We start from the raw sequence: 135183 nt of genomic DNA on the forward strand, positions 1-135183 counted from the left end.
CAAGTGGATAAATGTACTTACCTCAAGATGAGTGGGAGCAACTAAAAACAAACTTGTCCTTATATAGATGAGTATATGTTACATAAGTCAAAGCATTGTTCACACACTTTGATATTATAGATCTCAAAGATATACCTTACACATGTAACAAATAATATTGCTCTACTTTAGAGGATAATAGGAACACATAGCTTATTTCCTTATACTTCATTAAGTAGAAGTCTTATATAAGTTCAAGTCTATACTCATTTAGATATTACTCAAAATTGCAACACACTAGATATGTCTAGATTAAGGTGAAGCATCTAAAAGAGTACTAAGATATCTTTAAAAGAAAAGAAAGACATAATTTAAAAGAAAAAGTGAGAATTCAAACAGGTAGATTACTCTAAATTTTGTCATATTCAGAGATAAGAAAATGTAATTTTCGGGATATATTCTTATGTCAGTAGACAAATCTATCTCATGAAGGAGTCATAATGAACTGATAACAACGACCTAAGTCATAACGACATAATATGTTGATTAATTACAACGCTGTTGTCAATAAATGTTGTTGAACATTTATTAGTGGACTCATAAGTTTTATTAAACTCCATAAATTATATATTGAAGACTTATTGTGATAAAGTCAGCAACCATGTTTTCTCAAACAGTAACAGTTTGAGAGGTGCCCGCATTAAATTTTGATATGAAATAAATTATTCGTTTATGAATGAATTGGGAATCCAAATTTTCATATCGAATACATTCATGATATGCTTAAGGATCCTATAACTAAAGGTCTATTACCCATAAGTATTATGAAAGCGATTATAATCATAAGGGGTTTATTGATGACCGCGTACAACTGCATATCATAGTATGAATAATTAACTATTACATTTCCTCATCAGATTTGATTTTGTATGTCTCTTAATATGTTTAGCATGCATAATGACATATACACGAATTAATATACAAATCAAACGTTCTGAATGGCTTACTTGAAAATTTTGATCATAACTACTTAGTTTTTAAATAAGGACTGCAGTATGATTAATGGGGTCTTGAGCTGATTTTCAATTCAATGACTATTTTTCTCTGCTCCAATTTAAGCTTAAAGCTAAAATGAGTGTTAACTCCTGATCAGACTTATCTAATACTCATAATAATGATTACTCGGCCAAGTGGGAGAATGTAAGATTAAATATATAATTATATATATTTATATATGGCCATTATAATCATTTATATTATAATAGATCAAAATATTAATTATACTTTATTATATATTAGTTTGGTAATTGTTGATGGACCATATTACTCTTACTAGCTAATAAAGGGTTCCCCTTGGGTGTATATAAAGAGCGATAAATATAACATCAAAACATAATCACACACACATAATAATTTTGTGTGCCTCCTCTTTCCTAAACCGGGTTCCTCTCAAAAACCCTAACACCATCCTTAACTATACATCCTAAAGGGGAACTCGATCAAGATGACAAACATGTCGACTACATCATACCCTGCTACGGTTACTACTCTTTCTGCTGTAACAGGTTCATAGATTTAATATTTATCATGTTTTTATTACTTACATGAAGAATTGATCAACACTTTTGACTTTAAATGATAAAGTTGACTACTTATTGTCAAAATACTTAATTGACACTAAACGGTTGAAACGTAACGATACATATAGTATCTATCATTCTATGTGGAGTTTTCCATCATAAAGTCATATTAGTCAAGATAAATTTGGACTATATGATTTCAACACCAACTTTCAAGCCAAAAAATAGTCAAAGCATACAAAACTCTCTTTATGGCTTTAACCGAAGAATCAAGGTATCCTTGATGGAATTCAATTCGTTTAACGTTATTCAAAATCTCTTCAACTTGTATATCCTGGACATTCAGTGATGAATAACCTAAAACAAAAACTTAAAAATTATTCATCGTAATATAATTATATAAACAATAAAATCACCAATAACGCGTTAAACACAATAAAACTTTACCATTTTCGGTAACAAACATGGGTGTATCAAGTCAGGCAAGGCAACTAAATTATATTATATTATACATGGGTGTAACAAACATTTTCGATAACAAACATGGGTGTATCAACCATTCTAGGGGCTTAAAGCGCACTAAATCCATGGCCGGCCTTTACAAAATATATATTTTGTGTTTAGATTCCTAACGCGCATGATAGGCCCGCCGGTGGAGTCGTGGAGTTAAAGGTTCAACTTGTACCTCCAAAGCACGAATGAAAATTTGCGTTGCGGAACCAAAACCATAATGCAAAAAGGTTAATGTGATAAAGTTACTATATAAGTTAAAGGTACACTGGTTATATATGAAATCTCTAAACCATCCCTTTGCCTACTCTAAACAAACATAAAAACAACTAAACTACATAGATAGCCTATACAGTACAAAAACATCAGCATAAAAACAATAAAAATATATATTAGCAAAGAACTTACAAATCCAAATATACAAATGTATAAGTTGAGAAAAACAATGATTAACTTAACTTTAACTTCATACAAACTACTTTCGTAAACTTTTTCCTTCATTATTATATTATTTCTACAACCACTACAATTATATGAAATTGTTGTCAATAAAAAGAACAAAAAAAATCGTCATAAGTAAGATCGATATTAATTCCCACCAACGGGTTTTAATACACGATTTCAGCGGGCCGAGCAACATTCTTCTCATTGTCGATCTCAATCAAGCTTTCTTAAACCAACTAGGTTGTATATGTTACCACATCCGCCTAGTTCCTGTAAATTCGGTCAAAAAACGTTAAAACATTCAAAAAGAAAATATAACAAATAAACAAAGTGAATATATAAACAAATATTTACCCTTTGGCAGTGTCGAATGCGAGTCTTACAGCTTGTTTAGCCTCTTCAATCGTGTTACTAAATCTTCCAATGTCTTATTGAGAACATAGTTTATTATCTGTGACGCGAAGCTCCAATTAAGGGATTCACGTCACAAAAAATAGGAATAACGTTTTTCCTCGACTCCATCATTAAGTTCATGAAGACAAAAATATGATTCACAATAACAGGTTGAAAAGAAAGCAACACCAATCTTACACCCAGTATGCCTCATCGTGGCCTTGAGTTTGGGTTCTCCTCCATGATTGCATGCAAGGTCCACACTTTTGTTCCTTGACCGTTGGACCACGATAACGCAACCATGCTCCCATCCTCTGTTCTTAGCCCAATCCTCATCACGATAATTAAAATACTAAAAACAAGTAACGTAAACTCATTTTTAAAGCGTGTTAAAAAAGAATAATAATAATAAGTTAAACAAAACATATTGTGTCATACATTATCCGTTACATACGAAACTGGCGTCTCGCGTATGTAATGATCACCACCACCACCACCATCATCATATTCATCGCCTCCTTCTCTGTTAGAGACGTCAACCTTTCAAATGGTATCCTGGACGTAATTCGGTACTGGCGTGACCGGTACGGTGACTCTTATAATGGTAACTGGTACGAAGTCTGGGTTCCGTAATACGGACCATCTACACGTAACTGGTACGAATACTGGTTTCCGTAATACGACCATTCTACATGTAACTTGTATGACGGCTGACCAAAGGTTGTACTTCAGGTGGGACTTCGTATGCATTCGACGTGTTGTTATCCTCCGACCATGAAGGGTGACTACCACCGTATCTAATATACCTTTGACAGTATATAATGGCAACATATATTATTTAAAAAATAACTAGCGACTACTATTATATTATATACATATACAACAAAACCTTGTCAGGATTTGGTAAGTTCGACTGCTCGATATATGCCTAGCCCGGCTCCTGGTTCAGGTATGGAAGTACATTCAAATTTGGTAAGCCCGACTATGTAACATCCTGCTTTCTTTAAGAATTAATAAAATAAATTTCGTTTATTTTATAGTGTGTCGTTACTGGTTTAAATAAATAAATTAATAGAAGGTGGGCTTGGACTTTAGAAGATGGAATAAGAGATGGAATGGGCCTTAGGTCCATGGGCTTAAGGAAGTATAAATACCCTTTAAACCCTAATCCTTATTCATTTTATCCATTTCTACACCATAGCCTACACCTTGAAAAATACACACAAACACTATCCTATAACCCGAGCCAAGATCCGAAGGTGGAAACCCGAACCCGTTGGTACTAGATCGTCGTGACGAACCAAAACAACACCAAGGCTTGACCGTGTACGTTTATAATTGGAAATCGTTCGTTTAGGTTTGGATTTGTTTGGGTAAGATTTGTATGAAAATGATAAAAACGGACCCAATGAAGAAAACCTTACTGAAATCCATTACAGTTAGATAGGTTAATTGATCAAATGAATAATCAGGTCTAGAGTGGAGCAAATCGCACCCTTTAAACGTGAAAGTTTGGCCGATTTGATGATTAGGGTTTGTAGGCGATGTGATTGCGAGTTCAGTGATACCAAATTCATGTTATTTCATCAAGATTTAGGTTTAATCGTGAATCTGGTTTGTGTTGACTGTTTATTGTTCTTGACGATTTTGATTTTGACCCTTGAGTCAAAGTCTGGATAAGAACTGGGATGATTTGTTATGACTGATCAATTCGTTAGGCGGTCATAACGAATAGGACTCATTCGTGTGATTTGATAACGAATGAACCTTTAATTCGTTACCTACCCATTCGTTATATTAAGATAATGAATCAGGCTACGTTAATAAAACGAATTAGACTAAAAACTAGGGTAACAAACCAGATAACGAATCAGGTGATTCGTTACTTGCCAATTCGTTATGATGAGATATCGAACCAGATGACGAATCAAGTCATGATAAGATAACAAATCAGATATCTAATCAGGCTTAATTTGTTATAGAGAATGAGTTAGTGAATTAAATAATAAAGTAAAATCCTAATGGAAAATGTGTTAAGACAGCTTAACCCCAGCCAGGGGCTCTGCCCCTTGGACCCTGCTAGGGGCTGCCGCCCCTAGAACCCCCGCTGCCAGGGGCGCTGCCCCCCGGACCCCCGTTCGGTGAGGGTTATAACTAGACTAGAAAACACGATATGATTAGTGATAGTTAATTTATACGTGTAATTGTTATACAGTTAGCCGCGCACATCTAATGAAAGGGATAACCATTAACGGTGAACGTAACTGAGTTCAGGTGAGTTTGTAGCCCCATTTCCTTGTTATGTTTTCGGGGTTGTGTGCATACTCGATGTGATAGTTAATACACTTACCTTTAATGGTAAGTGTATGCATGTATGATTTATGTGATTGATATAATGTTATGATTGTGAATGAAAGCTTGTCGGTACGTGAACGATCTTCAGATATTGCACGTATTGACAAGGGAGGTATGTATATGAAAGATGAATGTGTATGATAGTTATATGTACAACATATGAGTATGTATAAATGATTAAAGAAAGTATATGTATGCTACGAGTATGTAAAGACAGTATGTACGAAGATGATGAAGTAAGGGATCAGACCCTAATAATACCTGAGATAGAGAAGAAAGAGATCAGACTTTAATAATATCTGAGATAGACAAGAAAGGGATTAGACCCTAATAATATCTGGCATCCGAAGACTTGTTATGTTTTATAATTAATGTTTTGATTTTGAAAGACAAGATGAATGTTTTAAGACATGTTATGAATCATTATTGTAATGTTATGAAAGTTTTATATTCCGCGTAAAGTTTTAAATTAACTATGATATTTAGAATTGTGTTTATGAGTAAATCCATCGTCCAAAGACCTAAACTGGTAACGGGGCCTTACAGACTACTCCGACTGATCGTTATATGCATAGCCCGACTGCACCTCTTTCGAGTCTGGAAACAAATTATCATAGCACGACATTTTTTTCGTACTACGTGGAAAAGCCCACAAAATATTTTTCCCTACTCGAGTATACGTATGTTTTTGTGTTGTGTGAAATGTGTGTTGAGTTTGTAAATTGTGATATATAAAGAGAAAGAAGGGGAACTAGACGGCTTAACAATTCAATTTTGACACAATCCGCCGCGAGTAGCCCTATCTGCGGCGTATAGGGTAGGGGTTACAACTGATTTGATTGTCGCAGGTTTTCGGGTACCTTATCCGTCACGTATAGAGCTATATGTGGCAGATATCGTACCTCGTCGAGGAAAACAAAAGACAAAAACCCGCAATTCGTCGCAGATTGAGTGGGTGTGTCCAAAACACATTGGGTGTCCTAGCAGGACCATATTATTATTATTATTATTATTATTATTATTATTAGGGGTTCCTTTTCTCGTCTATAGTATCTATAATATAAGAGCAAACCCTATTTTGGCAAGTCTTTGAGAAGGTCAAAACCGATAGGAAATCAATGTTCCCCTGGATCCAATTCTCAGGCAAACTCTACTTAATCAGTGTTTTCAAACATCACTTTCTTATTCATTTTCTCTGAAATAAGATAAGAGAGACGTGCTGGAGATTGATCAAAGGCTGTAAGGGCGGGTTGCTCTACATTCAGCCACATCATAATGACCCCCGAAGCGATCTTATTCTAGTTGCGGGACCTGAATAACCAGCCCAGCAAGAAGCTCAATTCTTCTATATTGGTATATACTATCATTTCATTTTAACACATATATATAGTTTACTAAATTAACCGAAAAAATAAATGGACAAATTTAAAGCATATATTTATAATTTGTAAATTTATATGACAATTTTCAATAAGAATATATAATGAATTGATTTTATAAAAATGGATCGACTTTTAAGCATATATTTATATATTAATGATTAAAAAAATTACTTTGTAAAATGAAAGCATATTCGAGTTTGTTTTTCTTTAAAATCTTCTACAATATACATAGTACAATATGTTAATGATAACATTTGAAATTATATTATATTATTTTCAATCTTTGACAAACATGGTTGTTGTTGAATTTGGTTAATTTGTATATAATTTAAGTTTGTTTATTTACTATTTTTAACCGTTTATTGTGGGAACTTCGATACTTCATACGTGTTTATTGCATTTTAGGTCATAGACATTAAGGCAGTTAATTTGGATTTGTTGAGGCACGTGATAAAGACCCAGGACGTCCAGCACGCAAAATGATGAAAAGGTTATTTTATTGATGGTGAAGGGACCCATCGTAATACGCGATGGTAGTGCCTGAAGACCCATCGCGTATCACGATGGGATTAAATAAATTAAACGTTGACTTTGGTCCATCGCGATATGCGATGAACACCAGAAGGCCCCATCGCGTACCGCGATGTGTGGGGAAAACAGGGAAGTTAGGGTTTTGGTTATAATATGTTTTTGACGAACCAAATCGCATCTAACTTTTTCCAAATCATTTTTGAAGGCAAAAGAGACCAAATCCATCCTACCGATTCGTCTAGAGATCATATACATGTTCTATTCCATCATAATTGAAGATCCTACGATATCGAGGCTTGACTAATCTTCTCGAATCATACCTGGGATGTAGAGTATTGTAACTTTTCAGTATTTCTCATGTATTTAGAATGAATGATTTGTAACTGTCTTTGATTAATCTATGAGTATTGATGTTTAGTATTGATGTGCATTCAACCGGTTTAGGTTTACGTTGATCAGAATAATTAGTTTGCTAGTTGCTATAATAATTGCTTATAGGACTGTTTTGATTAGTTGAATGCATTGAAGCATACAATTTCCCTTAGTTGAGTCACACCGACAGAGACTGTCTGATAACCAGTGCCGTGTGTTAGCGATTGTTGATGCCTAAGGTTTAGCTCATTAGTTAGTATGTATTGATCTAAGATAGTTCATCTTTTAAGTTGCATGAGATTAGTGTTCAGTTGTTTACTTGAATCCCGGGTGTGGTTTGTCTTTGTTAATTGTTGAAAGTTATTATTTATTTGTTTAATCATTGAAACCAAACTTATTTGCTTGTGTGATCAGCACTACAATCTGCTACTTCATAATTGTATAAAATCTGTTACACATTACATTGACCACATACTCCTCGTAGTTCGACACCCTACTTACCCTAGCTTGCTTAGGTGATTAAGAACTGATATTAATAGTTTTTGACTAGATAGAGACAATCTAGCATCACATACCTCTTTTAATCATATTCAAATTTCAAAATCATGTATCCAAGATTCATCCTTCTCTCTCTTCACACCTCTTTTAATCTTGGATTCCTTTTCTCTTTCTCTCTCTCTCTCTCTCTCTCTCTCTCTTAAGCGGTGTTCCCGAGCTTACTTAACGAAAGAAAGGAAAAGAAAGGAAAACATTTCTATTCCTTTCCTTTCTTTTCATTTTTCTTTCCTTTATTTTATTTTCCTTTCTCACCAACCAATTCCTTCCAAATTTGAAGAAAGATTTTGCACTACAAAAGTCTCCACTTTCTTTTACTTTCCTTTCTTTTCTCCCCTTAAATGAAACTCGGGAACACACAATTTATTCTTTCCTTCCTTAAATGAAACTCGGGAACACACCACTTCCTTTCTTTCCATCCCTTTCCTTTCCTTTCTTTCCTTAAGTTGAACTCAGGAACAGAGCCAAGCTTCGATATTCGGTTTGTCACTCTCAAGCCACCACACCAATAAGAAGCTAATGAATTCACCACCACATCCAGCAACCGATTTCCGGTTGAGATAACGCCACGACGATGGTAATGGTTGTTGATTTCCGGTCAAAATGTCGAGATAAGGTTAGTTGTTTCCTTTTCGGTTGTTTCTTTTGTTAAATCCAAGTTAGATTTAGATATTTAAGCACCTATTTCTCCATTTTAGGGCTTCTTCCTGTCGGAGCTAGGGTTTCGATGACTCGTGAGGCAGAATAGTACACCAACATATTGAAAATGGCAAGTAATTTTGATTTTTGTTTATTTCAAGCTGTGGTGTGATTTATTATCTTTAAAGTTATTATTATTGTGATTATTATGATATTATTAAGTGACATGTACTAGAGGAGAAATTATAATCATGGGAAGTTTGTGTCTCTCTCTACTTAAGCATCTCTTTCTATTTCAAATTTCAAATCTGAAATATTATCCAAATTCATAATCAATGGTCTTCTCTTGTTCGTCGTTCTGAGCATTATCGTTTTAGTTGGCCGCCTCTTGTTCGTAATCAGCAGGTTTGAACATTATTAGATTAAGTTAAGTTTTAGTTAATACATATGTGATCGTGTTCTATCATGTAATTTGTATTTACAAATTTATGTGCAGACGAGTGGCCACCAAGACAAGTGGGCAAATAATTGGACTTGAAGTTAATGATTGTTGACTTTGCATTTTGTAGTTCAAGCGATTTCATGTCCGTTTATTAAGAAATGGGCATGTTCATGTCTATTCGTCTAATCATAATATTTGATTATTGCTTAATCAAAGGATATTAGTTGCCGGTGTTTATGCTTTATTATTTTGTTTTAGTTTGTTAGATTCATGTAAATAATACTAAAGTTTCTTCCCTTAAGTTATTTTCAATTTTGTTGACAATTTTATAAATTAACCTAAATAAGCGTGCATTGTAAATTAATTTGTTTAATGAGTTTTGATTCTTTTGAAATATGTTTTACTAGTTTGAGCCCGTGTATTACACGGAAAATTGATAAAAATTATAAACTTTGAACATTAATCAAAATACAATCGACAACACAATTATTATATATTGTTAATAAAATTACAATTTATATTTAGTTTGTTAGATTCATGTAAATAATACTAAAGTTTCTTCCCTTTAAGTTATTTTCAATTTTGTTGATAATTTTATAAATTAACATAAATAAGCGTGCATTGTAATTTAATTTGTTTAATTACACGGGAAATTGATAAAAAATTAATTTGTTCGGGTGGACAGGGGGAAACTCATTAATTTGTTTAATGAGTTTTGATTCTTTTGAAATATGTTTTACTAGTTTGAGCCCGTGTATTACACGGGAAATTGATAAAAATTATAAACTTTGAACATTAATCAAAATACAATCGACAACACATTGAAGGATTAGGCCAACGTATGTCGGGTTTGGAGTATCGGGCTATCCTTAAGTACCTAATGATCCCTATGTTCCCGATTGATGAACCTTTCCCAATTTGTCGCAAGGTCTGTTTGGATTCTTTTGGTGACCATGCGTTGCATTGCAAAGAATTGTCTGGCTTTAAATACAGACATGATTTGGTTAGGGATGTTCTGTGTGATGTTCTTAAACGGGCAGGGATTTCTGCTAAAAAGGAGGCCCCTGTTAACTTTCTCACGGATCCTCTTGAAGGGAGGTTCACTTTACGACCAGCTGATATTCTTGTGTTCGGGTGGACAGGGGGGAAACACGCCTGTGTGGATCTTACAGGAGTATCTCCTCTTGTTGGGCTCAGGGACCGTGGGTTTGTTGTGGGTCAGGCTGCGTTGAAGGTTGAATCGGGCAAAGTTGTTAAACACGAGAAAGCTTTTTTAGATAATCAACATGTCTTTCTACCATTTGCTTTTGATACATTTGGTTTCCTGGCCCCAGAGGCTGTGAAATTTTTGAGTAGGGTTCAGCTCGTCGTACACGGAACCTCTTCAGCTTCTAGGTCCCAGAACTTCGTTTTTAGCAGGATTAGCTTTGCTATTCAAAAGGGGGTTGCGGCGCAACTTGTTTCCCGTTTGCCTGCCACTCTATTGTAATCGTTTTATAGTAAATTATAATTTCCTAGTCTTATTAATTTACCATTTCCATTCAAAAAAATTATATTAAAATTATAGGAATTACTAAAGAAATATTATGCAAATATATACTTATAAGAAAAAATTTCCTTGTACACTACGTTTGCGGTTGTGTTTGCCAAAATACCTAATAATCAAATTTTTAGTCAATGCTTGCTTGTAAATCTTGACAAAGCGACATATAGATGTCCGTGTGAAAACACGAGGTCTTTCAAGTACAAGACAACCATAAATAATAAAACAAGATTATGTATTAAATCTTAATCTTAAATACATATAAACAAAACCTCCTTAAATTCTATCAAACCATTAGACTGCTTTATTTGTAAAAGAAGGTTTCTCATGCATTTAAACCATATTCACGAGTATGAGTCTCACCAAACTCAGATAGCCTTTTAAACGGGTTATAACATCTCATTATATTAAAAATTGATCTCATCAAATATTTTATATGAAAATCCTATAAAATAGGGATATACTAAAAATTAGTATCTCGTTTTTTATAAATATTATTTATAATTAAAAAACAGTTTTATAGTAAAAAAAGCGAATCATGGGTCTTACCAAACTCATATAGTCTCTAAATCGGGTTATAACATCTAATTTATTTGTGAAACCCTTTAATCATCAAATCCTAAGTATATTAATAACTTCCTTACAATAAATAAAATTAAAATCCAAAAAAATATATTAAAATTAGAAATGAATAATATAAAAAAAACCCCGTATTATAGAAAATAAAAGCTAGCTTTACATATATATATATATATATAGGGTGGGGTTAGAATAAGAAGTGAGTTATTTGTAAGAAGTGTGAGAAGTAATATCGGGAGTTGGATGTGATCATCTGATGGTGGATATTGTTAGTGTGTTTTTTGTTCGGTGTGTTTTATTTTTTTAAGGGTAAAAAACACTTCTTACACTTCTTAGGATAGTTTTACTTCTTATTTTAACCTTGCTATATATATATATATATATATATATATGATAGCTAAGAAAAGACCTTCATGATTCTAGCTTTCCAAAATAAACCAAAAGAATAAATTTGAATGGTTAGAATGTCAATAAACAAATTTATGAGAATATGTCAATGTATATAATGAATATTTTTAAGGAATAAAGTATTTTAATTGACTTTTATTTTATATACTTGAAAATACTAATAAAGCAATGTTCCGACCACTTCAATCACATTTGGCATGTTGTTTTTCTATGGCTAAATTATTTCATTTTATTACCTAAGAATAAACATAACGTTAAAATATAAAAAGAAAAAAAAAGAATAAATAAATAAACATTAACACACTTGCTTTATATATACATAAGAATAAGGTTATTCAGGATTGGGTTGACCCACATGGGATTCAAATAACAAAATGGGTTTAAAAATGTAAGGATTGATGAGAGAATGACAAGTGACACAAAATAGTATTCTTTTATTAGAGTAGTAGATTTTTGAAAACTAACTCACTTAAAAGGTGTGTCTTCGGTTAATTCTTGGTCATTTCACCACAGCTCAAAGTCCACATATATCCAATTCTTTAGATAGACCATTTAGTGGGTTTAATGTTTTGGTCAACTTTCCATAAGAGTGTATGAACTAAAAAAAACTTTTGCAAAAGTTTTTCCCCCTCCTTCTGAGCTAACAAGTGCTCTTTTGAGTTCACGCTAGACAAGAAAATTAAATCACCAATTTGGGATACTACACTCACGTGACTTTCATTTTCATCAATAGGAAGACTAAGGTTGTGTTTGTTTTTGCTTCAAATGTCTGCAAGCGGGTTATGTCTGCGGGCGCGCATGCATAAGTTCATGAAGATAGTTTGTATAAAAATAATATATATATCTGAAAACTGCTTATATGGTCTTAAATAATAAGCTAATATCCACAATCTTTCTTATCATCCTACCAACATCCAATATCCACCACCACCACCATCACCACCACCCACAACCACCACCACCACCACCACCCACTGTCCGCCGCCAACACCACCACCCACTGTCCGCCACCACCATCACCCACCGTTTGCCACCACCACTTTCCGCCACCACCACTGTCAACCACCCACCACAACAACCTTTCATCACCACCACCACCACCACCACCCACCCATCGTCGACCACAACCCACTACCACCACCCACTGTCTGCAACCACCACTACCGATCATCACCACCACCACCCACCGCCACCACCACCGTCCACCACCCACCACCACCGTCCATCACCATCATTACCCCCCGTCGGCCACCATCATCGTCCACTACCACCGTCCACCACCCACCACAACCGTCCATCACCACCACCCACCGTCAGCCACAACCACCGTCCCCACCACCCACCACCCGTCGTCGCCACCACAGTCCACCACCCACCACCACCGTCCATCACCACCACTACCCACCGTCGGCCACCATCACCATCCACTACCACCGTCCACCACCCACCACAACCATCCATCACCACCACCCACCGTCCACCACCACCGTTCACTGCCTACCTCAATCGTTTACCATCACCGACTTCCATAGTTCGTACACCACCACCAATTATTTTAGCATTCTACAGACGTTAAATGACTTCTATCTATTGTGATATATAATAGGTAATTAATTTTCAGCTTATGCAGACGATATCCAATTTATAAAACAAACAGTATTATATTTTCAGATTGAAGATATTCAGACCGCATCTTCAGTTACAGACATTAAATCAGATGAATTAAAATTGCAAACAATTTTTGTCTTAAAAAAACAAACAACACCTAAGTCAAACAAGGTTTTAAAAGTGATATGTCATGACCATTGGTAAAATCAAATATCAAATTTGAATTAATCTAATTTAGCTACGTATATACAAACTTTACATTTAGTTTATTAATTGATTAAAAAAATCATGTTATAAATATTAGATACAGTCTTATATAATTAGTTTATGTAAAAATTATATAAAATTTGTCACGAGCATCACATTACTTTCATTGAATCGTCAATATAATTAAGCATTTATAAATCTTTTATATATGTATATATTTTATGTAGCTTCATATAAAATAATAATTATGTAATGATTCATTTATTTTATATTATCATTTTATTAAATTTTCATTGTTGATTTTCTATACCCTCTTTCTTATTCTGACTACTTTTGTTATTATTTGTTATTTATGTTTATCTGATTGATTTTGTGGTTGCTTATTATTTTTGCTCGTCATGTTTGAACGAAATTTAACAAATAAGACTTTTGATGTTGCATATTAGTAGTTGTGTATATTGTGTAGTTATCATTAACATTGTGGTGTGTGATACTAAACTTTATATTTTATATATTAATATGCTAACTTTATTTTATTTTTTACTCAAATTTAACTGATCAATTCTTCAGTTAATTATTGCATTAAAATAGAGGATTCATCTTTTCTTGATTCATAGAATTGTATGTACTTGATATAAGTTTTAATAAGAAATAAATACTTTTCAATTTTCAAAAATGTTATGAAGCCAAAAATATGTGAAGTCATGCACGTTTTGAATGTATTGGCCTTAGTTATCTTTTTCCTTTTCATCTAATCTAATCTAACTATACTAATAAAAGAAAATAATGAGGATGATGTGACAATCATACATTCATTATTGGTCTAATCTTTATTCTCATTGATTCTACATATCCATGGGTTATGAGACAAAACCATTTTAACAAATGTGTTATAATTTCCTTTTCTGATTCTCTAATATCTCATTATATTCATTATTGTTATCCATGGGTCATTGGCTACAATAATTTTGACAAATGAGTTATATTCCTTTCTAATTCTCTAATTTCTCATCTTATTTATCCTACATATTCATTGTTCGTGGGTCAAAACACTTTTGATAAATAAATTATTATTTCCCTTCTAATTATCTAATCTCTCATCTCATTCATCATAGCAATCCACGGGTAATGGGTCAAAACAATTTTGACAAATGTTGTATATAAAGAGATTTTTATGAATATATAAATTTTAGATTCTAAACTTCTATTTGTACTATATAGTTTATTTTCTTTTTACCTTTAATTTTGTTTACTTCTTTCAAATAACGAACCTTATATGTTTTTATTTTTTAACAAATCTCGTGTAATACATGGGTTCAAAAGCTAGTTAGACAAATAAAACAATTAAGGTCTCTTCTCATGTGATATATATTTTCAAGATAAAAGGTTTACACATTCAAATATGAAAACCATCTTTCCTTAATTTATAAAACGAATTTTTACACATGCTCAATTGAATGTCCCATTATCAAGAATTGTAAGATGAAATGGCCTCATAGTCGTTATCCTAGATAGTGATGTACTGATGTCAGTGTTTCAAATGCAACATCAAGCGTAAAGTTAAAAACAAAGGGAGACAAAAATGAGAAGTGTGAGAATGATTTATGACCACACAAAATTCTCCTTTAAAAATAAACTAAAAAAATAATAAAAAATCATAACTCAAGATATAAATAAAAAAAACGAAAAAAATTAAGAAACTAAAATATTTCCGCAATCATTCACTTTCAAAAAAAATATAAAAAATATAAAAAAAAAATTGACGAAAAGACACAATGTAACATCGTGAAAATATCAGGTTCAAATCATCAAGTTTCCAAAGTCATGGGACCAAAAATGTCAAAATCCAAACCTTAGGGTTCAAAATGAAAATTCTGGTTTTCCTGACCCATCGCAATACGCGATGGGTCAGACGGGAAACCATCGCGTATCGCGATGGGTTGTCTGACAAACGAGGCACGTGGCGTGCCACGTGTCAACACGTGGCACAACGTCCGCGACGTGTCAACACGTGGCACAATACCTGCCACGTGGCAGGTCTAGGGGTGACTGGCCATAGCTACATCGCGATACGCGATGGGCTAGCTTAAGGCCATAGCGTATCGCGATGCCCCTCCTGGAAATGTCTATAAATAGCAACTACGGGTTCTTCATTCCTCACACCAAATTTCCACCTACATCTCTCTCTAACTTCTCTTTAGAACCTATAAATCATACCCTCGATCCACCTCGAAAAGCATGTCCATATTCTTCGATTACCGTGCCCGTTTCCTCGTAGTTCGTGCCACTTTCCACCAACGTCCCAATCAAGAAAGAGATTATCATTCTGACATTTCAATGACTCATCTCGTGAAGCGTGTCAACGTGTGAAGAGATGAAACACCCTATTTTTGTTTTATTTTTTTATTTTATAAATAATATTTTCACAAAATATATCAGAGTAGGTCCCAGTTTACATTCAAAACCTGTCACTCGTGGTGACATTTTATTTTATAAAAATATATATTATACAAGAAAACATATATGTTTAAAAAAAACTTTATTATACAAACTATTAAAAACGAGAGCATGGTTCTCTTGTCAGTCCAGTTCTGTCCATGAAGCTTCAACCATCTAAGGGTGCTTTTCCTAAAAGCATTTTAAAACATATTTTTATTAGCTTTCGCTAAGTAACTACACCATTTTATAAAAATATGTTTTATTTTCATCTGGAATTTAACACTCAAATTTCTTGGGATTTCAACACCCGAAATCCTTATATTCACTCCACCTTATTATTTAGGAATTCAACACCCGAATTCCTTAGGATTTCAACACCCGAAATCCTTGGGATTTCAACACCCGAAATCCTTAATTTTTACTCCTCATTATTCTTTGGGAATTCAACACCCGAATTTCTTATGAGCTCATTCTTAACCCATGAGGGTTATTAACCCCCCCTTTTATATTTAAGGTTCAACACCCGAGCCCCATTTCAACTCCCGAAATCTTTTATATATAGTATTAAAATTTTGAAGTTTCAACTACTGAAACCCTCGGGACTCGTAACCCGTGTTTTTATTAGAGGCATACCACCATATTTATTATAAAATATAGCCTCTTTTTAAACCACACATTAATTCACATACTTGGACCCACAATCATTTCTCAAATAATCATATAGATATGCATATCAACATAAATATATATGAGACGTTTGTAAATATAACATGATTATGGTCCGTGTACTTACCTCTTGGTATTAGTAATTCGACCGCCTGGGATTGAAACATGTGTACCCAAAATTTTGTATTCTCTCTTTTCCTAATTGCTTCACCCAATTTGTTATTATATGCTAAGGGTATTTTTATTTCTTTGTAGCTCAATGTGGAGAGCTATATATATATATATATATATATATATATATATATATATATATATGCATGGCATGACACAAGTCTTAAGATGAAAGATATCTCAACTTTATCCCATTATTTTTCTATTTATTTTAATGAAGTATGTATATCCTATCTCAAGTGCAATGTGTCATCATTATTTCAACTAATTTGGTTTGTAAGAATACCACATCATCATTCATTATCCCATCATATTATTAATATTATTATAAACTTCACTACACTTATCATCATGCACTTTCTTGTCTTCATATTATTTTATAATAATAATTCTTTTTATAATATTATACATATTATATCTTTTAGACGCTATTAAGTAGTACCGAACACTCGTCTGGAACATCTCACATTTTAATGAGTCGTTTTACCTGTTACTCGTTTACAAATATTTGAAATATAATATTTTAAATATTATTTTTTATATAAAACGGTATGTTACAAGAGGTGTTGGTGTGCATCGTTTTACGTGCCAAAGAAGGAGTGTCGAAGATATGGGTTTTTGATCAAGAAGGAAAAGAAGGTGAAGCGTTGTTGGAGTGTTGCTCGAGTGTTTAGGGTATTCTTAAGTCAATGAAGGTAGGCATAATGCCCGAATAAGGATAATGATAAAATATTATAAAAGGCTTAAAACCCTAAGTCGAGGTTATACTCGATACCTCGATAAAATAAAAGAAAATATAACAAAGAAAAGTAAAGAAAGAAATTACGAATATTATTATATATGTGTGATTATATATATGTAATTATTTTTTATAAATATTATTTAAGTAATAAATAACTATTCTTAAATAATAAAGAAAAGAAAAGAATACATTTCATAGAGAAGAAGAAACGTAGGGTTTTGTGAAAATAAACTAAAGATTTATAATATAAATTAAAAGAAAGACTTTTAATTTAATAATACTTTTTAACTAAAGGTTTTAAAGTAAAGAAAAGAGATTTAAACTATAGGTTCACATAATCGAGGTAAAGATTATAAAAGACTAAAGGTCTTAAGCCGTATTATATATCCGACTAACAAAAGGTTATACTCGTACTATAAGTGCGAGATAGCAACGGGAAAGACCCTCGGACGGTGTTGGAAGCCGATCCAAATCAAAAAGGTGAATACGCCCCAACTTTACAAACTTGTTTTAAAACGAGTCAAACATATTAAATGAAAAGGTTTACATGAGATTAAGTGTCTCTAAAACATTTATAAACAAGGGTATAAACACTGGCCTCAGGCTATCGTGTACGTTTGTCTGGATCCTTACATATGTGATGGGCACATCACACCTGGTCACAATTACGCTGCCTGCGGGGAGTATGACCTTGTGTATACGCATAGGTACTCAACTAGTCGAACGTTGCGGTATTTGCTGGGTGTCTAGTGTAGACTCAAGTTTATGAGTTGTGTTGTTTTAACTTGGTTATTCCTAAGCCACTATGGGTCGATACCTACGTAGTCTCGAGGGGTGATCAAGTAAAAGAAAATATTTTTGCGTCAGCATATTTACCAGCATACGTTGCTGACGTATTTTCTTAACATTTTGCTGGTGATCAAGGTTAGAGCTTGGAATGACGAAGTGCTCAAGATATATGATGGCTCGGATCTTTTTGTTAAACTTATTATAATATTAATGGTGGTTTTGTAAACTATAACAAGTAATCTTTAAACATTAAACGGGAACTTTTAAACCCCGTCTTTTGTGAATACAAATATTATATTTTAAATCCACATGTTTAAGACTTCCGCTATTAAACCTAACTCTGATTTATTTATAAATATGGTACCAACATATGAGTCATACACCTAGTCCGTGGTTTGAGGTGTGACACACAATGCCGAGATCAAAGATATAATGATGAAAATGAACTAATAACACAATTATAACTAAAAAAAGACACAATAGATCGCAAAATATAACACAATGCCGAACAAAATATAACACAATTTTGAGTAATATAACACAATATAAAGAACAAAAGACACAATGTCAAATAAAAAAAACACAATCAATGACGAAATAAACACAAACACAATGATAAATAAAAAGAACAACGACTTTTTTCACTTACCATTGTGTTTTTTTATGAGAACGAAAAAGACGGTGGAAACATTTTTTTGTTTTTACCTTTTTCACATTTTTATTAAATTTTGAGTTATGATTTTTTTTCTAAAATTTCTTTTGAGGGGTTTTCTTGTGTGTTTACAAATCCTTCTCATTTTTGTTCACATTTATAGAATAACTGCACCCCATTGTCAAATTCTATATACAAATAAGTATTTAGAAGTTTTTAATAGAATTTAAATATTTTTTATCATGTATGTCAAATTTAAGTTACATGCTTACATATATATATATATATATACACACACTAGTTTTTATTCCCCCGTATTACGGGGGTCGTTTTATATTATTTATTTTTAATATTTATCAATTTTTTGAATATTTATTTTTTTATTGTATGATAGTTAATAATATACTTATGGTTCGATATTAAATTGTTTCATAAATAAATGAAATGTTATAACCCCGTTTAAAAGCTATATGAGTTTAATGGGACCCAAGACTCATTTATTTTTTTACAATAAAATTGGTTTTTTAACTATAAATAACATATATCTTTTTTTTAAATAAATCAGATATTAATTTTTAATATATTCCTACTTTATAGGATTTTTGTATCAAAAATTTGGTAAGATTAATTCTTAATTTAATGAGGTGTTATAACTCGTTTAAGGAATATCTGAGTTTGATAAGACTCATACCCGTGAATTCGGGTCAAATGCATGATAAGTCCATATTTAAAAATCAACCTTCATTGGTGCATTATATATATAGTGTGTATATATATATATATACTAGTTTTTTTCCCCCGTATTACGGGGGCTGTTTTACATTATTCGTTTTTAATATTTATATACTTTTTTGGGTTTAATTTTATTTATTGTAATGAAATTTATAATATACTTAGAGTTTGATGATAAAAAAATTTCATAAATAACTAAGATGTTATAACCCGGTTTAAAAGTTATCTGAGTTTGGTAAGACCAAAGAGCCGCTTTTACTATAAAATTGTTTATTAATTATAAATAATATTTAAAAAAATCATATACAACTTTTTAGTATATCCTATTTTTATAGGATTTTCACATCAATAATTTGGTGAGAATAATTTTTAATTTAATGAGATGTTATAACCCATCTAATAAATATCTGGGTTTGGTAAGACCCATACCCGTGAATTCGGGTCAAATGCATGAGAAACCTCCATTTAAAAATCAAGCAAATCTGATGACTCCGAAAAAATGGGGAGCGACCGACACGTAGGATTTTTATGTTTTCGTTTATATATATATATAAAACGAAAACATAAAAATCTTACGTGTCGCGATGTGGTCGCTCCCCCATTTTTGGAGTCACCAGATTTGTTCGATTTTTAAATTGAGTCTTCTCATGCATTTGACCCGAATTCACGGGTATGAGTCTTATCAAACCCAGATTTTTCTTAAACGGGTTATAACATCTCATTAAATTAAAAACTAATATCACCAAATATTTGATATAATAATCCTATAAAGTAGGGATATTATAAAAATTAATATATGATTTATTTAAAAAAAAAGATATATATTATTTATAATTATAAAACCAATTTGTAGTAAAAAAATAAACAGGTCTTTGGTCTCATCAAACTCATATAGCTTTTAAACCGGGTTATAACATCTCATTTATTTGTATTTATCATCAAACAATAAGTATATTACTAACTTTAAAACCTTCTAAAAGTATATTAACAAAACAAGTAACCTGCAGGGCATGCAGAGCTCCATAGACAGTAACTGCCTGCATAAATATTCATCCAATTAAATTAAAAAACTTTATATACAAACATTAAATATTAATATCAGTCACACCCACCTCAATATATGCATAATTTGGATTCCCTTTAGGATTAATATTCAACTTGTAAGGCTCATCTACACCATATTGCAACTGCACATAACATAACCAAATAAAAATAATTAATAACCGAAACCGAACAACCGAATTCACAAACAAGAATAAGCGAATACCCGATCGTCTTCGGACGAGATAACGACATGGATCCCCTGTAAAATGAGAGACTGATCAACTTTTCCAAAGTTGTATTCAATAACATTATTTGATGTAAGAACATCAAGCAACCTAGTGAACCCATCTTTCAATATGCCAGATTTGTCCTTGTACTTGCTAGTTCCATCAATCTTGAGATTAAAGTCCTTGCTTATTACAACAGTTTTGTTACCAAACTCTACTGATTCAGGCATAGGCCATATGTTAATATTCTTAGGATAACTGTAACTATTTGTATTGCCACCAGTTACCAACAAAAGCATGTGTAACATACAATAACAACAACACAGAAAGATGGCATGCCACGTCATCTTTCCGTCTCACCAATTTCTGCACAAAGTACATTTAAACAATATTAACAAACAGGTTCTGGGTTGGATGCCAAATAAATAAATAAATACTAGAAACAAATTGTTCACTAAAGGGATTAAAATCATAACAACTTTATAAGATAGAAATCATAATAATAATAATAATAATAATAATAATAATAATAATAATAATAATAATAATGGTGAAATGATGATATAGAAAAGAAGGACCTGTGACGAAAAGGTGAAGAATAATGGTGTGGATGAGTCATGAGAGAGAATTGGGCCCGGCTCGGAATCCGGCACAGCTCGATGTGTTGAACTCGAGCGAGCTCGTTTACTTGTGAACTTTTTTATACATTGATATAAAAAAAACAAAAAATAAGATTTTTAACATACATATGATGCAGAATTTATAAACTACATATTTATAAATTTAACTTGTGAAATGAGTCTGCTTTTATGCTTAGGGCTGTTTAATGTAAATGAGTTGAGCCGAGTCAAGCCAGCGTGGGTTCGAGCTCAAGCTCGAAGTTTAACAAGCCTAAGATAGAGCTATTGAGCCAGCCCACGAGCCGAGCTTTGGCTCGGTTACAAAAAAGACCCAGCTCAACCAGGTCTTTTGAAATCAAGTTTTTTCTAGCTAGCTTTGTTCGAGCTTTTATTAATCGAGCTACGAGTTTTAAACAGCCCAGCATCAAAATCGGCTCAACTGCTCAAACTGAAGAACGCTGGTCGGTTTGGTTCATGGTGCGATCTTAGTGGTTTGACGGTTTACAGTTTGGAACATGGAACGGGCTGTGTAAACCAAACAGAACACATAACATTTATAAGTTCTTTTAGTTTTAGGAATATAAAATTGTGTATATGTATTATTTCCATTAACAATTGGTATTATTTTTTAAAACTTAATACAAAATTATGCTTTTGGCAAAATATATATTTTGTGAAGGCCCTGGATTTAGTGCGCTTTACGCCCCTAGAATGGTTGATACACCTATGTTTGTTACCGAAAATGTTTGTTACACCCATGGATTTAGTTGCCTTGCCTGACTTGATACTCCCATGTGTGTTACCGAAAATGGTAAAGTTTTATTGTGTTCAACGCGTATTTAATATTTATTGGTGATTATATTGTTTATATAATTATATTCGGTGACTAATTTTTAAGTTTTTGTTTTAGGTTATTCATCACTGAATGTCCAGGATATACAAGTTGAAAAGATTTTGAATAATGTTAAACAAATTGAATTCCATCAAGCATGCCTTGATTCTTCAGTTAAAGCCACAAAGAGAGTTTTGTATGCTTTGACTATTTTTTGGCTTGAAAGTTGGTGTTGACTAATATGACTTTATGATGGAAAACTACACATAGAATGATAGATGCTATATATGTATCGTTATGTTTCAACCGTTTAGTGTCAATTATGTATTTTGACAAGTAGTCAACTTTATCATTTAAAGTCCAAAGAAGATTAATTTTTTGTTAGTTGAAATGAAAGTAATGGAGCTGATGTTCATAGCTAGATGGTATCAAAATTTCTTGAAAAACAACAGCCTAGTTGATGTGTTTATGATCTTTGATTTGCACATATCGTAACTTAAATTTTGTTATGTATTGTTACACATGTAAAGTTATTTCTTTATGTGCATTAGAGTCAAATGTATGTTCAATCTTTTGTATGAAGATTTACAAACAGCATGTAAAATTTTGCGATGACCTTTTTATTCTAACAATTTTATAGACATTAAGTACAGAATTACAAGAATTTGTGAATATGCGCAATTAATTTACAATTAGCAACCTTAAAAAAGGGCATTATTGTCAATAAAAAATGCCGTAAGTAGTATCGATATTAATTCTCACAAACGGTTTTTAGTACACGGTTTCAACAGGTTGAGCAACATTCTTCTCATTATCGATCTCAATCAAGCTTTTTGTACCAACTTTGTTGCATATGTTACCATATGCGCTCAATTTCTGTAAACTATAGTTATAAAAATGATGAAGCTTTTTTATTATTTTTTGATTTTTTTTATTCACTATTACCTCCTACTTCTAGTTAAGTAGAAAAAAAAATATTTATTAGTTATTACTAACCAGGATGAATATATATTTCTTTTGTCTCACTTTGATTAAAAAAAAAAGTTAACATTTAAAGAGAAAAAACTAGAAGCCACACACACTCAAAAGTACATGCAACCTAAAAACAAATGACAACAGTTACTCGACTTGAAACTACACCTAATCAATAGCCTGCATTTTTTATCAATCTCTCACCCATAAGAAGTCCAATGTCTTTGTGCTTTCAATCACTTTTTGAATGCTAGCTTAAATGTTATTAAAGATCATATTGTTGCATGCTCCATATACATAGGGCCGTCCCAACCTTTTTAGAGACCTAAAGCGAAATGAAAATTTGAGGCCTTTATCAAATTTCATAACCCCTCTTTCTATATCGGTACTTAGGACCGGTAACAAAATCTAATACTACAATAGCAAGGAGTGGTTCGCTTGCTAGCATAAAACAAACCTTAAAACGATAGGAAACCACCACAGTCTTTCATGGACAGTCACTTAGTTTTAACTTTAAAGTTGGAAGTAAATTAGCATAACGAAGTGTACAATTAGCAATTGTTCAATCAACTGGGAAACTTAATGATAATAAATAGCTTATAATTTTTACAGCCATATCCAGATTTGTCACAGTAGAAATACAGATTAAAAGCATGCTTTTAGTTTTTATTAAAGAATGATTGTAGCATGTATACCAAGACTAAAAAATTACTATGTTTCAAGCCATATGAACAAGATTTATTTATCTAGTTTATTCTTTGGAATAGTGACATGCTTTGGACTGGAATAGTGACATGCTTTGGACAAATATACAGTTAATCATAGAGTATTCAGTATTCACCCATATTTTTACAAGTTTATAAAATATTTCCTACATATATACACACTAAATTCCAGGTTAAACCACCAAAATCAACTATGCATCTTAAGAACAATAATAATTTAAAATGAAAAAATCAAAAAATATAATACCTAAAAGTTACAATATATCTGTGCGTGTTCATATAAGTTATAAACTTAACACCATGTAACGCTTTTGGCGCCTTTTGCGTTTTGATAAGAGTTTCAAAATTAAAAAAACCAAGACGGTAGAATAATAAAATAAATACTAAACGATTCAGAAAACCTAAATTCTAAATAATTCAAAGAAAGTAGAGTTAATTTCACAATGCTCTAAAGACTATTGAAATCAAAACTAGAAACCAAAACAAATTTCAATAAAAACAATGCTGGACATATCACTAATAATATCAAATGAGATTAAATTTATCGGATTTGTATATATTAATGGGTGTGTCATATAGAAAATAGTATCCAATGTAATTATGTCAGGGAACTACATACAATTCATCACTATCCTCCAATCAGGTAACACTAAAATATTTGGGTCAAAAATGGGGGCTCTTGAGATGTGGTGGCCCTAAGCCCATGCTTTACCCTTTTAAGCTGTTGGGCCGGCACTGAGTGATATACATATACACCAACACGTGACAAATAGGTTGAAAAAACCTTCTTTTTAACTAGTCTTCTTGAAACAAACATGTGCAGATTCAAGATGTCCTATAACCAAGAAAACGAAAATAGGTGGCACTTTGCAGCAATAATTTGCCATAGTGCATATGCCAAACCGCATGAGATGAACAAGTGCTTGATTGTGTCCTCATGATCCCCACAAGTCGAACATGTCGAAATAATCTGCAAGTTTCTTTTCTGACGCGCCACTGGAGTAGGGTTTTTTTCTTTTTCTACCCACCAATTGTTCAGTATGTTAATATTATTTACCCAAATTTTATCAAAAGTCATATGTACAAATATAGTCATCCTAGATTTACCTTTGACAAATATGACGTTATGCTAGAAACTTAGAAAAGTACAACATCGTTACATTTCAACCGTTATACACTTATAATGTTACTTCTGTTTTTGTACTTGACAGACAAGTAGTCAATATGACCATGAAAGTCAAAAGAAGATTGACCTTTTTTGTGTTTAAAAGACAGTATCGGAGCTGATGTTCATGGGTAATTTGTATGATTCGTTGATCGAAAATTATAAATGTATACATGGGTAATGTAGCATTTGGGTTATACTATGTTGACAGTCAAACGTTTGACCGAATACATAAGTTGTCAGCAAGATGGTCCCAAGATTTCTTCGAAAATAACATCCTGGTTGATATTTATGATACTTGATTTGCACATAATTTGTTATAATATGTTACGCGTCTAAAAGTATTTGTATACGCACATTACTGTCAAGTGTATTTTTATATAAACATTTACAAAAACATGTAAAATCTGCAATGAGCTTTTATTCAAACAATTCAAGACATGAAAGAATAGAGTTACAAGAAATGAAAATATATGCAACTAATTTACACTTCCAACCTTAAAAAGGGCCTTATTGTCAATAAAAAAACAAAAAATATCGTCATAAGTAAGGTCGATATTAGTTCCCACAAGCAGGTTTTAATACACGATTTCAGCGGGCTGAGCAGCATTCTTCTCGTTGTTGATCTCAATCAAGCTTTCTTGAACCAACTCGGTTGTATATGTTACCACATCTGCCCAATTCCTGTAAATTTTGGTTAGTAAAAACATTAAAACTTCCAAAAATGTACATAAATAAATAAATTGATTATATCAACAAATATTTACCCTTTGGATGTGTCGAATGCGAGTCCTACAGTATTCTTAGCCTCTTCAATCGCGTAACCGAATCTTCTAATCTCTGACTGGGAACATAGTTTATTATATGTGACTCGAAGCTCAGAAGGCTTCACGTCACAAAAGATAGGAATAACTTTTTTCCTCGACTCCATCATTAAAGCAAGTTCGTGAAGACAAAAATATGATTCACAATAACGGGGTGAAAAGACCGCGACACCAATCTTGCACCCAATTATTGCATTATCAATATGCTCAAAAAGTTTATCACCCGGTTTCATGTTCTTGTTGTCAAGAAACGACGGGATTCTTGACAACACGAGTTGGTGGTAGAGCAAAGAGGCAATTGATCTTTTGGTATCGATCCCACGATGGTTTATGAAAACATCACACGCGGGTTGAACCTCTCGTTGTGCCCGTTGTAATATGTTTAGCATGGCTGCACGTTGCATGGTCTCTTTTTTAGGCAAGTGAAAGCAAAATCTTAGATGTTTTTGTTTTTGCTTAGGTTGGAGTTTAAGGTTGTGTTGAAGGTTTTTATTTATAGATGACATGGAATTGAATGAGAATGTTTTTTTGGACTTACTAGAATAGAAGTAAACATGACCAAATTAGTAAAAAAGTTGCAACTTACAATTATTATATTATAATATGTTGTGAATGGACCTATTCAAAGATGCAACACCTCATACCCTCTAAACTTAATTGGTGGGAGAAGTTGAATATATGTGTTACCTTTCGTATATTCTATAAAAAAACCGAGTATCATATACCAGATAACGTAAAAAGAAGTTCTCCAGTGCTTAGTTAGTTTCGTCATTGGATGAACTGATCAAGACAAGTTCAAAGAATTACGCACCAACAATGTAATAATATATGGTCGAAAATTTGTTTCTATTTATAAGTACGGTTTTTATATATATATATTTTAAAATGTTTAATTTTGTTTATTAAAAAAAGAAAATAGTTTGAATATTCAATCAATGTTGAGGCTTAAGAATTGACAAGCAGACAAAGTGACAAACAACATTTTGAATGTTTTTTTAGTCATGGGAATTTCCAAAGACCCTTCAAACACGTTTTTCAACCATTTTGTGTTCATATACGATGGTAAAACAAGTTCATCAACATTTTGTTAAGCATGTTATTGTTAATGTCTTTCTTGCAGGCCGGGACGAATTCCTACATTTTGCAGAAACTTGTTTCAAGAGTTTGGTGACTGCGTAAAATACTAAATCACGATAAACGAACCCAATAACCATTGTTCTTAACCGTTCGGCAACTGTCCAGCTGGCACAACATGTTATTGGCTCATGGGAAGGCTACAAAGGTTTATCATGAACAATATCAGGCAAGTTGTTGACTACTAATTCAAATTTGTGCATTTTTGTATTTGTTTGTGCAGTCGGAACAAGGCGGATTGATCGGAGTTGTTACTCGCTGTTCCATGTATGAACCGATTACAAATAGTCAGTTGGGTCGCAAAGCTGCCGAGAGGGACATGATTTTTAATTGCATACAAAATCATGATTTGGGTCCAGTTTCGGGATTTGGTTTAGTATAAACGGGTTCAGGTTGGCTTCAAGTTTTTGTTTGGTATAAAAGGGTTTGAGTCAGTTTTGGGTTGAACCCAGTGACATGTTTCACTAAACAGGTTGTGATCGTGTCAGTCCGTCGGGTTCACGGGTTTATCCTTTCAATCCATTTATTGTTTATTTTATTCTTTTAAATGTGTGTCATAAGTTAAATTTGTTGGGTATTTTGCCAAGGTTCAAAACTTAAACGAGAAATCGACTTTAGATCACATAATTAAAATGTATTTGTTTTATGTACATTCGCAATTTTGGTTGTAAAATTGTAAATTTAAAGTATTAATACGTAAAGTTACAAGAGAGCTACAAGATTGTCAAGAAGAAAAATATTTTATGAAGAACAGTTTTGATTTCATTGCAATCAACCATAATTCATCTTTATATGCCAAAGATTGCACTAATTCTAGTTGTTTAGAAACCGCAAATCGTGCAATTAAAGGTTTTGTTGAAACTACTGGACAGTGTGCGGTTAAATGATCCAATACGATATTATGTTTTATATATATGTTTTTAAGTGATTTTTATGTTTAATGTTTATTTTAGTTTTAATTTTATTATTTTGATTATTGTTTTTTATTTTGTTGTTTTATTAAAGAAGGATTTTTTTCATTGATTTTCGTTATCAACAATCAGCTCGATTTAAATTTTTTTTTAATGGTTTGTATATATTTAATAAAAAACATAGATTGTACAAAATAAACGAAAATCAATGATTGTTGATAACAAGCTGATTGATTAAATCTTAGGATTATGTGATGATAAAAAGCACAAAAAACCACCAGAGCTGATTGATTAAATCTTAGGATTATGTGATGATAAAAATTATAACGAAACATTGTAAATAAACGATATATACACACACACACAACCATTACAACAAGTTTGTACATATAATGACAAAATGTTGAAATCTATCTAAATGGCAACGTCAACAGCGTGCTAGTAGGCGATGATTAATTAAATATTTTGATTATGTGATGATAAAAAGCACAAAAAACCACCACCACGCTCTGACCATGAAGCGAGCACATCGGGCATTAGGCGCAGCCGCGAGGACGACGACAATGTTGTACAATAAAAAAACACAAAACCACCATCATTACAACGAGTTTGTACAAATAATAACAAAATGTAGAAATATATCTAAATAACAGCGTCATCAGCTTGTTAACAGTCGATGATAAATCTTAGGATTTACGTGACATAAAAAACACAAAACACCACCACCACGTTCTGACCATGAAGCGAGCACACCGGGCGTCAGGCGCGGCCGTGAGGACGACAATAGACTGTGATTCAGATGTAGGCTTGATAGTGACGACGGCGGCGATGGCATAGGTGGCGCTACTATTTAGATAGATTTTCGTTATTACTTGTACAAAATCGTTGTAATTGTTGTATGTGTATATATATATATCGTTTATTTACATTGTTTCGGTATAATTTTTATAATTGTTGATAAATAAAATCAACAAAAAAAATTTTTATAATAAAACAAAAAAATAAAAAACAATAACTAAAATAAATAAAATAAAATAAAAAATAACATAAAATTAAACATAAAAAGACAAAAAAACGGCTTTTTAGAAAACGCCCTTATATGCCATGGATAGATACATCCTTGGCATATAAGAGGGTGTGGGCCGTGAGGTGTGCTTAGTACGACCCTTTTTTAATTTGAATTATATCAAAAACTAATGATTTTGTACTTTCAGAGACTAGGTACAACAATACACCGATGTTTATTTATGGTTCCTAGAAGCATGGAAGAGATTGTTAGTTATGTCAAGACTAGGTACAACAATACACCCATGTTTATTTACGAAAATGGTAAAGTCATACCGTCCAAACTTACATTGACTAATATGACTTTATGATGAAAACTACACATAGAATGATAGATACTATGTATCATTGTGTTTCAACCATTACAGTGTCAACTATGTATTTGACAAGTAGTCATGAAAGCCAAAAGAAGATTAACTTTTTGCGTGTTGAAATGACGGTAATGGAGCTGATGTTTGTGGTTATTTTATATGGTCGTTGATGGACAACTATGAAAGGATACACGGGTAAACGTAAGATTCAGGTTTCATTATGTTGACAGTCACATTTGACCGAACACCCAAATTGTCAGCAAGACAGTGTCTAGATTTCTTGAAAAACAACAGCATGGTTGATGTTTACGATCTTCAATTTGCACATATCGTTGCTTAAATTTTGTTATGAATCGTTGTGCATCTAGAATTATTTATTTAAGCGTGTCAAAGTCAAATGTATTATTATCTTTTTGTACGAACATTTACAAATAGCAAGTACAATTTTTCAATGAGCTCTTTTATTCTAACAATTTTATAGGCATGAAGCATAGAGTTACAAGACTTTGTGAATATATGCAACTAATTTACACTTACCAACCTTTAAAAAGGGCATCATTGTCAATAAAAAAAACGTCGTAAGTAGCACCGATATTAGTTCCCATAAACGGTTTTTAGTACACGGTTTCCATGGGTTGAGCAGCACTCTTCTCATTGTTGATCTCGATCAAGCTTTCTTTTGATTATACCACATCTACCCAATTCCTGTATATTTTAGTTATAAAAATTATGAAGTTTGGTTATGTATTAGGAGTTTTTTATCCACTATTACCTTCTACTTCAATTTGATTGAAAAAAAAAACTTAATTAGTAACCAGGATTCATAAATATTTCATTTCTCTCTTGATTTTAATCAAAAAATATCAATCCAAAAACAAATAACAATTACTAGAACTTGTCACTACACCCTTGACTCCACTCGATAGCCCGCATTTTTGATCTCTCTCTCACTCATAACAAGCCTAGCGTCTTTATGTTTTCAATCACTTTTTAAATACTAGCTTGAATATTATTAAAAATCTTATCATTATGTGCTCTCCATATACACCAACACGTGATATGGCAGCTTCAAAAACCTTATTTTTAACTCGACTTCCTGAACATGTATAGTAGATTCAAGACATCTTTAACTAAGAAATCAGAAATAGGTTGTACTTTACACCAATGGCCTATGATTGTCAATTTGCCAAACCGCGAGAAATGAACAATTGCTTGGCAGTTTCCTCACGATCCCCACAAATCAAACAACATATCGAAATAATCCGCAATTCTTTTTCTGCCCGCCAAGTGTGCTTGGTATGTTAATATATTCACCTAAGATTTTACAAATTCATAAAGAACCAAAAGTTACCTAAATAATCAGTGCCGGCCCAACAGCTTAAAAGGGTAAAGCATGGGCTTAGGGCCACCACATCTCAAGAGCCCCCATTTTTGACCCAAATATTTTAGTGTTACCTGATTGGAGGATAGTGATGAATTGTATGTAGTTCCCTGACATAATTACATTGGATACTAGTTCTATATGACACACCCATTAATATATACAAATCCGATAAATTTTATCTCATTTGATATTATTAGTGATATGTCCAGCATTGTTTTTATTGAAATTTGTTTTGGTTTCTAGTTTTGATTTCAATAGTCTTTAGAGCATTGTGAAATTAACTCTACTTTCTTTGAATTATTTAGAATTTAGGTTTTCTGAATCGTTTAGTATTTATTTTATTATTCTACCGTCTTGGTTTTTTTAATTTTGAAACTCTTATCAAAACTCAAAAGGCGCCAAAAGCGTTACATGGTGTTAAGTTTATAACTTATATGAACACGCACAGATATATTGTAACTTTTAGGTATTATATTTTTTGATTTTTTCATTTTAAATTATTATTGTTCTTAAGATGCATAGTTGATTTTGGTGGTTTAACCTGGAATTTAGTGTGTATATATGTAGGAAATAATTTATAAACTTGTAAAAATATGGGTGAATACTGAATACTCTATGATTAACTGTATATTTGTCCAAAGCATGTCACTATTCCAGTCCAAAGCATGTCACTATTCCAAAGAATAAACTAGATAAATAAATCTTGTTCATATGGCTTGAAACATAGTAATTTTTTAGTCTTGGTATACATGCTACAATCATTCTTTAATAAAAACTAAAAGCATGCTTTTAATCTGTATTTCTACTGTGACAAATCTGGATATGGCTGTAAAAATTATAAGCTATTTATTATCACTAAGTTTCCCAGTTGATTGAACAATTGCTAATTGTACACTTCGTTATGCTAATTTACTTCCAACTTTAAAGTTAAAACTAAGTGACTGTCCATGAAAGACTGTGGTGGTTTCCTATCGTTTTAAGGTTTGTTTTATGCTAGCAAGCAAACCACTCCTTGCTATTGTAGTATTAGATTTTGTTACCGGTCCTAAGTACCGATATAGAAAGAGGGGTTATGAAATTTGATAAAGGCCTCAAATTTTCATTTCGCTTTAGGTCTCTAAAAAGGTTGGGACGGCCCTATGTATATGGAGCATGCAACAATATGATCTTTAATAACATTTAAGCTAGCATTCAAAAAGTGATTGAAAGCACAAAGACATTGGACTTCTTATGGGTGAGAGATTGATAAAAAATGCAGGCTATTGATTAGGTGTAGTTTCAAGTCGAGTAACTGTTGTCATTTGTTTTTAGGTTGCATGTACTTTTGAGTGTGTGTGGCTTCTAGTTTTTTCTCTTTAAATGTTAACTTTTTTTTTTAATCAAAGTGAGACAAAAGAAATATATATTCATCCTGGTTAGTAATAACTAATAAATATTTTTTTTTCTACTTAACTAGAAGTAGGAGGTAATAGTGAATAAAAAAAATCAAAAAATAATAAAAAAGCTTCATCATTTTTATAACTATAGTTTACAGAAATTGAGCGCATATGGTAACATATGCAACAAAGTTGGTACAAAAAGCTTGATTGAGATCGATAATGAGAAGAATGTTGCTCAACCTGTTGAAACCGTGTACTAAAAACCGTTTGTGAGAATTAATATCGATACTACTTACGGCATTTTTTATTGACAATAATGCCCTTTTTTAAGGTTGCTAATTGTAAATTAATTGCGCATATTCACAAATTCTTGTAATTCTGTACTTAATGTCTATAAAATTGTTAGAATAAAAAGGTCATCGCAAAATTTTACATGCTGTTTGTAAATCTTCATACAAAAAATTGAACATACATTTGACTCTAATGCACATAAAGAAATAACTTTACATGTGTAACAATACATAACAAAATTTAAGTTACGATATGTGCAAATCAAAGATCATAAACACATCAACTAGGCTGTTGTTTTTCAAGAAATTTTGATACCATCTAGCTATGAACATCAGCTCCATTACTTTCATTTCAACTAACAAAAAATTAATCTTCTTTGGACTTTAAATGATAAAGTTGACTACTTGTCAAAATACATAATTGACACTAAACGGTTGAAACATAACGATACATATATAGCATCTATCATTCTATGTGTAGTTTTCCATCATCAAGTCATATTAGTCAAGATAAATTTGGACTGTATGATTTCAACACCAACTTTCAAGCCAAAAAATAGTCAAAGCATACAAAACTCTCTTTGTGGCTTTAACTGAAGAATCAAGGCATGCTTGATGGAATTCAATTTGTTTAACATTATTCAAAATCTTTTCAACTTGTATATCCTGGACATTCAGTGATGAATAACCTAAAACAAAAACTTAAAAATTAGTCACCGAATATAATTATATAAACAATATAATCACCAATAAATATTAAATACGCGTTGAACACAATAAAACTTTACCATTTTCGGTAACACACATGGGAGTATCAAGTCAGGCAAGGCAACTAAATCCATGGGTGTAACAAACATTTTCGGTAACAAACATGGGTGTATCAACCATTCTAGGGGCGTAAAGCGCACTAAATCCAGGGCCTTCACAAAATATATATTTTGTGTTTAGATCCCTAATGCGCATGACAGGCCATCGGTGGAGTCGTGGAGTTAAAGGTTCAACTTGTACCTCCAAACCACCAATGAAAATTTGCGTTACGGAACCAAGACCATAATGCAAAAAGGTTAATGTGTTAAACATAATACATAAGTTAAAGGAACACTAGTTATATATGAAATCTCTAAACTATCCCTTTGCGTACTCTAAACAAACATAAAACAATTAAACTACGTACACAGATAGCCTAGACAGTACAAAAAATCAACACAAAAACAATAAATATATATATATACTAGCAAAAAACTTTCAAATCCAAATATACAAATGTATAAGTTGAGAAAAACAATGATTAACTTAACTTTATACAAACTAGATTTCTAAACTTATTCCTTCATCGTTCTATTATTTCTACAGCAACCACAACAATTATATGAATTTTAACAAAATATATAGTACGCCAAGCAGTCAAGCATACAGTCTTCTATCAAATTAACTCACCGTCTTCAAATTTCTACATAAATGACTTACAATTCCATCAAGCAATTTGAAAAGAAAAAAAGTTAACTGTCTAGAAGAATAGAGCCTAGGACCTTGAGTTTATTAATCTCATGTCTCTTACACTACACTTTTTGTTTAGTTTTGTAAGGGGTTTATGTAACATCTCCAAAATTCTCCGTTTAAATTTAGGTAAAAAATGTCGATTCTCAAAGTTAGAGAGACTAAAATGAAAACTATGAGTTTCTAGACCCATCACGCTATGCAACGGGATAATTGTAATGCCATCGCGATAAGCGATGGAAGTTCAACAACTGAGAAGAGGGCGGTGTCGCGCTACGCGATGGCCTAACCAATTGGATCATCAATACGCGAAGTCCACGTTAAGTAACCGAGTACATGTGTCCAACCATGTGTCAACACGTGACACGATTTTACAAATTGCGGCGTCGCGATACGTGACAGCCACAAACCAAGCTACGCCGCCCCTGGAATCAATAAGAAAACAAGTGCTAAGTTTCAGATCAGTGAATAAACCGAAACGAAAGAAGAGACCTTTCTCGCTCGGCGCCTAAAGCGCACTATGCTCCGCTTCAACAAATGAGAGTTTTCGGTGGAACCGGTGAACCACGCGAGCCGCGTGGGACAGAGGGCTCGTAGTACCTGCTACCGCAGCTATGCGGTGGAAGGGAAGGAGCCTAAACTGACCTTTTTTCTTTGAAAAAGAAAAAAAGCAGTACAAGGAGATTAGACTCTCGGATGAGACTAAGTAGCTACCGACCGTTCCGACGCGCCCTTGACCTATCTTGATTAAGACCGAAACCTATTTAATCGAAAGTGGGGTCTAGTTTAAGCTGTCAAAGAAATGGCCTGGAAAGAATAACCACTAGTAGGGATATAGACGGAGTCTCGCTCAGTAAAGAGAGTTATTCGTAGAACAGGAGAATCACGTTCTCATCATCTTTAGTAAAATCAAGGCCACCACGAAGACATTCATAACAAGCTCTACCGTAGTTTTTAGCGGATAACCCCAATTTAGGTTTAATAGTACATCCCAACAGGGGACGACCATATTTGTTCAATTTATCTCTCTCAACTTGGATACCGTGAGGCGGACCGTCGAAAGTTTTAACATACGCAGTAGGAATTCGCAAATCTTCCAGACGTAGAGCACGCAGGGCTTTGAACCCAAATACATTACCTACAATGGAAGTAAACATGTTAGTAACAGAACCTTCTTCAAAAAGGTCTAATGGGTAAGCTACATAAGCAATAAATTGACTTTCTTCTCCAGGAACAGGCTCGATGCCATAGCATCGGCCTTTGTAACGATCAAGGCTCGTAAGTCCATCGGTCCATACAGTTGTTACGCGATGGGAGCCCGAACATGCCTATAAAAGGGGGGCTACGCACTTGAACCTATTTCATCCCAAAACACCTTCACTTTCACACACATAACCTAGGAATCCATGCCCCAACCATTCCGGCAAACCGACGACCCGTATTCTTGACGTTCGTGCAAGATACGAAGTCCGAAAGCCCTGCGAACGCCCAATCGTCTCTATAATTGAAGCCCTACCGATGAGTTGCTGCTCTTTTCTTATTATTCTTATTCTTAGGTGATCGTATTTAGGTAGGGGTTACGTTTAAGTTGTTTCAATATATAATTACGATAGCTAAGACCTAGTCGAGGTTATAATCTTCAGCTTTGAAAAATTACTGTGTTCATAATAAGATTTAACAAACTAAATGACGTTACTTCTATACGAAGTAATGTTAGTAAAAACATAAATTTTGACGGGCATGTAGTAACTGGAAATGGATATCACTAGTAGTGAGTTTCTTTCATAAGAAAAGTAATTCGTAAAAATCTCAATCAACCAGTGGACCAGTTTACTTACCTTACTTACCTGGAAAAACTCACAAACGTGTTAGGACCTATTAGACCAAAGCATGCTATTTCAAACGTCATATAAATACAAGTATATTTTTACAAACAACCGTAATTTTATCAAGGTTAAACTAGACTTGAGGTCTGCAGCTTAATCAAGAAATACAATCCGGGTATTTATACAAAACTATTTTACTATAGGTTAATATCATACAGACAGCTTAATCAAGAAATACAATCCAAGTATTTATACAAAACTATTTTACTATAGGTTAATATCATACAGACAGGAAAGGTTTTCAAACATCACCGAACCGACAACCACAGACGAATACGTTAAAAACCTTTTACAGACAGACATTTTTACTCTTGTAGTAAACATGTTGTTTATTACAAAGAGTCAGATAGATATTTATATGAGATTACACGATCTCTAAAATAGTTATAATACAAAGTAGAAAATAAAAGCAACTCAGACCGATTACATATGTGTCTAGATCCAAACATAAATGATTAAGCATCATGCACATAAAGTCAGTCCTAACCGATTCTCCAATGGTTAACAGGCTTGAAGAACTCTTAAATTGTGTGTGTAGGGCAGTGGTACAAATCCCAGAAGTGACTAGCATTTCCGTTGAGTTTGTAGCAGAAAACTATATTAGTATTTAACGACTGTTATAAATCTTCTAAGAGTCTATCAACGTTTCACCAGCTCATCGCTTACGTATCCCCCCCCCCCACACACATTGTAGGTAATTAAGTTCAGTAAGCAATAAGGATTAGTGATGCAGTTTCAGAAGCATTCAATGGCTCAAGACACTCATGATTAACAAAGACGAATAAACGAACCAAAGGTTCAAAGAACAATGTTCTTATAATATCAAACTTAATAAAAAACTAATAAAACTAAACAATCATAACCCTATTTATACTAAAAGAAAAAGAGATAAACATGGAAACTAGATAAACATAAAATAATAAAAGATAATATAAATCATACTTTAAATTACGAGATGCTCCTGCATCATACTCCCCATCTTCGAAAAAACTCGTCCTCGAGTTTTGCCTTAAAACCAAAGCCACCTGGATCGAAAGGAACATCAACTCGATTTTTATTTGGTATCATCACGACCCACCTAAACATTTTAAATGCATGGGTCATCTTTCCTGGCTCGCGACCTGCACCACCAGGGTCGAATGTAAATGTTGATTCACTTATTTTCTCATGCATGTCACTAGACTTATCCATAATATTAGTTAGCCCATGTGTAAAATATACATCCCTATCACAAACTTGATCGTTATCATTTGACCTCGATATTTGTTTTTCAATTTTAAATTCCGTTCCTTTTTGAACTTCCACCAAACTAGGAGATTTTATTGAATCACCATCTTTATCAAATATGGTAATGATTGGGTCAACATCTAATCCCATCTTTATTCCCGGCATAAAAGATAAGGTTACCATGGAAGCCACGAAACCCTCGATCATCATCGCATGGCCAACAACTTCAACACTAGAGATCCTGGAAGGCAATTTATCACCATACCTCTCATTCAGTTCCATCATTTTAGTTGACACACATGTAGAACTCCGCCAATACCCATCGAGTGTCATTTTCTTTGGGCCATCCAAGGAAAGGGTTGGACCACCTATAGCCACCATATCACCACCCATAGCTACCGTATGTTCTTCCTCATCCCGGTAGATATCAAACACGGGTGGCGAATCATAACTAAAATCGCCATCGAAAGAATTCACAAATAAACACTCGTCTTCATTAAAATCAATCCCATCTTCATCGAATCTTGGTTCGTCTTCCAACAAACGCTCGTGATCAGATTCATCTTCATAGATCGGTTCATAGAACCGGGGTGGGTGACGGCTGAACGGCTGCTGCTCTCCGTCGCCACCTTCGTCCCAGACGACGGTGCTCGAATCGGTTTCCGTCTTGCGCATCTCCCATTGTAATTCGAGATCGCGGACTCGTTTGATCTCTTCAAGATCGCGGACTCATTATCGGAGTCGTTGGATCTCCTTAAGATCTGGCGGGTCGGAACAGACTCCACCGCTGCCTCAGTCGGCGACTCTGTGAGTAGGAAATCGATATTCTCCACGAGCACGTGAATAGAAAATACTTCGATCGTTGCCTCGGTCGGCGACTCTACGATCAAGCAAGTATTAACACCACGTCGAGCCATTTGAGAACCAAAAGCTTTGATATCAACTAATGCAGTTTCGGAAGCATTCAATGGCTCAAGACACTCATGATTAACAAAGACGAATAAACGAACCAAAGGTTCAAAGAACAATGTTCTTATAATATCAAACTTAATCAAAAAAATAATAAAACTAAACAATCATAACCCTATTTATACTAAAAGAAAAAGAGATAAACATGGAAACTAGATAAACATAAAATAATAAAAGATAATATAATCGTCATGAAGGTAGAAGCTCGCTTACAAGATGGCCCATGTTTGATAACTAAATCCTTGTAATCTGAAGAAACAATATTTTGCAAACTGTATACTCGGGTATTTAATTCCTGAGTAAATTTTCAACGTAAATTAGTATTTTAATAAACTTAAAAGTTTTCCGCTAAAATAAACTCGAAACTCTGATGTATTTACAAAACATGTACTAACTGATGGTCACACTCCTAGGCCCTAAGTTGGGGTGTGATAGTTTACTCCTATTTTATGAGGGGGCTCACTTTAGTTTTCCTTTTTCATATAATGTTACACTAGTATTATTTCGAAACTCAGTGGTTAATAATGTGATTAGTGGTTTCTAAGCAGCTAGAATTAGTACAATCTTTGGCATATATAGGTGAAGAATGGTTGATTCCAATGAAATTGTTCTTCATAAATTCATATACGACTATGGAAAATCTTGTTAACTCATTTCCAAGATAATCACACATTTCTTGAGGGTAATCTCCCAAATATAGGCGGATCAAATGACATGTTTGAATAAAACATTTAATTTTTTTGTTTTTTTAATAAATAAGCTACGTGTTAATTGCATACAATAACCTGCTTGAAAAAAAGTTTTAACGTTTTATAATCAATCTTCTCTTATTATGAACTTGGTGTATACGTACAACCACTCGTAGGGATGTTAAACGGGTCATGTTTGTGAGTTAGCGGATCCAACCTTCACACGACTAACGCAAGAATCGTGTTAGACACAGACTAGAGCACGACAAGAATATTCATAGGTTGACATAAACACGACCCGTTTAACCTGATTTCTTTTTTTATGTATTCATTTCACGTGTTAATACTTTAAACTTACAACTTTATAAAAAAAATGCAAATGAAATTACATTCTAATTACAAAAGGTTATCTCTCTCTCTCTCTCTCTCAAGTTTTAAATTTTGGCATAAAATACACAACAAAATTAACTTTTGACATAAAAGCAGATTTACAAAAATAAATTAAAATAAGTGGATCAAAGGGTAACCCCGCAAACCCGATGCCCGACGGGTTGACATGAACACACCCCGTTTAGCTAATTGTGTTCACTGCCTGAACCTGTTTATAGTAAACTCAAACCCGTGGATTTCGTGTTACGTTCGTGTCATGTCATAAACTTGACACCAATAGAATACTATCCTCTTGAATATTACCAGCCAATATTGAAGATCATGGCCCTCTAGGCAGCTTTGTGATTCAACTCACGCGTGAAACAGTGTGCCACGAGTTTTATCATTCCACCTTGTTGTGACTGCACAAACAAATCTCTTTTTCTTATAAATAAAACAAATACAATTTGAATTAATTATTAGCAATTACTTACCTGAAACTGTTCATGATAAACCTTTGCAGCCTTCCCATTAGCCAATAACATGTTACCAATATGGTTCGTTTATTGTGTTATACGTGGTGACCAAAAATCTTGAAACAAGTTTCTGCAAAATGCAAGAAAGACGTTAATAATAACAAAATGTTCATGAGCTTGACAAGCGTTTTAATTACCATCGTATATGAACACAAAATGGTTGAAAAACGTATTTGAAGGGTCTTTGGAAATTCCCATGACCGAAAAAACATTCAAAGTGTCCTTTATCACTTTGTCTTCTGTCAATGCATGTATTCTTATGCCTTAACATTGATTGATTCAAACTACTTTAATCTTTTTTATTGAACATAACTAAACATTTTTTAAAAATGTATATGTACTAAAAATTTCTTAAAAATATACATGTATGAAAACCGTACTTATAATAAATAGATACAAGTTTTCGATCGTATATTATTACATTGTTGGTGCGTAATTCTTTGAATGTATCTTGATTAGCGTTCAACCAAGGACGGAGGCAAGCATGGTCCAAGTGACAGGACAACTTCTTTTTACGTTATTTGATATCTGATACTCGTTTTTTATGTTTTTTTAATATATATTTATGTAATATACAAAAAGTAACACATATATTCAACTTCTCCCACCAATTAAGTTTAGAGGGTATTAAGTGTTGCATCTTTGAATCGGTCCATTCACAACATGTTATAATACAATTGTAAGGTGCAACTTTTTTTACTAATTTGGTCATGCATGTTGACTTCTATTCTAATAATTCCAAAACAAGACATTCTCATTCAATCCCATGTCATCTATAAATACAAACCTTCAACATGTACAACCTTAAAACTCCAACCTAAGCTAAAACAAAAACATTTAAGATTTTGCTTTCACTTTCCTAAAACAGAAACCATGCAACGTGCAGCCATGTTAAACACCATCAAGCGCCAAATGGCATTGCAAAAGGCACAACGAGCTGTTCAACCCACGTGTGATGTTTTCATAAACCATCGTGGGATCGATACCAAAAGATCAATTGCCTCTTTGCTCTACCACCAACTCGTGTTGTCAAGAATCCCGTCGTTTCTTGACAACAAGAACATGAAACCGGGTGATAAACTTTTTGAGCATATTGATAATGCAATAATTGGGTGCAAGATTGGTGTGGCGGTCTTTTCACCCCGTTATTGTGAATCCTATTTTTGTCTTCACGAACTTGCTTTAATGATGGAGTCGGAAAAAAAGTTATTCCTATTTTTTGTGACGTGAAGCCTTCTGAGCTTCGTGTCACGGATAATAAACTATATTCTCATTCAGAGATTAGAGGATTTAGTAACGCGATTGAAGAGGCTGAACAAACCGTAGGACTTGCATTCGACACTACCAAAGGGTAAATATTTGTTTATATATTCACTTTATTTATTTGTTTTTTATTTTTTTGAAAGTTTTAAGTTTTGACATTCTCTTAACCAAAATTTACAGGAACTGGGCGGATGTGGTAACATATGCAACCGAGTTGGTTCAAGAAAGCTTGATTGAGATCAACAACGAGAAGAATGTTGCTCAGCCGGCTGAAATCGTGTATTAAAACCTGCTTGTGGGAACTAATATCGACCTTACTTATGACAAATTTTTTGTTTTTTTTATTGACAATAATGCCCTTTTTAAGGTTGGAAGTGTAAATTAGTTGCACATATTTTCATTTCTTGTAATCTATTCATTCATGTCTTGAATTGTTTGAATAAAAGCTCATTGCATATTTTAGATGTTTTTGTAAATGTTTATATGAAAATACACTTGACAATAATGTGCATATACAAATACTTTTAGACGCGTAACATATTATAACTAATTTTAAGTAATAATATCTGCAAATCAAATATCATAAATATCATCCAGGTTGTTATTTTCCAAGAAATTTTGATACCATCCTGCTGACAACTTGGGTATTCGATCAAACGATTGATGGTTAACATAGTATAATCCAAATGCTAGCTACCTTGCACCCATGTATCCATTCGTAGTTGTTGATCAACAAACCATTCAAAATTGCCATGAACATCATCTGCATTACAGTCTTTTCAACACAAAAATATGTCAAAGCTTCATTTGACATTCTTGGTCAAATTGACTACTTGTCAAGTACAAATATAGAAGTGGCATTATAGGTTTATAACGGTTGAAACATAACGATATAACATTCTGTGTGTACTTTTCTAAGTTTCTAACATGACATCATATTTGTCAAAGGTAAATCTAGGATGGTTGTATGACTTTTGATAAAATTTGGGTATATAATATTAACATACCAAACACTTTTCCGGAAGACAAAGAATAAAACCCTACTCGATTCAGATTATTTCGTCATGTTCGATTTGTGGGGATCATGAGGAAACTGCCAAGCACTTGTTCATCTCTTGTGGTTTGGCAAATGCAGTCTGGCCAATTATTGCCAATGATGCAAAATACTACCTATTTTCGTTTTCTTGGTTAAGGACATCTTGAATCTACACATGTTTGTTTCAAGACGTCAAGTTAAAAAGAAGGTTTTTCAACCTATTTGTTGGGTCATGTAACGAGATGATCTTTAATAACATTTAAGCTAGCATTCAAAAAATGATTGAAAGCATAAAGACGTTGGGCTTATTGTGGGTGACAAATTGATCAAAAATGCAGGCTATTGATTAGGTGTAGTTTCAAGTTTGAGTAACTATTGTCATTTGTTCTTAGGTTGTATGTTGTTTTCAGTGTGTAGTCTCTTGCTAGTGTTTTTCTCTTTGAATGTTAACTCTCTTTTAAACAAAAAAAATTAAGTGAGATAATCCTAGTTAGTAATAATTATATTTTTTTCCTAATTAATATGAAGTAGGAGGTAACAGAGAATAAAAAATCACAAAATAAAACAAGCTTCATAATTTATATTTATAACTAAAGTTTACAAAAATTGGGCGGATATGGTAACATATGCAACCAAGTTGGTAAAGAAAGCTTGATTGAGATCGACAATGAGAAGAATGTTGGCTCGACCTATGGAAACTGTGTACTAAAAATCACTTACGACATTTTTTATTGACAATGTTCCCCTTTTTTAAGGTTGCTAATTGTAAATAAGTTCAACATATTCACAAATTCTGATAACTCTGTGCTTAGTGTCTATAAATTGTTAGAATAAAAAGCTCAATGCAAAATTTTGCATGCTATTTGTAAATCTTCATACAAAACATCGAAAATACATTTTTATACGCGTAAAGAAATATTTGACTCTAATGCGCGTAAAAAAATATTTTTATACGTATAACAATACATGAAAAAATTTAAGTAACGATATATGCAAATCAAAGATCATAAAAAACATCAATCAAGCTATTGTTTTCAAGAAATCTTGATACCATCTAGCTGACAGTTTGGGTATTCGGTCAAATGATTGGCAGTCAACATAATGCAACCCGAATCTCACGTTGTACCCTGTTATCCATTCATGGTTGTCAATCACTATCAATGACCATATAAAATAGCCACGAACATCAGCTCCATTATTGTCATTTCAACTCTCAAAAGTTAATCTTCTTTTGACTTTAAATGATATAGTTGACTACTTGTCAAAATACATAATTGACACTAAACGGTTGAAAATATATAGTATCTTTTCATTCTTTGTGTAGTTTTCCATCATAAAGTCATATTAGTCAAGATAAATTTGGACTATATGATTTCAACACCAACTTTCAAGCCAAAAAATAGTCAAAGCATACAAAACTCAATTTATGTCTTTAACCGAAGAATCAAGGTATGCTAGATGGAATTCAATTCATTTAACGTTATTCAAAATCTCTTCAACTTGTATATCCTGGACATTCAATGATGAATAACCTAAAACAAAAACTTAAACATTAGTCATCGTAATATAATAATATAAACAATATAATCACCAATAAATACGCGTTAAACACAATAAAACTTTACCATTTTCGGTAACAAACATGGGTATATCAAGTCAGGCAAGGCGACTCAACCATTCTAGGGGCCTAAAGCGCACTAAAATCCAGGGCCTTTACAAAATATATATTTTGTGTTTAGATTTCTAACGCGCATGACAGGCCGTCGATGGAGTCGTGGAGTTAAAGGTCTAACTTGTACCTCCAAACCACCAATGAAAATTTGCGTTACCGGAACCAAAACCATAATGCGAAAAGGTTAATGTGTTAAACATAATACATAAGTTAAAGGAACACTAGTTATATATGAAATCTCTAAACTATCCCTATGCCTACTGTAAACAAACATAAAAAACTAAACTGCGTGCATAGATAGCCTATACACTACAAAACATCAACACAAAAACAATAAAAATATATATTAGCAAAAAACTTTCAAATCCAAATATACAAATGTATAAGTTGAGAAAAACAATGATTAACTTAACTTTATACAAACTAGATTTCTAAACTTATTCCTTCATCGTTATATTATTTCTACAGCAACAACAACCACTATATGAAATTTAACAAAATATATAGTACGCCAAGCAGTCAAACATACAGTCATCTATCAAACTAACTCACCGTCTTCAAATTTCTACATAAATGACTTACAATTGCATCAAGCAATTTGAAAGGAAAAAAAAGTTAAAAGTGTCTAATAATCGAAGCCCTACCGATGAGTTGCTGCTCTTTTCTTATTATTCTTATTCTCGGGTGATCGTATTAAGGTAGGGGTTACGTTTAAGTTGTTTCAATATATAATTACGATAGCTAAGACCTAGTCGAGGTTATAATCTTCAACTTTGAAAAATTACTGTGTTCATAATAAGATTTTACATAATAAATGACGTTACTTCTATACAAAGTAATGTTAGTAAAAACATAAATTTTGACAGGCATGTAGTAAGTGGAAATGGGATATTACTAGTAGTGAGTTTCTTGCCTAAGAAAAGTAATTCGTACAAATCTCAATCAACCATTGGACCAGTTTACTTACCTGGAGAAACTCACAAACGTGCTAGGACATATTAGGCCAAGCATGCTATTTCAAACGTCATATAAATACAAATATATTTTTACAAACAACCGTAGTTTTATCAAGGTTAAACTAGACTTGAGGTCTGCAGCTTAATCAAGAAATACAATCCGGGTATTTATACAAAACTATTGTACTATAGGTTAATATCATACAGACAGGAAAGATTTTCAAACAATACCGACACCCACAAGCGAATACGTTAAAACCTTTTACAGACATACATTTTTACTCTTGTAGTAAACATGTTTATTACAAAGAGTCAAATAAACATTTGTATGAGATTACACGATCTCTAAAATCATTATAATACAAACTAGAAAATAAAAACAACTCAAACCGATTATATATGTATCTGGATCCAAACATAACTGACGAAGCATGCATGCACATAAAGTCAGTCATAACCGGTTCTCCAATGGGTTAACAGGCTCGAAGAACTCTTGAATTGTTTGTGTATGGCAGTGGTACAAATCCCGGAAGTGATTGGCATTTCCGCTGAGTTTGTAACAGAAAACTAGATTTGTACTTAACGACTGTTAAAAATCTTCTATGAGTCTGTCAACGTTTCACCAGCTCATCGCTAACGTATCCAACAAAAATAACTTTTGACATAAAGCATATTTACAAAAATAAATTAGAATAAGTGGATTAAAGGGTAACTCCGCATACCCGACTGGTTGACACGAACACACCCCGCTTAGCTAATTGTGTTCACTGCCTGAACCTATTATAGTGAACTCAAACCCGTGGATTTCGTGTTACGTTCGTGTCATGTCCTTTATCACTTTGTCTGCTGTCAATGCATGTATTCTTATGCCTTAACATTGATTGATTCAAACTACTTTAATCTTTTTTATTGAACATAACTAAACATTTTTTAAAAATGTATATGTACTAAAAATTTCTTAAAAATATACATGTATGAAAACCACACTTATAATAAATAGATACAAGTTTTCGATCGTATATTATTACATTGTTGGTGCGTGATTCCTTGAATGTATCTTGATTAGCGTTCAACCAAGGACGGAGGCAAGCATGGTCCAAGTGACAGGACAGCTTCCTTTTACGTTATTTGATATCTGATACTCGTTTTTTATGTTTTTTTAATATATATTTATGTAATATACAAAAAGTAACACATATATTCAACTTCTCCCACCAATTAAGTTTAGAGGGTATTAAGTGTTGCATCTTTGAATCGGTCCATTCACAACATGTTATAATACAATTGTAAGGTGCAACTTTTTTTACTAATTTGGTCATGCATGTTGACTTCTATTCTAATAATTCCAAAACAAGACATTCTCATTCAATCCCATGTCATCTATAAATACAAACCTTCAACATGTACAACCTTAAAACTCCAACCTAAGCTAAAACAAAAACATTTAAGATTTTGCTTTCACTTTCCTAAAACAGAAACCATGCAACGTGCAGCCATGTTAAACACCATCAAACGCCAAATAGCATTACAAAAGGCCCAACGAGCGGTTCAACCCGCATGTGATGTTTTCATAAACCATCGTGGGATCGATACCAAAAGATCAATTGCCTCTTTGCTCTACCACCAACTCGTGTTGTCAAGAATCCCGTCATTTCTTGACAACAAGAACATGAAACCGGGTGATAAACTTTTTGAGCATATTGATAATGCAATAATTGGGTGGTGTGGCTGTCTTTTCACCTCGTTATCGTGAATCATATTTTTGTCTTCACGAACTTGCTTTAATGATGGAGACGAGGAAAAAAGTTATTCCTATTTTTTGTGACGTGAAGCCCTCTGAGCTTCTTGTCACAGATAATAAATTATATTCTCATTCAGAGATTAGAAGATTTAGTAAAGCGATTGAAGATGCTAAACAAACCGTAGGACTTGCATTCGACACTACCAAAGGGTAAATATTTGTTTATATATTCACTTTATTTATTTGTTTTTCGTTTTTTCGAAAGTTTTAAGTTTTGACACTCTCTTAACCAAAATTTACAGGAATTGGGCGGATGTGGTAAGATATGCAACCGAGTTGGTTCAAGAAAGCTTGATTGAGATCAACAACGAAAAGAATGTTGCCCGTGCATTAAAACCTGCTTGTGGGAACTAATATCGACCTTACTTGTGACGATTTTTTTGTTATTTATTGACAATAATGCCCTTGGAAGTGTAAATTAGTTGCACATATTTTCATTTTCTTTAACTCTATTCCTTCATGTCTTGGATTGTTTTAATAAAAGCTCCTTGCAGATCATTTTTGTATATGTTTATATGAATACTTTTAGACGCGTAACATATTATAACAAATTTAAGTAATGATATCTACAAATTAAAGATCATAAAATATCAATCAGTCTGTTATTTTCCAATAAATCTTGATACCATCTTGCTAACAATTTGGGTATTCGGTCAAAAGTTTGACGGTCAACACAGTATAACCCAAATGCTACATTGTACCCATGTATCTATTTGTAGTTGTTGATCAACGAATCATACAAATTAAGCATGAACATCAGCTCCATGTATAAGGAATGCCACCAAATGATAACCAAATCACAAGAATATTGCATCATCAGTTCCTAATTCTCAGCTACATGTATATTAAGAATGTGTATGATTGCAATTGCAATGATTGTGATCCGTTAATTTGGCTCCATAGAATTAGCCTCTTTCCTTTCATTATATTGTCTATATTAATCTTGTATTTGTCACTTTGTAATTATTCAATATATCAAATATACAATTCTTATACCATGACTGTATTTCAACCCAAAAATATGTCAAAGCTTCTTTTGACTTTCTTGGTCAAATTGACTACTTGTCAAAATGTCAAGTACAAAAACAGAAGTAGTGTTATAAGTTTATAACGGTTGAAACGTAACAATATAACGTCTGTGTGTACTTTTCTAAGTTTCTAACTTAACGTCATATTTGTCAAAGGTAAATCTAGGATGACTGTATGACTTTTGATGAAATTTGGGTAAATAATATTAAAATACTGAACACTTGGCGGGTAGAAAAAGAATAAAACCCTACTTGAATTGGTTACATATGGTAACGTATGCAACCAAGTTGGTAAGAGAAAGCTTAATTGAGTCAGACAATGAGAAGAATGTTGGTCGACCTGTGGAAACCGTGAACTAAAACCGTTTGTGGAAACTAATATTGATACTACTTACGGCGTTTTTTGTTGCCAATAACGTCGCTTTTTTAAGGCTGGTACACGTAAATTAGTTGCAAATATTCACAAGTTGTAACTATATGCTTTCATGCCTTTGAATTGTTAGAAAAAAGGTCATTGCAAAATTTTACATGCTATTTGTAAATGTTTATACAAAAAATTCATAACAAAATTTAAGTAACGATATATGCAAATTGATTATCATAAACTTCAACAAGGGTATTGTTTTCACTACTAGAAAACAAGTCATTTTTCAACAAAAATTTCCTACAACAATGAATTCCAACGGATTTCAAACGAACCATCAACAAAATACTAACATCATGTGTTTTTGTTGGAAAACTGTTACAACTTCCTATGGAAATTTCCTACAACAAGTAATTCCAACAGATTTCAAACGAATCATCAATAAAATACTAACAATATGTTTTTTTGTTAGAAAATTGTTGCAACTTTCCAACAAAATTGTAACAAAAAAATATATTTATTAATTATATTTATTACTTTTGTTGAAAATTGTTGGAAAACATTATCAATATAATAGTATATATTCTTTATAACACCCTAGTTATAAAAAAAATGAAAAAAATTATTACTTATTATTTTTTTTGAAATAGTAATCCCGTTCCAAATCGATCATTCCAAGCCCCTTTCTACGAAATCAGAACACTCTCCATTTACCAAGTCGTCATTCGCCGGAGTAATCTGTGTTTTCCGACCACTTCTGCTTTACCAAAGGTATTTTAGGTTAATTTTGATGTTTGTTCATTTTAACTGTTAATTGATTGGATTAATTTAGAAAGGTCCCAAAAGATGTATTGGATAGTATGTTTGGTTGCTTTAGGGTACTAAAACAAATAATTTATTTATATATCTTATGATATTTTATTTTAATTTTGTATTTTTAACTTTTACTTTTTATTTTTACAGACCATGTGGAGATGGGATCCGCAAGATGATGGAAGCATATATGAAGGATTTATTAATGTGCTAAAGGGTCGTTATAGAAACATCATGGGTGAGTGGAGAATACAATCAAAAGAAAAAAGCCAAGATGGATGGTCATGTTATTAAGGATGATGAAGAAAATTTCAAAATCACTTGCAAATATCCACCCAGTGTTGTGCCTCTTGAAACATGGAAAGAAATGTGTAAGGTATACAAGTTAATACATTATTGTTTTATTTTAAAAATTATTTCAATATTCTATTAAGTATACATATATTCCTGTTGAAAATAGTATTGGAACACCCCTGAATGGCTAAAAAAGTCTAAAGTCGGGAAAAACAACCGCAAGGACAAGGAAGAGGGTTATCTACCCCGTCATACAGGCGGGTCCATGGGATGGGATTTGATGAGCGTCGTATCAATCTGGTATATTTTTAAATTGTGGTTCTTATCTTAATTTTAGTTACTTGTGAAAAATCGAGTTCAATCTCTTTTTGAGGTTTTCATTCAATGTGATTATTTGTTTCTTATAATCTGAATTTTTTTATTTACAAATTTTAGTAGGGGTTTCTTTGCGTAAAACTCATGATGTAACATATATCAGTTATACTTATACTGAGTTCATGGTAACTTTGACTGCGTTTATTTGAAAGACACTGTTAATATGCAGTCAGGGCCCAAATCATAACTAACATTTTATCTTTATTTCAGTTGGTTACTTACAAAACTTGTCACATTTTAAATAAAACAACTATTAGAAGTAGATGAAATGGCAGCCATTATCATATCATAATGTCATCATGTATGTGTTTTGTATTTCATAATTACTCTATTTTGTAATGTAGGAAAAAAGCGGAAAAAATGGCTTCAGTTTTGTCTTTGTTGATACCCACGCCACCAAGGAGTGCAAAGAAAGACTATCAGCTCGGGATATTGATGTTAATGACCTGAAGGATTTAGAGTTTTGTACGGAACGATCAAGAAAATCATATGTAAGTTATCTTTATTGTTTATATATAATTATCCTATTAACTTTTAGTGTAATAATAATAATGTTTTCATAAAATTGCAGGTAGCGTACAAGAAAAAACTTGCAAGGTTGTATGACTCGGACCCCAGTCAGCATCTAACGGATGATCTTGAGGTATGGGAAAGTGTGCAGCCCAAGAATCGTGTTGGTCGGATGTTTGGGATAGGATCTTCTGATCCACATTTCGTAGTGGGCGGAAAACCATCTACTACTTGCGGGTCTAAATCATATCTTGATGCCCAACAGTCACAAGAGGTATCGTTGTTATTATTATTAGTGTCACTATTATGATCACCATCATCATTATCAAAAAGTTATGTAGCAATTTAGAAGTTTGGTTCGTTTATGTCGGTTTTGGTTTGGTTTAACTTGCTCACAATGCCAAATGTTCGTGTTTTTTAGGTATGTATTATGTTTTAATTATATATGTTTTAACAAATGTTTAGGTCCAAGACATTAAAACTCGATTTGAAAAGGAACGACAAGAGTTGGAAAATCGATTGCAACAATTGGAACGGGAGAAGGTTGATCGTGAAGAAAGGGAGCAACTTGAGCGGGTCGTGCGTGAAGAAAGGGAGCAACGAATGCAAAAACAAATAGAAGACATTATGAGGAAATTAAATAGTCCCGGTACTTAATTGTAGTTTAGTTATCCTTTATCTTTATCAAAGTGTGTTTGGTTTGTAAAGCATACTATATTGGAACCTTTTCTACGTGTTTTAGATTCTTTTTGAAAATTTCTGCATATACCAGGTGTGTTATGATCTTTTTCTACATGCTTCAGGTCATTTCTTGAATTTTTATGCATTTTGGAATTTAATATTTTATTTTATTTTGTTTAAATTTAGTTTTTGTTGGAAATAAAAAGAAATAAATGCAACTATTCGTTGGGAATTTGTTGGAAACTGTGTTGCAAATCAAAAAATAGCTTTTGTATGAAAGTTGTAGGAAGTTTGCAACAACATACTTTTGTAGTAACTTTGTAAGAAAAGTTGTTGGAAAATGATTTTCAAGCATGTGTTTTTTCCACAAACTTTTTTTGTTGGAAAATTGTGAGAAAGTGGGTTTTCCAACAAATTTCCAACGAAATTCGTCGTAGAAAAATGACTTATTTTCTAGTAGTGTTTTGAAGAAATTTTGATACCATTTTGCTGACAGTTAGGGAATTCGGTAAAATGTTTGAGGGTCACATAATGCAACTCGAATCTTATGTTGTGCCCGTGTATCCATTTGTAGTTGTCCATCAACGACCATATAAAATAGCCATGAACATCAGCTCCGTTATTGTCATTTCAACAAACAAAAGGTTAAATCTTCTTTTGGAAATTGACTACTTGTCAAATACATAATTGACACTATAATACAGTTGAAACGTAACCATACCTAGTATCTATCATTGTATGTGTACTTTTCCATCATAAGTCATATTAGTCAAGGTAAATTTGGACTTTATGACTTCAACACCAATTTTCAAGCCAAAAAAATAGACTGTTTGAATTCAAAGCATACAAAACTCACCTTATGGCTTTAACTAAAGGAACAAGGTATATAAACAATATAATCATCAATAAAACATGAAACATAATTTCATACTCGATCACCTAATGGCACAATGTCATGTTCTCGTACAGTTTCTACAAAACATTTATACCATGTGTAGTCATAACTTTTCACCTCTAGACGTTATGCGTCATGTGATGTCATGTCAGAGTTATAGTTTTTTTGCAAAGAGAAGGTGTAGTCATAACTTTTCACCTCTGGGCGTTATGCGCCACGTACGTGGCGCCCAGTCGCTATTAATTTTTTTTGCTTTTTAATATAATAATTCATTAAATAATTAAATATAATATTAAAAAACTACATTAAAATTAAAAAAAATACAGTAAACTCACAAATAAAAACTACATTGAAATAAAAAATACATTAAATTAAAAAAATACAACAATAATAATAAGACTAAATGTTTTATTTTTCAAAAAATTTCGCTTGTCGAATTGCTTTTAGAGATTGGACTCTCGGGTCGTCTTCGGATAACTCTTTTGTTAAAACCTCGATGTCGTGGTTCAATTCATTCCTTTTGAGTACCTCGACGGCGTCCATATTTACTTGAAGACGTTGAACTCCAAGTTCTTGTATACCTTTGAGTCAAATGTTCATTTCTTTGAAATGACTTTCCATTTCGGCATTCGAACCCGTTGTCGACGATGACGCGATCCCTTTCCCCCTTCCCTTGCTTATTCTACCCAGTCGATGGATCTCGGCAACATCCGCATAGGGATTCCAGTCTTCGTTATCGCTTAAGTTGAAGTTTCAAGCGTCGGAACTTGGCGTTTCTGGATCAACCGAAGATGACGTTTTAGACATTTTGTTAGGCCTAACACTTTCGGTGTCGGCCTCCATAACCAGGCCCCATTTATGGTGAAACCTCTGGTGATTTTTCCAACAGCCAAAGTAATAGAAGTTCCCCGAGTTCCGTTGATACTCTGTCAATGCCCTTTCTATGATTTCCGCATCAGAGACACCGCTACGCCACGTTCAAGTCATCCGAGAGTGAGCCGTATGGTAAGCTGTGCATTTGGTGTTTATATCGGTCCATTTCATGACCGAATCTTTTTCCCGACACGAGCCCTCACCAAGTTCGTGGAACAAATCTTTAATTCAGTTCCAAATGTGCTCGATGATTGATAGTTCGCTAAAATAATAAAAATATTACAAGTTCAATGTTTGTTCGAAATTAAAAAAAATATATATATTTTTTAAAAACTTACCGCACTTGGGATCTTCCGATATCGCGCACCAAGCATGAGCAACTAGGTCACACTCGTCGGTAGTCCACGATATAGTGTTCTTTTTAGCCATAGCTTCGCCGGTGGGTTTCTTTACGTGTTTTCTCCCACGTCCACTTTAGCTCGAACCGCCACGAGTCTCCGGGACGGGTTGTGGCTCCGGGTTGATTTGTGTCTCCGGCACCGTCTCGTCATCGGGTTGGGAACCCGAACCGGCCATCATGTTTGTGGTTGGGTTTTGGAAACCGGGCACCGTATTTGGGTTAGGGCCTCCGGAACCTAGATAGTGTATGTACGCGGCCATTTGCGGGTCAAACGGATACGGGGTTTGAGGGATAGGGATTGTTGGCATCGGGATGGTAGATGGGTTTGGTCGTGGATTATTCGGGTCGGGATTGTTTGTGTTGCCTTGTCGGGCATATTGATCGAAACCGAGAATTTGGTTGTTAAACGGAAACATTTTGGTTAGTGTTCTTTAATATATATATGAGTGTTTTATAGAGAATTAGTAGAAGTGTGTAAAAAAATTGAGGTTTGGTTATTTTTATAGTATATTTGTGTTAATATTTAAAAAAGTTTTTTTTTAATTCCAACGACTAGTTCAACGGTAATGTTTATTTTGAAAATGGTGCCAAACGTGTGTTATACTTAAAACGCTTGAAAAAAAAACACAAAACGCCGCCTGGGGGGGGGGGGGGGGCGCCCCCGGCGTTATAGCCCAAAATGCGCACCATAACGTGCCACTACGGGTGGTCTTAATAGCGTGATTAGCGGTTTCAAAGCAGCTAGAATTAGTGCAATCTTTGCCATTTATAGCTGAATAATGGTTGATTCCAATGAAATGAATACTGTTCTTCACATGATGACATTTCTTGTAGCTCTATGCCTTCATCTCTTTGAATTGCATAAATAAAAGCTCATTGCAAAAAAATTACATACTGTTTGCAGATGTTTATATAAAAAAGATAATACACTAGACTACAATGGTATGTGCAAATCAAAGATCGTAAATATCAATCAGGCTGTTGTTTCTCAGGAAATCTTGATACCATCTTGCCGACAATTTGGGTATTCGGTCAAATGTTTGACGGTCAACATAGTATAACCCGAATCTTACATTGTACCCATGCAGCCATTCGTAATTGTCCATCAACGACCACACAAAATAGCCACGAACATCCGCTCCATTCCTGTCATTTCAAAAAAAAAAGTCAGCATTCTTTAGACTTTCATGGTCAAATTGACTAACTTTCAAGTACATAATTGACACATATAGCGTTTCAAACGTAACAATACAACGTTTCTAGGCATAGTTTTCCATCTTAAACTCATAGTCAAGGTAAATTTGGGCTGACTTTATGACTTTATCATCAATTTTCAAGATAAAAATTAGTCTGTATGACTTTAAAGTTTAAAGTCAAAGCACACAAAACTCACCTTATCGCTTTAACTAAAGAAGCGAGGTATGCTTGATGGAATTCAATTCTCTTGACATCATTCAAAATCTCTTCAACTTGAGCATTATCCACATTCGGTGACGAATAGCCTACCAAAAACTCATATATTAGTCACAATATTAATAATATAATTATATAGATATAAACAATATAATAACCAATAAACGTGCGTTTAAACGATAAAAATTACCATTTTCGGTAACAAACATGGGTGTGTTATTGTACCTAGTCTTGACATAATTAACAATCTCTTCCATGCCTCTCGGAACCACAAAAAACCTCGGCATTGATGTCTGTAAGTACAAAATCATTGGTTTGCTATTCTTAACTTTTTAATATTAATTATAGTAAAAAAGCATATAACATAAGATCATACCGGATCACCGATTGGCACACCGTTACGCTCTCCAGTAGTTTCAACAAAGCCTTTAATCGCGCGATTATAGGTTTCTAAGCAGCTAGAATTAGTGCAATCTTTGGCATATAAAGATGAATAATGGTTAATTGCAATGAAATCAGTACTGTTCTTCATAAAATCTTTTTCTTCTTGGGAGAATCTTGGTAGCTCGTTTCCATGACATTCACGCATTTCTTGAGGGTAATCACCAAATATAGGCGGATCGAATGTCCTGTTTGGATCAAAAAATAAAGAACCAAAATTTCATTTTGGTAAATGAGCTGCGGGTTAGTTGCATTAATGACCTGTTTGAATAAAAAGTTTGAACCTTTTATAATCAATCTTGCCTTATTATGAATTTGGTGTATACGGCCACTCATAGGGGGTGATATACGGGTCATGCTTGCGGGTTGGCTGGTCCAACCCAAACATGACTAACTCAAGAATCGAGTCAGACATATGACATGACATGAATATTCATCAGCTGACACAAGCACAGCCCGTTTAACCCGATTTTTTTATATATTCTTTTCACGTATTAATACTTTAAAATAACAATTTTACAACAAAAAATGCAAATGCATATACAACAATTACATTCAACTTACAAAATCTTAGGTCATTTTCTCTTTTAAGTTTCAAAATTTGGCAATAAATACCCCAAAAATGTAACTTATGACATAAAACACATTTACAAAAATAAAATAAAAAACAAATGGATTAAAGGGTCACCCCGCAAACCTGACGTATTGACACGAACATACCCCGTTTAGCTAAACACGTTCACTTGGTTCATCCCCAACCCGTTTATACTAAACCCGAACCCGTGAAATCCGTGCTACGTTCGTGTCATGTTAGTAATTTACGCACCATTCTGCAAAGTTTGCATACTAATTACCTAAGAGGCTAAGCCAATAAATGTCAACGCAGTCAAATGTTACTATTTGTATGCAATTAGTCCACTAGAGAAAATTACCATCCAATATTAAAGATTAAGGCCCTCTCGGCAGCTTTGCGATCCAACTCACTATCTGTAATCGGTTCATACATGAAACAGTGTGCAACGAGTCCAATCAATCCACCTTGTTCTGACTGCACAAACATATCCAAATTCAAATGTTTTTCTTTATACAAAAATGCATAAAATTTCAACTAAAAGTCAACAACTTGCCTGATATTGTTCATGATAAAGCTTTGCAGCCTTCCCATGAGCCAATAACATATTATGCATAGCAAAAAGAGGCTCAATATCAGAATTGCCAGCTGAACAGTTGCCAAACGGTTGAGAACAACGGTTAGGTGGATACTCCCCTTTTTCATAAGCAAATTCTGATACCAAATTCGGTTCGTTTATTGTGATCCAGTATTTTACGCGGTCTCCAAAACTTTTGAAACAAGTTTCTGCAAAATGTACGAATTCGTCCCTGCAAGAAAGACGTTAATAATTACATGATTAACAAATGATTAGTTGGATTAAGGGTAAAAATGTAAAATGGTCGGTTAAACATACTGCATTTGTGGATCGAGCCAAGATTCGTATCGATCTTCGAATTCTTGAGGGAAATCTTCATGGTGAATTGTCACGAACGGCTCGATTCCTGTAAGCTTCGCGTTATTAATCAAGATGTCTTAATTTTTAAATATAATGACAAATATGCATAAAGATTCACCTTTTAGTACAAGATTATCAATGATCTTGTTGTAGAATATTATCCCTAAAGGATTAACTTCACCGAATCTTCCTCCTAAAAGAATTATGACGAATAAAACATTATTTAAATAATCAGTGAACATTAAAACTAGTTGAAGAAATAAACGATGAATAAAAAAGTTTACTTGGAAGAACTCTAGCCCAAGAAATCGAAAACCGATACGCTTGTATGCCAAGTGAATGCACAATCTCAATATCTTTCTGTATAAAATCTACATTATATTAAATAAAAAACAAAAAAACAAACAAACAAACTTTTTATGAGTTATAATAATGGAGGATCAAGTATAATATACCATGAGCAGGTGGTAATGATTATCTGCAATATCTCCATTGTCACCATTTTCTCCACACCCTGACAATAGCAAGAATTCTTACAAAACATTTTACTTACAAATTAATGAACAGAAACAACAAAATAGTGAGCACAGTTCGGTTTGGGTCGGTTTTGGGCTAAAACCGAACAAAAACCAAAACTTCAATTTTTGAATGTTTAAAAACTGTTCAGTTTCGGTTTTCGGTTTGGGTTCAGTTTAGCCATTTGAGCTTGAAATTTTTGGACAAATATAAAATTTTGGCCCAAAATAGTGAATTTTGGCCTAAATCATTTTGTTAATTAATATATAATTGATTATTATAGATATGGGCTAAAATATTTAAGTTACATACCGTGACAGACTCAGGAATCTTTAATGATGGGCACCAAGAAAATAATTTATGATCAGGATTTTCACATATGAATAACACTAAAAAAGTAATTTTTATGATGGTCGGCCGGGCCTGGTTAATATTTATTAAATTCTTATAAATTACGTAAAATAGAAAATAAAATATTATAATTACTGTTCGGTTCATTTCAGCTTTTATTACATACAGAACGAAAACCGAGACGCAAGTACAATTTTTACAAAAAAACAAACAAACAAACTGTCTTTGTTTCATTTGTTTTTTCGATTTCGGATATGTTTTTTCGGTTTTATGCACACCCCTCCCCTGAAATAAAACAAATGACTAACCTTTGGAATGACAAAACTCATCCCAATTAGTAAGTGACTTTCCATCTTCAAGATATGCACCTTCAACCTGCAACACAGGACATGTGTTGTGAGTCAAAATTAGATCAAAATAAGAAAAAATAATAATGGAAAAATGTTAAAGATTACTTGATAAGCAGAAGTGGAGGCTCCGAATAAAAACCCAGGTGGGAAATCGGATCTTTTGAGTGGGTGTTGTTCACTGAATCTTGATCCATCACCATTAATGGAAGCTTCAAGATTTGAAAAGCAAGTTGATATGATAAATAAGAGAGAAAGTGGTAGTGACTTTAACTCCATTTTAAAATAGCTTTGTTGATAAAATATTGTATTAATGTTTGTAATGGTTTGTTGTTAAAATAATAGAATTGTTGAGAATATTAAGCGGGTTATTTTTAATATTTTTAATAGTTATATTTGTTTTTATTATATTTTGATCGCTGTCGATCTCAATTAACGAATTGATTGCTGACGATCTCATCTTTTAACATATTTCTTCCCAATGCTCTGCGGCTAACGAAATGCTAACACCGTTACTTGTATTTAGCCGGAAAAACGTTTTTGCTAGAAAAGTCACATTGTTTGCCGGAAAACTCAAACTGAACACCGTCACCACCACCATTTGAGCAGCGAAGGCTCGGAGGGTGTGCGAGCCGCACCATTGGCCGGGGCACATAAGGTTCGGGGGCACAAACTTTTTTATACATATAACATATATTTATTTTTGGTGTTAAAAATAAGGTTATTCGCAATGATTTATGAGATAAGTACATGTTTAGAATGGTTTCTGCTTATAATAAATCGGTCAATAAAAGTTTTATCCATGTTAGGGAATAAAAAATTTTCGTTAAGGCGTACGAGCGTTAGGATTCCGTTAGTCGCGGGCTGTTGGGAACAAATACGTTAAAAGATGGGATCATCAGCCGCCAATTTATTAGTTGGGGCCGGCAAACAACCAAAGGATGATAGTTAGGATTAATAAAACCCAATACACATTTTTTATATTATTATTAATATATATTGTTCTCGTATGATGTGGTTATTAATATATATTGTTCTCGTATGATGTGGTTAGGTATAAATTGTAGTTAAACTTTAGTTTTTTTTTAATTTACGTTTGTATGGACTTGTTATGATTGTTTGGTGATGCGGAACGTATCCTATTAACTCCCAAATCCGTTACAATCGATATATCCACTCGCGGGATACATGTGTTTTGGGACCTGTTCTTTGAGGTCTTTTGACATCTGAACTCTCTTTAGTAACTCGTGCAACAATAAGTTCAACAATAGTGACCTTTAAACAAACTTAAGTGTACCAACATCTAACTCTGGGCTTACGTGAACAAACATAAGTGTCTTTGCTTGCCCACCTAGCTAACATAGTATAACATCAACCAACATTAAATATTTAATTCACAGAAAGTAAATTGAATATACGAACATGATTTTCTAGTTTGTGTCTGTTCATCAAGAAAATGAATGTGTGCGCGTTGGTATATACTGGTTCGTTAATAGTTTAAATGAACGGTTTACGAATACAATTTTCCAAACACCAATTAATAAAAGTATATATAAACCATGAGCCAAAAGTGGTAGCGTGTCAAGTATGAGTTTCAAGACAACCAAGTGGTTAAAGTTCAACAGGTATACCAAGCATTTTTAGACTATAGAAAACTAGAAGGGTGATGGGGGTTGTGAATACTTTTTTCTTAATTTCAATCCAATTTTAGTGAGTTAATGACTTTGTTAAACTCTTTTCACAACTTATAAATGTAAATACGATTAAAGTAAAAAAGTTAACCATATCTATAGAGATGACACAACCATATTTATAAATTTCAGGATTAACGTTTAATTTTTTTTAACATATTTAACACTATGTAAACGAAACAAAAATAGAAACACGATAAATGTGCAAATTTCTCCTATTCGATTTTTGAAAGCTTGAAATCGAGAAATTATACTCTTTTCTTTTACTTTATCGAACATTTCATTTTCGAATGCACAAATTAAAGGCTTTATTCAAATACTCATTATCCATTTGCCTACGCAAACCCGTATTGATAGGTTTCGTTTTAGAAAACATATTTTAACCGTTGCGGTTGCAATCGGTAAAACCAACGCTAACTACAATATTTGATAAACAAAATAAAAGGTGGTATGCTTTATAGTTTCTACCATTACACGAGCAAGGTCATACATTCACCAAATTTTGAAATTTATCATCTTTCTTTAAAGTGTGATAAAAGACCGTACGATCACCTAAAATACCCCATCTTTCTTCATTACTAAAATCATTCCCTAATGTCTTGGTCCAACTAAAAGGGGATGAACGATCTAAGCAACTTCAACCTCACAAACCCTTTGGCTATATCTACCACAACAACCGAAAACACCAAGTAATTAGTAAATATGCACAACCCCAGACTAAACATGAAACTAATTCATGTAAGATAAGATCACACGGGGTTCACTAAGATCAAAACTAATCAAACACAGAAGCAACCATAGAATAAAATCACAAAATATGAACTTGACAATAGAAAATCAATCAAAGGCTCAAAGGCTCGTTAAACACCCAAAACAATCCTCAACACATCGTTAATTCACAAAACCTAGGTAGTTCAACGGGTTTAGCTACGCATAATAATAAACAAAAACAAATCAATTCCAGAAGCAAAACTCATGTTCACAATGTTAGAGAAAATAAAATAAAATAAAGATGAAAACCGAATGTTTTAGGAACCAAAGAATGTTTCATCTCAAAGCTTGCTTCAAAATTACTCTCTTCGAACGACCAGTAATCCGCCTCTAATCAATAATAATTTCTTCCTTTCTCTAACTCCTTCTGTAGCCATCCCATCTCTTACGTCATAAGTAATCTGCCCTTTTATTTAATTCCTAGCCGACCTAGGTGCCTCATCTCCTTTGCTTTCCTTGCTAACTCGATCCATCACAGCCCAACCATCAGCCCATAAAGTTATTTATACTTAGCAGACTTTCCAATTTGTAGCCCAAGAGATAACCTAAGTGTAACCCTTATAATACTGAGACAACTATACTCCAAATCTTAAGGGCATAATTTGGTGCATATGACTTTTATCTGTTTCTGTCGTTATTCCACCAACGAATTATATCAGTTAATTAACTTCAAAGTTTATAATAGTTAAAGTTAATAAAAGTAAACATGTATAAAGTGGATTCTTTTGAATCAAAGTATAATCTCAACAATGTTCTTTTAAATTTACTGATATAAAACTATTAGAGTTATTATATTTTATAATATTGTTGCATTTATATATAATTCAATAGCTAAACCTGCTGTATTAGTTAATACAGGCCAAGAAGAATCGATTCAACATTACCCAATCGTATAACATTGGTAGTTCGTAATATAAAATGAATGAGGGGGAGTGACCGAGTGTTATAAACACATACATTTATGGCCCATCTCATTAATTACGCGCTTTTACGTTTCTCATTATACATGTACATATAAGAAGTAAGTAAAGTTATTGTGGTACGAATGAAACTTTACTCTCTCCGGTTTTTCTTTGTTTTTGATAGTGTTTATTTCTTGTAACTTTCAAAATTTTCTATTTATGGCAATTTTATATTTCTAGCCTTCAGGATTGAATATATATTCAATTTAATTAAGGATAGTCCGAACATAACCACTGGTTTAGTTTCATTCTATTACTTCTGCTTTATATCAATCATAAAAGAGATTATGGTTTATTTTTCAAATATTTTGGATTTACGTTTTACACTTTGGTGAAGATTGGGCTCTTGTTATATGGTTTTGATGTGTTTTTCTACAATTACTAAACCAAATAAAAATAAAAAAGCATTTTTGATTACTTCTTCATTTCTTATTCCGGTTTTTTGGTACAAGATGTAAAGTATGATTTTGGGTTATGACTTCATTTTGGATCTTCAAGTCTTACTCCCATCAAATAATCACACCGTACATAACTAGTCGTACAAGGCTCATAGGAATGACATCAAGCTGCTGGGAGGATAAATGAATAAACCAAATACAAGTGTCGTGTTGTAAATTGCCGCCGTATCGTGTGAGTGTGTGTATCTTGTATAAAAATTATCGGACCCTATTAAAAGTATAAGGCCATATGGTTGTTGGTCTCAACGATAACTTATTAGGTTATTGAGAACTCTTAGCCACGGGTGTTCATGGTTTAGTTTAAACTGTGAAACTGTCCAACCCGGTTAGTGGTTTGATTTCTGGATTGATTTTTTAGTTAACTTTCGGTCAATAAGTTTTAAAGTTTTTTAACCGTAACGAATAGTTTGTTTTATGGCTTCAAAGTTTTCAAACATGTTTAAAGTTGGACCGGACCAGACCATAAGATTTTAATATATCTATTATGAAAATATTTTCTTACAATTATTTGATTACACACACACATATAGTTAATGTAATAAAATATATAGTTTTTAGTAATATCGAACTACTAATTCTTTGAATCTTTGTGATTAAACATCAAAAATTAGAATAGAAAGATGAAATAATTTTGGATATATCTACCTATCTATCTACATATACTATTAAATCAAAATCATTCTCTCACATGTTTGTACCAAAAGACGGGTATAAGATATGAAGAAGTAATCAACAATGCAATTTAATTCTATTTGGTTTAGTAATTGTTTAAAAACACATCAAAACCATATAACAAAAGCCCAGTCTTCATCAAAGTGTAAAACGTAAACCAAAAATATTTGACAAATAAATCATATTCTCTTTTATGATTGATATAAAGCAAAAGTAATATAAGAAAGCTAAACCAGTGGTTATGTGAGGACTATCCTTAATTAAATGGAATATATATTCAATCCAGAAGGCCAGAAATAGAAAATTTTGAAAGTTACAAGAAATAAATACTATAAAAAACAAAGAAAAACCGAAGAGAATGAAGTTTCATTCATACCACAATAACGTTACATACATCATATATGTACATGTATAATGAGAAACCTAAAAAGCCCGTAACTAATGGGTTGGGCCATAAATGTATGTGTTTAAAACACCCGATCACTCCCCCTCGTACAGTTCACTCCCCCTCGTACAGTTTAAATTGTGCATTACCAACGTTATACGATTAGATAGTGTTGACTCTATTCTTCTTGACTGATATTAACTAATACTGCAGGATTAGCTATTAAATTATATATAAATGCAACAATATTATAAAATATAGTAATTCTAATTCTTTTATATCTATGCATTTAAAAGAACATATGTTGAGACTATACTTTAATTCAAAAGAATACACTTTATACATGTTTAATTTTATTAACTTTAGCTATTATAAACTTTGAAGTGGATTGATATAATTCGTTGGTGGAATAATGACAGAAATAGATAAAAGTCATATGCAGCAAATTTTGCAAGATTTGGAGTATAGTTGGCTCAATATTATAAGGGTTACTCTTAGACTATTTCTTGGGCTACAAATTGGAAAGTCGGTTAAGTATAAATAACTTATGGGCTGATGGTTGGGCTGTGATGGATCTAGCAAGGAAAGCAAAGGAGATGAGGCACTTAGGTCGACTAGAAATTAAATAAAAGGGCAGATTACTTACGACGTAAGAGAAGGGACGGCTACGGAAAGAGTTAGAGAAAGAAAGAAATTATTATTGATTAGAGGCGGATTACTGGTCGTTCGAAGAGAGAAATTTTGAAGCAAGTTTTGAGGAGAATCATCCTTTGGTTCATAAAACATTCGGTTTTTATCTTTATTTAATTTTCTTTCTTGAATATTAGGAACATGTGTTTTGCTACTGGAACTGATTTGTTTTTGTTTATTATTATGATTAGCTAAACCCATTGAACTAGTCATTGTTCCACCAACGAATTATATCAATTAACTTCAAAGTTTATAATAGTTAAAGTTAATAAAATTAAACAAGTATAAAGTGGATTCTTTTGGATTAAAGTCTAATCTCAACATATGTTCTTTTAAATGCACCGACATAAAACAATAGGATTATTATATTTTATAATATTGTTGCATTTATATATAATTCAATAGCTAATCCTGTTGTATTAGTTAATATCGGTCAAGAAGAATCGAGTCACATTACCATAGTATAACGTGGGTAGTGTGTAATATTAAATGTATGAGGGGGAGTGACCGAGTGCTATAAGCACATACATTTATGGCCCAACCCATTAGTTACGGGCTTTTAGGTTTCTCACATGTACATATATGATGTATGTAACGTTATTGTGGTATGAATGAAACTTTATTATCTTAGGTTTTTCTTTGTTTTTGATAGTGTTTATTTCTTGTAACTTTTAAAATTTTCTATTTCTGGCCTTTTGGAATGAATATATATTCCATTTAATTAAGGATAGTTCGAACATAACCACTGATTTAATTTTCTTCTATTACTTTTGCTTTATATCAATCATAAAAGAGAATATGGTTTATTTCTCAAATATTTTTGGTTTATGTTTTACACTTTGATGATGATTGGGCTTATGTTATATGGTTTTGATGTGTTTTTGTTCAATTACTAAACCAAATAAAATTAAATTGCATTGTTGATTACTTCTTCATATTTTATTCCCGTCTGTTGGCACAAGATGTAAAGTATGATTGGGTTATGGCTTCATTTTGGATCTTCAAGTCTTACTCCCATAAAATTATCACACTGTGCATAACTAGTCATAGGAGGCACATAGGAATGACATCAAGCTGCCGAGAGAATAAATGAATTAACAAAATACAAGTGTCGCGTTATAAATTGTCGCCGCATCGTGTGAGTGTGTATCTTATATAAAAATTATCGGACCCTGTTAAAAGTATAAGGCCTTATAATTGTTGGTCTCAATTTTTTTACCAATACTCCAAGTATTCAACGATAACTTATTAGGTTATTGGGAACTCTTAGCTAGGTGTGTTCATGGTTCTGTTTAAATCGTGAAACCATCCAACCCGATTACTGGTTTGATTTCTAGTTTAATTTTTTTAGTTAACTTTTCGGTCAATTAGTTTTAAAGTTTTTGAAAAGTAACAAATGGTTTGGTTTATGGCTTCAATGTTTTCAAACATGTTTATAGCTGGACCGGACCAGACCATATGATTTTAATATATCTATTTTGAAAATATTTTCTTACAGTTATTTGATTACACACACACATATATAGGGAAAATATAAAATAAAAACCCAGTCAAGTTGTGAAACCCCGGAAATCTTATCTCATCCATTGATTAAATTTGATCACATGCTAAGATTTAACATGCAAGTCGAACGGAGAGCTGGCCAGAAGGAAAAGAGGCTTCTGGCTCGGCTGGTCTCGAACTGGTCAACTACTTTTTAATTTTTTTATTGTTATAAAAGTACTAAAAGGGCAACTTAGGCATGCTTTTATTTCTCTATGTGAACTTTTTGTTAAATCAAAAGTAGTGCCCCTTTATCCTTTTCATTTCATTTCAAAATCAAAATTTCATTTTTGATTTTCTCTCTCAAATGAAGAACGATGATGGTGATGAAGAATGGAGATGATAATGTAGAACGACGATGGTGCTAAATCGTCGCCGTCATAGCAACCACCTAATGGGGTTTGTCGAAGACTTATAACTCGCATCGATGGGAAACTTTTCAAGACCTAGAGTTCCAGATCTGAAACAACTCATCTAGAGATGAAGCAACTCCTTAATATTTGAGGTTTGATTTCATTATTTGAGTTTCGATGGGAAAACTTTACAAGAGCTAGAGCTCCAGATCTGAAACAACTACTTTTCAAGACCCGATACAACCCCTTCTCAAGATTTGAGGTTCTATTCATACCCAGTTATCCATCTTGAATTTGAGATTCAATTTTATTTTGTTTGCCGGTTTATAAATTTGTTTTTAAACAAAATAAAGGGATATGTTTTTTTTTTTAAATTTATTCTTTGTGTTTTATACATTTGGGTTTAACTTTTCTATTTGCTTTTCTTTATTGTTACTATAATATGGTCATATAATCTCTATTTTAATTAGAATATCTCTGATTTTGGAGGGTTTAACTTTCTAAATTAATTAAATAATTAGCTATAATCTAAATATAAATACTTATTTTGAAAGTAGTAAATGTATTTTTAATAAGATATCTATTTAGGAACTTTTACTAAAAAAATAATAAACCTAGTCCATAACATTTTAAACAATCTATGGTTAGTTTTTGTTTATTAACATCTAGTTAACACGTAACTCATTTTTACCAATATTCGGATATGATGTATGCAAAGATCTTGAGAGCTAGGTGCCTAGTTCGAAGTGATTTGGGCGGAGGATCTTGTTGAAGGCGACGATGAGGTCGGGATAGGTTTCTTATTATTCTTCAATATATTTGCTACAAAACTCTTTACATCTTTAAAAATAGACATATGTAACAAGACACGTGACCACTAAGTAACATATGTTATAGCATTGTACATATGTATTTTTAGTTGTTTTTATTACATTGTTTGTTTTTACACAATTAACATATGTTTTAAACAATTAACATGTGTTTTCTTTATACTATTAACATATGTTTTATATTATTTTCAGACCGGAAACTACTCAGATATCGGCTGGCGGTGTGACGGAAAAACACAAATATGTGTTAAAAGTCGATATATATATATATATATATATATATATATATATATAGAGAGAGAGAGAGAGAGAGAGAAAGTATGAGAGAAAAAAGTTGAAATGATATGAGGAAAGAAAAGTTGGATTAAAATACAAAAATCTTACATGATGTGACATGAGTAGTACAAGAATCTATCTTTGATGAAAAAGCAAATGATCAAAATGTCTACTTTACTTTTTGGATTGAATAAAAAATGTAGATGTGGCAAGTTTTGAACCACATAAATGAGTTTTCAGAATTTTCACAACTCAATAAGGTTTTAATTATAACTCAGCCATATATATATATATATGTATATAGTTTTTAGTATTATCGAACTACTAATTCTTTGAATCTTTGTGATTAAACATCAATTAATAGAATAGAAAGATTAACTAATTGTGGATATATCTACTTATCTATCTACGTATACTATTAAATCAAAATCATTCTTTCACATGTTTGTACCAAAAGACGGGAATAAGATATGAAGAAGTAATCAACAACGCAATTAATTTAATTTGGTTTAGTGATTGCAGAAAAACACATCAAAACCATGTATAATAAAAGCCCAGTATTCATCAAAGTGTAAAATGTAAACAAAAAATATTTGACAAATAAATCATATTCTCTTTTATGATTGATATAAAGCAAAAGTAATATAAGGAAGCTAAACCAGTGGTTATGTTCGGATTATCCTTAATTAAATGGAATATATATCAATCCAGAAGGCCAGAAATAGAAAATTTTGAATGTTACAAGAAATAAACACTATCAAAAAAACAAAGAAAAAGCGGAGAGAATAAAGTTTCATTCATACCACAATAACGTTACATACATCATATACGTACATGTATAATGAGAAACCTAAAAGCCCATAACTAATGGGTTGGGCCATAAATGTATGGGTTTATTACACTCGCTCACCCCTCTCATACATTTTATATTACGCACTACCAACGTTATACGATTGGATAATGTTGACTCGATTCTTCTTTACCGATATTAACTAATACAACAGGATTAGTTATTGAATTATATATAAATGCAACAATATTATAAAATATAGTAGTTCTAATTCTTTTATATTGGTGCATTTAAATTAACATATGTTGAGATTATACTTTAATTCAAAAGAATCCACTTTATATATCATTAATTTATTAACTTTAACTATTATAAACTTTGAAGTTAATTGATATAATTCGCTTTGAAGTTAACTGATATAATTCGTTGGTAGAATAATGACAGAAACAGATAAAAGTCATATGCAGCAAATTATGCCATTAAGATTTGGAGTATAGTTGTCTCGGTATTATAAGGGTTACACTTAGGTTATTTCTTGAGCTACAAATTGGAAATTCGGCTAGTATAAATAACTTATGGGTTGATGATTGGGCTGTGTTGGATCGAGTTAGCAAGGAAAGCAAAGGAGATGAGGCACCTAGGTCGACTAGGAATTAAATAAAAGGTCAAATTACTTACGACGTAAGAGAAGGGACAACTACGGAAGGAGTTACATAAAGGAAGAAATTATTATAGAGGCGGATTACTGATCGTTCGGAGAGAGTAATTTTGAAGCAAGTTTTGAGAAGAAGCATTCTTTGTTTCATAAAACATTCGGTTTTCTTCTTTATTTTATTTTCTTTTCTTGAACATTGTGAACATGAGTTTTGCTACTGGAATTGATTTGTTTTTGTTTATTATTATGAGTAGCTAAACTCGTTGAACTACCTAGGTTTGGTGAATTAACTATGTGATGAGGATTGTTTTGGGTGTTTAACGAGCCTTTGATTGATTTTCTATTGTTTTGTGATTTTATTCTATGGTTGCTGTTGTGTTTGATTAGTTTTGATCTTAGTGAACCCTGTGTGATCTTATCTTGCATGAATTAGTTTCATGTTTAGTCTAGGGTTGTGCATATTTACTAATTACTTGGTGTTTTTGGTGTTTTGTGGTAGATATCGCCATAGGATTTGTGAGGTTGAAGTTGTTTAGATTAGTAGTTCATCCCCTTTTAGTTAGACCAAGATATTAGGGAATGATTTTAGTAATGAAGAAAGATGAGGTATTTCGGGTGATCGTAAGGTCTTTTATCACAATTTAAAGGAAGATGATAAATTTTCAAAATTGGGTGAATGTATGATCGAGCTCGTGTAATGGTAGAAACTAGAAAGCACAGCACCTTTTATTTTGTTTTAAATATTGAAGCTAGTGTTGGTTTTACAGATTGCAACTGCAACGGTTAAAATATGTTTTCTAAAATGAAACATAACAATACGGGTTTGCGTTGGCGAATGGATAATGAGTATTTTAATAAAGCCTTTAATTTGTGTAGTCGAGAAAGAAAGGTTCGATAAAGTAAAATAAAAGAGTATAATTGATCGATTTCAAGTTTTCAAAAATCGAATATGAGAAATTTGCACTGTATGTATCGTGTTTCTATTTTTGTTTCGTTTACATAGTATTAAATACGGACATAATTACAGAAATTGTCCTTTATGTTTACCCCATATTTCACTCATGGTCATTTATCTTCTAAATTGATGTTTATTGTCCTTTACGTTTCAAAATCTTATAGTCTTTATCCTTTAAGCCTAACCCAGTTAAAAATCTTCGTTAAGTTGTGTCACGTACTGTTCACGTGGGGGTATAACCGTAATTTTTTTGTTATAGTTTATTGAACGATCAGGGTTGGATTGGGTTTAAAATGGGGGTAAATGTGAAGGGGGTCTGAAATTATGGTTATACCCCACGTTAGCAGCACATGACACAACTTAACGAAGAATTTTAACGGGGTTAGGCCTAAAGGACAAACACTGTATGATTCTAAAACGTAAAGGACAATAAACATCAATTTAGAAGATAAAGGACCAAGAGTGAAATTTGGGGTAAACATAAAGGACAATTTCTGTAATTCGAACGTTACTCCTGAAATTTATGTCTAGATCCGCCACTGACATTTTCCCTCTCTTTAATTAAATCTCGTCCTCGAGGTTAGTTGAACACGCGTGGATATTTCTTCATCATCTTCAATTCCAGTTTCTGTGTGCATTCAGGATCATGTCTAGAGTTACATCCGACTTATACCAACTTCAATATTTTGTTTTTCAAATGCTTTTTCTTTCTATATTCAATCTATATAGGTTGTTCAACAAATTTCAGCTTTTCATTAACTTCTACGTTTTCAAGGGCATTGCCAGAAGTTCGCCCGCTAAACTTTTGTGTAAGTTTGACACATGGAATACATCGTGCACACAACTTATCTCTTCAGGAAATGGTAGCAGATAAGCTACTAGTCTAATTCACTTAAAGATTTCTAATAGACCAACAAGTGCGGATTGAATTTGTTTCTTACCGAAACAGACTTCCTTTTTTTTGGAAGGTGATAACTATTATATATGAAAACTACTGTTTTATCTGGTGCGTTGCACCGGGGCAATAGTGAAAACTACTATTTTATCTGATGTGTTGCACCGGGGAAATAGTAAAACCCAAACGTTGTCGATCACAAGTGTTGAGATAGTAAGTCTACGCGAATTCGGTCGGTTCCGGTTACGTGTATTATTATACCGGAACTAAAACAAAAAATAATAAAATTTGAGTGGACCAATGGGTAATTCATAGTCCTTTTGGTAAGCGTAAGCATTTTGCAAGAAAAAAAAACTAGATATTAAACTTCCGGTATTAGTTACAATGCTTATCTATTACGGATACCATCCTTAAGCACAAGAAGAAACATGTGATGACAATACAAGGCAACTAATGTATAAAAAAACTAAAGGTCCAAAAGTTCGTTGAATACAAATGGTTATATCAAGAAATACAAATATCAATATGTAAAAAGAAAATCAATTATGTAAAATTAAGTCGTGCTAAACATACACTCTTTCCATCAATTTATATTTTACGGAATGTATCACCTACTTCTACTAACTGAATAACATTGTCTTACTTTATAATTGAGGGAACGATTGGCATATATAAGAGGCACAATTAGCCAACCTTTGAATAAATATGTTTAAAAAATGTCTAATTCTTTATCTGACGTTGATAAATTAAAATTTTATAAAATTTCATATTCTGTAAATGTATACTATTCATCGACCACAAGTGTTTCTCTTCTCAAAGTGATATTTTTACTAGATCTTTATATTTATCCATTTGTCTTATAACTTTGATAAAAACTCAATTTGATTACATTTTCTCCAACCTTACATAAAAATAACAAAATTAAAATAATGGCACGTGCAAATTAAAAATTATAAGGGCTTGTTTGGTTCACAAAATAAAATATAATGAAATTGATGTTGAAATTGTAAATATTCCATAAGTTATCATGTTTGGTTCACCATTAAATAAAATTGAAATTGGAATGTAACTTTCATTCCCCACTTTCATAAATGTATATAATCCTTTAGAATTCATCACATTTTACTTTAATTTCCTCAAAATAATTTATAAGTTTATATATTCCATCCTTAAAAATTCAAAAAATTTCATCATTCATCAACCTTTATCTACTTTTTTTGTTTTTCATTTTCTCCTAAGAAAAGATTTATATGTATATCTTAATATATATATATATATATATGAAATTTTTAAAAGTTCTCCGGTTGTTCTCTACATTCTCTCAAGCCATCAGATTGTTTTATTTGTAAATTGAGGTTTCTCATGCATTTGACCCAAATTCACGTGTATGGGTCGCACCAAATGTCACACCCCCATATTAGGCCTAGGAGTGTGATCACTAGTTGGTACCATATTTGTAAATAAATCAGAGTTACGGTTATTAGCGGAAGTCTTATTAAAACATAAGGATCGAACTTGTAAAAATTTATATTACAAAAAGACGAGACGAAAGTCCCGTTTAGTATTTACTTGTTTATATGTTTTACAAAACCATCATATTTTAATATGTTAAACAAAAATATCCGAGCTATCGGATTCTTGAGCTTCTTCACCTTCACAAGCTCTAATCTTGATTACATGCAAAATGTTATAAAATACGTTAGAAACGAATGCTGGTGAATATGCTGACGCTAAAAATATTTTCTTTACTTAATCACCCCTCGAGACCACGTAAGCCTCGGCCCATCTTGGCTTAGGAATAATTAAGTTAAACAATCATCATAAACTCGAGTCTCTACACTAGGTCACCTCAGCAAAACACCGCAGCGTTTCGACATAACTTAGGTACCATAAATATACACATGGTCAGTCTCACTTGGACGTAACTTAGGTCCGGCCCATCGTGGCTGGAGGTCGTGACCAAGCGTGGTGCGATGTGCCCACTGCATTCCACATATGTAAGGATCCAGACAAACGTATACTACAGCCTGAGGGTTAGGCTTATACTCTTATTTACAATGTTTTTAGAGACACGTAGCCTCATGTAAAGTTTTACACATAACACGTTTGTTTGTTTGAAAACAAGTTTGTAAAAGTGGGGCGTATTCACCTTTTCAATGGGATCGGCTTCCAACACCGTCCGTGAGTCTTTCCTTCGCTATCTCGCACCTATAGTACAAGTATAACTTTTGTTAGTCGGATACACGATCCGGCTTAAGACCTTTAGTCTTATTTATCTCGATGAACCTTTAGTTCAATATCTCTTTTTTTCTTTAAAACCTTTAGTTAAAAAGTAATCTTTATAAACCTTTAGTTTATTTATAAAAACCCTACGTTTCTTCTTCTTTAAGAAGCGTATTTCTCTCCTTATTATTTATGTATACTCATTATAATTAAATAATATATTTTATAACAAAGAATAATCATATACATATATATATACTCACATATATATTTCATTTTTCTTTTTCTTTATTTTCTTTGTTATATATTTCTTTGTTTATCGAGAATAACTTTGACTTGGGGTATTAAGCCTTTATTTTATCATTATTTTATTCGGGCATTATGCCTATCTTTTGTAACATCCTAAAATTTTCGCATATTAATAAAAGAAAGTCGCGTTTAGTTATTGGGCGAAAAAATTAATTAGTATTAAATAAAGAAAGTTACGTTTAGTTATTTCACGTTAATAATTAATAAAGAAAAGATCATGGACTTAGATTAATCAAGATGGGATTATGGATAAGATGGGCTTAGGGTCCATGGGCCTTAGGAGTATAAATACTCCCTTAACCCACCTTAAAACCCTAATCCTCATTCCATCTATCCATATTGCCTACACACTCAAAAACACACACATACACCTACACATATACACGGCCGAGAGAGAGAGAGAGTGAGATCCAAGGCCAAGCAACGTAATTCTTGATAGATCGTTACTACACGAGATATATACAAGATTGATAGCTCGTAAGCAAGCTAACCTAGATCAAACGAGCACGTAAAGGTATGTCTTTTACCTTAAAGTTTACGTTTTTATTAACGTTTAATCTTGAAACTTAAAACGAGAATAGATCGGGTATAAACAAAACGTAAAGTTGTAAACTTGATGCTAAAACGAAGCTAATGAACCCATAAACCTATGCGGCTCGATTAAATGAAACCCTAAGATCTAGTTTTGAACGTTTTAGCTTAAAGGTCCAAACTTTATGCTTTCCCGGGGTGAGTTTTATCCAAAATTAGCCGTGGGAACGATTTCCGAGAAACATTAACGTCATATCTAGAGATTTCATGTTAAAACAGAGGTGTTTATAGCTTAAAACCAACCCGTGTCCGGCACTGAACAACTTCGCCTGCAAGCAAGTTCGCCAACTGTGAACTTCTCCTGATAGTTAAGTTCGCCACTGGTTAAGTTCGCTACTAGCTAAGTTCGCTTAAGTTAAGTTCGGTAACAAATCAGATAGCGAATCAGACTTAATACGTTATGAAGAATGAGTTAACAAATTAGAAAGTAAGTTAAAATCCTAATAGAAAATGTGTTAACCCCAGCCAGGGGCTCTGCCCCTTGGACCCCGCTAGGGGCTACCGCCCCTAGAACCCCGCTGCCAGGGGCGCTGCCCCCTGACCCCCGTTCGTTGTGGGTTATATAAAGATAGAAATACGATGCGAGTAGTAATAGCTAATTGATACGTGTAATTAATATACAGTTAGTCGTGCACAACTCAAGAAGGGAGTAACTATTAACGGTGAACGTAACCGCATTCAGGTGAGTTTCTAGCCCCATTTCCTTGTTATGTTTTCGGGGCTGTGTGCATACTCGATGTGATAGTTAATACACTTACCTTAACTGGTAAGTGTATGCCTTATATGGTTTATATGTTATGTATGTATATCTTAAATGTGAATGAAAGCTTGTCGGTATGTGAACGATCTTCGGATATTGCACGTGCTAACAAGGGAGGTATGTTTATGATGGATAAATATGTATGATAGATATATGTACAATATATGAATATGTATGAATGATTAAAGAAAGTATGTATGTTATGGGTATGTAAAGACAGTATGTACGAAGATGAAGAAAGAGGGATCTGACCCTAATAATATCTGAGATAGAGAAGAAAGGGACCAAACCCTAATAATATCTGATAGAGAAGTAAAAAGGGACTAGACCCTAATAATATCTGAGATAGATAAGAAAGGGACCAGACCCTAATAATATTTGAGATAGACAAAGGAAAGAGGGAACAGACCCTAATAATATCTGAGATAGAAAAGGAAGGGATCGGACCCTATTAATATCTGAGATAGAAAAGGATAGTAATTTATAGTATGCAAGTAATAAGGTATAGATGTATGCATGAAATTATGAAATGAAAGTAAGACAGTAAGTAATTATTATGTATCTTTGGATGCATGATTGAAGGTAAGTGTATGTAAAATATGAACTCACTCAGCGTAGCTGACTTTTAGTATGCACGCAGGTGAGTAGGATGAGGCAGTTCGCTTGATGAGGACACATGGCATCGAATTGAAGACACTGGCGTCTCAAGGAAGTGTTATGATGTTTTAAAGACTATGTTTTGTTTTTAAATGTCTATGATTTTTTGATAAAACAGGATTTGAAAGTTATGTAATGTTTTATGGTTGAAGTTTTATATTCCGCGTAAAGTTTTAATTAACTCTGATATTTAGAACTGTGTTTATGAGTAAATCCAACACCAAAGTAGGGATACCGGTAACGGGGCCTTACACCTTTCTTGGCTCAATATACCCTACACACTCGGGCAGCACTTCGACTCTATTTTCCTTATCAACACCTTATCTTTGGCACGCCTATCGAGACACCAACTCTTCACGACACGCACTTCGAGATAATCCTTGGGACTTTGGGACAACACCTCCTTCTTATTTGGAATATTGTTTGGGGAGTGGTACGGATATTTAAAGTATGGCACGGAAAACGAGGAATCGGGCACGCAAAACGAGGTAGATCGAGGGCACGCTTTTCGAGGTCTAGAGAGATGTTAGAGAGAGAGTAATGTGTGTGATTTTGGTGTGATGGGAATGAATCATGTGGCTGCTATTTATAGCGCTAATTTTGGTCCCCATCGCGCTACGCGATGGGTCGCTTGGCAAGCCCATCGCGTAGCGCGATGTAGGCTTGCTGAGTCACAGGGTAGACCTGCCACGTGGTAACACATGGCAGGCGACGCGCCACGTGGCGGCAGACGATGCCACCGTGTGCCACGTAGCACATGTGTCACAATGTGTCAGACACCCCATCGCGATACGCGATGGAGGTCTCTTCTGATCCATCGCGTATCGCGATGGGTCCGGAAAACAGAATTTTTACTTTTGACCCTGGAGTTTAGAAATTGACAATATTGGTCCATTGACTTTGGAAACTTGATATTTTTGGCTCGAAATTTACGTGATGTTACATCCTCCCCACCTTGAAATAAATCTCGTCCTCGAGATTTGCTTTACGAAAATAAGTGGGGGTATTTTTTTCTTATTTCGGACTCGAGTTCCCATGTGTACTCTTCGTGAATCCCATTTGACCTTCACTATTTTCAACGTTCGCCTTTTAAGTTTCTTGGTTTTCGAATCTTCTATTTGTATTGGTCTTTCAATGAATTTTAAGTTTTCGCTAATTTCTACATCTTTTAGTGGCATCGAAAGAGATTCGTCGGCTAGACATTTACGCAGATTCGAAACATGGAATACGTCGTGTATCCCTTGCATTTCCTCGGGCAGTCGCAAACGATATGCAACAGTGCCGATTCGTTCAAGTACCTCGAAGGGTCCGACGAATCGAGGACTTAACTTTCTTTTCTTGTCGAACCGGACTATGCCTTTCCATGGCGAGACCTTTAATAAGACTTTGTCACCAACATTGAACTCTAACGGCTTACGGTGGACATCGGCGTAAATATTTTGACGGTCACGTTCCGTCTTATGTCGTTCTCGGATTTGAAGAACTTTGTCAGTGGTTTCTTGGACTATTTCGGGTCCAGACAATTTATTATCTCCAGTTTCAGACCAGCACACGGGCGTTCTACATTTTTGACCATATAACGCCTCGAATGGTGCGGCTTGAATGCTCATGTGATAACTATTATTATACGAGAATTCCATTAGGGGTAAGTGGTCATCCCAACTTCCACCTAAGTCTATCACACAAGTGCGGAGCATATCTTCCAACGTTTAAATTGTCCTTTCGCTTTGCCCATCAGTTTGTGGATGATAGGCGATGCTAAGGTTTAGCTTGGTGCCTAAGGCTTGTTGGAAGCTTTTCCAAAAGTGAGACGTGAAACGGCTGTCTCGATCAGAAATTATAGATAACGGTACTCAATGCAAAGCAACGATGTTGTTTACATAAATACGCGCTAATCTATCCATTGAGTATGACTCATTGATTGGAATGAAGTGAGCGGATTTGGTTAATCTATCGACGATCACCCAAATAGCATTGTGTTGCCGATTCGTCTTCGGGAGTTTGGTTATGAAATCCATGATTATTAACTCCCACTGCCATACGGGAAGTTCGGGTTGCTGAAGCAATCCCGAAGGCTTTTGGTGTTCAGCCTTGACTTTTAAACAAGTTAAGCATTTCGCAACATGCGAAGCGATGTCCTTTTTCATTCCATTCCACCAGTAGTTTGGCTTGAGGTTTTGATACATTTTGTCACTACCGGGGTGCATCATGTACTTGGACGTGTGTGCTTCATTCATAATCTTTTCTCGCAAGTCCCCAACGATTGGTACCAAAATCCGGTTTCCCATTCTAAGGATACCATCGTCACCTTTGACTAACGAGTCAATGGTGCCGTTATGTTTTTCATCGGATATTTGATTTTCATTGATCGCTTGAATTTGGACAGATTTGATTTGGTCAATAAGATCGATTTGAAGTTCTAGCCTTAACGCTCGAACTCTTTTTTGCTTTTCGTGCTCTTTACGACTTAAGGCGTCAGCCACAACTTTGGCTTTACCTTCATGATAAACGATCTCACAGTCGTAGTCATTAAGAGTTTCCATCCAGCGTCGTTGGCGCATATTAAGTTCTTTTTGCTCAAATATATGTTTTAAGCTTTTATGATCAGTGTACACGATAAATCTTACTCCATAAAGATAGTGCATCCATATCTTAAGTGCAAAGATTATGGCGCCTAACTCTAAATCGTGAGTTGTGTAATTCTTTTCGTGCACTTTGAGTTGACGAGAGGCGTAGGCGATTACTTTCTTTCGTTGCATTATTACACATCCTAAACCAGAATGAGATGCATCACTAAAGACAACGAAATCTTCGGTACCTTTTGGCAAAGCCAGTATAGGTGCTTGGGTAGGCTTTTGTTTGAGTATATCGAACGCCTCTTGTTGCTTTGTTCCCCATTCATACTTGATATTCTTACGAGTCAAAGAAGTTAAGGGAACAACAATTCGGGAAAAGTTTTCAATGAACCTTCGATAGTAGCCGGCCAATCCTAAGAAACTTCGGATCTCGGCTGGCGACTTTGGAATCTCCCACTTAGAGATAGCTTCAATCTTAGCGGGGTCCACTTGAATACCATTGACATTGATGATGTGACCAAGAAATTTCACTTCGTGTAACCAGAACTCGCATTTTGAAAACTTGGCATACAACTTCTCGGTTCTAAGAATCTCAAGTAATGTCCGAAGGTGGACTTCATGATCATCCTTAGACTTAGAGTAAATAAGTATGTCGTCGATGAAGACGATAACAAATTTATCCAAGTAAGGCTTACAGATTCGATTCATCATGTCCATGAACGCGGCTGGCGCATTAGTAAGTCCGAATGGCATAACGGTGAACTCATAATGGCCATACCTTGTTCGGTAGGTGGTTTTCGGAATATCTTCAGATTGAACTTTAAGTTGGTGATAGCCGGAACGAAGATCGATTTTTGAAAAGAAGCTAGCACCTTGAAGTTGGTCAAATAGATCATCGATTTGAGGGAGTGGATAATGATTCTTGATTGTGACTTTGTTGAGAGCTCGATGATACATATGCGCATTGATCCATCTTTCTTCTTGACGAATAAAATTGGCGCTCCCCATGGCGATGAACTTGGTCTTATGAAACCTTTCTCGAGAAGCTCGTCAAGTTGTTTCTTCAGTTCTTTCATCTCGGTTGGCACGAGGCGATACGGAGATTTGGCGATCGGAGCAGTACCAGGAATAAGATCCATCCTAAACTCTAATTCACGATCGGGAGGAATACCAGGAAGTTCATCCGGAAAGACATCGGCATAATCGGAAATAACAGGAACGTTTTTGATTTCTTTGGGTTTAGATTCTTCAGTGACGTAGGCCATGAATGCTAAGCATCCTTGATTTAAACATTTGTTAGCCCTTATCATTGAGATTAGGCTAACTCGACCAGCGTCTTTATCTCCTTCAATTCGAATAGTTCGTTTATCAAGGGCTCGAAGTTCAACGGTCTTGCTATTGCAGAGGATACGAGCATGGTTGTCGGATAACCAATCCATACCCAATACAACATCAAAACCAACAAGAGTCATGGGTAGCAATTTAATAGGCAAAACGTAACCGCCTAATAAGATTTTTCTGTTTTCTAAAGCTTCGGAGATTTTAAAGATTTCGCCATTAGCGGTCTTGACGCTTAGAGTTTTATTTAGTTTGATTAAAGGTTCGTTTAATAGACTACAAAAGTTATAATCTATAAAAGTTAAGTTGGCTCCTGAATCAAACAAGACTCTAGCATAAGTGTTGTTAACTAGGAACGTGCCGGTAATGGTTTCCGGCATGTCGGCCGCTTTCTTTGTATCAAGAACAAAGACTCTTGCATTGCCCTTCTTGGGCTCATTCTTTTGACCGCTACCACCCGCACCACCAGTCGCGGGCTTGTTCTTGGGGTATTCAAAGCTAAGATGTCCCATCTCTTTGCAGTTGTAGCAGGTCATCTTTTTCTTCCAACAATCGGCCGTTGCGTGACCGGGTCAATTACATGATTCACAGACTTGAGGAGCAAAGTTGCATCTACCTCTATGATATTTCTTACAAATTTTACATTGAGGGATGCATAGGTTGGAGTCAGACCTTCGTTGGTCAACTCCATTACCCTTGAAACGGGTGTCTCCTCCTTTCCTTGAGTCGTGTGTTGTTACGACCTTTTTATCCTCCTCCTTATTGCGGATCATTCCGCCCATCAAGTACCCAGCCAACTCCATCGCAAAGTCAGCGGTTTGTGGCAAGTGTGACCTCACCATGTCACGAATCTCTTGTGTAGTCCCCATATGGAACGTGTAACTTTGCTGGATTCAGGAGTAACCAGCTGGGGAACCAAACGACAGTATTAGTGGAATTTTGTGTTATACTCACGAAGGTTCGTTCCAAAAACCTTGTGAGCCAAGAATTTCGTTTATATTTGGTCCGTTTCATGCATCAGACAGAGTTTCGACATTAACAACTCCTTGAACTCGTTCCAAGTCAAACTATACATCACCTCCCTTCCTCTACTCATCATTAACGTGTTCCACCACTCTAGTGCTTCGCCTTTGAACATCAGGGCAGAGTATTGAATCTTCTCTTCGTCAGATTACTTGCTTGTAATCACAATCGTTTCCATCTTTTCAAGCCACCTCACGGTTGTGATGGCTCCCTTGTCACCATGAAACTCTTTTGGTCCATAGTATTTGAAATCTTTAAACGAACACCCACCGATCTTAAGTTTCTTAAATTCTTGTCTAACGCCTCCATCGGCATTCGACTCATGAACACTTTCTTCTAAATGAGATGGTTTTGGACGAGACTTAACAGATTTTTGGGAAGGGTGAACAGATTGGCAATGTTTTGTTTGTCTAGATTGGGATCTAAATTCATATTCTTCCCTAACAGCCTTTTTGATCATTTGTTTAACATCCGGCCCCTCGCACCACCAATATTGTCCGCTCTGCCCACAAAGAGCTCACGAATTTGTTTTTGGTTGCCCAAAATGCGTTGGTGATTGTTGGATTTGATTCATATATTTGTCGGGAATCAGTTCTTCTCGTTCATTTTTGGGACCTTTCCCTTTTTCTTCTTGTTTTTTGGCTTCTTTCCGGGAAACCTCTCGGTTATCACTTTGTCTAGACATTTTTATCTTTTATTCCTTATCTGAAATTTAACATATTTCTTTTCTTAATACACAAGTTTATTTACTTCACATACATATACATATCATAAAAAGATATGTATATTATTTTATAACATACTTATATATCGTTTTAAGCGATATATAAAACCTTATCCTTATTACATCATATGTTACATATATCACACAGACTATCTTAACATGTAATCTTCATCTCTTGAAAAAATAACATCATCATCATCCTCTCAATCCTTCATGAATTTCTTCACCACCTTCGTTAGCTTGTTGCATTTGCCAAGAAGCGTCTCTCCTATCTTCTTCTTTTTCTTCCCATCAATAGAAATCTTCTTTCTTAGTTCATCTGTCTCATGTAAGGCTCGATCTGGATGTTCTTCCTGTGACTGTGGAATGCCATTAGGATACTCGTACCTTGGAGGTGGGTCGCGGTAACCCATCATCACTATGTCATAATGGTTCTTCGGGTTTAGATACGAAGACGTTGTCACATCGGAGGGATAGTTGAAGAATGCATCGGCTGCTTCATTTTGTTCACGGATTTCATTGGCCTGTTATTCAATGGAAGGAATCTCACCTTGGTATTGTGGAAAACTTGATGACGCCTTACCCTTGAGTTCATGGAGGAATTGCATATACGGGTCGACAGAACCATAGCTTGGAGTTGAGTGTTGTTCTTCCATTGGTGTGGTTACTTCATTTGGATTGTCTGGATATTCCTCTTCAGGGTCTGTTTCCTCTTACGGTTCCTCTTCTGGTTCCTCTTCGGTCATTGCCGGCATGTGAATCTTCTCGTTTGGCATTGTTACTCTTATCTTGGGCTTGTGAGATGGCCCTTCTTTGTTGATGCGGGAATCAGCAGAATCCATAGTTGAAGTGCCGGTATGCCACCTTTGTTGATCGGAGTGGCATTGCATCCAGTCGGATGAAGATGATTTTGGTTCCTCCTTGATTGGCAAATTGGAGAGGAAAGTGTATGAAGGGTGAGGATTTGGTAGATGTGTTGAACCTCCAGAGGGGTAATACGGCGGGAATTCAGTTGGTTGATAGGTAGGGATCTCAGTAGGATGATACATGGGTATTTCGGATGGTTGATACATGGGTAGGCTTGTTGGATGGTAGCTAGAATGCCTTGGTGCTTGGTATACTTGATGTGGAGTGTTATCCAGACGGTAAATGGGACTTGGTTCATTATTGGGATGTTGGTAATGTCCCACATTGGAATTGAAGAATGATTCAAAGTAATCCTTACTCATGATGTCCTTTGGAAATTTGTAATACTTCCTTGCTCTTATTGCTTCATTATCATAATACTCCATTAATTTCTCGAAAGACATCTTTGTGTTGGGTGGTTTAGATTGAGGAGAGGGAAAGAAAGGGTTACCAGCCAATCTTATCCCTATTCAAACAAACAAGTAAATATTTCCTATGCTTGGATCGAAGCTTGGGTATTGTTTTATGATACCCAATTCGCTAAGATCGATGGCTCTGATACCAACCTGCCACACCCCCATCTTAGGCCTAGGAGTGTGATCACTAGTTGGTACCATATTTATAAATAAATCAGAGTTACGGTTATTAGCGGAAGTCTTATAAAAACATAAGGATCGAACTTGTAAAAATTTATATTACAAAAAGACGAGACGAAAGTCCCGTTTAGTATTTACTTGTTTATATGTTTTACAAAAGCATCATATTTTAATATGTTAAACAAAAATATCTGAGCCATCGGATTCTTGAGCTTCTTCACCCTCACAAGCTCTAATCTTGATTACCTGCAAAATGTTATAAAATACGTCAGCAACGAATGCTGGTGAATATGCAGACACTAAAAATATTTTCTTTACTTAATCATCCCTCGAGACCACGTAAGCGTCGGCCCATCTTGGCTTAGGAATAATTAAGTTAAACAATCATCATAAACTCGAGTCTCTACACTAGGTCACCTTAGCAAAAACCACAGCGTTTCGACATAACTTAGGTACCATAAATATACACATGGTCAGTCTCACTCGGACGTAACTTAGGTCCGGCCCATCGTGGCTGGAGGTCGTGACCAAGCGTGGTGCGATGTGCCCACTGCATTCCACATATGTAAGGATCCAGACAAACGTATACTACAGCCTGAGGGCTAGGCTTATACTCTTATTTACAATGTTTTTAGAGACACGTAGCCTCATGTAAAGTTTTACACATAACACGTTTGTTTGTTTGAAAATAAGTTTGTAAAAGTGGGGCGTATTCACCTTTTCAATGGGATCAGCTTCCAACACCGTCCGTGAGTCTTTCCTTCACTATCTCGCACCTATAGTACGAGTATAACTTTTGTTAGTCGGATACACAATCCGGATTAAGACCTTTAGTCTTATTTATCTCTATGAACCTTTAGTTCAATATCTCTTATTTACTTTAAAACCTTTAGTTAAAAAGTAATCTTTATAAACCTTTAGTTTATTTATAAAAACCCTACGTTTCTTCTTCTTTAAGAAAAGTATTTCTCTCCTTATTATTTAAGTATACTCATTATACTTAAATAATATATTTTATAAGAAAGAATAATCATATACATATATATACTCACATATATATTTCATTTTTCTTTTTCTTTATTTTCTTTGTTATATATTTCTTTGTTTATCGAGAATAACTTTGACTTGGGGTATTATGCCTTTATTTTATTATTATTTTATTCGGGCATTATGCCTACCTTTCTTGGCTCAATATACCCAACACACCCGGGCAGCACTTCGACTTTATTTTCCTTATCAACCTTTCTTGATCAACACCTTCTCTTTGGCACACCTATCGAGACACCAACTCTTCACGACACGCACTTCGAGATAATCCTTGGAACTTCGGGACAACACCTCCTTCTTATTTGGAATATTGTTTGGGGAGTGGTACGGATATTTAAAGTATGGCACGGAAAACAAGGAATCAGGCACGCAAAACGATGTAGACCTAGGGCACGCTTTTCGAGGTCTAGAGAGATGTTAGAGAGAGAGTAATGTGTGTGATTTTGGTGTGATGGGAATGAATCCAGTGGCTGCTATTTATAGAGCTGATTTTGGTCCCCATCGCGCTATGCGATGGGTCCCTTGGCAAGCCCATCGCGTAGCGCGATGTAGGCTTGCTGAGTCACAGGGTAGACCTGCCACGTGGCAGGCGCCGCGCCACGTGGCGGCAGACGATGCCTCCGTATACCACGTGGCACACGTGTCACAACGTGTCAGACACCCCATCGCGATACGCGATGGAGATCTCTTCTGATCCATCGCGTAGCGCGTTGGGTCAGGAAAACAGAATTTTCACTTTTGACCCTGGAGTTTGGAAATTGATAAAATTGGTCCCTTGACTTTGGAAACTTGATATTTTTGGCTCGAAATTTACGTGATGTTACACCAAACCTAGATAGCCCTTAAACATGTTATAACATCTCATTAAATTAAAAATCAATCTCACCATATATTTGATATGAAAATCCTATAAAATAGATATATACTAAAAATTATGGGTCTCACCAAACCCATATAGCTTTTAAACCGGATTATAACATCTCATCTATTTTTGGTTTCATCAGTTTTGGTTGTTTCATAATCAAATCTTAATTATATTATTAACTTTCTTACAATAAATAAGATTTAAATCTAAAAATATATATAAATATTATAAACGGATAATTCACTATTGCTATAATTCTACCTCTAACTATAACGAGACTAGTGTTGTTATTCTTTTGCTTTGAAGAACTAATAAGGAAAGAGGATAGAAAATAGATATTTAAAATCTGGGTGACGATTACTTGTTACAATATATGGTATTTATAATACCAAAACAACTATTTATAGACACTATTGGGGGAGCAAGGTTGTATAATTGGTTTGACAAATAAAAAGGTGTCATACAAAAATCGTCGGTGATTCATAACACTCCCCCTTGGATAACATGTTTTTGAAACTTCGGGGTCTTGAAGTACTGCCTCGTTAAAAACCTTGCTAAAGAAAAACTCAATGGAAAAAATTTAGCTAAAGGAAAAAGAGTGCAGTATATAGCTCCCCCTAAAGTTGCAGGTTGTTACATCGTCCGTACATGGCGCATGCCAATATCATGGACATGTTTTCTGAATGTTGTTGTGGGAAGTACTTTTGTGAAAAGATCAGCTTAGTTGTTGCTGGATTGGACATATCTCATCTCAACTTGATTGTCTTTAATAAGGTCCCGAGTATACTCAAAGTATCTTGGTGGTATATGCTTTGTTCTATCACTTTTGATATACCTTTCCTTCATTTGCGAGACACAAGCTGCATTATCTTCATAGATAGGAATTGGAATTCGATCTTTCTCTAGTCTACAAGAAATCAATATGTGTCGTGACATAGATCTTCACCATATCCATTCTCTTGAAGCTGAATGACCTCAGCATGATTTGAATATGTTGCAATGGGTGTTTGTTTCTGAGAACGCCATGAAATTGCAGTTCCTCCATTCTTAAATATGTATCCAGTTTGAGATTTTGCTTTATGGGGATCAGATTAATAACCTGCATCTACATAACCAACTAACCCTTCTTTTGAATTGTTAGGATAAAATAAACCTAAATCAGCAGTTCCTTTTAGATACCGATAAATATGTTTAATGCCATTCCAATGTCTTTTAGTAGGGGATGAACTGAATCTTGCCAATAAATTAACTGCAAAAGAAATGTCAGATCTTGTACAGTTAGTAAGATACATAAGTGCTCCAATTGCACTGAGGTATGGTACTTCGGGACCAAGAATCTCTTCATTATCTTCACAAGAACGAAATGGATCATTGTCAACATTGAGTGATCTAACAACCATCAGTGTGCTTAAAGGATTTGCTTTGTCCATATTGAAGAACTTTAACAGTTTCTCAGTATAAGTTGACTGATGCACAAGTATCCCATTATGCATATGCTAAATTTGTAAAACAAGACATTATTTGGTTTTTCCAAGGTCTTTCATTTCAAATTCTTTCTTTAAAAGAGCAATTGCTTCATTAATTTCTTTTTGTGTCCCAATTAAATTGAGATCATCAACATACACATCTATGATCACATATCCTGATGTTGTCTTCTTGATGAAGATGCATGGACAAATAAGATTATTTGTGTAGCCTTTGCTTATCAAATAATCACTCAAACGATTGTACCACATCCTTCCAGATTGTTTCAGTCCATACAAGGATTTTTGTAACTTGATGGAATACATTTCCTTAGGCTTTGAGCTTAATGCTTCGGGGAGTTTAAATCCTTCAGGAATTTTCATACAGACATCATTGTCTAATGATCCATACAAGTAAGCTGTGACAACATCCATAAGACGCATCTCTAAATTTTTAGAGACTGCTAAGCTAATTAAATATCTAAACGTAATAGCATCCATAACAGGAGAATACGTTTCTTCACAGTCAATTCCTGGCCTCTGAGAAAAACCTTGAGCTACAAGTCTTGCTTTATATCTTGTAACTTCATTTTTCTCATTTCGCTTTCTCACAAAAACCCATTTATATCCTACAGGCTTTATTGAATTTGGTGTAATGACAATAGGTCCAAAAACCTTTCGATTGTTTGGTGAATTTAATTCAGCTTGCATGGCATCTTTCCGTTTGTTCCAATCTTGTCGATTTTTACAATCATCTACAGATTTTGGTTCAGGGTCATCATTTTCTTCCATGATATCACTTGCCACGGAATAAGAAAATATATCATCAATATTTTCCATTTCATCTCGATCCCACATTATATGTGATTGACCATAGTTGATTGACAATTCCTTATTAGAATCATTTATTTCTTCCTGGGGGAATGTTATATCATTTATTATTTCCTGATGGGAGGTTTTGTCAATCATTCCTTCCATAGGGTAAATATCCTTTTCAGAGCCCTTTCTTTTTCGAGGATTTTTATCCTTTGAACCGATTGGCCTTCCACGTTTTAAACGTTTCTGGGATTCATGAGGTGCATTATTATGGTTTTGCTTGCTTGGAATCTCAACTCGAGCTGGAGCATTAGCAGCTGGTATATGAGATTTAGTGACCCTGTTTATACCAGTAAATGCATCAGGTAACTGATTGGCAATTTCTTATAGATATATTATTTTTTGAACCTCTGTCTCACTTTGTTTTGATCTTAGGTCTAGGTGTAATAATGATGGCACACACCATGATATATCTCTTTCTTGCTTTTTTCATTTCTCCCCCTAATGTCGGGAACATTGTCTCGTTAAAATGGCAACCAGCAAAACATGTTGTAAATACATCACCCGTCAAAGGTTCAAGGTATCTTATGATGGAAGACGTTTCATATCCAACATATATTCCCAACTGTCACACCCTCAATATCCACTAACGGAGTTTTACCGTCAGAGGGTGTGAACTAACAGGATCGGAATCATTAGCTATAATCAAACCATAAAACAAAGTTTCAAAACCATGAAAAACGTTTACGAGTAATTTAATGCGGAAGCGTAAAAACCTTTAACCAAAAGTTGCGTCACGCAGGACGACTTAAAACCAATGATAACCGTTAAAAATAAGTTTGCATAACAAAAGCGTTTTCAAGCAATGCATGTTCCTAAACCGCGCGCCCGCCTCGGCTACCTGAGAATAACATACTAAAAGTGTCAACACAAGGTTGGTGAGTTCACAAGTTTATATAAAAATAAATGTTTAGCGTTTGCGTTCAGCGTTTTGCGTTAAGCGTTTTGCGTTACCAGATAGTGTTATGTCAATTATATATCTATAGGTAGCTAGCCTATAAAACAAGTATCACTAAGTGTTCGACACCGAAGCTGACTGTTTATCATTTGCCTTGCCACCAGGTCATCCAGACCATGGTATGTGTTTAGCCAAGATTACACCCGCTCGACCTCCAGTTGAGTTTAGCGTTGGGTGGGGTTTGTCAAACCCAGTAGTACTACTCAACAGTGACTCGCTATTATCCAAATATTAACCGGTTCGATGTTATGAAGGACTTTAGTTTACGCGTTTGCCACTTAGTCTTTACAAGTGATATATAATCTATATTAACAAAATCTTAAATGCGTTCGGAGTATGTTATCTCCCCCAAGAGAAAAGCGTTTAAAAAGTTTAAAAGGGGAAAGTGAAACTCACTGTTTGCGAAGAAATTCCCAAATTAAATCACCAAGATGCGCGTCACAGAAAAACTCTCTCTAGCGTTCTAAAACAACAAAGAGATTTTTCTAAGTGTCGGAATATTATCGAGTCTCTAGACCCGGCACATAATACCTATGCACATAACATGTGTCGTGTTTCGTTTGTGAATCGTGTGTGACTTTAACAAGTGTATTTGTGACACATTACATGTGTAAGCAATCATATACGTGTCATGTATTCATAAAGTACATCACTAGCTATTACTCCCCGTAAGGGCATTTTGGTCAAATCATGACAATTAACTAGCCATTATTCCCCATAAGGGCAATTTGGTCAAATTATGACAATCAATTAGCAATTATTCCCCGTAAGGGTAATTTGGTCAAAACATAACAATTATATAGCAAGTATCATGTTTCATGCGTTTTCACAAAACTCAGCAGCTAGTTTCACCGAGACAGAAATTCTACTTGAAAGATTGTACTATTCCACCGATCATAGCATCTCAATTAATTTACCAAAAATCATCACAGAAGCGTATATGTCTTAGGTTTCCATAACATATTTTATTATATTTTCATTCCACATAGTTTTCTCACAATCATCAAATCATTACAGCAAACTCATAACAGTCAAATTCATGCGCAACAGAATGTTATTTGCAATTCCCGTTAAAAGAAAAATCCAATAAATGCAATACCACTTGGGTTAGGTTCCTAACTCAATGAGTCAACTTCCAGAAGTGGAACCAACCCAATTGGTCTCGTAGTTCATGAGATATAACATTTACAAAACAACCTAACAGCAGGTCTAACAGCTCAGCTTTGCACAACGTTTTTGTAAAATCATAAAAGTTAACTTCTACACGTCCAAAAATTGCAAATTTATATTCTTTAGAAACTAGACTCAACCTAGTTTACTGTAGTATCAATAATCTCAACCAATTTTCACATTTACACTTCGTTACAGTCACTTAAACATCAAATACACATTCTGTCCAGAAACTGTTTGCATCCAAACTCAACATATTAACTATCTATGAACTATCATGCATTCATATAACACTCTAGACTCCATAAACACCATCCATGCACATCAATTACACCTTTACATACATGAGTAGGGTTTTTGTTTGAACTCAAATCAAAGACACAACAATTAACGTGTAACAATATCAATACTAGTTATCATATCATTATCAAATCAACAACAATCATAGTAACATAACACCATATCAAAATCGGCAGCTAGGGTTTGTGATTAACCCAACAAACATCAAAATCAAGTATAAAGGATGCATAGGATAATCGATTATACCTTCCTAGCACCTAATTCTTCAATCAAAAACTTGAAATCCTAGTTGTATGTGTGTGTATAGGTGACGGCAGCCAAGGGTGATGGAGGGTGGGTTTCCGATCGGGGTAGGAGGAAAAGAAAAGAAAAGAAAAAGTGTGTTAGGGTTTGTTTATTGTTATTATTTATAGAATACTATGTTACACTTTGGCCCCTCCACTTCTAAGTATTACTTTTCCTAGCTTAAACTAACTTGTTTACATCTTGAGTTTACGTTTATAACCATGTTATCACATAACACATAAGTCTAACACATAGTTATCACATAATTACTGTTTTGACGTTTTTCGTTTATTCATCAATCGTTTGCGTCAACTCGTTTGCGTTTCGGTGCAAATCCCGAAAGACTACACATGTAGTGAGTGTTAAGCGACATTTAAACCCTAGTTTAAATGTAATGAAGTGTGCGTTATAGATTCAGTGATCTTAAGTTTGAATTGACGGAGTTGAGTTAACGGAGTTAACCTGAAATTGACGATTGTCACACCAACCTTCTTTGAGGACCCATTCTTGTGCGTTGTGGTGGTGCAATAGGAACATACACAGCACACCCAAAAATTCTAAGGTGAGAGATGTTTGGCTCATTTCCGGAGACAAGTTGTGTGGGAGAGTATTTATGATTTGCACTTGGTCTCACACGAATTAATGATCCAACATGCATAATTGCATGTCCCTAAATAGAAACAGGGAGTTTTGTCCTCATTAGAAATGGTCTAGCTATTAGCTGTAGGCGTTTAATCAACGACTCGGCTAAACCATTTTGTGTGTGTGCATGAGCAACAGGGTGTTCAACAACAATCCCCACAGACATGCAATAATCATCAAAAGCATGCGATGTAAATTCTCCCGCATTATCAAGCCTTACTCTTTGTTAGGCCATGATTTTTATACTGAGGATCCTTTATCCTTGACTATCTTATGGATAGTTTATCCTTGAAATATGTATCAGGATATGAAGGATCGATGATTCTTGGTATTACTTGTTTACTATTGATTGCATTTAGTATGGTGATGTGTTAGAAAGGTGTAGCAACTTTAAGACGTACTTGTACGAGTTATTCTCACAGAACATCCTCTAGCTGGAACGTGGATCCAGGATCCTAATTCAACATAGTTGATTATGGACGATTTCACTTGAAGATTGATGTTTAAATAACAACAACGGTATCTAGACCTGGTCTACCGCTTATCTCGCTACTGGATGGCTATTGGCACGTGGTCAAAGGTCGTGGAGCGGCTATGTGGAAGACTTCCGGATAATTAGGAAATATTGTTATTGATCTTATCTTATTTAAACGAGCTATGATCGAGTAGGTAAACATATGTACTTACACACACACACACACTAGAGCAGAAGCAAACATTCTCTCTACACACTAGCTTTCTTTGTAATCTCGATCATATACTCCACAACATTTGTAACCACCTTTTATTATCAATATAGTCGACGATGATAGTTTTCACCGTCCGAGGGTTTTTTGTGCCGGAGACCACGATAATCATATACTCATCGACCAAAGGTTACCTTGTTGATCATTGACTAAAGTAATTCGACCAAAGATTATCTTATTAATCCTTGACCGAAGTTATTTTACCAAAGATTACCTTGATAAGTTTTGACCGAAGTAAGACTATCTCGGTTAAGGGCTTTTTCCCTCGTAATCAAACCTTTGTGTTCATCAATATTGCGCTTAATACACTTGTTATTATCGAGTTAGCACCTTACCTCACATAACAGATTTGGATACTTGATCCTTAACAGATTTTTGTCCAAAACAATTTGGCGCCCATTCCTATCAATTTACATTTTTTCATACCCATATCACTTACAATGGCCTCTCAATCCACCTCTGCATCGTCAACTATGCCGTCTTCGGTTTCTCTCTCCTTAAGGACCTTGTCGCCGATGCCTCCGCCAATCACGGGAGCACCAAAGGCTGCTACTTCTGGGAGCAAGACACAAATACCAGTCTTCCAGAACTCGAGAACAACCACTGCTACTCCGGCGGTAAACTCTAACAATGACGTTTCCTCTATGTTTTTGCAGGTGAAAGCATATATGGAACAACAGAACAAGACCAACCAAAGGATCCTGCGTGAGATCGAAGACATCCGAAAATCCAAGAGGCCAGCAGAGGATCTCACCCCCCTGATGCATAGGATGCTGGATTTCACTAGTCCAGGATCCCTGGCTCAACTTCCGCAAGGATCATCCATCCTTCAACAAGGATCCATGGGTCCTCAGACTCAAGGATCCTCAGCCTTTCAGCAAGGATCATCCATCCTTCAACAAGGATCCATGGGTCCTCAGACTCAAGGATCCTCAGCCTTTCAGCAAGGATCATCCATCCTTCAACAAAGATCCATGGGTTCTCAGACTCAAGGATCCTCAGCCTTTCAGCAAGGATCATCCATCTTTCAACAAGGATCCATGGGTCCTCAGACTCAAGGATCCTCAGCCTTTCAGCAAGGATCATCCATCCTTCAACAAGGATCCATGGGTCATCAGATCCAAGGATACTCGGATTTCCAGCAAGGACCATCTAGCTTCAGCCATTTGTCGATGGGTCAACCAATGCAGAGTTCCTCTATGTTCCAAAGGGGATCAGGGATGATTCCGCCAGGATCCTCCGGGATCCCTTATCAAGGATCCTTCTTTCAGGATCAAGGATCCTTTGGATCCTATCATCAACGGTCTTCCGAAGTCCATGATGGGGACATAATCCCCATGCTGACCATAGCATCTGGAGGACCCACTCCGATTGCTGACTCCTCTTATCCCAGATACTCGTCTGGAATACCAAACTCCACCCAGCAGAGAGGTAACTGGTAAGATCCTATATCCTTAGATACTAACCATGTTCCCATGCAGGATTCAGGTATCAACCAGGCCATGGCCAAGGAGTTACAGAAGCTAAAGATATGATATCCAGTGTCCCGGGAGTGATACGTCCAATTCCTGAGATACTGGAGGGGAGTCACAAGTTATCCAGATTCGCTCCACCAATCTGTGATGCAGAAATCCCGAAGCGGTTCCAAACTCCCAACATGAAGACTTAGGACGGGAGCACTGATCCTGAGGAACACGTTGCCCAATATAGGGAAAGGATGGAAATTAATCATGTTCCTGAAAGACTCAAGAAGGCTTGCCTTTGCAAAGGATTTGGATCCACACTAACGGGAGCTGCACTGAAATGGCTGCTAAGTCTCCCCCCTTTCTCGGTTACATCTTTCTCTCATTTAGTTAATTTGTTTAACACTCAATTTTCCTGTAGTCGGAAATTTGAGAGGTTAACCAGTGATTTATATCGTGTTATACAACCTAGTGATGAATCCCTTAGGGATTTCGTTACCAGGTTCGGTAAGGAAGCTTTGGAAATCCCAAACCTTGATATGACTACTGCTGTTGAAGCATTCAAGATGGGAATTCAAAAGAGCTCCCCTTTTTATGATGATTTAGTAATGACTCCGTGCAAGACATTAGATGAAGTCAGAAACAGGGCATTAAGATACATCCGCTTAGAAGAATATAAAAAGATCCATAATCGTCTTGGGGGACAAACGAAACAAGAAAATCACGAAAAGAATAAAGGATCCTGGAATAGGAACAACAATTCGAAGCCGTACGCCAAGTTCAACAATCAGAATGTACGGGCAGTTGAAGAAGGAGATGACGATGAAAACTATCCTTGCATCTCCGACTATTGTTTCTCTGTAGATACTCATGGCTTGATTTGTGCCATGAAGGATCTGAGAGAAAAAGCAAGGTGACCCCGAAAGAATGAGAAGGTTGTCGGCTTCAAGGAAAAGTCTAAGTGGTGCACCTTCCACGAAGATTTTGGCCACGCGACAAACGAGTGCATCGGCTTAAGGAAAGAAATTGGATACCTCCTGAGCAAGGGTCACTTTAAAAAACTCTTGGGAAGGAAGAAATCCAAGATCCAGGATCCTGAAGATCTTCCATAGAAAGCAACACCACCGCCGCCGGATGCCCATGTGATCAACTTTGTCTCCAAAGACTACGAATTGTTTAGAGATTCTTGTGCCATAGAAGAAAGTCCCGTAGAAGAATTCGAGTTGGATAATGAGAGAAGACAATCCATCCACACTCCTCTAATAACTGATTAGAGAGTCTTCTTCGATTCAAGTATCCAGGATGCTCACCAAGATGAAATGGATGTGCGAATGGTCAATTTCATCTCTGGAGGATCAGACATATGTGGAACTTCCTTCTCCGCAGCAAAGAGGCTCGCTAAAGAGATCAAGTTGGATAACAGAGACCGACCGATAGTATCTACCACTTTGACAACAGATAAAAGGATCTTCTTTGATGAGGAAGATAAACTAAACATCCAGGATCCTCACCATGACGGTTTGATTATTACTTTATTTATCGCTAACCATTATGTACGCAGGATCCTAGTTGACGGTGGGAGCTCGGTCAACATTATCCAGCATGATGTCCTCAAGAAGATGAATATACCGGATTCAGAGATCATTCCTAGAACATCAGTGCTAGTCGGTTTCAGTGGAGAAACCAAGAAGACATTGGGGGACATCAACCTCCCAATCTATATTGAAGGGTTAAATTCATATAAAAAATTTTGTGTTATTGATAACCTTTCTTGTTGCAATGTTATTTTAGGCAGGCCCTGGCTGCATGGAATGAAGGCGGTGGCCTCAACTTACCACCAATGCATCAAATTACCTACTCCATGGGGAGTTGTGAAGATAGTTGGTGATCAGGAAGAGGCCAAGAACTATTATTCTTCATCGTTGAAGCCAACGACCAAGCAAACTATAGCATAGCAACTACAGCAACATCCTAGGGACATGCCGGAAGTTCGGGAGAAAGACCTCAAAGAAGTATCATTGGACCCCGAAAATCCGGAAGTAAAAGTGTTCCTAGGATCCAGTATCCCCGGTAAGATTGAGGAGGATATAATATCCTTCTTATGGCGAAGAAGATCTACCTTTGCCTTCAAGCACTCGGACATGACAGGTATCTCAAAAGAGGTAATCACCCATAAACTCGGCCTGGACTTAACTGTTAAACCCATCCATCAGAAGCGAAGAAAATTCGCTCCTGAGAGGAACAAGATCATACAAGAAGAAGTTGAAAAACTTCTTAAGGCCGGTATGATCATAGAGGTTCAATATCCTCGATGGCTAGCTAATGCGGTCGTTGTTTCAAAAAAGAATGGAAAGTGGAGGGTGTGTGTCGATTTCACGGATTTAAACAAGGCATGCCCCAAGGATCCTTTCCCATTACCACATATAGATGCCATGGTGGACGCGACGGCTGGACATGAAATGCTTACCTTTATGGATGCTTCCTATGGATTCCACAAATTCAGATGGAACCATCTGATCAAGAGGATACAACATTCATGACTCCAACCGGTATATATTGTTATATGCTATGCCGTTTGGACTAAGAAATGCATGAGCCACATACCAAAAACTAGTCAACATGATGTTCAAGGACCAGTTGGGCAAGACTATGGAGGTATACATAGATGATATGGTGGTAAAGTCGAAGAAAGCAGAGAATCACCTCAAGGACCTTGAGGAAGCATTCAATATCCTAGACCATTATAACATGAAACTGAATCCATCCAAATGCCATTTTGGTGGAAAGTTTATGGGATATATGGTCACAAAGAGAGGAATTGAAGCAAGCCCGAAATAGATCAAAGCCATTATCAATCTCAAGTCTCCTACAAATGCCAAAGATGTCCAGAGACTCACCGGAAGAATAGCGGCTTTGAATAGATTCATTTCAAGATCCTCCGAGAAGTGCAAAGACTTCTATGATATCCTTAGAAAGAACAAGAAATTTGAGTGGACTGAGAAGCATGAAGCTGCGCTTACAGCCCTAAAGGATTACTTATCCTCAGCTCTAGCTCTGATGAAGCCTGTAGATGGAGAATCCTTGTATTTATATATTGTTATCTCAGGAAATGCAGTGAGTGCCGTCTTAGTAAAGGATCATGAAGGTGAACAACATCCTATATGCTATGTAAGTAAAAGTCTTCTAGATGCGGAGTCCAGGTATTCTCATTTAGAAAAGCTGATTCTTGCACTTATTATGGCATCTACTAAACTGAGACATTATTTTGAAACTCATCCTATTATTTTAAGAACTAACTATCCTGTAAAGAATGTTCTTAGAAAACCAGAGTTATCAGGTAGAATGGCTAAGTGGTCCGTAAAGTTAAGTGCATATGATATCCAATATGAGCCGAGAACAACAATCAAGTCTCAAGCACTAGAGGACTTTGTGGTTGATTTCACTAGTGATCTACAAAAAGAAGCTGACTTGGAAGTCCAACAACTGGAAAAGACCAAGGACCCTTGGATACTCTTCACAGATGGAGCATCCAACGTGAGAGGAACATGATTAGGGATCCTACTGAAATCGCCATAGGGGGACATATTACCCCAGTCCATAGCTTGTGAATTCCAAGCAACAAACAATAAATCAGAGTACGAGGCTTTAATCGCAGGTTTGCAATTAGCCATAAGTATGAGGATCAGGTATCTTCAAGTTTATGTAGATTCTTTATTGATAACTAACCACTTTAATGGCTCGTATGATGTTAAAGGTAAGAAACTAATGAAATATTTAGATGTTGTGAAGGAGTTATCGAAATCCTTCGAAATATTTAGTATACATAAGTACCGAGGGAAGAAAACGCTGGGGCAGATGCCTTAGCAAACTTAGCCTCATCTCTGAAGATTCCTGAGGATTTGAAAATCCCAATAATCTCTCTCGCCAGCAATAGAAGAACAGGAAGTTGGAGAGATAACAAATGACACAGAAATCGTGCTCTGGGATCCTTTATCCTCAAATAACAAAGGATCATGGATCCAACTTATCAAGAACTATATTCAGACTGGAGAAATTCAAACCACAGAAAAATCCCAAGTCCTTCAAACTCAAGGTATCCCAATATATCTTGTTAAATGATATGGTATATAGAAAATCTCTTGCAGGACCATATTTAAGATGCATTGAGGATCCCGAGATCCAAGAAGTACTCAAGGATTTTCATGAAGGAGATTGCGGCAATCACACAGGCGGAAAAGCGTTATTTTCCAGGATACTCAGAACTGGATACTTCTAGCCAACAATGAAGAAGGATGCAGTAGAGTATTCAAGGAAATGTGATGCTTGCCAAAGACACGCGAACATCCTTCACCAGCCGGCGGAGCCTCTGTATCCTATATCCTCTTCATGGCCCTTCATGAAATGGGGTATGGATATTGTGGGCAAGCTACCAAAAGCACCTGGTGGAAAGGTCTTTATGCTTGCTATGACTGACTACTTCTCCAAATGGATTGAGGCAGAAGCATTTGTACAAGTCCGAGAAAGGGAAGTAATATCTTTCATTAAACGAAATATTATAACTAGATTTGGTATTCCTGCTGAAATTGTATGTGATAATGGTTCCCAGTTTATCGGAAATAGAACCACTAACTTTTGTGACATTTGGGGCATCAAAATGATTACTTCCACTCCGGTTCATCCTCAAGCCAATGGTCAAGCCGAGTTCAGCAACAAGATCATCATCAACAATCTAAAAAAGAAGCTAGGATCCAAGAAGGGAAAATGGGCTGACGAACTTCCTTACGTTCTCTGGGCAGACAGGACTACACCCAAAAATGCAACAGGCCAGACACCCTTCTCTTTGGTGTTTGGATCAGAAGCTGTGATCCCTACAGAAATGGTCGTTCCTACTGCGAGAACGAGCATCCGTGATCCTGAAGCCAATGAAGAAATCCTTCTTGAAGACTTGGATACTATAGAAGAACTTAGAGACCTAGCAAAGATCAGAATGGCAGCTTATCAACAAAGGGTAGCTGGGGCATACAACAAAAATATCAGAATCAGAAGATTTCGGGAAGGAGATCTAGTGTTGAGAAAAGCCTTCCAAAACAGAACAAATCCGGCTGATGGGAAGCTAGCGCCCAAATGGGAAGGACCTTATCAAATTGAGTCGGAAGCAGGAAATGGGGCATATCATTTGCTCACAATGGAAGGCAACAGGTTACCTGGAGCATGGAATGCCATCCACCTCAAGAAATATTTTTTCAGATTAGGATCCAATATCCTGAGAGGATATATTATCCAATAAGGATCTAGGATCCTTAAATCGGTAACATCTTTCTGATCAATTATTCCATTTGAATTGTTGTTAATTTAAGGATAATATATTCTTAACATTTTATTTTTTCCAAGTTTTTAAATAACAATGCAGATTTCGAAAAGAGGTTCAATGTTCAAGAGGTTGGCCACCTCTCCTTTATATTTGAGGTAATATCCTATTTCTCTTGGCCTAGCCCACGTTTGGATATGATCCCCGATGGTCATATCTTCTATGGTTTAAAGGTTTTCACCTTTCTTACTATCGCCAGTTGTGCACGCTATCCGACGTATAGTTCGGGGCAGCAGGACCAGTACACGCTTAGTGGCTGACAATTTCGTTGTCTCCGGCTATATGGAGAATCCTACGATTTATGGTAGACATGCCATACCACCGGTTTATAACGTTTTCACGTTATCTCACGTTTGGGCTTGTCCCCAGATTACACGGGCTTGTCCCCAGTTACACGGGCTTGTCCCCAGTTGCACGGGCTTGTCCCCAGAATATTTGTTGGGCTTGTCCCCAGTTTAATGGGTTTGATCCTAGTTAATAATATGAATTATTTGCAGCGGATTTTCTAAGTTTTTCCTAAAGATCAAGAAACTAAGGATCCCGGGTCCTAAAGCTACTCTTGTAAGGAACATTAAGAGTTCAATACTTCTAGTAACTTAGGTCTATCTAGACCTTCTGGTATGATCTTTATTGATTAACTTATGTATGATATTTGTTGCAATAAATTTGGATATTCCAGTTGGAGAGGCTATTCGCTTAAAGTTATTTGATTACTAAAATCTTTAACTATTTTCGGGATACTTTATCCTAAAATTTACCCTTTGTGGGAAATTTCTTATATAAATTTTATCAACTGATTAAGATATTTTAGCGTAATATTTGTCATTTAAGGATACCTTATCCTGAATTATTTTCTTAAGGATCTTCTATCCTAAAAAAATCTTTTACTCAAAATTATTTGTCAAACTATTAACAATGCTAAAGTTATATCTAACAAGTTTTTGAAAATAAATAACAAATCAATAGTCAAAAGATTAATATATTAATTAGAATAATCCCCAAGGACTTATCCAAAATTCTTAACCCGAACTTCACCATACAAAAAGATGGACAATCCATCCGGGTTAAGTAAGAGTTACTAATAGTTCATAAGTGGAGGGAAATTAAAAACAGGGGTAAAAAAGGCTTCATCCCCACAAACAGAGGATCCCTCCACCTTTGTCACCCCTGCCAATTGTCTTAAGGATCATGGATCCTTTATCCTAAATACTATTGTTTATTACAGACCATAGAAATTGTTCATAAAAACATCAACACAAAAAGTGGGCTCAGGCCTTGTCTTTGATATCCTTCATTGCCCACTTAAGCTGCATCTTCAACCGCAGCATCACCTTCCCCTTTGCCAGCTTCAACCGCCTCCTTAACGCCACTGGTCCCAGCCTCGGTGTTCTCAACCATCTCCTCGTCATCCTCACCACCAAGGTCGTCAAGAGTAGCCTTACATTTCTCCACGTCCCAGACCGACTTATCAAAAGCAGGATCACCGGCCTCCATCGCCATCTCGATCCGCGCCTAGAATATCGACCTGGCAGCCCACACCTTGGCTTCATGAGTCGCCTGCTACACTGCCTCTTAACGTTGGGCTTCGGTCGAGGATAGCTGATCCTCCAATCGTTTCTTGAGTTGGATCATAGCTTTGTCCTTAGCAACCACAGCTTTCCCCAAACCTGACATTTTCTCGCTCATCTGGAGGATAGTCTTTTCGTAGTGATCCCTCATAGCGATCACAGCCTATCAATAACTTTCATATCAGAACTGGGAAAATATTGGATCCTAAAATACTAAAGGACAGAATACGGTATACTTACAGAGTTGACAATGTCATAGTGGGTCTCGGGATCAGAGGATCTTTTCCTCTTGGAAGCTACGGACTTGGCCCTGGTCGTGGCAGTCTTAGGCTCGGAGCTAGTACCTGCCTTTGAAGCCTCCTTCTTGACAGTAGGAGAAGTCACCATATAGTCGATGTCGTCTAGGGAGAACTGGAGGGCGAACTTTCCAGATTTCTTGGTGCCTGTAGAAGAGAAATCGACAGATAAGTATTCTATTTTTATTTTATTTACCTTAAAATTTTTAACTTACTTGACATGTTTGAACTTGAGGAGATATCGCAAAAACCTTCAACAAATCGAGCTTGAAAGGTCCTAACTTCGGTATCCATTGCTAGGAACCGTTTTGCTTTCTCTTCTGTTCCAGGTAGCTTACTCAATGAAGCGAAGTTCTCAACTGCAGACAATAAAAAAGAATAAGGATTGAAATTTAAAAATAAAGGATCCTGTTATTCCTTAAAGATCCAGGATCCTACCCTTAGTGACCCACATTGAAGGAAGATCAGTCCCCCCTGGTATAGAGTCGCGTTTTACGAAGAAAAACTGATTCCTCCACACAGAATCATTTAGCGTGGCTTTTGAGATCGGGGGGGCTGTCGGGGCTTGGATTTGAAGATGAAACGAGCAGGACCATGGGTAGTAAGGTCATATATGTATGACAGCTCGGGAAGACCGAAATTGATTTTTTTTTCTTCAATGATTTTCTCGATAGTGCTGAGAACCCTCCAAATCATCGGCATAGCATGTATGTAAGAGATGCTGGTGGAATCGAAAAAACTTTGGGTCAAGGATGGAAAAGGGTACTTGTAGCCGATCAAAAAGGGAGTCGCCGGAAAACAGATCCACACCTTGGAGTACACATCACACCTGACACTGGATTCATAGGGTCAGAATAGGGTTCACAGAGGAAATAACGAATGGAAACTATTAACCTCGGGATCTGTAAACTTGCAAATCTCGGTCGACGGATTGGCAATGAGACATTGAGGTTCCATTCCCAACAACTCACAGTCATCGGAAATCTGTTCGGAAGGGTTAGAAAGAACCGGAGAAGAAGAAGACGACACAGCAGACATAATGTAAGAAAATAAGAGAGAAAGGTAGAAAGGATACCGGATGAAATGGAAGAAAGCGCGTATATAATCAAAGATATAGGGCGGCATATATAGACGGTTATAATTAACCTCGGGGGTTAAATGGTAAATACTCTTTCAAAACCGTCCCATCTATCAGTTTTGCAGCAATTTTGCATTTCAAAATGACAACTGTATTCCACTGTCACCCGCCATTTTGGGGGCAATTGTTAGGCCATGATTTGTATACTGAGGATCCTTTGTCCTTAACTATCTTATGGATAGTTTATCCTTGAAATATATATCAGGATATAAAGGATCGACGATCCTCGGTATTACTTGTTTACTAATGATTGCGTTTAGTATGGTGATGTGCTAGACAGGTGTAGCAACTTTAAGACGAACTTGCATCAATTATCCTCATAGAACGTCCTCTAGCTGGAACATGGATCCAGGATCCTACTTCAATGTAGCTGTTAATGGATGAATTCATGTGAAGATGAACGTGCAAATATCTACAACGGCTATGAGACTCATTCTTCCGCTTATTTCGCTACTGGATGGCTATTGGCAAGTGGTCAAAGGTCGTGGAGTGGCTAGGTGGAAGACTTCCGGATAGATAGGAGATATAGTTAGTGATATTATCTTATTTAAACGAGTGATGATCGAATAGGTAAACACATGTACTTACACACACACTAGAGCAGAAGCAAGCATTCTCTCTACACACTAGCTAACTTTGTAATCTCGATCATATACTCCGCCGCACTTGTAACCACCTTTTATTTATCAATATAATTGACGTTGATAGTTTTCACCGTCAGGGGTTTTTTGTGCCGGAGACCACGATAATCACATACTCATCGACCAAAGGTTACCTTGTTGATCATTGACTAAAGTAATTCGACCAAAGATTATCTTATTAATCCTTGACCGAGGTTATTTTACCAAAGATTAGCTTGATAAGTTTTGACCGAAGTAAGACTATCTTGGTTAAGGGCTTTTTCCCTCGTGATCAAACCTTTGTGTTCACCAATATTACGCTTATACACTTGTCGTTATCGAGTTAGCACCTTACCTCACATAACAGATTTGGATACTTGATCCTTAGCAGATTTTTGTCCAAAACAATGGCTTCTACTAAACTGAGACATTATTTTGAAACTCATCCTATTATTTTGAGAACTAACTATCCTGTAAAGAATGCTCTTAGAAAACCAGAGTTGTCAGGTAGAATGGCTAAGTGGGCTGTAAAATTAAGTGCATATGATATCCAATACGAGCCGAGAACAGCAATCAAGTCTCAAGCACTAGCGAACTTTGTGGCTGATTTCACTAGTGATCTACAAAAAGAAGTTGACTTGGAGGTCCAACAACTGGAAAGGACCAAGGATCCTTGGATACTCTTCACTGATGGAGCATCCAACGTGAGAGGAACAGGATTGGGGAACCTACTGAAATCGCCACAGGGAACATATTACCCCAGTCCTTAGCTTGTGAGTTCCAGGCAACAAACAATGAAGCAGAGTACGAGGCTCTAATCGCAGGTTTGCAATTAGCCAAAAGCATGAGGATCAGGTATCTTCAAGTTTATGTAGATTCTTTATTGATAACTAACCACTTTAATGGCTCGTATGCTGTTAAAGGTGAGAAACTAATGAAATATTTAGATGTTGTGAAGGAGTTATCGAAATCCTTCGATATATTTAGTATTACACAGGTACCGAGGGAAGAAAACGCTGGGGCAGACGCCTTAGCAAACTTAGCCTCATCTCTGAAGATTCATGAGGATTTGAAAATCCCAATAATCCACATTCTCTCGCCAGCAATAGGAGAACAGGAAGTTGGAGAGATAACAAATGACAAAGAAATCGTGCTCTGGGTTCCTTTATCCTCAAATAACAAAGGATCATGGATCCATCCGATCAAGAACTATATTCAGACTGGAGAAATTCCAACCACAGAAAATCCCAAGTCCTTCAAACTCAAGGTATCCCAATATATCTTGTTAAATGATATGGTATATAGAAAATCTCTTGCAGGACCATATTTAAGATGCATTGAGGATCCCGAGATCCAAGAAGTACTCAAGGATTTTCATGAAGGAGATTGCGGCAATCACACAGGCGGAAAAGCGTTATTTTCCAGGATACTCAGAACTGGATACTTCTAGCCAACAATGAAGAAGGATGCAGTGGAGTATTCAAGGAAATGTGATGCTTGCCAAAGACACGCGAACATCCTTCACCAGCCGGCGGAGCCTCTGTATCCTATATCCTCTTCATGGCCCTTCATGAAATGGGGTATGGATATTGTGGGCAAGCTACCAAAAGCACCCGGTGGAAAGGTCTTTATGCTTGCTATGACTGACTACTTCTCCAAATGGATTGAGGCAGAAGCATTTGTACAAGTCCGAGAAAGGGAAGTAATATCTTTCATTAAACGAAATATTATAACTAGATTTGGTATTCCTGCTGAAATTGTATGTGATAATGGTTCCCAGTTTATCGGAAATAGAACCACTAACTTTTGTGACATTTGGGGCATCAAAATGATTACTTCCACTCCGGTTCATCCTCAAGCCAATGGTCAAGCCGAGTTCAGCAACAAGATCATCATCAACAATCTAAAGAAGAAGCTAGGATCCAAGAAGGGAAAATGGGCAGACAGGATTACACCCAAAAATGCAACATGAAAGACAACCTTCTCTTTGGTGTTTGGATCAGAAGGAGATCTAGTATTAAGGAAAGCCTTCCAAAACATAACAAATCCGGTTGATGGGAAGCTAGCGCCCAAATGGGAAGGACCTTATCAAATTGAGTTGGAAGCAGGAAAGGGGGCATATCATTTGCTCACAATGGAAGGCAACATGTTACCAAGAGCATGGAATGCCATCCACCTCAAAAAATATTTTTTCTGATCAGGATCCAATATCCTGAGAGGATATATTATCCAATAAAGGATCTAGGATCCTTAAATCGGTAACATCTTTCTGATCAGTTATTTTAATTGAATTGTAGTTAATTTAAGGATAATATATTCTTAACATTTTATTTTTTCCAAGTTTTTAAGTAACAATGCAGATTTCAAAAAGAGGTTCAATGTCCAAGAGGTTGGCCACCTCTCCTTTACATTCGAGGTAATATCCTATTTATCTTGGCCTAGCCCATGATTGGATATGACCCCCGATGGTCATATCCCCTACGGTTTAAAGGTTTTCACTTTTCTCACGATCGCCAGTTGCGCACGCTATCCGACGTATAGTTCGGGGCAGCGGGACCAGTACACGCTTAGTGGTTGACAATTTCATTGTCTCCGGCTATACGGAGGATCCTACGATTTATGGTAGACGTACCATACCACCGGTTTATAGCGTTTTCACGTTATCTCACGTTTGGGCTAAATCCCGGTTCGGGCGAGTCCCTAGTTAACATCGGTATCTTTGGGCCAGTCCCCAATTTAGGCTTGTCCCCAGTTTTTTGGGCTTGTCCCTAGTTTATTTTATGGGCTTGTCCCTAGTTTGTTGGGCTTGTCCCCAGTTGCACGGGCTTGTCCCCAGATTACACGGGCTTGTCCCTAGTTGCACGGGCTTGTCCCCAGAATATTTATTGGGCTTGTCCCCAGTTTAATGGGTTTGATCCCAGTTAGTAATATGAACTATTTGCAGCGGAATTCCTAAGTACTTTCTGAAGATTGAGAAACTAAGGATCCCGGATACTAAAGTTATTCCTTTAAAGATCATTAAGAGTTTGATACTTCTAGTAACTTAGGTTTATTTAGATCATCTGGTTTGATCTTTGCTGATTAACTTATGATTGATATTTGTTGCATTAAGTTTGGGTATTTCAGTTTGAAAGGCTATTCGCTTAAAGTAATTTGATTACTAAAATCTTTAGGATACTTCAACCTAAAATTTGCCCTTTGTGGGAATTTTCTTATATAAATTTTATCAACTGATTAAGATATTTTATGGTAATATTTATTATTTAAGGATACCTTATCCTGAATTATTTTCTTAAGGATCTTATATCCTAAAAATCTTTTACTCAAAATTATTTTTCAAGCTATCAACAATGCTAAAGTTATATCTAACAAGTTTTTCAAAATAAATAACAAATAAATAGTCAAAAGATTGATATATTAATTAAAATAAGCCTGGACTTATCCAAAATTCTCAACCCGGACTTCACCATATGAAAAGATGGACCATCCATCCGGGTTAAGTAAGAGTTACAAACAGTTCAAAAGTGCAGGAAATTTAAAAACAGGGGCAACAAAGGCTTCATCCCCACAAACAGAGGATCCCTCCACCTTTGTCACCCCCCCAGATTGTCTTAAGGATCATGGATCATTTATCCTAATTACTATTGTTTATTACAGACCATAGAAATTGTTCATAAAAACATCAACACTAAACAAAAAAGTGGGCTCGGGCCTTGTCTTTGATATCCTTCATTGCCCACTTAAGTTGCATCTTCAACCGCAACATCACCTTCCCCTTTGCCAGCTTCAACCGCCTCCTTAACGCCACTGGTCCCTGCCTCGGTGTTCTCAACCATCTCCTCATCATCCTCACCACCAAGGTCGTCAAGAGCAGCCCTCCATTTCTCAACATCCCAGGCTGACTTGTCAAAAGCGGGTTCACCGGCCTCCATCGCCATCTTGATTCACGCCTGGAATACCGACCTAGCAGCCCACACCTTGGCTTCATCAGTCGCCTGCTCCACTGCCTCTTGACGTTGGGCTTCGGCTAAGGATAGCTGATCCTCCAACTGTTTCTTGAGTTGGATCATAGCTTTGTCCTTAGCAACCACAGCTTTCCCTAAACCTGACATTTTTTCGCTCATTTGATGGATAATGTTTTCATAATGATCCCTCATAGCGGTCACAGCCTGTCAATAAATTTCATATCAGAACTGGGACAATATTGGATCCTAAAATACTAAAGGACAGAATACAGTATACTTACAGAGTTGACAATGTCATAGTGGGTCTCAGGATTAGAGGATCTTTTCCTCTTGGAAGCTGTAGACTTGGCCCTGGTCGTGGCAGTCTTGGGCTCGGAGCTAGTACCTGCCTTTGAAGCCTCCTTCTTGATAGTGGGAGAAGTCACCATACAGTCGATGTCGTCTAAGGAGAACTTGAGAGCAGACTTTTCGGATTTCTTGGTGCCTGTAGAAGAAAAGTCGAAAGATAAGTATTCTATTTTTTTTATTTTATTTTACCTTAAAACCATTAACTTACTTTACATGCTTGAACTTGAGGAGATATCACAAAAACCTTCAAAAACCCGAGCTTGAAAGGTCCTAACTTTGGTATCCAGTGCTAGGAACCGTTTTGCTTTCTCTTCTGTTCCAGGTAGTTTACTCAATGAAGCGAAGTTCTCAACTGCATGCAACAAGAAAGAATAAGGATTAAAATTAAAGCATAAAGGATCCTGCTATTCCTTAAGGATCCAGGATCCTACCCTTCGTGACCCATTTTGAAGGAAGATCAGTCCCCCCCCCCCTTGTATTGAGTCACGTTTTACAAATAAAAACTGATTCCTCCGCATGGAATCATCTAGAGTGGCTTTTAAGATCGGATGGGGCTGTCGGGGCTTGGATTTGAATATGAAATGAGCAGGACCGTGAGTAGTGAGGGTATATAAATATGACAACTCGGGAAGACCAAAATCGAATTTCTCCTCTTTGATGATTCTTTCGATAGTGCTCAAAACCCTTCAGGTCATTGGCATAGCCTGTATGTAGGATATGCCGGTAAAGTCGAAGAATCTTTGGGTAAAGGATGGAAAAGGGTACTTGTAGCCGATTAAAAATGGAGTCGCCGGGAAACAGATCCAAACTTTGGAATACACATCGCTTCTGACACTGGATTCGTAGGGTCGGAATAGGGTTTCTGGAGGAAACAATGTACGAAAGTCTTCGACCTCGGGATCTGTAAGCTTTAAATTTCAGAAGATGGGTTGGCGAGCAGACATTGGGGTTCCATTTCGGTTAACTCAGAACCACCGGAGGTATGTTCGGAAGGTTAAGAAGGGGCCGTGATGTTCGGTTAATTTGTATTTGTTTTAGTTTGTTTATTGTTTAGTTTTAACTGTTTATTCTAGAACTATCGATACTTCATACGTGTATTATTGAATTTCTGGTCACAGGCGTTAAAGTACTCAATATGGACCTGTTGTAGCACGGAATGAAGACCCGGGATGACCAGCACGTGAAACGAGAAGTTAAATGATGTTTGCTGGTGAGGAGACCCATCGCGATACGCGATGGGCTCCCTGAAGACCCATAGCGTATCGCTATGGGGTTTAAATGGACCTTTGACTTTCTGGTCCATCGCGATACGCGATGGACCATTGAAGACCCCATCGCGTATCGCGATGGGGTGTGCAGACGGGATTTTTTGTTTATATCGCATTTTTCATCTTGGAAAACCCTAACTTCGTTTTTGACGACCAAGAGGCGATTCCAGCAGTTCCTATAGGCGATTTCCACTATCCTAGCTCGTGTCAAGATCCTACATATGATTCTTATCATCCGTATCGAAGATTCAATGATGTCTAGGCTCGGCTAATCTCCTAGAGTCACACCCGGGATGTATAGTTTGTAACTTTTTACAGTTTTTCTCATGTGATTCAGAACACTTATGTTTTGTTATTGATGATTGATATATGATTATTGATATTTAGTATTTCTGTGTGTTCGGTCGGTTTAGGTTTACGTTGGTCTGAACGATCTGTTACCAGTTGCTAGATAATTAGTCATATAACTGTTTGGTGGGATTGAATACGATAAAACGTGCAATTACCCTTAACTGAGTCACACTGGCAAGGACTGTTTGATAACCAGTGCCGTGTGTAAAGTAATTGTTGGTGTCTAAGGTTTTGTCTGGTTGATCAGTTTTCAGTTAATCGTTGATAATCAATCTGTTAGGTTGCATGAGATACTGTTTGGTTGCTTACTTGAATTCCCGGGTGTGATTTGCTTTGTTAATTGTTTACAACTCGCTTGTTCGTTCGTTGCTTAGTTCTCTTAATTTAAACTATTGCTTGTGTGATCAGCACTAAAACCGTTTACTTCATAATATTAAATCTGTTACACGAATTGCATTGACCACATACTCCTTGTGATACGATACCCTACTTGCTCTAACTATTTAGAATAATTAGGTTTTTGATTAACTCAAACGACGGTCATCAAAATGGCGTCGTTGCCGGTGAGTTAGTGCGCTATTTGTTTTTCGTGTTATTTGATTTTCGTGTTTTATTTAATTTTCAGTTTTTAGTTTAAATTTTATTTTACTTTATTTATTTGTATTTTTTTATTTTACGCGGGTTGTGTTAGTTGTGCAGATTACAGGTTTATACGCACCCGCCATTCGGGCCGACAGTCTCCGTTAGTTTACGAGCTCGAAATCGAGAGAGTAGCTCGGCAGAACCGAGTTCAAAACAGAAACTCACAAATGGAACACCAGAACCAAAATCAGAACCAGAACCATAACCAAAACGAAAACCAGAACCAGAACAATAACCAAAACCAACATCCACTTCCACAAACCAACATGTTTCACCCAGAAAACATACCCGACCCACCAAACTTCAATAACCAGAATAACCAAAACAACTCAGCTCGTGCCTCCAGAACCCGAAATCAAAACCGAAACCGAAACCTCAACCGAAACTTAAACCTCAACTTTGACCAAGCCGGACCATCTGCTCCAAATAATAACCCCAACCGTCGAGTTAGGATAAATATTGATGATGTTCGATCGAGTGTTCCGACTGAAGATAAGGATGAGGATGAAGAGAATAATGTAAACGACGGTTTTCGGGCAGCTGGTGATGAGGTTGATCGATGGGTTAGGAGAAATCGGGAGGTTGAACCCGAGAACGAGGTTGGTGAACCAGAGGTCGAGGGTGAAAATAATTATGAAGATGAAGTGAAGGAGCCCGTTAATCGAAGAGGGGTTGAACCAGTTAACAGAAAAAGAAGGGATCGAGAAAGGGTAAATCGGGCGGAACGGCCCGAGAGAGTTCGTGGTATTCCAGTTAACCGGGGCGGTATGGGAAACCCCAGGGGGCAAAGGAGAAATTACATAGCCCCGGCTGATGGTGTTAACAGTCGGTTCAGACCGGCTATCTCAAACGAAGCATCCCCGTTGGTCCCACAGGAACGAGTGCCGGGACAACAAACTTTCAAGTCCCGACCATCTTACATCAACATCGTTCCTCATTTCAACGGGATGGCTTCGGAAGACCTGTATTCGCACTTGATCGATTTTTCGGCTGTTTGCGGGTCTATTGGTGATGGTACGTTCGATCAGGATGAAGTCCGGTTGCGGTTATTCCAGTTCTCATTAAAAGACAAAGCGAAAGTTTGGTTTAACTCGTTACCAACACACAGTATCAGAAACTGGGCCGAGATGCAACAAGTCTTCCTAAACGAGTTTTATTCACAGTCGAAGACTACCGAGGCCCGTTCAGACATTCGTCACTTTTCACAGTTACCATGTGAGTTATTCCATGAAGCTTTTACCAGGTATAAGGATATGATCAGAAAATGCCCACATCACCAAATCGAACAGTGGGAACTGGTAAAGTGCTTTGTTGATGGTTTGACGTACGAGGACCGAAAGCATCTTAAGGCCTCGTGTAATAGTCAGTTGTTGAATCAGCCGGAGGAAGATGATTGGGAATATTTAGAGTTCATGTGTGAAGATTCGAAGGCAGAAGCAGCGGCTGAAAGAAGAAGACGGGGTAATTCATCCAGATCGGTTAAGTCAGTCACGAGTGAGTCTGAAAGAATTGTTGAGTTAGAACGTGAACTGGCTGGGTACAGAAAGGGTAAGAAGAAAGAAGTCAGGAAAGTTGGAGTGAAATTCCCGGTTTTTGAAGATTGTGGTGAACTCGGGCATAAGGCAGAAAATTATGCTTACGGAGATTCCAAAGGTCAAGGGTTCAATTCAAACACATATCACCCGGGCCCGAGGAATCACCCGAATTTTCGTTACGGGAATGCATCTTCTCAGTTGAACCCGAATTTTCAGGGATCGAGTCAGAACAGATCGCAGGGTAATTACCGCCAGAGCGGTTATCAACAGGGCTCGAGTAATCAGAATCGGGGGTATAACAGAGACGGTAACCGGGGTGAAAATATTTCGGGTAATCAGGATCAGCAGAAACGGTCCTCGGGTAATTCGGACGAGTCAGTACACTCGAAGTTGGATACGTTATTGAAAGCTATGACTGATCAAAAGGCTGAGACAAAACAACAGTTCGAGTTACGGGATAAATCATCAGAGGCAATGATGAAGCAAATTGGTCAGCTCGCTTCAGACATGGCGAAATTACAAAAGAATGCAGGCCAACTTCCGAGCGACACCACAGTCAACCCGAATCATCACAGTTCAAGTTCGAAAAAGCACGTCAACCAGGTAAGTATTTACGTAATGGTAAGAAATATGATAATAAGGTTGGGGTCCACCACCATTGGTTGATGGGGTGGTGGAAGAGATTGATGAAAATCTCGTCAGTGACGACGAGCCGGAACCGATTGAATTAAATAAACCTAACAAAAGTGAAACTAAAATAATAAATCGGTTCCGAATGATGACACCAACAACTCTAAGGATAAGGAAAAGAAAACTGTTCCATATCCCGATGCTTTGTTGGCGCCATCAAATGCGAAGATGGCATCAAAACGAGGCCCGCAACAAGAAGAAATGTGGGAAACGTTTAAACAAGTAAAAATTAACATTCCTCTTCTAGATGCCATAAAACAAATTCCCGCCTATGCTAAGTATTTAAAAGAATTGTGCACACAGAAAAGGAGTCATAAGATTCCTAAATAGATTGATTTTACCGACAATGTGAGTGCAATTCTTTCGGGTGCTCTTCCACCCAAGCTACAAGATCCGGGAACGCCCATTATACCCATTCAAGTGGGTGATTTTAAAATGACTCGGGCGCTTCTAGATCTTGGAGCTAGCATCAGTATTCTCCCGGGCAGTTTATACGACCAGTACGATTTTGGCCCGCTTCGTGCGGCTGCCACCACGGTTGTCTTGGCTGACCAGACACCGAAACTGCCCCGAGGAATATTGACTGAAGTTATTGTCAAGGTGGAAGACTTTTACTTTCCAGTTGACTTTTTAGTCCTCGATTATGTTTCGGGTGAGAGAATTAAACAGCCTACGGTTATCCTCGGTAGACCATTTTTGGCTACCGCAAATGCCAACATTAATTGTAGAAATGGTACTGTTGACATGGCATTCGGTAACCGTAAGCTGAGAATTAATGTTTTCACACATGGAGATAACTCTCCGGTTGATGACGAGTGCTTTATGGCCGATGTCATTGACGAGTGCATTCTGCTATACGACTCTGTCGTCAGTTTGGATGGCACAGCGGAGACGTGTTTTTTGTTTGACAGGTTACAGGTGGAAACAGACGAGTTGCTGGAAGAGGAGGAAAGACAAATGGAAATCGCAGCTGTGCGAGGAGACCGTCCACCATGGTCAGTTCAGGTGGAACCGCTTCTCGAGAAGATTGATACCGGGTTGAAGCCATCAATGCTGGAAGCACCGAAAGTCGAGCTGAAAGAGCTCCCAAAGCAATTAAAATATGCTTTTCTTGGTAAGAATAATACATTGCCTGTTATTATAGCTTCTAACTTATTTGTTGAACAGGAAAATGCTTTGATGGAAGTGTTGGTTGCGAATAAAGAAGCAATCGGGTGGACGATAGCGGATTTGAAGGGAATCAGTCCCTCAATTGTGATGCACAAAATTTTAACAGATCCAGCTGTCAAACCCGCGCACGATGCTCAGCGGAGGTTGAACCCGAACATGAGGGAAGTGGTGAAGAAGGAAGTACTGAAGTGGTTAGATGCTGTCATTATCTTTGCCATATCAGACAGCACGTGGGTGAGCCCAACACAGACAGTACCAAAAAAAGCGGGCATCCAAGTCGTCAAGGACGACTCAGGTAACGAGGTCGCCACCCGGCCGGTAACCAGGTGGCGCATTTGTATTGATTATCGTAAACTGAACGCGGCAACATCGAAAGATCATTTTCCGCTTCCGTTTATTGATCAAATTGTCGAAAAGCTATCTGGTCAAAAATTTTATTGTTTTTTAGATGTGTATTCCGGTTACAACCAGATAGCTATTCATCCTGAAGATCAGGAAAAGACCACGTTTACCTGCCCGTATGGCACATTCGCATTTAGGCGAATGCCATTTGGGTTATGTAACGCCCCCGCCACCTTTCAGAGGTGCATGATGAGTATCTTTTCAGATATGGTGGGGGGGTCTTTGGAAATTTTCATGGATGATTTTTCGATTTTCGGCATATCTTTCGAGTCATGTTTAAACCAACTCGAAAGAGTTTTAAAAAGATGTGTCGAAACGAATTTGGTTCTGAGTTGGGAAAAGAGCCATTTTATGGTCCAAGAGGGAATTGTATTGGGCCATGTTGTTTCGAGTCAAGGGATCGAGGTGGACCGGGCTAAGGTCCAAGTTATTTCCACTTTACCTCATCCCACAAATGTTAAAGGCATTAGATCATTTCTAGGGCATGCCGGGTTTTATAGACGGTTTATTAAGGGTTTTAGTGACATTACCAAACCCTTATGTAATTTATTGCTTAAGGATGCCCCGTTTGACTTTAATGATGAATGTGCTAAGTCCTTTGACATTTTGAAATTGAAATTAGTTGAAGCCCCGATCTTGCAATCACCCGATTGGAGTTTACCTTTTGAAATAATGTGTGATGCAAGTGATTACGCGGTCGGGGCTGTTTTGGGTCAACGGGTCGAAAAGAAACCCGTTGCTATATACTATGCAAGTAAAACTCTCTCGGATGCTCAATTAAATTATGCCACAACCGAGAAGGAGTAACTAGCAGTAGTATATGCTCTAGATAAATTCCGGTCTTATATTTGGGGTAGTAAAGTTATTATATATTCTGACCATTCTGCTGTCAGGTACCTCATGGACAAAAAGGATGCAAAACCGAGACTTATCATATGGGTTTTGCTGTTGCAGGAATTTGATCTAGAGATTTGGGACAAGAAAGGGAGCGAAAATGTTATTGCAGATCACTTGTCCCGAATTATGGTGGAAAATGGGAACACTGATGGGCCCATTAACGAGTCCTTCCCGGACGAGCATATTCTGACAGTTTCGCAAAATCCTTGGTTTGCTTATATTGTTAATTTTAAAGTTGCAGGTGATTTACCAGAGCATTGGCCAAGGAGAAAGAAGAAACAGTTGATGACCCAAGCTAAACAGTACATCTGGGACGATCCGGATTTGTTTAAATATGTGCAGATCAGATGATCAGACGATGCATACCCGAGGAGGATGTCAGATCAGTTTTGGAACACGCGCATTCGTCTGCGTGTGGTGGTCATTTCAGTGGCCAGAAAACCGCTCGAAAAGTTTTAACGAGTGGTTTCTTTTGGCCTTCATTGTTTAAGGATGCTCACGAGTTCGCGACACACTGTTAAAGTGTCAACAACTCGGGAGTATTTCTAAGCGGGACGAGATGCCCTTGAACCCGATCCTAGTTGTTGACATTTTTGATGTTTGGGGGATCGATTTCATGGGCCCGTTATCAAATTCACACGGTCATTTGTATATCCTAGTGGCCGTCGATTACGTTTCTAAATGGGTTGAAGCGATAGCCACTAGGACGAATGATCACATAGTCGTTTGCAATTTTGTTCAAAGTAATATTTTTTCGACATTTGGAGTCCCCCGAACCATCATAAGTGATGGGGGATCTCATTTTAAGAATTTTAAATTCGGGAAATTGCTTAAACGATATGGTGTTGATCATAGGATTGCAACTCCTTACCATCCACAAACGAGTGGACAAGTTGAGGTTTCCAATAGGCAAATTAAACAGATTTTACAGAAAACTGTCCAGACGGACCGAAAGGATTGGTCAACTAAGTTGACCGATGCCTTATGGGCTTACCGAACCGCTTATAAAACACCAATTGGAACCACTCCTTATAGACTTGTGTATAGAAAGGATTGCCATTTACCGGTTGAAATTTCACAAAGACCGTTTTGGGCTACTAAACAGGTTAACATGGATTATGATGATGCAGGTAAAGCGAGAAAATTGGCTTTGTGCGAGATTGAGGAGTTGAGAGATGAGGCATACGATTGCTCGTCCGCTTACAAGGCGAAAATGAAGAAAGTTCATGATGCTAATATTCGGTTGAAGAATTTTGAAGTTGGTCAACGAGTGTGGTTGTACAACACGAGGATGAAACTCTTACCAGGTAAGTTGAATAGTAAGTGGACGGGCCCGTATTTGATTGTAAGGGTCGGAAATCATGGTCAGTACGAGATTGAAGACTTCGATGATCATTTGAGGCAAGTGGTAAATGGCTATAGACTGAAGCCATATTTGGAGATGAAGGACATACACGAGCTGGACAAGGAATCGGTGAATTTTATTGTGACTTCACCGGTTTATGAAGATAACTGAGTTCAAGGCACTGTCGAGCTGTAGACTTTAATTTCAGTGCTTACGGGAGGCAACCCGGGGTTTGTAAGTGTCTGTCCAGTTTTGTTTTTATTTTATTGAGTCTTGTACTTAGTGTCGTCTCGAGTTTTGTGCAGTGAACGCCAAGTGTGGGGAAGCTCGTTGAAGATTCTGAAAATAGAGAAGTTTGGTAAGCATTGTTTATGCACACGTCATTCCAGGTATGTAATGGTATTGTGATTTTTGTACGTGTTCAGGGTGATGTGTCGGGATGCCAAAGCAGCTTGATGGATTAATATGTACTTATGAGTGATATTGAGAGCTGAGTGATACTGGCACATCTTTTGCTAGTCCATATATTAAACCGAGAGGAGAGATGTTATATTACAAGTGGTATGAGCATGTGTGCCTTAACCGGAAACAAAGTACACCTGTCTGTGCGGCTCTATTGTTTTTATTATAGCATTTAACTGTATTTGTGAGATGTCAATCTAAAAACAGTGTCAGTCTGGGAAACTGGGTATGACCTTAAACCTTACTAGTATTAATGGCGATAATCTACATACCTATGATGGAGGTCAATGTTTGCTTTAGAGTTTTGCTTGGGGTTCCATTTCGGTTAACTCAGAACCATCGGAGGTATGTTCGGAAGGTTAAGAAGGGGCCGTGATGTTCGGTTAATTTGTATTTGTTTTAGTTTGTTCATTATTTAGTTTTAACTGTTTATTCTAGAACTATCGATACTTCATACGTGTATTATTGGATTTCAGGTCACAGGCGTTAAAGTACTCAATATGGACCTGTTGTAGCACGGAATGAAGACCCGGGATGGCCAGCACGCGAAACGAGAAGTTAAATGATGTTTACTGGTGAGGAGACCCATCGCGATACACGACGGGCTTCCTGAAGACCCATAGCGTATCGCTATGGGGTTTAAATGGACCTTTGACTTTCTGGTCCATCGCGATACGCGATGGACCATTGAAGACCCCATTGCGTATCGCGATGGGGTGTGCAGACGGCATTTTTTGTTTATATCGTATTTTTCATCTTGGAAAACCCTAACTTCGTTTTTTCATCTTGGAAAACCCTAACTTCGTTTTTGTTTATATCGTATCCTAGCTCGTGTCAAGATCCTACATATGATTCCTATCATCCGTATCGAAGATTCAATGATGTCTAGGCTCGGCTAATCTCCTAGAGTCACACCCGGGATGTATAGTTTGTAACTTTTTACAGTTTTTCTCATGTGATTCAGAATACTTATGTTTTGTTATTGATGATTGATATATGATTATTGATATTTAGTATTTCTGTGTGTTCGGTCGGTTTAGGTTTACGTTGGTCTGAACGATCTGTTACCAGTTGCTAGATAATTAGTCATATAACTGTTTGGTTAGATTGAATACGATAAAACGTGCAATTACCCTTAACTGAGTCACACTGGCAAGGACTGTTTGATAACCAGTGCCGTGTGTAAAGTAATTGTTGGCGTCTAAGGTTTTGTCTGGTTGATCAGTTTTCAGTTAATCGTTGATAATCAATCTGTTAGATTGCATGAGATACTGTTTGGTTGCTTACTTGAATTCCCGGGTGTGATTTGCTTTGTTAATTGTTTACAACTCGCTTGTTCGTTCGTTGCTTAGTTCTTTTAATTTAAACTATTTCTTGTGTGATTAGCACTAAAACTGTTTACTTCATAATATTAAATATGTTACACGAATTGCATTGACCACATACTCCTTGGATACGATACCCTACTTGCTCTAACTATTTAGAATAATTAGGTTTTTGATTGACTCAAACGACGGTCATCAGGCCGGAGAAGAAGAAGATGAAGCAGCAGACATGATTAAAGAAAACAAGAAAGAAAGGTAGGGAGGATACCTGATGCGTCGGATGAAGGTGTGTTTATAATCAAAGATATAGGGAGGCATTTATAGACGGTTATAATTAACCTTGAGGGCTAAATGGTAAATATTTTGGCAAAACCATTCCATCTATCAGTTTTCGCAGCAGTTTTGAATTTCAAAATGACAGCTGTATTCCATTGTCACCCGCCATTTTGGGGGCAATTGTTAGGCCTTGATTTTTATACTGAGGATCCTTTATCCTTGACTATCTTATGGATAGTTTATCCTTGAAATATGTATCAGGATATGAAGGATCGATGATTCTCGGTATTACTTGTTTACTAATGATTGCATTTAGTATGGTGATGTGTTAGACAGGTGTAGCAACTTTAAGACGTACTTGTACGAGTTATTCTCACAGAACATCCTCCAGCTGGAACGTGGATCCAGGATCCTAATTCAACATAGCTGATTATGGACGAATTCACTTGAAGATTGATGTTTAAATAACAACGGTATCTAGACCTGGTCTACCGCTTATCTCGCTACTGGATGGCTATTGGCACGTGGTCAAAGGTCGTGGAGCGGCTAGGTGGAAGACTTCCGGATAATTAGGAAATATTGTTATTGATCTTATCTTATTTAAACGAGCTATGATCGAGTAGGTAAACACATGTACTTACACACACACACTAGAGCAGAAGCAAACATTCTCTCTACACACTAGCTTTCTTTGTAATCTCGATCATATACTCCACAACATTTGTAACCACCTTTTATTATCAATATAATCGATGGTGATAGTCTTCACCGTCCGAGGGTTTTTTGTGCCGGAGACCACGATAATCATATACTCATCGACCAAAGGTTACCTTGTTGATCATTGACTAAAGTAATTCGACCAACGATTATCTTATTAATCCTTGACCGAAGTTATTTTACCAAAGATTACCTTGATAAGTTTTGACCGAAGTAAGACTATCTCGGTTAAGGGCTTTTTCCCTCGTGATCAAACCTTTGTGTTCATCAATATTATGCTTATACACTTGTTATTATCGAGTTAGCACCTTACCTCACATAACAGATTTGGATACTTTATCCTTAACAGATTTTTGTCCAAAACACTCTTTTAATAGTATAATCGGGAAAATGTGCACGTAATTTGATAATTTGAGCAAGAAATTTTGCAAAAGCGACATTACGAGTCGATAATAAAGAGATATTAGACCATCTGCTGGATGTGTCTATTAATACCATGAAGTATATAAATGGTCCACATGGTGGATGAATTGGTCCACATATGTCACCTTGAATTCTTTCAAGAAACATTGGTGTTTCTTTATCAACTTTTAATGGTGAATGCCTTGTAATTAATTTGCCAAGAGAACAAGATGTACATTGAGGCATTTTATCTATTTTGTGGATCTTTTGACCTTTCAGTGGATGCCCATGTGTATTTCCAATGATCCTTTTCATCATTGTGGATCCTGGATGGCCTAATCTGTCATGCCATAAGTTTATGATACCAGAATCACAACAATTTTCTTTGACTGCCATATGTGCTTGAGGCACATTTATATATGTATAATGTAAACCTGAATAGAGCATTGGCAGTTTTTCTAATATCTGATCTTTGCTTATGATATGCAAATATTTTTCATTACTAACAGTCCTTGACTGAGTATCATATCCATTATGATATATGTTTTTGAAACTCAACAAATTTCTTGTTGATTTTGGGGAAAATAAAACATTTTCTATTTTGAGTTTTGTACCATTTGGTAATGCTAAATTAGTTTTTCTCTCTCCTTCTATCAAGTTTGTAGGACCTGATATTGTATTGATGATCCCTTTTGTTGGTTTCAGTTTATAAAAATATTTTTTAGATATAAGTATAGTATGCGTGGATCCACTATCTACTATATATATATATATATATATATCTTCTTCATTTGTTTGATCTTGTGCTCCAGTGATTTTCGTTTTAAATCTTGAAAATATTAAGAAAAATAATAAGTGTATAACGAAGACATTATCATATTTTAATAAGAACTTTATTTACTTGAAACACAAACAGTACATGAAGGAAAACACATAATTAAAGATAATGAGAAGCACACTTAATTATTGTATATAATTACTGTCGTCAAGCAACATTTGTTTCAGAGTTCCACATCAAAGTCTGCAATGCGCAGCTCAGCATTGAGATCATCAAAGTTATCAACATGGTTCATTTCTTTTTCTTTTCCTTTGAGAGAGGCTTGGTATAGTTCACACAGATGTGGAGTTGTGCGACAAGCCATTAACCAGTTGTTTGTACTCCCACATCTAAAACAGGAAGTGCCATTATTTTCGAACCTACCAGCTTCATTCCATTAATTGTGTTGGTTGGAATTGTTATTTTGTGGAACATGGTAATTATTGGCTCTCTGGCTATGACCACGGCCACTGCCACGATCGTAAGAATTAGTGTTCCATTTAAATGAATGGTTACGATCATTAAAATGCTTTTACTCAAAATGACCACGGCCACGTCCACGGCCTTGTTCCCATTTATGACCAGAATTTTTATGAAAATTTTTGTGAGCAACATTTGCTTCTAGTATTGCTAATGAACTTGTGGGACGAGATTGATGATTTTTCATCAATAATTCAATATATTTCTCTGCTACAAGGAGTAATGCATTTAGATCATAGTATCTTCTAAAATTTTGCAATCGATAATGTGTTTGCAAGTTTATATTTGATGTATGAAAAGTGGGGTAAGTTTTCTCTAACTTTTCTTCCTCTGTTTTGGGATACCCACAAAATTCTAGCTTTGAGCATATTCGGTATAAAGCAGAGGTGTAATCATTTACCCTCTTAAAGTCTTGGAACCTAAGATTGTTCTATTCATCTCTAGAAGTAGGAAGTAAAACTTCCCTTAGATGACCAAATCTATTTTTCAAATCTTCTCATATCATATATGGGTTATCACAATTAAAATATTCATGCTGTAGTAATTCATCAATATGTTTATGGATGAAAAATCAGCTTTTGCATTATCCTGTTCAGATCAATCATTGCCTTCTTGGATTTTTTCTAACGCATCCATTGATTTCAAATGTCTTTTGACATTTGTGGTCCAAGACATATAGTTTTCTCCAAAAATGTTGAGTGCAGGGAATTCAAGTTTTGAGATATTTGACATTTTGTTGCTAAACATAATAGAGCAAATAATAAGATAAATATTAAAATCCATATAAATAACAATAAGATACAATACATTGGTAGAGCTATAAATATATAAAAGAAAAAGAAAATGCCGAAATCTTCATGTGGGAGATTAAAAATTAGAATGAGAAGCAGTATAAGCATTATAGTGACCAACACCAAAACCGGGTGAATCATTTTGAAAACTTTATCTTGGATAAACTTAAGAAGAAGAATGTTTGTTGTAAATGAAATGGAGTTGATAATTGGTTATTTATAGTGAAAATTTATAACCGGTTTACAACGGTTATATTACCGTTTGTATGTGTGTGTGTGTGTGTGTAATATTAATTATTTTAAAGTAAGATATTAAATAAAGTTTATTTCATAAAATATATAATTAGTGTGCAAAATAATAAGAATAGAATTGTTAGTATAAATAAATCTAACTTCTAAATGAAATATTAGTGTGAATGTATAAATAAAAGTTAGTTGTGATGAAAGTAAAAAATTAGATGCATAATGAAAAGTTAGAATAGTTATCAAATTTTAATAACCATGTTTATACAAATTATTGTTATTACTTAGTATATGTATATGCATATATATTTTTCTAAGGTAAATAATTAAAGAAGTGATTATGATGCTTATGTGGATACCTTTGTGCCTATTACCTTTCTTGATTAGGATATAAGCGGCTCGTGCTGATAACGTGTTATAATTCTACCTCTAACTATAACAAGACTAATGTTGTTATTCTTTTGCTTTGAAGAACTAATAAGGAAAGAGGATAGAAAATAGATATGTAAAATCTGGATGTCGATTACTTGTTACAATATATGGTATTTATAATACCAAAACAACTATTTATAGACACTATTGGGGGAACAAGGTTGTATAATTGGTTTGACAAAATAAAAGGGTGTCATACAAAAATCGTCGGTGATTCATAACAACTATTACCATTTCTTCTCATAGAATAGTTTTCCCAACCAAACAAATGGAATTAATTCAAATTCCTCTAAATTCCAATTCCTTACAAACAATCCAATTCCATCACAAATATTTTACGAACCAAACGACCTCTAACTATCAATCAGGCTTTTGGTTTCCAAGAATTCTTGATACCATCTTGCTGATAGTTTGGGTATTCGGTCAAATGTTTGACGGTCAACATAATGCAACCCAAATCTTACATCGTACCCATGTGTCCATTCGTAACTATCCATCAACGACCACACAAAATAGCCACGAACATCGGCTCCATTACTGTCATTTCAACAACAAAAATAAGTCAACATTCTTTTGACTTTCATGGTCAAATTGATTAACTTTCAACTACATAATATTAGTCAAGGATCATATTAGTCAAGGAACCTTTGGGCTGACTATATGACCTTAACACCAATTTTCAAGCCAAAAATTAGTCTGTATGACTTTAAAGTTTAAGGTCAAAGCACACAAAACTCACCTTATAGCTTTAAATAAAGAAGCAATGTAAGACTGATGGAATTCAATTCTCTTGACATCATTCAAAATCTCTTCGACTTGAACATTACTCACATTCGGCGACGAATAACCTTAAAAATTAGTCACCATAATATAATTATATAAACAATATAATCACCAATAAATACGCGTTAAGCACAAGAAAACTTTACCATTTTCGACAATAAACATCGGTGTGTTATTGTACCTAGTCTTGACATAATCAACAATCTCTTCCATGCCTCTAGGAACCACAAAAAACATTTCCATTGATGTCTGAAAATATAAAATCAATATTTTTTAATACCAATTAAAGTAAAAAAAAAACATAAAACATAATATCATACTGGATCACCGATTGGCACACCGTCACGCTCTCCTGTAATTTCCACGAAACCTTTAATAGCGCGATTAGCAGTTTCAAAGCAGCTAGAATTAGTGCAATCTTTGGCATATATGGCTGAATAATGGTTGATTCCAATGAAATCAATACTGTTCTTCATAAAATCCTTTTCGTCTTGGGAGAATCTTGGAAGCTCGTTTCCATGATATTCACGCATTTCTTGAGGGTAATCTCCAAATATAGGCGGATCAAATGACCATCCGATATTAAAGATCATGGTCTCCTCGGCAGCTTTGCGATCCAACTCACTTCTGTAAGCGGTTCATACATGAAACAGTGTGCAACGAGTCCAATCAAACCGCCTTGTCTTGACTGCACAAACAAATCCAAATTCAAATGTTTTCCTTTATACAAAAATGAATACAATTTGAATTAAAAGTCACCAACTTGCCTGATATTGTTCATGATAAAGCTTTGCAGCCTTCCCATGAGCCAATAACATGTTATGCGTAACCAAAAGAGGCTCGATATCAGAATTGCCAGCTTCACAGTTGCCAAACGGTTTTGAACAACGGTTAGGTGGATAGAATCCTTTTTCATAACCCATTTCTGCAACAAAACTCGGTTCGTTTATTGTGATCCAGTATTTTATGCGGTCTCCAAAACTCTTGAAACAAGTTTCTGCGAAGTGTACGAATTCATCCCTGCAAGAAAGGCGTTAATAAGTGTCAAGTTATTCTACAAGGGGTGACAAAAATGAGAATGATGAGAAGGATTTGTGGCAAAAAATAAATACCTAAAAAGAATAAAAAATTAATAACTCAAAATTAAAAAAGAACGAAAAAAGTAAAAAACAAAAATGTTTCCCTGTCATCCTTGTTTTCAAGTAAAAAATGTTAAAGAAAAAGATCATCGTGTTTTTTTATTTATCATTGTGTTTTTTTTTTCGTCATTGATTGTGTGTTTTAGTCTTGATATTGTGTTATACTACTCAACATTGTGTTATATTTTGTTCAGCATTGTGTCATATTTTGCGATCTTCTTTTTATATTTATCATTGTGTTTTTAGTTTAGTTTCGCCATTGTGTCTTTTTTCGTCTTTTTTTTAACGAAAAAGACGGAGGAATCATTTTAGTTTTTTTTTCCTACTTTTTATTTATTTATATTGAGTAATGATTTTTTTATAATTTTTCTTGAATATTTTTTGGAGGTCTTTTTAGGCCACAAATCCTTTTCACGCTTCTCATTTTTGTGTCTCTTTGTATTTTAACATTTTCCCATTCATAATTACATGATTAAGAAAAGATAGTTGGTTTGAGGGTAAAAATGTAAAATAGACGGTTAAACATACTGCATGTGTGGATCAAGCCAAGATCCGAATCGATCTTCGAGTTCTTGAGGGAAATCTTCATGGTGAATTGTCACGAACGGCTCGATTCCTATATAACTTCACTTTATTAATAATCAATATTTATGAACTCATAGAAGAAACAAGTTTTGATTTTTTTTTTTTATATAATGATGACAAATATGCATAAAGATTAACCTTTTAGTACAAGATTATCAATAATCTTGTTGTAAAACATTATTCCCAAAGGATTCACTTCACCTAATCTTCCTCCTAAGCAAAATATGATGAATGAAACATTATTTGAATAATCAATGAACATAAGAACTAGATGATTAACAAACATGGATAACAAAGTTTACTTGGAAGAATTCTAGCCCAAGAAATCGAAAACCGATACGCTTGTATGCCAAGTGAATGCATAATCTCAATATCTTTCTGTATAAAAACTAAATTATATAAAACAAAACAATAAAAATAAAAACTTTTTATGAGTCATAATAATGGAGGATCAAGAATGATACCATGAATAGATGATAATGATTATCTGCAACGTCTCCATTGTCACCATTATCTCCACACCCTAACAACAATGGTGTCTATTTAAAGTATTATACAAGCATTTGACTTACATTTAATGAACAGAAACAACTAGGGGTGTGCAGTTCGGTTTGGATCAGTTTTGGGTTAAAACCGAATCGAAAACCGAAACTTCAGTTTTTGAATTTTTTAAAACCTTTTGGTCTTGGTTTTTTTTTTATTAAAAAAAGAATAAATTAAAATTTTCATTATAATTTACTATAAAACGATTACAATAGAGTGGCAGGCAAACGGGCAACAAGCTGCGCCGTAACCCTCTTTTGAATAGCAAAGCCAATCCTGCTAAAAACAAAGTTTTGGGACCTAGAAGCTGAAGAGGTTCCGTGTACGACGCGCTGAACCCTACTCAAAAATTTCACAGCCTCTGGGCCATGAAACCAAATGTATCAAAGGCAAATGGTAGAAAGACATGTTGATTATCTAAACAACCTTACTCGTGTTTAACAACTTTGCCCGATTCAGCCTTCAACGCAGCCTGACCCACAACAAACCCACGGTCCCTGAGCCCAACAAGAGGAGACACTCCTGGAGATCCACACAGGCGTGTTTCCCCCCTGTCCACCCGAACACAAGAATATCAGCTGGTCGTAAAGTGGACCTCCCTTCAAGAGGATCCGTGAGAAAGTTAACAAGGCCTCCTTTTTAGCAGAAATCCTTGCCCGTTTAAGAACATCACACAGAACATCCCTAACCAAATCATGTCTGTATTTAAAACCAGGCAATTCTTTGCAATGCACCGCATGGTCACCAAAAGAATCCAAACAGACCTTGCGACAAATTGGGCAAGGTTCATCAGTCGGGAACATAGGGATCATTAACCGGTACTTAAGGATAGCCCGATACTCCAAACCCGACATACGTTGGCCTAATCCTTCAATGGGGATGGCCGTTAGAAAATCCTGAGCCCGAGGAGCCCGAAGGCATTCAAAAACCGCCTTTTGGCGAGGGGATAGATCAAACTTCACTTCTAAACTCTTGACGGTTCCACTAAATAAGGCACTCGCCACAACATGTTGGGCTTTAGGGGGGGCGGTGTCCTTATTAGAGAACCCGCTAAGATCAAAATCTGAAGTGAAGTACGTAAACGATCCATCGCACACCCATAATCAGAGTCCAACCCATAAATATCACAACCCCGAAGAATATGGTCTTGCAAACACCACGACTGTGCTCTCGAGGCCACAAAAGCATATGTAGATACATCCTCGGCCGAACAGAGACCAAACCCCCATAACGGGTCGAAAGTGATGCCAACCCATTGGAGATCCCCAAAGAACGGACCTCCACAAACCACGATGTCCTCAATCGCCCTTCGAAGACCATTGTCAAATATAGAAACAACTTCCCCCACATACATAGGTTGGCACGCTCTCAAACCGAACAAAAGCTTGGCGACTCCCATACATGAGCGAAGCAAAAGAAGCTCGCATTGAGGATCCCGAAGTCTTGAGGATCCCGAAGTCTTGGTTTTGTCAGTTTGAGTCCGGTTGCTTTTGTTTTTTCTTGAAAAAATTACAAATTTTGTCCTTTTGAATTAGCTAAATTATGGAATAGGTCCTTTTTGAAAATGAGTCACTTTTTATCCTTTATTTGCATGTTTGGCTCGGTTTTAGTCCTTTACACTAACACGTGTTAAGTTTTTCAGTTAAGTGTAAGCATGTGCACTGCACATGAGGGTATTTTGGTCATTTTATCATTAAAGGACTATTTGTGTTAAAAAGAAAAAAAATAAAAAATACAAAATTAACTTTTAATATTAATTTTTAAAACCAGATAATAATACGTAATGGTGGGACCCACCTAACATTAAGAAAGACTTGATTACATCAATCTCTCACCACACACTTCATTTCTCGAGCTCTTCTTCCTGGAAGGAAGAACCCGTCGCCGGCAACTCAACTTCGTCAGGCAACCCCCACCACCAAGGTTTGAAACCACCAACACCATCATGTTCTCTTGAAACCGACATCACCAATGTGGCCTAAAACCACCAGCACCAATCCTTATTTCTCCGGCAAACAACCCCCGTACCTTAGTGCCGCCCTCTGTAGAGGCTTGCTGGAAAGCCGTTTTTTGGACTTAGACATTACCAATCGCCTCAGAATCCTTCTCCATCGCCCTGTCTGAGCCTGAAATCATCACCGCCGCCGTTGTCGTCACACGTCGGCGGAACCCTAGCTTCTATTTCCTTTCCCAACCGTCGCCGCCACCACCGCCATTGCCGCCGCCATAATCCTACTACCACCTCACACTTTGTACAACCAAACACCATCATACAATCATACAAAACAGAACCACCTCCTCATTCTAATCGTTCAGATCTGCAACAACTCATATCAAATCATGCCCGAATCAGACCAAATTGAAACTATCGGCAACTCTCCGGCCATTCTCCTATCTCCGGCGGCATTCAAGGCATGTGCCGACACCGAGGAGGTTTCGGATAAACTTGCCAGGGTTTTTGGCAGAGTATGGTGGTGCGTCTGCTGAGACGGGTGGTTATGGAGAAGGGAACGACAGTTCAGGAGATGGTAATCAGGGGAGTGGTGGTGGTGGTTAGGCTAGACAAGAAGATTTTGATTAGTTAAAGGTTTGTGTAAACCTAATTCTTGTAATGTTGTCATCTGTAGGGCTTTTACTTTAAATCTTTTAGTTTCATTTATGTTACATAAATTGTCCTTAAGGGGTAAAAGGACGAGAATGCCCTCATGTGCAATGCACATGGGGTGACTTAACTGAAAAACTTAACATTCGTTAGTGTAAAGGACTAAAACCGGGCCAAACATGCAAATAAAGGATAAAAAGTGAAACTCATTTTCGAAAAGGACCCATTCCATAAATTTGATAATTCAAAAGGACAAAAATTGTAATTTTTTCTTTTTTTTTCTTGATTTTGTCATTTGAGTTTGAAAATTTGGGCCCAACATAATGAATCTGAGCCTAAATTATTTTGTTAATTAATTATACATTTAGGCTCATACATTCAAGTTACATATTAATTAAATTCTTATTACTACTTAAAATAAAAAAATTAAAAATGAAATTCCATAAATTCGGTTCCGGGGTTTTTAGTCTTGCCATTGGAGCTTAAAAATTTTAGGGTCAAATAAAAAATTGGCCCAAAATAATAAATTCAGGCCTAAATGATTTTGTTAAGTAATATTTAACTTATTGTTATACATTTAAGCTAAAATATTTAAGTTAATAGCCATTCCTATTTTGGTGGGGTGGTAAGGTGGTTTGGGTGTGAAATATGAGGTCTAAGAGTTTCATCCCATAGTGTACAATATTTAGTTGTTTAAAAAAATATTTATTAAATCTTAAGTTCAATTATCACAAAAGGGATGTGATCTTCATACACCACTCCCATGGTGACTGTACAAGCCTATACGGCTCATATAGGGCTATACGGGGTTGTATATGCCATACATGACTGACAAGTGTACATTGAGGACAAAAAAAAACAGTTTTTCCAGTCTATATGGCCCGTATAGTCTATACGAGTCGTATAAGCGAAAAGTGGTGTGTGAAGATCCTGTAACATAAAACCAAAATGTCCATCGTTCTTTTGGCTCGGTTTTCTCGGTTTCATTTTTTTTCTTTATGCACACCCCTTTAAACAAATGGCTAACCTTTGGAATGACAAAACTCATCCCAATTACTAAGAGACTTCCCATCTTCAAGATATGCACCTTCAACCTGCAAAAAAGATAGTGCATGTGTTGTGTGTCAAAATAATAATAATAATAATTAAAAGTTTACTTGGTAAGCAGAAGTGCCTGCTCCGAAAAAAACCCGGGTGGGAAATCGGATCTTTTGAGTGGGTGTTGTTCACTGAATCTTGATACATCACCATTAATGGTAGCTTCAAGAATCAAGAAGCAATATGCAAAAATGAGGAATAGTACTGATGATAACTCCATTCTTAAAAGTTTTGCTTTATGGATCCAAGTTTTTATACATTATAATATATACAAGTTTTGGCCTGACATATAGTACACTACAACTGCATACCTACTATTCATTGTGACTTTAGTCTGGATGTAACTAGGGGCGGTTCGATTTTAAACCGCGAAACCGTCCAAATCGGTCATCGGTTAGGTTTCACAGTCGGTTTTGTATTCTAGTTTTTGGTCGGTCGGTTTCAAAACTTTCAAACCGTAACAAACGGTTTGGTTTGCGGTTTATACCGATAACCGGCCGTATAAAACCGAACTGAACCGCGAGATTAGGATGTTTATTTGTTTTTGAATATTTATATGTATACACACATATCTTAGGCTTAACTAAAAGTGGTATGTGTTACATGTGGTTCTGCCTTGATATAAATTGGTTAGGACACATATTACATTTATCCTTACCTATATTTTTTTTTTCTTAATCCTAGCTGAGTAGCATATTTGCACTTAAAAACCAAATTTTGTTTGGAGTTTATACTTATAAAATAGCTTATGTTATCATCCCCAAGTTCACAAAGAATTTATCGAAAAGTAATTTATGTTTTGTGGTTCTAAAATGTCTAAATTAATAGTAAAAGTTTCATGTACTTATGTTGTTTAGTATGGTAAAATTGTGTTGAAGACCTCACCAAAGCTATAATGAAGAGTTCAGTATCATAATAGATCAGCAAAATAACACAACATTACTTTAATAAGTTTTATAACTTGCATAAGTTCGAAAAGGTTCAAACCATGAAAGCAAATCGGAACCAAACCGTTATTAGCGGTTCAGTTTGGTTTGGTTTTAATTTTCAACGGTTCGGTTTTGGTTTTCAATCATAGAAAACCGTACTAACGGTTTGGTTCACGGTTTGACCGAAAAACCGTTAAAACCGGACCGTGAACACCCCTAGATGTAGCATTGGCTTGGCTTAACTTCGAAAAACACTTAGGGTCTGTTTGGTATGGGGTAATGGAATGAACGAGGAAATGGAATGGACAAAGGAATGGAATGAACAAAGGAATGAAATGAATCATTACTATTCCATTGTCTTGTTTGGTTACAACATATGAATGAAATGAATCATCACTTTATTAATTTTTTTTAATTAAATAGTAAACTATTCAATCATAAATTTTTTTCTCAGTTAATAAAACGATTATAAGATAATGCGATATAGTAATAAAAGTATAATAACAATTATAATTTAATAAAATTTATAATATAATAAAATAATAATGGTGATGATAAATAGCAATAATAATAGTAGGAGTAATAATAATAACAAAAATAATAATTATTTTTATTATTAATTATTATTATTATTATCATCATCATTATCATTATTATTATTATTATTGATCATTTTCCATTTCATTCCAAGAAGGAATGAAAGAAAAACTACCTTTTGCTAAGAATTGAAAAATGTTATATATGGAATGGTTTGCATTCCTTAGGAATGATTCATTCCATTAATGAATGGTAACCAAACATGTTTTCTTTCATTCATTTGGAATGGGTCATTTCATTCCACCTCTCATTACTTCATAACAAACACTACCTTAAAAAAAACATGCTTAATCACTTCTCACATTATAAAAAGTTAACATCTTATTTTAAGACAAAATGGCAAAGATTTCCTTTATGTTTAATCAGATTTTCAGTAGACGTTTTTTTATCGAAACAAATACCAGAAGACATAATTCATGTTTTAAATCCAATTTACGTTAAGTCCCTTTCATGTTGAACCCAAAGGACTTAACGTGAAAGGGATTTTAAACATGAATAATGTCTTCTGCTATTTGTTTCGATAAAGGACATCTACTGAAAATCAGACCAAACATAAACGACGTCTTTTGCCATTTTGTCTTCTTTTTAAAAACATTCAAAACTCACCCAATAAAAATCCTAAAAACACCCAACAATATTCTCACATCATAACCATCGTTTACTTGGGGTGGATGTACCTTGTAATCAAGGGTAGCATTTGTTACCCCTCAACTTTTCGTCGACAGTGTACATTTTTTCTTTTTGGGTCGATTTTCGTATTTCCTACCCCTGAAAAAAAATATATGTTACCCCTAGTTGTTTAAATGTCAACCAATTTAAAAGTTCAAATTAAATAAAGCCCAAAGAAAATAAAAACAACTAATCTTTTTTTTTCTTTTGTTTAGGCTAGAAACATTAAACATAAACATGCTCAAATATAAACAGGCTCAACAGAATTATCATTTTTTTAAAGTTCAAATTAAATAAAGCCTAAACAAAGTTTATAGCCCAAAGAAAATAGAAACCACTAACCTTTTTTTTTCTTTTGTTTAAACGAGAAACATCAAACAGAAACATGTTCAACGGAATCATCATTTGGAGGTTGAAATTTTTAATACGGTTTTGGATATGCAAATTCAAGAAATTGGAAATAGATTTAGTAAAGTCTCAACTACTTTGTTAGAAAATATGTCTAGTTTAAATCTTGAGATTCATTTTCCAAGTTGACATATCTAAGATAGTGGCATTTTCGGAAATGCATCCGAATGGTTTTAGTAATGAAGAAAATGGTGTATTTCGGCTGATCATACAACATTTTATCACACTTTAAAGAAATATGATAAATTTGCAAAATTAGGTGAATGTGTGACCTTGCTCGTATAATGGTGGAAACCGGAAAACACACTACTTTTGCTTTGGCTTATCGAATATTTAAGCTAACGTTGGTTTTACCGATTGCAATCGCAATCGTTGAAATATATTTTTTTTCTAAAATAAAGCTTATCAATACGGGTTTATGTAAGCGAATGCATGATGAGTATTTGAACAATGCTTTAATTTGTGTAGTCGAAAGAGGAACGTTCATTAAACTAAAAGAACAGGATGTAATGACTCGATTTCAAGCTTTCAAAAACCGAATAAGAGAAATTTGCATGCTATGTATCATGTTTCAATTTTTGTTTCGATTACATTGTATGTAATACGGCAAAAAAAATAAAAAAAATTTGAACGTTACTCCTGAGATTTTTGTCTAGATCCGCCACTATCGTTTACCATATGTAAAAAATATTTGTTTTTGGTAGTACTTGTGGGAAAACTCAAAACTCCACTTAAAAATGCTTATTTACCCACAATAAACAAAAATAGGTGATGTGGACAAACACAAAAAACACTCCATAAAAATGTCTTATTGGATATGCTCTAAAGATGTGGCCTGATATCAAAATCACCGGTAAGGGTAGGAATTTATTCGAATGTAAAAAACAGATAGGTCAACTATTCGTTTTCAGATACAGATACACCACTGAATAAAACCGTAGGGCTGCGATAACTAACCAAAGATACAGATTCACCACTCCGGTTAAAAAATCATGTCTAAAATCTTCACTTAAGATGCCAAAGTCAAGTCAGCAAAGACGAATTAACTTTAACTCAAAATTCATTTAGATAAAAATTAACACAAAATTTTCATTTATAAACTTTCTCTGCCTTTCATATAAAGAAAGGGAAATACAAATGCAACTACCCACGTACACTACCTATGAAAATTAAAATAACCAACTAATATGCAGAAAGTACAACTAAGAAAAGCATAAAGAGAAAATTGAAAATAAAGGTGTCGGGGCTTTTACTTAACATGATATGAGAACGTGGGTACTTTCTTGACCAATTTGTTTGCATGGGAACCGGATACATCGGGTTTATGGGCGGCCCATGAACCAACGAAATAAAAATAATGCTTTAATTTCATACTTAACTAAGACATTTAAATTTAAAAATAAAAAAAAACATTATTTATAGAGATTTTTGTGATTGGCGGATTATACATGAAAATAATTATTGGTCTAGTGATAAAACCGTGTGTTGCTTAGATGTAGTCATGTAGGTCACAAGTTCGAAACTGGCTATTAACACTTTTTTTTAACATAATTGTCTTAAAAGTGTCACAAGATCTCATTTCGATTTAGGCCCCAACATTATTGAGCCGGTCCTGATCGTGTTGCCTATTGTCAAATTCAGCTGCCCTCATGGAAAGCTTGGTTTGGCCCGGTTTGACCCATGGGTTGTTTCCGACCGTCTTTAACAACTAAAATTCTTACCGATCGGTGACCCGATTAACCAATTTTGTAACTTCTCATAGGGTTCATGTCTAAATAGCTTGACAAGCAGATATCGTAAAGGTATGCAAGAGCTAAAAAAACTAATTAGAAATCGAAAAAACCAAAAAATCAAACTTAAATAAATGCCAACGGGTTTGGTTTTATGCTTTTAGAAAAGCCGAATTTACGGTTTGGTTTTAGTTTTGTATATAATAAAACTGTAAAAACCGAACTTAAATTCTAGATTATTAATTTAAGTGATTTATAAGAATTTAATAAACATGTAATTAAAATATTTTTGACTAAATGTATATAATAATCAACTTGAAAGTAATTAACAAATTATTTATACCTAAATTCATTATTTTCCGTCAACTTTTTTCCGGGCTTAAAGCCTCAAGATCAAAACGGCAAAAACCGAAACCGAACCGAAATCAAAACTAAAACCGAAATCGAACAGTTATAAAAGTCCAATTTATTTTTACATAAAATCGACCCAAAAACCAAGCCGTTCACAGTTCACACTAGAGGTGCACAGTTCACACTGGTCCGAATTAACATCTGGGCTTAGAAACATTTTTAAATGGGGAGGATTTTTACTTATGGGCTTTCAATTAAATAGTGGGCCAGATGTTAATTCGGACCAGTCAAAATTGGTTGACTTTGGTGAACTAAATGTCAACTAGTTTCGTGTCATGTGTCTAGTCCAAAAGTTCATAGTATGCAAAAAAAAATGGTAACGTTAAGAAAAACAACTATCAATATGTAATAGAGATACGAACATATATACAGATCAATATGCAAAACATACACTGTCTTCAACATTTTACTGAATGTATAACTGCTTTTACTAATTTAGTAACAATCTCTACTTTACTTTCATTGAGGGAATGTTTAGCATATAGAAGAGGCACGTTTAGCTAATCATGGTATAAATATGTGAAGCAAATGTCTAATCCTCTCTCTCACGTTGATAAATTAATATATTTTTCTTAAGTTACAAGTTCTGCAAGTGTATATACTATTCATCGTAACACAAGTTTTTCACTTCTCTTAATTAATTATTATTTTTACTAAATGTTTTATATTTATCCAACTATGTCTTATAACTTTGCTAAAAAACTAAATTTGATTACATGTTCTCTAATTTTGCATAATTGTAACTAAGTTTTTGAAGTGTTTTACTAAAGTCACTCAAAGTTTTTTTTGTTCCTGTAAAGTTACTCGATTTTCATTAGTTAGTCTAATATTGCGTAATTTCTATGTAATTGTTATTTTTTTAAATTAAATGAAACACATATAAATTTTGTTTAAGGTTTAATAATTCTTTTCCATCTTGACTTTAATTGAAAGGTTATGAATCTTGGTTGTTAAATAGTGAATTCGTTTTCTTCAGAATTACCACATCCTTCAAATTTTGAAAAAAATAACCATTAAATAGTAATTAACGTTCGTGTACATTTTATTTGTCTCAACTAATTTTAAAATATACTAAAATTAAGGGGAAAAATATGCAATAATGAAAAACATAATTAAAGTTTAGTACATTCAGAGGAAAAAAAAAACTTTTTATTTTAGTCACGTGACGATTCTCACTTGCTTACCATTGTGCGAACTTCTCCTTATTAACTAACATTGTAGTTTGTTCATCTAAAATGTTTATTAAAAGTTAAAACAGAACTCAAATAAATTTCTTCCCTTTTCTTACAAAGCATATATTAGTTAGGTGAATAAAATTAAGTCGTTCTGAACTTATGGGCGTCAATAACATTATCATTGAGCACTAGGAGATTGATTCGATTCATATTTTTGAATTAAAACCAAACATCGTACAACAGAGGGAATCACAGTCACTCTGTGATAATTTTAAAAAACAAATAAACTCGTTTCACGGAATTCAATGGAACTGGACAGAATGGGATTTTAAATCCCACTGATTCCTGTGTTCGTTTCTCTATTAACCGGAATTGGAATGGAAAAAGAATCCCATCAAATCTTATTTTCATAGGATTTTAAAATCCCACCAGTTTTGAAAGGAATGTCAATGAATGTTTTAAACCCTAACCCCTCTTTCATATTATCATCTTCACCAATCCACTACCTCCACCGCCTCTCTCCACCACCATGCTCCACCGCCGTGAACCACCGTCCTCGTCTACCTCCACCACCGTGAACCACCGTTCTTCCCGTCTACCTCCACCGTCGTGAACCACCGTCCTTCTCGTCTACCTCCACCCTCGTTCTTCTTCATCGGAGTTCTCATCCACCACAGGTTAGGGTTTTGTGTGTGAGAGTTACGGTCAACAGTGAAGATGAAGCTTACATTATTGTTATATTATTATTATTATTATTATTATCAAACTACTCAGTCCACTTGTTGCTGTCATCTTAACGAAAAACATATATTATTATTATTATTTATTATTATTATACTTTAATTTTTGTTTTGTGTTTAAATTCTTGTTTAATACATTGTTTAGTTTAATATATTTTTAGTTTTTTTATAAATATTTAATATATTTTTTAGTTTTTTTTATAATTTTTATGTTTGATTTTTAAATAATTTTTTGATTTTTTAATTAGTTTTCTAATATTTATATTTTTAGATTTTGTTTTAAATTATCATTTTTTTATTATTTTATTATTTATATGTTAGTAGATTGAAGGGAGATAAATAAATGGAGAAGATTCCAATTCCAATAACATATGAACCAACCAAACATATGATAGGGATTTTCAAACATTCCATTCTAATTCCAATTCCAATTCCAATTCCAATTCCATTAAAAAAATTCCGTGAAACGAGCGTGCCCTCAAGGTACCCGGTCAAATTTTCATCCATATACTAAAATTCTTTAATCCGTCAATGACTTATTAGTAAATAATACTGATAGAGAAAACAATTAATTTAATTATTAAAAGAACGCTTATCAGTTTGAGTGGACGAAACATACGTAAACGATTTTGGACATTTATGAACGTTTGAAAAGTGATCATTGTAACAAGCAAGTCTTTAATCTTCCGATATTCTTTTTTTTTTCTATAAAGTATAATTTACATGATAAAGGTGTCAAGTCATTTAAATAAACATACAAATGGTATACAATTAATGTGAGGAAGCCATACCACTTTGTAGCAACTCGTGACAAAGAACATACCTTTTGACCCTACGGGTGACGGCACAAGAAAAATACAAAAAATTGTAATTAAGCTAGACCATATTCTTTAGAGGTGACCCCATTAAAGTTGGATCGGGTCAAATAATCTCCATATCTTTTCAAAAGTTGCGCATATTTTAAAGATAAGAATTATATTAAAAATGTAGGACACGGTCACACGGGTACGATTACGTTAAAACATATTAATAAAACAAATAAATATACTCTCTTTGTATTATTGGGAATCCTACTATACTATTAAAACAATAAGCTTTAAGTCCATATCTCCCCTTCCTATTGATTGATTCTCATACTTTCCATGTATATCAATGTTTTCCCTAATTTTTAAGTTAATAAAATAAATCAATAATATATTAAAATAATATTAATCAATGCTATTAAAGTATTATCTTTCCTCTTTCCTTTAATATTTAATTTTTCATTTTTCATTTTAAAATCGTACCTATAGTTTCAAATACGAAATATTAAAAAAAAATTAATATATTTTATTATTTTTGGTTGATTTCATTCACCACCTTTGTTATTTTTTAGATAATATATAATATATAATTTAATTAATTATTTGTTATTTCATCAATAGAAGAGATTACAAAGTGGTGATAAAGTTTCATAGTTGACCTATTTTTTTAATATTTAATTATTTTTGGTTAATTTCATTCACCACCTTTGTTATTTTTTGGTTGATTTCATTCACCACCTGTGTTAATTTTTTAGATAATATATAATATATAATTTAATTATATATTATCATAAGCTAAAGATACAAATGATATAAAAAATTACGATAATGGTATTTTATCAGTTATAATACATTATTTTTATGTTATAACATGTGTTGAATTGTATTTTATCAGTTAGATTATATATTTATACATTTAGGAAAGGATGGCCCATTTGTACCATTCATGTTTAATTTTTTAAAATTAATAATAAATTTTATTAATTACGGTCTAAATTTGTAAATTGATATCAAATTTAATTACGGCCAAATAGGAAAGGAAATGGTTTAATTTTCGGAATTTGAAAATTATGAAATTTGATATCCCCCCTTCCTATTTGAATTCATTATTGTATCAATTATGGTCTAAATTTGAATGTAAATTTTAATTAATTAACAATCATTAAGTTTTACTACTTAGTTGACCGATTGACCCATTGACCCACTAACTTAATTACAAACTTAATTACAGTCAATAAGTTTTAACAATTCAAATACAAATCCATTGACTTATTATTGTTTAACACTAACAATTGAGTTACAAATCCATATTGTTGACCCATTCACCAATTCACTTATTCTTGTAAACATTGACTAAGGTAATTACGATTTACTAATTAACAATTTATATATAACAAAATTAGTAACTTTTTATTTTCACACCTTATATGAATTACAATACATACTATATGGTGTTTTAATTAATGATTAATTATATTATTGTAAATAATAATATAATTAGTAACTTACATTTTACAGAATTACCATTACATATATTTGAAAATAAATTATAATATATTATTGAATAGAAGAATAACTGATTAATTATAAATTTATGAATTAATTTATATTTATATTCTAATCTAATTATGTAACATTGCATATTATTTTAAAATCCATTAATTACTATAACTTTTTTGAAAATTCCTAAATTTATGTTTCTAATCAATTACATTTATACATTCCTTCTATAATTTAGTCTACCCTAATTCATTTGGTACAAATACGTACATTTGATAGGCATATTCTTACACCATCAAAGCCTGTTTAGTAAAAACGATTAGCTTTGTGTCAAAGTTTTTAGTTTTTGTTGTTTATATATATCTTCCATTTTCGTATTTCATTTTGAAGCTTAAAAGTGTTATTGTTATTTACTGATGTGGTCTAAATTATACATATTATTATATAAATATTTCATACACTTTTAAGTAATTTTGAGCCAAATTTTTAATGAATATTATTCTTAGTTGGCTCATATGTGAGTTTTTAAAGTTTTAAAACTCAATAAGTTGAAACGTTAACATAAAAAGAAAAAAAGATGTTTTACCCATCAACCGTGGGAATTCATCACTTCTACTCTATTGTCATTAACCTGGATTTGCTTAAATTATTTAGTTATGAAATAATTTACATATATTAAGTTGAAAAGTAATAATATAACTATTCTTTCTTTTGAATGACAACACATGTTGACATAATTTGAAGTTGAGCACTGGTGACAAATAATTGAACTGATGGGCTGGTTTAATAGCTAGCAATTAATTGGGTCGACTAATAAACAGAAAAAGAAAGGCAAAGAAAGTAATAATAAAAAGGAATTCGGAGTCCACATTATTATTAAAAAGAAGGGTCATGAAAGTAACAAAAAGACAAGTGGGCTTCGTTAATTAAGATGGATTGTGTTGTGTAAATGGTTGGCCCATTAAGAATGATATATTACAATTGAGGTTGGCTGATTTAAAACGTAACCCTACGCACACAAAAGATAATCATTATTTATTAGGGGAGTTGGACGCCATTTAAAAAGAGGAGATTTCGAAAGTGGCTTCGACGCAAAGAAGTTTTTGGTTCAAGTGGAGAACGTTTGGGTTCAACACCTACCCAACCAAGCATTATTACTATTCGGTTTG

The 135183-nt window shown here is 35.1% G+C and overlaps 4 protein-coding genes and 1 pseudogene across 6 annotated transcripts; 2 read left to right on the forward strand and 3 right to left on the reverse strand.

The window, feature by feature from the left end:
• Positions 1-20680: 20680 nt before the first annotated feature.
• On the reverse strand, positions 20681-21908 carry LOC143614983 (beta-hexosaminidase 3-like; the record flags this gene model as incomplete). The annotated part of the gene is made up of 4 exons (XM_077088253.1): positions 21568-21908; positions 20986-21355; positions 20831-20905; positions 20681-20755 (listed from the first exon to the last, which is right to left on the reverse strand). Coding segments are annotated over exons 2-4 (501 nt in total), but the record flags the coding sequence as incomplete, so codon positions are not given.
• Positions 21909-25668: 3760 nt separating this feature from the next.
• On the reverse strand, positions 25669-26531 carry LOC143614981 (putative 2' cyclic ADP-D-ribose synthase BdTIR). The gene is made up of 2 exons (XM_077088251.1): positions 26071-26531; positions 25669-25987 (listed from the first exon to the last, which is right to left on the reverse strand). Exons 1-2 carry the CDS (start codon positions 26529-26531, stop codon positions 25882-25884), a joined length of 567 nt encoding a protein of 188 aa, XP_076944366.1. The 3' UTR covers positions 25669-25881.
• Positions 26532-39913: 13382 nt separating this feature from the next.
• LOC143614980 (putative 2' cyclic ADP-D-ribose synthase BdTIR) lies at positions 39914-41999 on the forward strand (annotated as a pseudogene).
• A 6758-nt stretch (positions 42000-48757) lies between these two features.
• LOC143614982 (uncharacterized) lies at positions 48758-50548 on the forward strand. The gene is made up of 4 exons (XM_077088252.1): positions 48758-49301; positions 49721-49867; positions 49948-50160; positions 50352-50548. The coding sequence occupies exons 1-4, from the start codon at positions 49272-49274 to the stop codon at positions 50541-50543; spliced, it is 582 nt and encodes a 193-aa protein (XP_076944367.1). The 5' UTR covers positions 48758-49271; the 3' UTR covers positions 50544-50548.
• Positions 50549-53679: 3131 nt separating this feature from the next.
• Positions 53680-121301, reverse strand: LOC143614985 (beta-glucosidase 18-like). 3 transcript variants are annotated; one of them, XM_077088254.1, is made up of 12 exons: positions 57420-57597; positions 57273-57339; positions 56553-56611; positions 56382-56457; positions 56216-56290; positions 56056-56143; positions 55713-55969; positions 55522-55633; positions 54525-54777; positions 54339-54441; positions 54129-54237; positions 53680-53881 (listed from the first exon to the last, which is right to left on the reverse strand). In XM_077088254.1, exons 1-12 carry the CDS (start codon positions 57588-57590, stop codon positions 53689-53691), a joined length of 1563 nt encoding a protein of 520 aa, XP_076944369.1. In that variant the 5' UTR covers positions 57591-57597; the 3' UTR covers positions 53680-53688. The 3 variants fall into 3 exon arrangements, 2 of the variants coding, with proteins under 2 accessions (XP_076944369.1, XP_076944370.1); XR_013150390.1 differs by having other exon boundaries at positions 53707-53881; positions 54374-54441; XM_077088255.1 differs by lacking the exons at positions 56382-56457; positions 56553-56611; positions 57273-57339; positions 57420-57597 and adding an exon at positions 121112-121301.
• Positions 121302-135183: the final 13882 nt, after the last annotated feature.

This window comes from Bidens hawaiensis, unplaced genomic scaffold (genome assembly GCF_021521415.1).
Source record: "Bidens hawaiensis isolate Kalapana, Puna unplaced genomic scaffold, B.hawaiensis_p1.1 tig00041627_1, whole genome shotgun sequence".
Lineage (NCBI taxonomy): Eukaryota > Viridiplantae > Streptophyta > Magnoliopsida > Asterales > Asteraceae > Bidens > Bidens hawaiensis.

Excerpts from the sequence above, each read along its gene's own strand:
- LOC143614981 (XM_077088251.1), bottom strand. The coding sequence starts at position 26,531 with ATGCAACGTGCAGCCATGCTAAACATATTACAACGGGCACAACGAGAG. Across the intron at positions 25,988-26,070 it reads GCATTCGACACATCCAAAGG|GAATTGGGCAGATGTGGTAA; the intron begins GTAAATATTTGT and ends CAAAATTTACAG.
- LOC143614982 (XM_077088252.1), top strand. The coding sequence starts at position 49,272 with ATGGGATTTGATGAGCGTCGTATCAATCTG. Across the intron at positions 49,302-49,720 it reads ATGAGCGTCGTATCAATCTG|GAAAAAAGCGGAAAAAATGG; the intron begins GTATATTTTTAA and ends TTTGTAATGTAG. Across the intron at positions 50,161-50,351 it reads ATGCCCAACAGTCACAAGAG|GTCCAAGACATTAAAACTCG; the intron begins GTATCGTTGTTA and ends ACAAATGTTTAG.
- LOC143614985 (XM_077088254.1), bottom strand. The coding sequence starts at position 57,590 with ATGGAGTTAAAGTCACTACCACTTTCTCTCTTATTTATCATATCAACT. Across the intron at positions 55,970-56,055 it reads TGGCTCGATCCACAAATGCA|GGACGAATTCGTACATTTTG; the intron begins GTATGTTTAACC and ends TCTTTCTTGCAG. Across the intron at positions 53,882-54,128 it reads TCTTTAGTTAAAGCGATAAG|GAATGGAGCGGATGTTCGTG; the intron begins GTGAGTTTTGTG and ends TTGAAATGACAG.